The sequence below is a fragment of the Melozone crissalis genome, unplaced genomic scaffold (assembly GCF_028551555.1).
Source record: "Melozone crissalis strain CALT ecotype California unplaced genomic scaffold, PUWL_Pcris_2 ptg000038l_1, whole genome shotgun sequence".
Taxonomy (NCBI): domain Eukaryota; kingdom Metazoa; phylum Chordata; class Aves; order Passeriformes; family Passerellidae; genus Melozone; species Melozone crissalis.
In genome coordinates, this window is record NW_026535816.1 from 6,911,166 (window position 1) to 7,027,353 (window position 116,188).

Below are 116,188 nucleotides of genomic sequence, written 5' to 3' on the forward strand. Positions count from 1 at the left end.
TGCTGCCTCTTCAGAAGTCCTTCAAACATACACATTTTGACACTGACAAAAGAATTTATATACTTCATATTGAACAGCTCAGTGTTAGTCATATGTTTTAAAGTGAAAGACAAAAATGAACCTGATTGTTTTGGTTTTAGCAAAACCATTGCTTTACTAACAGAATAACTTTTGTGGTGGGGCAGCTAAACAAGGAGTCAATCCATTATCCATGACCAAGCAGCTTAAATGTGATCTATGTTAGAGTTTTATTTAGACAACAGAAGAAAAAGTGGTGAGCCCTGATTTGTAGTTGTTATGGCCCCATGATACAGACCAGGTCTCTGCTCTTCCTGCAGGAATTCCTTCCTAAGGGCTCTGTGGCAGCAGCCAGGTCAGCCATAACTCCTGTGCTCTGCCCCTGCCTCCGTAATTCTTGTGCAGAAACACAAGGGGTGTGTCTGGCAGGGATAGCATCGGGTCCTCCAGTGCACTGCTGGCAATTCAGTCTCAAGGATTAAAAAATATCATCTGGGAAAAACAGGGGAAATACCTGTGGTTGTTACATTTTTGTGAATAAAGTGCTGAGTGTTGTGGTCACCTCTGGTGTCTCTAACAAACTTGCTTTGTCCTTGCAGAGACACCTGGGGCTCCTGTTTATGTAACTTCTTGCTTGACAGCAGTTGATGCAGCTGCCTCAGAGTACAACATTTTGATATAGGATTTGTAGGAAGAGAATGAGAAAGACACCTTGATAAAATTCAGATGCAGAGATTGCAAGCATTACCTTAAGTCCCTGATTTCAGACCAAAGATCTCTTTTAAAATTGGGCCTGTCTTGTGATCCTGAATGTAGGCAGCAACTTTTTCATGGCGTGATGCGTGTTGCAGCACCTTCATGTCAGTGCAGGACAGTAACTCTGGGGAAAAAAACTCTACTGCTTCTGTCTGCTCATCAAAGTTTTTGCTTAAAACTTACTTAAACCAAGCCAAGATACAGAGAGGAGAAGCAAAGGAATATTGTGAATTACTGATAAATGTTTGCTTTGTTTCTACAGTAGTGCACATTACTTCAAAATAAAAATATTGTTAATTACATAGTATCTATAAGTAGTAGTTTTACTCTTTGCAAAAAGATTCTGCCTCCGTATTTGAAAGTTTTGCAGTTTGAGTATTCTCTTACAGATAAACTGGAGAGGAAATGCCTGTCTTTATTTTGCAGAAAGGAGCTCAAAGAATGGATGAAGACTTTAAAGCACAGACACTTGAATCTGCTCTTCCAAGTCCATCAGAGACTTTGCTTTCCATTCGACTGTTAGACTTTAAAACGAGTTTATTGGAGGCAATAGAAGAGCTGCGTATCAGAAGGGTAAATTTGTTTATATGGGCTTTGGTCTTTCTTTGTCTTATTTCTGTCTCTCTGTAGGTAATCCTAGAAAATCCTGCATGAGTGTGGCTAGACCTCATGCTGTATTTTAAGTGATTCACCAACCAGGGTTTTGTGTAAAAATGTATTGGGTGTATTACAGATTTTCCTGTAGACAGCACAAAGGCAACAGGTTTAGATGGGAATGAATTTGGTTTTTCTGTAACAACATAAGAAGTTGCTAGAGTTGATAATCAGGCTATTGAGAAAAGCTACATTAAATTACTGTCTTTCATTATAATTCTTCTCTTTAAGAGCAGTCTTTGATACAAAATGAAAAGAAGGAATCCAAGTGTTTTCCAAGTCCCCAAGTCTTTCTCGTTTCATAAATGATTTGCCATTTGCCAGAAAATTGGTGATTTTGGTTCTTTGCTTGTGTATTTTGTGGGCAAAGAGCTAGATTAAAACCACTGTATTTCACCACTTTTACATTGCTAAGTCTATGGAGCTAGACCCCTACAATAAATAGTGTATTGGGTATTAGGGGTGGGGGTGTTTTGTTTTTGAAATTATCTTGTAGTAGTACCAAGGTAAAATTGCTTCTGTGCTGGTAAAGGCAGCTGTTTTTTCTTGTAGTTAATTTGTCACTTGTATTTTTCTGTGGTTACTTTTTCAGTTGTGTGTATGTAAACATTTCTGTCTATTTCTCCCCTTAGGGTTTCTGAACTGTTATGTGTATTGAAAGACCTAAAGTGTATTTTTTCTTCATCTGATGCATTTGACCTGCTCAAAAGATGTATATTATTAGTTTTAAAATATTAGTACTGACGACATGCTTGATTTATGCTTATTTTCATCTAAGTGAAATGCTATAATCCTCTCTTTAAAAGCCATAAACAAAAGAATGACTGCCATTAAAAAGGAAAAAAAAGAAAGAGAGAAGGGCTGCATGAAGGTTCTTTATTGGTGTAGTACTGTTAAAGCCCCCATGGTGTGATCCCAGACCTGTGTTACAATGGTCGTGTTTAGTCTAGTCAAACTATTTTAGTATTAAAAGTAAAGACTGAATAGTTTAACTTTATTATTAGACATATTATTATATGTAATAGTTGTTATTATTATTATTATTATTATTATTATTATATAATGATCAGAGTATCTTTTGCTTATAAGACTGCTTAGCTGAATTTACATGGTTAACTCAATGTTGCACTTTTAATGCACATGGTCAGAGCCTAAAGTGTTCATGGAGGGCCATGGGATTTCATAATTTGGCATTTTCCTTTGGGTTTTTATGCTTGTTTTGTGTCTGCTATACTACAAGAGTTTGTGGCTGTGATTTTGTAAAAGTTGTCTCAGAAGAGTGAGTAATTTTTTTGCCTTGAAATTGTTTTTAGTTTCAAAATTGATGCAAATGCTAAGAGCCAATTTCATAGTTAAGACATGGTCCTAAGTTTCTAAAATAGCTGTGCTTTCCTTTACCCTAAAAAAAATACATATGCATATATTTATGTGTTTATTTAGAAATTTAGGTTAAAAAGTAAGCATTTTACAGACAGCCAGATTGAAATCTTGGAATGTCCTTGAATGCATTTTTGATTGGTTTTGATAGTTCACGGCTCCTTTCTTAGTATGTTTGAAGCTTGGAATATAAAACATAGGTATTCTGAAGAAGCAAGAGTTATTGAGTAATGTGGCTTATGCCTAGTGGCATTCATTTTTATCTTTTCAAGTAGAATTTTGTATGGATGTTTTGGCTTTAAAATACCCCTAAAAAACCCTATCCCCATTTTAGCTATGAATTTCTTGCAAGCTCAAGCATGAGCTTATTTTGTAAATTTTTAATCAGCCCTGAGAGAAAGGTAGTGCATAAACCAAAATACAGGGATGACTTAGAGAATTGCAGTGCTTGTCTTCCACTAACATGCTGATTTTTCCACGGCCATGAATGAAACACAAAATCTGTGTCATCTGCTCCATCAGAAAGTGGAGTAAAAGTGAAAATTCTGCAGGTTTCTTACTGTTTCTTCCACTTCCTTCCCAGGTTGCTTGTGAGGTTCAGTAGGCTGATAACCTGAGGGAGGCACTAGAGCCAGTGCCACGGATTTTACTCTCAGCTTTGTCTTTGACCTCTGGCTTGGCCTCAGATGAGATTATTTTACATCTATTTGTTTCTGTTTTTCTTCCCATTCTTGGTCTTGCTTGTCACTTCAACAGGAGACTCTTTGGGACAGGACCTGTTGTGTATTTTGAGTTTATTAAAGTGCCTGGAATGCTTGGTTAAGCTGCAGTACAAATTCAGATTAATAAATTTGTGTGTCATATTATCTGTGTGAAGCTAATAAAAAGCAAACTCTTAAATACGAAAATATTTTGAGAGATTTGTTGCAATCCTTACTCAATGTCATGATATTGTAGGTAAACTCTCAAAAATAGTTTAGAAGAGTTGCTCAGAGTAAGGGACTGTTCATCTGTTCCATCTTCCAGAGGAAATCCCAATCCTTGATAGCTGTGCAAGTTTGTTCCTAAAGATTAATTGCTTGAATGATTATACTTGATGCAGTTCTTTACAGGCTCTTTGTTCTCCATAGGAATTGGCATAATATGAACATATAAGTAATTAAAAGCCACAAAAAATTGTATTTCTCTTTCCCCTGCCCCACAGGGGTTACTTCACACTCCAATAGTTGAAGTGTCTTCTGTTTTTTCCAGTTTGCTTTCCCACTCATCCAGCACTGACCACTGATCCTTCTGTGCTGGATATCCCTTCAGTTACTTCCATGTCTGTCAGTCTTGCTCTGGAGTCACCTGAGTGCCTTTTCTTCCTAACAGCCTTTTCACTGGATTTCATACCTAAGTGTAAATTAGGGAATTTTTTTAGTAAAATGACAGACAGAAGGACAGCTGAGTATTGGGAAAAAAATTAAGTATGTGGGTTTAAGAGAATAAACAGCACTGAATTTCAGATCTCATGATTGTGACATCCTTGATATTGTTGTTTGAGTCAGCAAGCAGTGTGTTAGATCACAATTTCTCTGTTTGTGAATAATGTGGCTTTTGATTAGGAACTGATTGCTTGCACTTGGAGAATGTTCTAAGTATCAATGCAGACCTTTCCAGGAATACATTTTGATAGAAGAGATTAAATATAGAGTAATTTGAACTATGCAGTGGAGTCAAGGGCAGACCAATGAAATTTACAAAGGGGAAATAGTGGTTGGTACAAATTTTTGTGTCTCTGCATGTGAAAATGGAAAGTTTTTGAGAATAGATTCCAAATAAGAATCTATATAGGTTGCTATTATTTTTCATAACTATGAAAATCCAACAATGTTTTATCAGAAACTAAAGGTAGAATAATGCTTCTAGAAATATTTTCTCTCCAATTAACATTTGTCCTGGAAGCAAAGCTTAAGAACAATATCCATGAGATCCACTAAAAATTGTACTGGTCTGCTTCATTCATGAAGGAATTTCTAATTGTAATATGAAAGAATCAGAAATTGTAGTTTCTGTGAGTACTGTCTGACCTGCATGAAAATTGGATGTGCAATTTTGTAGGAGGGAGAGTGTAAGTTTAAAAAAAGATAATAAAAGTACCTAGCAGCAGTTTTGGCTGCTTGGACGTGAGCCAGCTGTACTCTGTTCCTAAATCTGTTCAGGGTCAAGAATCGAGGGGGCTTGACCAATCCACAGCCCATCTTGTAAAACTACAGCCTGAAGCAAACACTTTAAAGAAGGCTTGACACTTTCTAAAGGTTATAACGAGTAAATAAACCATCAAATTACTCCTCTTTTATTGTTATGGTAGTCTTTTTTTATAAAAACACTTAAATCCATGTAGTCCTAAGGCATCGAATAAAAAATGAACACTTTTAAGGTTTGGTGGGTTTTTGATCCCTCATCAGAGTTATATACAATATTGTTCTCCTAAGTATAACAAAAACATTTTTGTTTTATTAAACAGCTGAGAGAACTTCTAAAAAAAAAAGAAAAAAAGTGCTTCACACAAGTTTTAGAAGCTTTCAATTCAAAATGGGTAAACTATAAATGTCCTTTGGAAGATGTAAAAATGATGGATAAGGTTTATAACTGTTGGCGATTTCACGTGAGAACATTTTTATAATGTAATTGTCATTCTCAGTTTAAGTATTTATGATGTTTATTTTCTCAGCCATAGTTACATACATGCACATTTTTGATAGCTTCCAGAAACACCTTTATAATTTGGGAGTAAGTTGGAGGAGTGTTGTTCACTTAGAACTTTGCTTCTTATCCTCTTAAGTGTTCACAGCAAAAGGCCTCACTTAAAATGGAATTTAAGGCCATTTTCTTATCATTTTGAGAAAGAATTTTGCTAATAATATATAATTTTCATAGTATTTGTTGCTTAATAACAGAAAGGATTGAGGATCACACCTTTTTAAAAGCTTCTCATTTGGTTTTGTCACTCAAGGGAAATTAGGGGATATATTTTCCTCAAGTACTTATAGAATAGTACCAGAAAAGAAACCCAACATTGCAACTATGCAGCACTATTTATTAAAGCAGAACTGGAAATCACTGATAATATTTTAAGTTCTCTTTTTTATTTTTTTTTTACCATAAGTCATGTGAAATCTTTAGGTCTCTTCTCCATCTGTATTCTACCAGTATATACCAGAGAAGCAAAAGCTAAAGGACTTTTCTCTGGTTCTCTGTGAGCAAATTTCAGTTTTAAATGCCTATTCAGTATTTTATATGTAAAATTCACATGAAAGCTGAGGCATATATTTAGAATCTCTGAAAGAATCTTGAAATGTTTGGGAGCAGCCTCCTGTGGAAAGAAGTGTGCTTCTCCACATACATGTGCTTGAAAACTGTCTGCTAATCAAGAGAGTCAGTTTTGACCCTAAAACACTATAAAAGATGTCAATGTCAAAAAACTGTTTTGAATCACTTGGGACATATTTTGCTCTTTTGTTTTTGTTGATAAGTAGTGGGACTATGAATCAAATATTATACTAAGTAAGAAAGGGTTGTAAAATCTTCAAAACAGTCTTGCATCAATTGTTGAAGTGTTTGAAATATCCTTGAATCAGAAACTTAGAACCCTTACTCATATTGGGCTTTGGAAAAATTGTAGTATATTTTATAGCCAAAAAATTTTGTGTAATCTTCTTCACTTGGGAAGGAGAAAGAGCCTCCATTTGTTCTTTCAGTGTCAGGAAAGGTGCTGCTTCATCCAGAGGTGGGATCTTTTTGGTCTTATGGCAAATAATAGTCGTTCATGGTATTGCAATTCAGTAGAATTGTACTTAAACCCAGTATTAAGAGAATGAACCTTTTGAGGTCTTCTTTTATTTTTTATTAGAGAGAGATCCATGGCCTTTTCCCCCCCAAGTTGTGACTGTTTTGTAAGGTTCTAACCAATTTTTTGAGGTGTGAGTCACTTCAAGAGTACTTAAATTTTTCCAACAATTAAGATGGCAAGATTTAAACTGCAGTGAAGTTGAACTTAAAAACAGCATAAAATTTGCACATAATATATCAAAATGCACAGTTCAAGTATTGGGAGTATTCTTTTACCCTCATGCAGTGAGCTTAGCCCTTGCTAGCCCTCAGTAAAAGTTATTAGTGCAAGGATTCATCAAAGAGAAGTCAGGCTTACCTTAAAGTGGTGGCTTTCCCAAGCTGGCTGAGTTGCTTGTGATGTGCATCAAAAACCTGAATATTGTTCTTGCAGGAAGTCGTGACTGTTCATAAGGAAACCTTTTGTTCTTCCTTTTTTTGAGTACTGGATTTGTGAAGGAAGGCCAGTGCTCATAAAAATTGGACTCCAAAGGGAAGCTGAGTCTTGTTGGGAAAAATTAACTTGAATACCAGAGTGTTTCAGGAAAATTTACATACGTATTTAGAACTGTGATTATCAGACAGTAACTCTCATTTGTTATCAGAAGTAATAGTTTGGTTCTTGACAAAGTGCTTCTGCAAGAACAGAATCTGTAACACCTGCCCCCATGTGGATCATGGGGGAAACTCTGGACTTTAGTAATGGTCTTCTCAGATTTTCTGGTAGCTCATCTTTTCAGAAATGTGTGTTGATTACTGTTTCAGTTTCTTTTGGTAGGACAGAACGCTTCTTGGCACAGAAGATAATGATAAATATTTTCTCTTTTTCCATAATAACAGAAGCAACCACTGACAAAAACTTTTCAGTTGTCCTAGGAGATGTCACAAAGAATAAAGATTCAGATGCTTTGAGCTGAATATTTAAGTTGCCCCAAAGATTCTGAGTAATTAATTATGATTATCTGTATCATTGACTACAAAGGATTCTTGTAGCACTTTTGCATCTTACTGAACTTCTCTTCATTTCCGTGTTTTGACATTTTTTTAAATGTTTGTTTTTAACTAGGAAACAGAAAATAATTATGAAGACCAAATAAACAAAATTGTTATAGAGAAACAGGAGCTGGAATGGCAGAAGGTAATTTTCCTGTGTGCTTGTAGTGTTTTACCTGCTGAGATTTAATTTTAATGTGTTAATATAAATTTTGATTTGTTAACAATTCCTCCTTTTAGAACTATTTTTATTTCAATAGTAGAATGTTCTAGCCAGTAGCTTATTACTTAGTCATGAACATCTGTAGCTTTTATTTTGATTTGGATTGTGCCCAGCTTAGCAATGTTTTTAACAAGAAAATATAATAATATTTGGCATGACTTGCCAATCTCCAGTCAAAAGAGATGGAAATACTGAAGCAGGAAGACATTTAGCTAGTCTGAGGCATGTTGACACGTCAGTGTGGGGGAAGATGTGTAGCAGCTTCTCTGTATTCTGCTTGACTTTGGCAAGCGCAAATATCAGCGCAGCAAACAACTCCACTTGCAATCTTTTGGAAGTGGAGATTTTTCCAAAAAGTTATTTTTGAACATGAACTTGTATGTTATCCATACTCAGTGGTAGTCTGTCAGCTTTTAAATGTTGAGAATGAAGTATTCAGCAACATAAGTCTGACATTGTTCTCAGAGTTAGGGCTCCTGAGGTTGTGCTTTGCTAGGAAATGCATTCCCTTCTTTAATACAATCAAACCCATGACCCCAGTCACTAGGGCACAAGATAAAAGGCTTCACTCCGTATATTTTACAGCCCCAGAAAAAACAATAATTTCAGCTCTATCCTTGATCTTGGGATATTTAACATCTTAGTTGTAAAGGAAGGCTATTTCATCTTGGAGTTCATCCTAACCATCTTAAATTAATAATCCTAACTCTGTGCTTTTCTTTCTTGAAAGATATATATGTGCACACAGAAACAGGAAACATTTTCTGTTTGTAAAAGCAAGAGTGCTTTCAATTTGTAACCCTTCTTTGCTTTTCTTAACCTAGCTTTGCAGTGCTTAATATTCTGGGTTCAAAAGGGAGGATTTCCACCCATTCTAAGACCTTAACAGCAATTTAATTTACCACTCATAAAAGGATGGGACTTACAGGTAGTGAGGTGAACTCTGTTCCTGTACTTTGCACTTAACATTGGCACATGGCAAAGCTGATCAATGAGTGGTAGATTTTGGGAACTTCATGTGAGCAAATTTTCTGGAACTTCAAAGGAAGAAGCTAATACAAATTTCCAATCCTGGAGACTACAGTAAGATGAAAATTCTAAGTATGACATTTAAATCGAATTTGTGACATGATTGTTTCTGAATGTAGAACCATACTGACCACAGCAGTAGTTCAATAAGTAGACATCTTCCTCTGGTTTATCAAAGGTTCTGTTTTACCATTTCCTTCCTGAATTTCCCTTCCAGTCAACATTTCTGTCATTCATTTTATTTTACCTTAAATTTAGCTAACTAGTTTGAAATGAAGACATTATTTCAGCTAAGTCATATTACAATATTACAATTTATCTACATTTTATGAATATACTGCGCCTGCTCTTGAAAGAAATACTCTCAAGCAGGGAAAATAGAATAACTGGAGAATATATTCCTTTAAATCTAGTGGGTGTACTCATCCATTATAATATTAAAATATCAAAGCTGATTTTTTTCATATTTAAAAAAACCTCTGCATTTTTCTTCAGTCTTACTGCATCACATATAGATGATATATCTGAAAAATTTCTTCCAAGCCTGAATTTCTGACAGAGATAATAGAATCATTTTATCTGATAGTCTGTGTGTGAGGCTTGTTAGAAAATGACTATTTGTAGACACTACCCTGTCTTTTTGAAAATAAAATACCTCACTTGAATATACAGTACAAGAAAGTAGTATGTTATAAAGAGTTCAGAATTGGGGGTTTTTTTCCCTTACATCCATGATGAAGTTATATAAAGGATGATTGTTTACTGAAACCAGACTTATACCTACATAATTTATTCCATGATATTGCCTTGAATTCCTGTATTTTGTAGTGCCATCTTAATTTGGCAGTGCTGTGGATATAAAATTTTATTCCTGTGGTGAGCAGAACTACTGCAGTGGGAGTAGCTGATTTTTTTGTGCCTGCAGTACTTTTCTGCCTTGCTGCTTCACATGCCTGTCACCCCCTGGAGAACCTGTCCTTGGACACAGGGCCAACCTCAGGAAAACATTCCTCAGGACTTCTGTGTGCTTCTGAATCCTCATTTATGTGCTGTGCATTGTTTGGTGCACACAAAACAAAACTTCCTCTACTCGTGATGAGTTAAGTAAATGGATATGGAACACTTTATCTCCACGGATTCTTGTCTCTACCTAAAGGCTCTTCTGTTCAAGCTCTTGCTTGTACAATATAAAAGCAACACCACCTTGCTGGAGAAAACAGCAATTTTGGAAGGGACTTTATGTTTAAAAACTCATTTTTTTTTAAGGCAGAAGAAGAAATTTGACTCCTTGTGTGTGAAACAGATTTTCAATTTATTTTCTCCCATTCATTCTTTTTAGTTGTCTCAATTTATATTTATTATTGTGCAGTCATTAGTGGATTAGTGTGTTTCCTGCTACACACTCATATTTCTAAGTTAAACACTCATCTATATTTTGAGATAGCTGTTCAAGGACAGAGCCTCTTAACTATTTTTACCTAATATTTCAGTTTTTAGAACTGAAAAAACCTGGTCTTCCGTGCATACCTTCCATGGTAAAGGTGAAGTGTCTTCTAGAGAAGCATGATGCTTAAAGATGTTGGAGATTTCCATCTTGTAGAGTGTAGTATTAGCCTATGAGATTATAATATGAAATAATAATGCCAAAAAGTACATCTTCACTCATTTTCTTGTTTTTCTGGATGAGAGCAGTGCCAGGCTGTAGGGTGATAGAAGCCTCATACTATTGCCTTACACTTGGTTATTTCTGGCTTCCTTCAGCTCTTTCAGGTAGCTTGGTAAATGATTAAAATCTAACTATGAACAGAATAACAGATAGTTAATTTTCAATGGGATTCTATTTTTAATGGGTATTAAAATTCTGTTGTAACTACCTGGAGCAGTGTCAAGGTTCTGTCCTGGGCTGGTAGCGGATGTGGATTGTTTCTGCAGGCTGATGGGATGGGTAGGAGTTGCTCACAGAAGTCCTAGTAAAAGGTCTGTATTCCAGAGGGGAGAATTGTTACCTGTTAAGAATGAAAGAGGAGCTGCTACCAAAAAGACAATTACCAGTTTAAAAAATGCTTTTTTTTTTTAGTCTTCAGGCTTTTTTAGTCAGTTGTGTCATTCTAGAAATATTTAACAATAAATATTACATATTTATTGTTAAATTAATATCATAATAAGTCAGCCTTTTCTTGAAATACTTGATATATGATTTGCTCTAAGATAATACTTTACTCACACTGTTGTTATTTCGCATGAGCAGGAAACTCTGCAGCATCAGACTGACACGCTGCAACAACAAAACAAAGAAGCTATGGCAGCTTTTAAAAAACAGGTAACAAAATAAAGCCTTTGACTTTGACTGTGGGATTTTAAAGTACAGTGGCATCATAGCAAGTTATCAGTTAGTATGAAAGTATTTTTCTATTGCGTATAAAATGTTAGAATATACAGCTCAGGACAGAGTCAATTTCCTTTCTTCTGGCCACACCATTATGTTTGTATTTTTGTAGTTCTTTCCAGATGCCCCTCCTCCTGGCATTTTTCATTTTTGTATTTCAAAAACCTCCTGGAGAAGATAATGCTTCTTCTAATACTTTCCTTATTTTGTTTTGCTTTGTTTGGTTTTTCCCCTCTAGTTTAGCATGACCTCTGCAAGGGTAGATTCATAAACCATGGTAAAAGATCTGCCACACAAATTATCGTGCCCAACATTTAAAAGTGTGTTTCACTCTTGTGTTTTATTCTCCATATTACAGTGAGCAAACACAAGAGCTGAGAGACCTTGCAGAGAATGTTCATAGGAGCTGAAACTGTTGCCCATGGTGATGAAGAATTTGTCATTAACACTGCATCACAGTTGTGTCACACAAAAAAGAAACTGACTAGCAATTAGGTCTCTCCCTTGAAAAAATAATTTGAGATTCACAGACTTCTTGTAGAACTGGAGATTTCTGCAGTTTTTATAGGTAGAAAACCCCAGGAATTGTACTGTGCAGGTTAATATAACTATGTTGTCTTGTTGAATTGCATGAATAAAATTATTGCCATGTGCTGTTCTGATTTTTTTGTTTTGGGTTTTTCATGTGACTGACAACCAAGTTACAGGCAAGGATGTTTGCCATGGAAGAAGAAAAGGTACTCTAAATTATTTGTTGTTTGTCATCCAAAGAAGAGCATAAGCAAATGATAATGAAATAAAACATACCAAACATATCCTAAGTATAAACTAAGTATATTGCAATTACATTATGTTTTTTGCTATGGCCTTTGCAAAAGAAATGTCTTTGTAACTTTTGTATTTCTGGTTTTTTGTTTATAGACTTGTGAAGTGTCACTGCTTATGCTAAAAATCAGTTGAGGAAAGAGTGTTCTTTGATAGTTCCATATTGCATTTATTCAAAATTTACTTTATCCTAGAGGGTTGGGGTAAATTGGGATAATTGGCCTTTACAAGTAGTACTGAAAAATAGCATTTTTAGCTGCCTTAGAGAGATCAGATTTTAACAGGGATTTTATTGATTTAGCTGAACTAAAGGTTTCCAAAGGTACTTGACCTAAACTGAAATAAGATGAAATTTTAGCCTGAATTTATATGGATTTTGTTTGCTATGTAAGTTTTTATGCCAGGCTGAATGCCCAATTCCTCCTTGGAATGAAGGATTTACATTTGGTGTACAATGAACCTGTTTTAAACAGTGCAGTCAGTGGATGTCTGCCTCTGTTGTTTCATTTAAATTTCCCAATGGTCTAGACCAGATGAACATGCTGGATGTGGCATAAGAACTGACATAGAAATTTGCAAACTGGTTAAATGGCTTGGAAGTATATATAAAAAAAAAACTTTATTATTTACTGCATTGCTATTTATTGCTATTTATTTTATGTTTTCTGGTTGAGTAATTTTCTTGACTGGGAGTTTGGATTTTTTTTTTCATTAAGACAATTCATTTGTCCACACATACCCACTTATCACTCTCTGATTTTTATTTTCAATGATAGGTTCAGAATTAAATTTTATGCTGATTAATTTTTACTTCTATTTCCATTTAATTGAGTCGTACTTTCAGTACTTTATACCAAAGTAACTGAAAGAGTCAATTAAGCTCAGGACAGAGTTGAGAAACCAATTTTTGCACCAATTTAGATGATATGCACTGTGAGTGATCAGGGTGGTTTTGGAGGATTGCACAGTCAGCACTGTATTGGGAATCACTGGAACAGCCAGGGGTGGTTGAATTGGATGTATTTGTGTTTTCTGGCTTATTCTCTGGTATTTAGATTCTGGTCTGCATTGGATTGGCTGCAGCCAGTGATTTTTACCAGATTTAATTCTACTGAAGTCCTTTGGCTTTCTCATGTGCAAATTTTATATATTTGTCTATGTATGTATTCACACACACACACAGGCATATATATATATGTATATATATAATGTACTTGCATGTATTTAGTGACTCTAGCAATAAATAGAGTCTTTTAAATAGAGTGAGCTTCCAGTTCACTCTTTGTGGACTGAGAAAAATGAGCAGGTTGTTTCTCTGAAGATCCTGCAGATAAAAAATGGATTTACCTGATGCCATTTGTTTTAAAATTTACTCTCTTTGTTCTAAATAACGTATTAGTTCTGCCTTTGTCAGGCTTTTCTCTCCCAGAACAGCCAACTTTAAGACTTGATGAATAGAGTCAGAAGTGGTGAAAATACTCTATTGTGTTTTCACTTTTCTTTTTATAGCAATATTTGTCTGCATGTTAAAATTATTAAGCTGAATTATTCACTAATGGATTGTTCTGTCGTAGCGGAGCTACACTTTATTTTTGTAACATTCTTTTTGATAAATTCTTGTTTGTAAATGCATTTATTCTGCCCAAATCCTGAAGTACAGCTTTTGTTGAAAGGGAAAATACCAACTTGCTCTAGAAACAAAAGAAAAAGAAATTGATGGACTGAAGGAAACATTAAAAGCCTTACAGGTAAAGTTTTGCTTTTGTAAAATCACATTTCTTTGAATGCAGGAGTTTTGGTTTTAGTTTTTTACTAGTAAGAAAATTGTTGGTTTTAAGAGGATCTTTAAGGCCTTATTTCTTAATCTTCCTAGGACACCTCACTTTGTAACACTGAGTTTCTGTTCTAGCCTTCAGTGTCACTACTGCTTCAGGTTAACCTTCCAGCTGATGTTGTTTTGCTCCAGGAGACAACTCAAAAGTCCAAACAGTGTGTGAAATATGCTTTCATTTCATTTCCACAGTCTTCCTCTTCCTTCATTCTTGTTTTGTTGCTTCACACCTGTCTGGAATCCCTGGTTTTAGACTCGTAAACAGAACTAAGTATTCACCCTGGGCCTCCCTGTTGCAGTGCTCAGTGGTTTCCTCTGTTTCAATGGGAGGTTTCTGCACTTACACTTGATCCATGGCTTAAGACCAAGGCAAATATATTGAAAATAGATCAGTAGCATTGTAATGCATTGCCAGATTTCAGGTGTTACCAGGAACTTATGATTTTTCTACCCACAACTGAGTGGAATAAAAATGGTATTGAAAACAAAATGGCTATAATGGATTATTACTATGATTTTGAAACTTGTGATGGCTCCTATTAACATTCTCTTATAATGGAATGCATTTACTTGGTAGCAGACTGGGGTTTTTTGTCTCTTACTTAACACTGAATGTATTTTAGGAGCAAAAGAAATTGATTCTCATGGCTGGCCTTCTGAGCAATAGCTGTAAGGATTTTGTTGCCTTGCTCAAACCTTGGCATAGCACAGATGATGTAGAATATCCATCCCTCCATGGTCTGCTGAACATAATATGTGGACAGCAAGAGTAATGAAAGATCCCACTGGCCTTTCTTTTGTAAGACAAACCACACATTAAGAAAAAATAATCTTAAATGTTGAGTGTTCACAGATCAAGCATCTGTGTCACAGTACAGTTCAGATCTAGGAAATTCTGCTGTGGCTTGAGGAAGCTGGAGGTCACAATGTGAGCCTAATACAAGAGGGAAGAATTTTTAATTCAGGTCTGTATTCTTCTCTGTAGAGTCAGAACCCTGACTCTACTCATGGAAAATGATTATTCTCTAGGTTTTTTCCTAGAAATAATATCTTCTGTATAAGATTTGTACACTCTGGATTCTTTGACAATACCTTGGGGGTTTTTTTGTATGCAAATCAAAGTACTCTGTCAGTGGGGTATTAAGTAGTGTTGATATCTTCTAATGGCAGCCTTATATTATTAAAGCATGTGAGATTGTTATGTTAAATCTTTATATGCTACCATTTAGAATACCTACTAAGATATTTTTGTTATTTTTTCCAACAGGGAACACACTTCTATTCCTGTAGGAGTTGAGGGAATACTTTGATTTCTATCTTTATCTTCTTCTCTGTTTATTTCTAAGGGTCTAGTTTACAGACTGTGGTCCCTTTGCACGTTGTTTTTATGATGCCTGTCAGAAAACACAAGGATTTACGCACTTTTTCAAAACTCCTCTAGTAACAAATCAGCGTAAAGTGATTTTACATAATTTAAATATTGAAGTAACATTATGAAGTAAAGTGAATCTAATAATACATGAAATTTTGCCATCAGTAATTCAAAACCACCATTACTGTATTGGATGGATTAATAACAAATGCAATTATGCCATTGGTATAACAATGCTTAATTATGCAGGTTCTTGTCAGAAAAAATGTAAATACCATTTAATGAATAACTCTCTGTTTTTTTACAGATTTCAAAATACACTTTACAAAAGAAACTGAATGAAATGGTAAGAAAATAATAAAAGTGCAAAAATAAGGAAGAGCTCTAATGAAAATATATTTGGGGTATAATCAACTACTAACTGGCTTTAATACTTAAATGATATATGATAATTATTACAAGTAACACAAAGAGGTATCAGCTTCAAATCTGAAAATCTTACAAATGCAATGGTTTTAGATTTTTATAGTGTGATAGCTACTGTTCAGCATGTGGTAATTTTTCCTCACTGAATTAAAGTAGAATTGGTACATTTGTTCTCTTTATAGATGAAAGATTTTTTAATAGACTGTCATTTAAATAATGTAATTTTATTACTCTGACAGGACCTGGCATTACATATCAAAAAGTAGTAGAGAATTCCTAGAAGTTTTGGTTTTGTTTTTAAGAAAAACTGGTGGTTTTCTTCTCACTCTTTTTTTACTCCTCAGAATTAGTTCTTAACATCAGGTTCCCTGAACAGTTTAGATTTCATCCAGTGCAGCTCTCACTCCCTTTGACACAGGGAATAAATTTACCCAGAGTGACAGCATAGTGGCTCTGAACCCTGTTGTCTGTTTTAGGAAGTGAAAGAGTGAGCCACAGAAACATTGCTAGGCTTGATTGAATAAATGCTGTGAAAATTCTGCTGCTGCTCAACTGGAAAGAATAAAGATAATATTGTCAGACCATTACAAACTGTGATTTTAATTAAGAAGCTCAAAAAACTAGAGTCCAGTTTAGCTTTAAGTACCATGACATTTGTACTGAAAGTCATCTTCAACGCTACAGTGGTTTAACACAAAATATGGTGAAATTGAATAATGTGCCCTCTGACCTGGGAGATAAGGCTACAAGTTAAAGATCAAAGGCAACATAAAATGTGTTTGGTCTTACTTCACTTTTAACTTGTATTTATTCCTAAAATGCAGCTGATCTAAAAATGTGTTGAAAATATACAGAATAACTGGACTTGCATTTAGGTCATTTTACATATTATCTTTCTTTCATAACTTACAAGCTCAGTCTTCCATCTGAGTGAGAATATTTAAAGGACAACACCTTTTCTTTAAGCTGGAAATGCATCTGTGCTGCTTAAAGAAATATATTTTTTATATTCATAAACTTTTCATTAATTGATCATTTGAATATTTTGAAAGCATTTGCTTTGATACAGAGTATGGTAATCTCAAATGCTGTTGAGTGGGGCAGGATGCTGGAAATCCTCTTTTGCATGTAGCACTAAACAAAACATATACAGTTGGGACTTATTTAGGGAAAATGCTCTGATATGAAATCATGAAAACAAAATACCCCACAAGGTAAACAAAAGTGAAATTTTTCCTTTAATCTTTTGTAGTAGTGGGTGAATGCAGTTTTAGACCAGGTCGAATTCTACCAACTTTACTCCCTGAGTGGTTGCACTGAAATAAGTGGCACATTCAAGGGATCAAAGGAGTAGCTGCCCATGTAGACTCTTGGTCATCACCAATGGCCAAGTGTTTAAAAATCAAATGGATGAAATTCTGAACCAATCATTTGTCTGAGAGCCATTTCAATTTTGTTAAAGACAGATTAGCTATTCTCTGGTGTGTATTTTGAGAGTAAGCCGATGTGCTGCTCAGTGTCTATCTGAGAACCTTAGAAACCCTGCCAGTCAGTGAAGAAGCTTCTGTGTGTGCTGGGGACTGGGTGTGCCTTACTGATGCAGCTGTTAATTCTGTTTTTGTTCCTTTCATTCTGTTCTTTTAGAAATGGTATATGCAATGTTAATACTTGACATAAACACCATGTTTTAGGATGCTGTCCAGTTAAGTTTATGCAAAAATTGTAGTGCTGATATAATTCTCACCATATATGCTATAATTTTGAAATAGAAGAAGGTTTTGTTTTGTACTGAAAGGCAGTATAGAGACAAACAAAGAATTTTTTTGTGTTTTATTATTTGTTTGTCTTTATGACTGTCTTCCCCCCCCCCAATTAAAAAGTGTTGATTCTTGCATGCAGTGCAGTTGTTTTGCACCTCACTGCATATGGACAGTAGCACTCATGCAGTCAGGAGGGATTACTACAAAGCCAATTCAGTTGATAGAGTACACTTGAGTGTGAGCTCTGTATTGTATTTGTTTTCCTGCTGCTAAAATTAGGAAGTAATTGGAGGAAAATGGTCAGGTGTTGGTTTCCTGACAGACCATACACTGGAGAATGCCAGGACTCTCTGCATGTGGCATCTGTTCTTGTCTTCTCTTACTGTTTTTATTGGAAACTAAATGTCTGTGAAATCAATGAGTGAAGCTGCAGTCAGATGGTCTAGGTTGATTAAACCCCACCACAGAAAAGAGGGAATTTGCATCCAGATAATCCATGTGGTTCCCAGCAGACAGGGAACTGTGTTCCCACCTGAACTGTGCCCAGGAGCTGCTGGCAAAGGCCAAAATGTGTCAGGGATATTTTAACAACAGTACAGGCATTTCCTGAGAACTTCCCTGCCACCATTTAGTTTTCTAATACAGCTGTAGTTGTCAAATGAATGAAAAAGGAATTACTGCAAAAAAAATTTGTTTGTTCATAATAATCTAATAGGATGTTTTTGTTCCCTTTCTGCATATTTTAGGAGTTTGCCTGTAATCATACTATGTTGTTTAGAAACACAGGAAGGAGGCAGTGATACAGTATAAATTCAAGCCAATTATTTTTAAGTAGAAAAACGGTGAGAACTGGAGGAACTGTTGTGAAAAAAGATTCCCATTTCGAAGATCTACAGTTGGTAGCCCTTAGCATAATTTTCATGTGATCTTGCCTTTGGTCTCCATGCCATTACATCTTCTTTGTTTCTCTGACACTTTCACCTCCCAGTTACCACCTTCTGCTTCACTGACTACCTCTGACTCATGACTCCATTTCTAGAATATCTTTGAGATATGAGCCATTCCCTCTTTGTGTTTCTCCAGTCACCCACTTGACCCTGAGCTATTTCTCGGGTCTAGTTCCACCAAGAAATCATTGTGCCTCAACAAGCCATATGGCCACAATCAATTCCACTCCCCATCCCAGCTTATCTTTATTACTGGTGGAGGCCAGGGCAATAATTCCTGTTCTTGCAGTATCAGACATAAGGAAGAAGAACCAAGATTCTGTGGGTCTCACTCCAGCTCCAGGGTCATCCACTCCCTATCCTGCAGTGTCTCCTGGTGTTTCTTGATTGGCTTCTATGGAAGAATGTTTTACAACCTTTTCACTGGGAGGAGACGAATCGCATACTCAGGCTTTTATTTCTCTGTGCATTAAGCCTGGAGAGCAGCCTGCCATCAAAAATCATATTTAGGCAAGTGTTAAGCTCTTAATAAAACTCCTGCAGATGGAGCAGACCAGCCCCATGAAGTACCAAAGCATATTTCAACTTTTTGAGAGAGGAGAGACTATCACTATCTTGCTGACTAAAGAAAGGAATTGGGATAACACTAAGAAAAAATCCATATTAAAAACTACAAAACCCCTCAGATCTTGCCACAAGCTGTTCAAGTCTCAAATTAGGGCTGTCTCCCTGTTCATTGATCTCTTAGAATAAATATACCTGAGGGAAGTACCAGGAAAAACAAAGAAAATCTTTCCTTTTAATGTTTTTGTTAGAAAATTCCCCTCCTACCATTAGTTAAGCACAGATCTTCAACAGTTAATTTATGATTAGGAAAAACAGAAAGTATAAAAACATTTTCAACCTACATTCCTCACAGTGATTTCTGTAAGTGGTGGTGTTTCTTTACCAGTGCTTCCATTATGACTTTCCATTTGCTGTAGTGTGTTTAATTTCATACCTTATAAAACATGAGAAATTTGTATTGTATATCCTGTTTTGCTAGTCTTATGGTGGTCATTTCATTTGATTACCATCAGCTTTTATTATCCTCTGATGCTTGGACATGTATTGCATTTGTTACTGTGTGGAAATGGAGCCTTGCCAAAGCCAAACAGTCTGGGCCAGATGCATCCTGGTGTAACTTGAATTTACACACAGGAATGAATTTGGCCCAGTTCATTTTAATTGCTGTGCTGCACTGTAGATTAGAAATAGATTAGGTATCTAAACAAATTGTTATCCTTTCTGAGGAATTAACTTACCCCATTCTCTTCAGAAAAATTAATTTCAAAATTCACCAAATATTGCCTACAAAACTGTTATCAAAAATACACTATAAAGAAGAACACAAAAATCTTACTGTTATAAGGATAACAAAAGCATTGTCACTGAACAGTTTCCATAAAATGAGAGAGATTGGTAAAATTCATTAAATATATTGCACTTAATTACCACATGGTTTTCTTTGTGGTGTTACTTAGGCTAACATGTGAATAGAAGTAAAATGAAGTGTTAGATGCTTACAAAAGTAGTTAGAAACTTCCCCTACAACTATACAAAGTGATTTCATCATATTTTATGATATTAGAACAGTTAGTTGACACTGAGGAAATAAGAATTACTCACTGAAAAGTTATTTATATTTTTCTGGGAAGCATGGGGTGTTAATCTGCATTAGTCTCACTAGTCCAAATCCAAGTCACCTCTATTCTAGAAGTAGTTGATGCACTTGCGATTTTTAGCAAGTGTGTTGAAATTCTTTTATTTCAGTGTGTCAAATACACAAACTCTCTGCTAATTGCCCTTGGCTGTGCCATTTTTTACAAGCCCATGACTGGAATGGGTGAAGCTGTCAGGAGTCTCTTGAGGTGGCTCAGAGCAGGGTCAGTGGAGCCAATGTCACAGAGCCATGGCTGTTGATTTTTAGTACCTCCTTGGGTAGACTCTGTAGCCTGCCTGTGCAATCTGTTCCAATGTTTGCCCACCCTTACAACGTCTTTCCCCTCAAGTGTAAGTGAAATTTCTTGGTTTTCACTTTGTTTCAGTGAAAAGGAGTCTGTCACTAAAAGGAGTCTGGCTGTGGTTTCTTTATTCCTTTCACACACACACCTCCCCTGGAATATACACATTTATCAGCTCCTCTCCAGGCTGAGCTGGCACAGGTCCCTCAGCCTCTACTCAAATCTCAGATGCTCAAATCCTTTGATTATCATGATGATTTTGTCTCTCTTCCTGCTATGTGGAGATGGGAAAGGTCATTAGATATGAAACGGACAACTGAAAGGTTCTGGGAATGATTTTGCATTTATGCTGTTATATTCAAAAGCAGCTGGAGAGCTACTTACTGTCATTAAATGGGTGCTTCATTTATGTTGCTAACAGGATCAAAAATTGCAGATGCACTTAACAGCAAAAGAGGAGCATCATAAGAAACTGAATGAAGTTGAGAGGTGTTATGCTACTATTGCATCTCGTTTTGGGATTGTGAAAGGTGTTCATGGCAAGCTAGAGCACAGTGGTATGTATGTCTTAAATGCCTTCCAGCACTTGCTTTTGCTGTGCTTTGACAGCACTCAGTTGGAGACACCTGAAAACTCAGAAAAATGGCAGCTACTCTATGCCAAGCATCAAATATCTTGGGAGGTTCCTCAGTGCTCTTTGCTGATCCACTGCTACAGTTGTAAGTGTGACCACGCAGGGAATTATATTGAGGAACTATCAAACAAAAAAAACACCCCCAAAACACCAAAAAAACTTTTTAATTACTGAATCTCACTAAATTTTTCAGGTTTCTGCCTGAAACCAATTTTTTTTTTTCAAATCTATTTTCAATAAAGTGATAACATATTCTATGTATATTTGTGGTATTTCAGTACCTCAAGTTACTTGTGTTCAGTTTTTTAAATTTTAAATCTAGAACATTATTGGCTAACCAATGTCCTGCTGATTGTACTTCAAAGCAGAGAGTGAGCACTTTTGCTGAAAGAGAGTTTTACTAATTTTGGCCTGCTTGTTGTTCTGGGGGGTATTCCTAAGTTGTATCAGAAGACAGCTGTTACATTCATCAGTATTTTAATTTTTTAAGCACATATTCAAAACTGCAAAATTGCTTATGGTGCTGTAAGGCTCTTGTCCATCATTCCCCATGGACCATCTCTAGCAGAAAAGTAGAGGTCATTCTGGGTGTCTGCAGTTCTTGTGTTCAAGTGTGGTGACAGAAAATATTGAGGAAAATAAAGAAGAAAGGTTAGGGGTGAAAAAAGAGAAATCAGAAACCAGAAAAGGATAAAGGGGAACCTGACAGGATGAAAATACAAAGATTGAATAGAGCTGTCTGAAAAAGTACAGGAAGTAAATATCTTCAGCTTTTCATTGTGGAATTTCAAGCAATTTCCTAGCGATATCTTCACCTGTTTAAAGTTTGAGAGAAAATTCCCTCCCTTTTCAGCAGGAATAGAAGTAATTTGTAGAAGTTTTTGCTCTGCTAGCCTCTGCTTTTTTTCTGTCTTCCATGCCCGATGTGCACATAACTCTGTATATCTGTTAACTCAATTATTAATTTGTTCTGTGCCCCATTATGTTCTGTGTTAGTCTGAAAGTAACTAAACTCATCAGAAAATTACAAGAAAATCTTTAAAAAATAAAACCAAGATTAAAAGTCCTACTAAAATGACATCATAGAACACTAAAAATTAAATTACAGTTAAAAGAGGCAGGCCAACATACAGAAAAGTCTTAACTCATAGCTTGAGGTACAGACAACAGGTTGTGTCTGTATAATCCTGGTATAATCCTCCAATATAGTATCAAACTACACAGAAAAAGTAGTTGAATCATATTTGCAGTTTTTTAAAATGAATTATATGCCCATATATTGAAGTTAGAAATCAAATACTTGTTCAAATGTGAAATTATTTGTTAACATGCTTTAACTTTTTTTTAAAGTGCAGGAAGCCATACAGCACAATAAGAAACTAGCATCAGTGAATAAAAGACAAGAGACTGAAATAAGTAATCTGAAGGAAGTAAGTACAGTGCACATTTCTGGATGGAGAATGATCCCTGTGGGTCCCTTCCAACTCAGAATATTCTGTGATTCTTTGGGTCTTCCAAAAGCTGCTGATGTATTAATAGAAGTAGTGGACAAGCAGCAGAACTGTTTTTCATTCCATGTCTAGTGGCTAAGTTGGCTTCCACAGACACCTCAGTTAAAACTGGAGCCGCTCTGAGAATTTTCTGTAACCTGTGAGGTTTTAATTACCTCCACAGCATCCTCCTTGTTTCCTGCTAATTATTAATAACCTGTGTTCTTCCTGTGCTGTGCTGCCATCCCTTTTCCATCTGTGAGGAAGGTAGCAGTGGTGTTTTCAGTTCAGTAGAGGTACAACATGAAGAGCAGTTGCCATGGAGGCTTGAACACAGGACAAAATGTGTAACTGAATCCCTCAGATGGGAGAGTTTTGTGACAAGGCTGCTGAGACATCAGGTTATGGTTTACAAGGAAGTTGTCACTAAGCTCTTTTCTCCTGCCTCTATTCAGAAACTCCTCTTTGCCAAGTACATTTTGATTTGCTCTCTTGAACACAGGTAATACTGGGAAAAGTAACATTCTTTCCCCTTTGAGCTGTTTCTTAAGAGCTGGCAAGAGAAAAACAAATGGGCATTCAAAAGTCTGAATTGTTCTGTAAACTCAGCATCTTTCCACACCACATCTCTTCTTTATATCTCCTTGTCTTTTTATTTTCCTCCTTTCAATTTTTTTTCTCCCTTAGATTCTGTAATGATTTTATGTAGGGATCAAAAGCATGAGTGTCTCAACTTGGCCTAATGTTAATCCCAGTTTCCAGATGATTGCTTTGAAATAATCTCTGCCAAGTTTGTGAATGTTTTTGAAAACAAAAAAGGGCAAGGGGAGAAGGTAATTTGTACATGAGGAAAAGGAACTATGACCATTTAGATTTGTGTTATATTGATTGAAAAACTGATGTTTACCTGTTTACCTTTGTGTGAAAAATGGGATTTGAAGGTACAAAAGTACTTGAAAATTCTCCCAGAATCTGCTGTTTCTTTTCTTCTTAAGAGCATGTAGCCTCTCATTGTTAAGGTTCTTTGGAGTATGATTCCACTAAAAGCCAGACTTTAAGTTTATCTTGAAATATAGACATTTTGAGATTTTTAAAAATTTATTTCATTCTTACCTTCTTTAGTGCTTTACTTAATTTTCATATTTATTACATGGAGATATTGCCACAGTAAAAATTAATCAGGAATTCAATTTGGATTTTTTACTTACATACTAGAATGCAACATGCCAAACCTCAGTGTCAAAATGATCAAGTTTTGAAGTGATCAAAGATTTGAGAACTCTTACCATCAGAAAAGCAGGCTGAAATCCACAGTTACAATGAAGCAGAACACTGGGAAAATTCTCAAATTAATTTCTATATCATATTAATATCTATATATTTCTATTAATTTCTATATATTTCTATCTATAATGAGGTCTTACAGAATTTGAAAATGTTTATTTAGCTACATAATTCAAATGATAGGTTATATATAAAAACGGTATATGTTTATCTGGAATATTTGATGGATGGAAGAGAAACAGAAAAATATTGGAAGGTGCACTGGGGATAACTTTCCTCTGTAGGAAAGCCGTGTTTGTTCAGAGCTGATATCATCATAACTCTGAAGGTCTGAGAGCAGCTTTGTCGGTGCATTGTGTACACTCCAACTGTGCAATTCCTTAAAAAAAAGGGAAATAATTTGCATGTGACAGAAACAGGAGCATGTGACAGAAATATTTCATCTAAAATGCAGCATATCTTTATTGTAGTATATTGTAAATAAAAAAGTGAGGAGTTTTAGAAATATTACAGCATTACAGTAAATTGGATTTGTCTCTTTGGTGAGAAACCAAGAATAATTAATTACTGAGCATTCTCTGAGGGTAAGTAATTTGAGAGGTGAGAAAACAGAAATGTTTAAGAAAATTTTACGTTACGAAATTTGTGAGTAACATAGGTGTGAGAGAGAAATTGAGATTTATGTATTCCAGCAGTAAACCATATTATTTGATCCACTCTTTTTTTAGCTCTACTCTTGATTATTAAGGTCATGAAGGGTTATGAATTTTAAATAAAATACTGTTAGATAAGCAGAAATAGGGGGCCAACTGAAACTTAATCCACCTTCCTCAGTTCAGCAGGAAATGCCTTTATTGTATTTATTTCTGAATTTCTTATTGATTTTATGTATTTGACCCTTCTTTTCTGAACACTCGGAACTGGGATATTTAGAAGAGTTTTGAAAAGGGATTACCAGGCTGTTTTCACTTGCTACATAGCTGAAAGAAGTAATGATATCAACAGCACAATTTGGGACAACTTCTGAAGCTGGTTTTATCTGCCTTGGAGACTTGACTGACCTCTGACAGCTCTGACAACTTCTGGGTTCAAACTTCTTTCCTCTGTAGCCTCAGTGCTGGAATGGGAATGACTATCCATGGTACTAAAATCTTAATTTGGTTGTCAGCTCTTATCACAACCATTACTTTCACTCAGACCTGGATGATCTCACACATTTGTTCTTAATGGGAATGTGAAGTTAGTGAATGCTACTTAACATTTATGGGTAAAAATAAACTAATCTCCAATTTTAATGAAATTGCAAGTGTGTCATGAAGGTGTTAAATATGTGCAGCTGAAAAATTAAGTGAAATTGAGATCTGTTATGCACAGGTTTACTCTTCTGGGATTTCAGGAAAGGAATATTATTTAGAGAGATTGTAATTTTCTCTTGGAATTGCCTGCTTCAGGTCCAATTCCTAAATTGTAATGTAATGGACTGTGGCAAAATTTCCTTGCAGTGACATTTGTTTTTGGATGTGAACATTTTGATATTCAGTGTGGTAGGATTCTTTTCAACCACTGTGAAAATGGCTGCATTGATATCTGTCCAAGAAGAAGGTTTCTGTCATTCTGCTGCTTAAAAAACAACTCTACTGCTCAAGACCCAAAAGAGCACAAGAAGGCTGCAGCAATCTGGGAAGAGAGCCAACAGACATGGGTGTAATTTTGGGTCCAGGTTAACTTTTCATAGGGTATCAGTCCTGGGAAGTGGTTACATCTGCCTGTGCTGGCTGCTTTTCCAGTCCCACACCATTTCTTTATGCTGGAACATGTATTTATATGGCCTCAAGGGAGAATGGAATTAATATTTTGTATTGAAAAAACCTAGATTTTATAAAAAAAAAATAAAGCCCAACTGAAAACCACAAACCCCAAAACCCAAAAAAACCACCCCAACCAAAAAAGTGGAAGCTTTAGCTTGGACCAACTTGGAGAAGTAAAGCAGGTTTAAGGAGCAGGACTGGGAGTTTGGGACACTCTTGACTTACACTGGCATGAAGTCTTTTTTCAGCCATATCCTTAAGCATTGGTTACTAGCAACAGCTCAAGGGAATGGGTTTAAAGCCTTCTCATTCTCTCTCAGCACACCCCAGGCCTGATGAAATTATTTTTCATTTTCAACATACTTTCTAGATTTTTGGATACTACTTGTGATTTTAATAATGAGACAAAGCTACTAGAAGAAAAAAAAAGGCAAAAACTTTGGGGTTACACTGTAATTAATTTCAGGGTACAAGAAAACACATGTGTGTAGGTAGAAATAATTTTTAAAATTCTTTTTGCAGCTACAAACCTTGTGATTTCACTCACCATGTACAACTTTGCTATTAGTTTTGGTTATTTAATTTGTGGAGATTTTTTTGGGGAGTTTGTGTTGTGTTCTGGTTGTTTGTTTTGGTTTTTCTGCCTACAGCTTTGTATTAGCATATTTGGATTTGCTTCCAGATAGGTTGTACTTGCCATTACAAAGAAGAAAATACAATAATCTTTTCTGCCTCAAGGGCATGACTTGTGCTTTCCCCATGACAAAATAAGGTTTTTCTGCACACTATAAAGCCTGACTATTGGGAAACAGCTGGCATCAGATCCATGGCAGGCTTTTGCACCTGCTGTGGCACCCAGGCTGTGAGCTGGGCTCTCTGTCCTGTTCATCTGCTGCTCTGTGCTGGCTGCCACCGTGACCCTTTGCACTTGCACAAAGTTGGAGCTGCTGGCACCTTCTGCCACTTGGAGCAGGAGCCTTGCATGGTTCATTCTGGGAAAAGCAGTACAGCTGAGATATGTCTGCATTGCTAGAGATAGGGAAAACCTAACTAGCTTTCAGAATAGAATAATGGTAAAGCATTGCTGGCTTTCAGTTCTCTAATTGATTCTGCAGTTACACTTAGGACTTGCTAGATCATTTCAAATTTATGGCTAAAATACGTGAGAAATAAAGCCTCTAGCAAAAAAAATGATTTATTTAAAAGTGCTACCTCTACTTGTATTTTCCATAAAACTATGTGGATTTCAGTTGCAATGTAATCTTTTTTTTCTTCTTTTGTACTGTTCTATGATTTTGTCCAGAACAGTTAAACCACCAGCCTGTGATAATTCTGTGTGTGATAACCGAAATTCCAGTTTTGTGAAGAAAAGTTAAACAGACCAAACTTAGTTGTTAGATAAAACTATGACCACTCTGAATGCTTGGTTCACCACTGTGGCATCATGGAGAATTCTTGATGCTATCTGTGAGCGGCATTCATAACCTCTGCTGTTTGTCTGAGTAAACGTCAGAGTGCTCGAGGAGAGAGCGATATTAACCAGACTACCTTGCACCAGGATGGGAGGGGAGGGGGAGAGCAGGGCACAATATTTATGGCTCCAGGAACTATAAGTTGTAATTTAATGAGATCAAAGCCTTTGCTGTTTATTTGCTGCACTAGGGGCTCTGAATAAACTGGTTACAAAACAGACACCAAAAAAAAAAAAAAAAAAAAAAAAAAAAGCCACAGGATATTTAAAAGAGGATAAAGACTGTAAAATCAAAGGCATCATGTTGTAGAAGCTTCTAATATAAAATTAATTTAGCATTCTCTTGAGATTAAGTAATTAATGTTTCAGGAAGAGCAAAGATCCTCCAAATTTATAGCCAGTTCCTGTTTTTACCAGATAATCAGTGTTCTCCCTTTTTTTTCCTCCTCATTCCCAAGAATGTACACCGTAGTTACAAAAGTAATTCCTATTGTATATATGGGTAAAGAACCCATAAAACCCATTGGTTTTACCAATACCAACTCAATTTCCACTTCTAATATACATCTTGGAAGTGGAAATAATAAAATTATTAAGTAAATACTTCAAAGAGATTAAAATTGGCACAATAACATTTTACCTGTGAAAATAAACTTTTAGTCATGTGTGACAAGTTTGAAGTTTAGTAAGTCAGTCTTACACATTTCAGTACCTGTAATTTATTCTGTTTTTTCCATACATTGTTTCAAAGTGGGGCATGATAGTTTAAAAGATTTGTCTCTGTTTTGAATTGCAATGCCTATGCTGGATGAACTATTTATACGTGTTTCCTGTGTTAAGGAACTGAAGAAAGTAACTACAGACTTGATAAGGTCCAAGGTCACCTCTCAGTACAGGGTGGGAGAAGAAAACATCAATCTTGCAGTGAAGGAAAAACAGTTTCAAGAACTGCAACAGAAAATCAGAATGGTATTTTGGATTTTAAACAAATTAAAGTTTTGGGGAATATTTTCTGTTCTTCATTCAGCAAACCTCCTGGCAGTGATCTCTGAGGGATACAGATTAGTGATTCCTTTCTACTATATTGCATATACATTAGAATTAAATTATTTCCTCTATAGCCTTTTCTAGGGAAATAAATATGCTATAAATATCAATATAATTTTGTAGTAAAAAAATGGGTACGGAGACATTAAAAAATAATTCCATTTCTTTAAATAACCTCATGATGATTCACTATATCACATTCAAACAATATTGTTAAAGAAAATAGACAGTTATTTTTAATGCCTTTTACCTTGCCTTCATGCCCTTTTCTTTTGTGTAGGAGACAGCAGTCAGTGAAAAAGTTCAAGAAGAAAACACTCACATCAAAGAAGAAAAGCTGGTGAGTTGATAATACAGCTTCACTATTTAAAAATCTTAAAAATTTAAGAATGTAGGTGCTATATTTCACACTTAGGTTTCTTATTTTACTAAGCTAAAAAAAACCAGCAAATTTCACTTTTTACACTTCAGAAATATTCAATACTGGCCTAAGTGGTATCTTACTGCTCTAAAAACTGGTATCTTCAGTTTTTAGAAGAAGTATTACCAGAACAAAGTCCATTGTTTGACACTTTATTCTGAGTCTTACATTTTGTCTTTGAATTCAGATGGGAGAAATTTGGTATTCCCATGAAACACTTGCCTACATGTGGGTTCAGTATTAATAAGCAGTAAATAACATGCTGTTCTGCTTTCTGGTCACAATTTATTCTAACATTGCTGGTATTGAAACCAGCTAAAATGGGAATAGTGTGGCAATGGTGCACAAAGGAAATGATGTTCCATTTAGACTATTAAGCCACACCTTTATATCCCTGAACAGAGTTAGGAGTGTCTTCTCTTGCTGACTCAGAGCTTTATTCCAGAAAAAATCCTTTTTAAAAAAAGGCTATGGAGTCAATTATCAAATGTAGCAAAAAACAAAATAAAATTGTTCCCTGTAATAACAACATAAGGCACTGCTTTACAGAACATTAAGCATGAAAAGGGTGGTTGGTTTTTTTCCTTTTCTTGAACAGTTGCAGAACTTTCACTCAGGAACAGGTCAGAGAAGTGTATCATTCTTGGTGCCAGGGAGGGACAAGAACAGTATCTTGCTGCCATGCCCACAGAGCACTCATCCAGCAGCACTCTTCCAATTTATAAAAGACTGCTTGCATTTTGAGCTTGCTTTTAAAAAATACTTGCCAATAAACACATGGAAAAAAATGAGAGACGTAACTCAGGCCTCATTACTCTCCCAGCCCTGAATGCACTAAAAGGATTTCTGTGGAGATGAATGGAGCATAATTTGTGGAGCATATTTGCTGTGTTATCTAAGAGAAGGATTCTGGTTTGCATCTCTCTCCTGTTCTGTGTGAATTGCTAAGTTTTGCTTGGTAGCTTAGTTTGAACTTATGGAGGGTTTGGTGTAGTCTGGAGAGGGCTCTCATGGAGAGATGAGCTTCATGTTTCCTCCAAGTGCTTGGGTTTGGAGACATGGATTTCTGTGTTGTGGAGCACTCATAATTCACCTTGATTAACTGAAATGCTGGCTTCAGTGGTTCTTGGATTTAGGCTAGAAATACCATCTACATTACAGCTGATTTGTACTAAAGTCTATGAGAGAAGCAGGCTGGCCTATTGGAGAGAAAACTGTCCTAGACTTAAAAGATGTGGTCAACTCTACTACTGACCTGTTGGATGACACTGGCCAAACCATTCCACAGCTCTGCAATTCATTCTTCTGGATGTAAAATTGAACTAAAAATAAATTATGCTTCAGTGAAAAAAATACTGTTTATACATGCTTGAAAAGGAGTGAGAGTACACTAAAATATTGATTTTATTTTTATTAGATAGCTGTATCTTTGTATCCAGTAGAACCAAAACTACAATAATTTGAAAGGACTTTACAAGTGTGTCAAAGTACTTTGTTGTAATAATATGTTCCTCTCTCAATGTATTTTGAAGCAACTGAGCACATCTAAGATTTCTTTCTGCCTGAAACTCAGGGTTTTTCCTGTGCATGTCTTTTAGTAACTCTGTAAGTGGTCTTGAGGGGGTGATGATTGCCTTGTCTGGGTCATTCACTCCATCTTTCAAACCTTGGAAATGTGTTCTAGTGTTCAATAAAAAATGACTTAGCTTCCAGCAGCACTTCGTGGCAGCACTCATGGCATCTTCATCAACTCAGATCAGCTCACTTTGGGTGTCTCTTTTTTTACAATTTCCCCTTCATGAAGTAACAATACAGTCTTGAGAAAGGTAACACCAAAGTTTAGACCCTGACAGTAAAATATGATATAGCTGCACCATGTGATGAAAAGCTAATGAGTGGTGGTTCATATCTATTACAATTTAATTCAGGAGATACAGAATAATTTCATGTTAGAGTGATCCATTAATGGAATAATTTCTTTTGGATTTTCCATATTTTTCTAACCTGTGATATGGTAAGATAAATTTATTCTGTTTGTCCTGAATAGAAATCACAGTAGGCCTGGATTTGATATATTTTATCCAGATTTGCACTGAAGAATGTATAAAGATTGGGTGAGTTTCATTTTAACTGTAGGAAAATTTTCAGAAAAAGAATGTTATAATAGCTTATAGTAATGTTAACTTCTCCAAGGTAAAAGGTCAGAAAAATGGGTGGTATTCTGATTTCTCCCTACAAGTTTTCCCCAAAGTTGAGGTTGAAGTACCTTTTTACAGACATGAATTTGTAAACACTGACAGAATTTAAAAAAAATTAATACAAAAGACATAAATTATCTAATGTTTAAACTCCAGAAACAAAATCTTACTCATTATATTTATTCTGTTTGTATTAATAAGGAAATTCTCAGCTCTCTACAGTGCGTGCAGGAGCTGCTTCAGCGAATAACCCAAACGAATGTTAGAATGGAAAGTGAATTAAAAGCACTGAAAGAAGACTATCAGGTCAGATTTTTCTCAATTAGACAAGCTGTTACTATCTGTTATGTATTTTTAAAGTCCAGGGCTGTTAAAGACATCTGTGTGCCTTTCAGAACTTTTGACCTCACTTCCATTGCTCCCTCAGCTCCTTAACTGTCAGCACAAGCCTTGAAGCACAGGCTGTGCTTTCCTCTTCTCTCCCCAAAGTAAATCATGGTTGCCATTCTCAGCAGCCATTTCTAGAGGGCAAAACCAGAACAGGGTTTCTTTCAAATACCGAAATCAAATTATTTTATGACTTTTGTTTCTTGTAATTTTCATACAGGTACACGTTTCTGGGCGACATTTCAAATTTCAGATCTTCATTCATAGCTGGACCTTGTCCTCAGTTTTATTAAAGCAGAGGGCTAAGAAAGAGCATTTTCTTTAGCCCTTTCTTGCTGTGTTTTCTGGCATCATATTTATGCTAGAGCTGGGAAGTAGTCACGCTGGAGAGTGTGGAGTTGCAGCACTCCTCAGTTCCTCTTTGTCCTGGTTTAGGGAAAATTTTGGAAGCAAACTTTTGAAGTGGTCCCTTTAGAAGCAACTTTATGTGGCCTCTCCTCCCACCAGTTCAGGAGACATCAATTTCCTGTGAGAAAAGTGGAAAAAATTGTTTATTTAACAAGCAAAGTACTCACAAACGTGAAAAAATGAATAATATTAAGCAGTGAAACTTCTCATTGTTTTGAAGAGATGGCAAAATCAGAAAGTCTTTCTGTAATTCAGAGTCCCTTTTGGGGGTGTGTCTTCAGCTTTTCTCAGTCTCTCTGGGGTCAGGTCTGGTGTCCACAGTGTAGCTTGGGGTGTCCTGGACAATGGACCTGGTGTCACTGGACTGAACAGTTCCAAAAAACTACTGGCCTCAGCTAACTAAAAACCCCAACTAATTAAAAGCAAAGGAGAGTTCTGTTCTGCTGTCTGTGCTGCAGGCAACACAGTGGGTGTGGATTCTTGGTTTCCTTTTTCTGCCAAGGTCGGGATTAAATGTGTGAGATGGTATTTCTTATTGGGACTCAGATGTTTATGGGTTCTCATTCTACAGTCTCACAAACTGTGAGTTCTACAGCACTTCACTCTAACAAACTGAAAATGGAGCTGTATCTCCCTCTCTACAAGGCCTTTTAAGGATAAACTGTCCAATTAAGAAATGACACCTAAATTATTTTTACTTTTGACCCAATAACCAACCACCCATGGCCCACAATGTGGACTTTTTATCCAATTACACAAATCCACCCAACCCATGGAGGAGAAGGTGAAGAAGGAGGACCAGCCTGCTCCCTAAAACCTCCATCTTCCTTTATACATATTACTGTATTCTAAAATCTTAAACTATAAGTTTTCTAGCCTGTGACATTACACACTTCTATTCAAACTCCACACCCATAATCCCAATTCTGTCACTCAATTTTGGAAGCCTTCTCCACAGCCTCAGGTCAAATGCAGTGTTCCCTTGGGGGTCAGTGCCTGCCAGCACAGAAAGTCTGAAATTCTCAGTAAGCAGGGTTGCAAGTGGGTGAGAAGGATGCAGGGGAGCAAGTGCTGTTTCTGCAGACAATCTGTGTGCTGCTTCTCTCCCCCTTTGCTCTCAGAACCAGTCTTGAAGGTGCAGAACTTACTCTCCAGATGACTGGGGATGCAAGCATCATAAAGTCACTTTAGGACACTCTTTCAGCATATAAAAGCTCAGAACAGTTGAGATTCCACATTTCAATAGCAGTCAGTGCACTGAAGGTTAAGGTCATATCCATTCCCATCAGATGTACCATTCAGGTACAACCACTGATAGGACTGTTAAGAATGATTATCTACTGTTTGCCTGGACATAACCACAACTGTTCCACTCTTTGAAGCCAAGGTTTTGAACTAGGGGTTCAGTAATTTCAAATGGAACTTCCAGTGTGGATATATACTCCTGTTTGTAAATAAATGATCTAAGCTAATTTGAAATTACGCACTTCCCCTAAGACTCTACTCTTAACAGGTGTGAATAGTTTGCCTTCTGCCACATTAGGACTTCTGTATTTTGATGAAACAAGTAAGGTTGGAGGTGAGCCGTGTTCTCCATCAGAAAGTGGCTAAAGCCTCCCTAAGAGTTAAAGCAACATTTTAACAAAGATTAATTGAACAACCCTCTGGCTGTAGAATTGCCTAAAGCAGCATGATTTTTCTGTAGTTTCTGTTATTTGTATATTGGGCCCAGTGAACCTGGATTACTTGCTATTCATATAATCCTGACTTTTGTTAAAGAAAGAAGGTAATGTGCTTTTCATTTTTAAAGACAATTGGAATTGCTTTTTAGATTAAAATAGAGGCTGGAGATAATTAATATATATATAACCTTACTGGCATAATACAGGAGCCCTTTAGTCCTTTGTGTCAGGACTATTGAATAGCAAGTGTATTTTAAAGTGCTTTTTTCTGATAGCATTTCTGAGCCATTGTTTCCCCTCTCAGATAAAGTTTATAGTATGCCTTAAAGCTCCAGCTAAAACAGTAAATGGTATCTGTGAATCTTCTCTTTGAAGACTCCACATAAATGTGTACAAGTATGGCTTGTTTTCTTCTTGTTAAGGTATAGATGGAGGACAAGTCTCTCTTTTGCAGCCTGTGCAGGCCAAAAATTGATTTCTGGTTGCTGATTCTGATGAGAGCCTGCTCTGATTTGGGTCTGTTTGTATTAGACATTGGGAAGGTATTACTGTTTTCAGTTGTTGTAACTACAGCACAAACCACTGCTGGTCATCAAAGCTTCAGTGCAGTCCTCAAAGGTAACTTCAGGCATAAATACTTCAGATGAAATGGATGTTGCAAGGCATGCCTTGGTTATGCTTATATATATGGATAAAAAACTGATAAATTGATGTAAATAGACTTGGTTTTCAGTTTCATACAATTACCATGATATTCCTAAGAAATGAGACAATATTAGCTTCTTGTTTGGCATTTTTGCAATCATTATCATGATATTCCAAGGAATGATAAATGTTAGCTTCTTATTTTGCATTTTTGCCTTTTTTTTTGAATAGGGAGCTGAATATATAACTTATAAAAAATTTTTCTTAAACAGATGACAGAATACTTGAGAATGCAAGGAATTCAGGTATTCCCCTGTGTGTACAACTGGCTTTAACATGTGATCAGTTCCATACATCTGCTACTTCTGAGATTTTGCCCTAAGAGCTATGCTGTGAATAACTATAATCATCCATCACCAAGGAGGTTGCATTTCAGGTGCAAGTAAAAGCATCCTTGGAGTTAAGAGCAGCTTCATCAAAGACAGGAGGTCTTGAATTTCTGGTTTATACAACTGGATGAAAGATGCTGCATCAGAGTGGGATTATTCAGACAATGTATTGCTGAATTGTCCCATTTTTGGAAGTACATAATCTGTCAAAGAAGATCCCTTATATTCTCAAGCACAATTTTCCCATGTGTACAAAAGTGCAGAGTAGTTTGAATTTTCCTAGTGTTGGTACCTATAAAATATAATTTTATTAGTAGTGTAGCTAAATTAACATAGACATTTTAAAATTGGTGCTAAGTGAATCAAAAAGTGGACTCATCTTTGGTTAAAAGATTTAGTAAAAAGGAATTGGTTTGGAGCATTGCCTCCATAACATTTTTCAAGTGGCATTTAAAGAAGCTCAACAGAATCATAAATATGCAGCTGGTCATACAGCTCATGCATTAAAGTTATGCTTACATGATGAAATATATTTGTGTCATCTATTTAGCAGGTAATGGAATGCAGGGACTCATCTTCCCTATTGTTTGCTATAAAAATATGATAGGATAAAAATTCCAAGAGTACCTGATATTTGTGTGAAGTTGCTGCTGATTTACACAAGACTCCTTTAATTTAGCACAGGAAAGCTGAAAGAGTTAACCCAAAACTCTTGCAAGTACAGTTATGGTGGTATAAAACTAAATATTACTGTTATTTCAATGCACTCCTATTTCAGTGACCTAATAAAAATAAATTAAAGCATAATCAGATATATACTTCATGTTGCAGTAGATATGTTTTAGAATGTAAAGATTGTGTAGTTTATAAGAGATGTTAACAATTTAGGACAGAAAAACTGATTTTAATTTTTTTTTTCCTGTCAGTGTGCAGTAGTTTTTTCTTTAAATACAGTGACTCTGGATTATGCTACATTTCATATCTCTCATCTCTGGACTTTATATTACTTTTTCAGCACATTAAAACTTATGCAGTGAAACTGAATAATGGCAAGTGTTTTTATACCCTTTTATAGCCATTTCTTTTTTCATAACCTCCCCCTGTTTCCTGTTAGCTAAACTATAAGCACCTTTCTGTTAATTTATGAAAATTATTGTTGAGATAGCACATTATCACTGATCTGTATGGCACTTGCAGCATGTTAGAAGCAAAGGTCCAAGCAACATAAAACACATCAAAATTCATTAATGTGGTATTGATTATTTTTTGGATAATTAATTTTATTGCAGGCCCTTGAAAGAGATAATGAGCTGCAAAGGGAGAAGGCAAAAGAAAATGAAGAAAAGTTCCTTAATCTTCAGAATGAGCATGAGAAGGCACTAAGAACTTGGAAAAATGATGTAGGTTTATTAAATTAAATGCTTTAGTATTAAAAGTTTTTTGGAATAGTTATCAAGCATTTCAGGTAATCCCTAAAAGCCAAGAAAGTACCGCAGAAATAATGCAATATAAAAACAACTCATTTCTTCTCCAGTGATACAGATACTTCTAGAAATGAATATTTTTTCAAGGTAAATTTATGTTGACTTCTGTGCTCCAAAAGGTCAGTGCTCTTCCTGCAGCTCTGATTTGAAAGGAATTCTTCAGTGGGGACTGAGGGTGAAAGGGGATAAGAAAAGGTGTGTCTGCTATATCCCCCCAGTGAATTCCCCTCTGTGGACACCTAAACAATAGTTTGTCTTCTATATTTGACATTCTTTCTATTACCTCATTACTTTTCAAGAATGCTTTGGCAATTATTTAATCCAAAACAATTAGCAAAGCATTGTATCTGTAAAAATTGTCTACAATAATAAATGCATGTTTGGATGTAGGAAAGATTAATACCACTTCAATAAGAAAGCTCTGCTTAATGTGTGGAAACCAGACTCTTAGCAGCATTTGTTTAATGGTCTGTCTTTTTTATTTCTATGTGCTTGGCACTTGCTGCCAGAAAGGTTTTGATTTTGGTAGATAGATTTCCAGGGAAACTGTAGGGAAATAATGCAAAGTTGTCCTTGTAATCCTGTTGTCCAAGGCTCACTCCTTTGAGTGCAGCCACTGTGGGGATGACTGCAACCGTGAGACCACAAAATAGAAGAAGAGAAGAATACAGAAGATTTGATTTCCCTGATTCCTTGGAGAATTTTATACCATCATTTCCTCTACAGATGCGGGAATTTGCCCTGCTTATTTCTCAGGAACCTTTGCATCTGTTCTGTGCAAGATAATTGTTATTCCTTTTCATATTTCTGCCATGGCTAACTAGAAATTTTGTCTCCTAAAGTAAATAATCAAGGATAAAGTTAAGACTAGTCCAGAAATCCAGAAATCTTTGTAAATTAAGTGAAAGTATTTCTGTAAAATTGTCCTTCAGTTCTTTTTACAAATTGTGGTTTGGGCCATTCAGTTAGTTCTAAATACAAAAATTTAATTGTTACATATTTTCTGAAGGAGGATTGGATACTTGAGGCTATTTACAGAAGTAAAGGGCTAAGCAAATTATTTGCTGTTGTGGTTTCTTGACAATGTAGGTAGAGAATGAATGTTGAATATTTCATTTATCTTTGAGCCAAAAAGGAAGAAAGCTACAAATACAAATCTCACTTTTTTGGAGTATGGCTACAGGTAGTAAATGGTGAAAAAAAAAATCCCAAACCAGTTAATAAAAGCTATAATCTGTAATGGAAATGTGGTTAAAATTTTGGTTGAATGAAAGAGCTCAATTACTTTGTACAAAGAAATTCCTTAGCATACTTTCTTTTAAGGATGAAGTTTCATTTGCTAAGCTGTTCATGCCTTTGAAAAATGCTGGTTTACCCATTGGAACATGCAGTAAAGTGTTTGTGTGCTCCGTGTACTGCAATTATTACAGGAGGAAAACATGAGAAGAGAAATACACACTATTAAAAATGAGCTGAATTCCCTTAAAGGACTTCATAGACATCTTGAAGATTATCATCCTCCTCCAGGAAATCAGCATTCTGAGCAAGTGGAAAATCTGCAGGTAAGTGTCTTTACTAGCTGCAGTGTGTCTTGTAAAATGCCAGAGAACTGAAGATAGGACAGTTTTTCTAATCTTGTCTGTCATGTCCACTCATTCTCCTTTGACATGGCTCAGCCTAAAAATTTATATGACAATGATATCTAAGTATCACCGAAACTTACTGTACCCAGAGAATGTTCTCCTTTCATCAGAGAGGTGCTTATATCACAGAAACCTGAGACACTACTTCATTCATAAATTTTACCTAACAGACAGCAGTTAACTTAAGGCACCTATCTTTACTAAACCCTATTTCACAGACATACTTTCCCTGGGTATTTCTCAAATACTGGGGCAGATCCAATTGGCTTCATATGTATCTAAGTTCCCTGGAGGTGTGGAAGTAGATCCACCTTTACTCAGAGGAACTGATTTCAGCTTCTCTAAAATCTGAAACACGAGACAGATCAGAAGGTTGTTTTTATCTGTACTCAGGTTATCTAAGTGCTTCAGTTTTAGTTTAAGAAACACCAACCTTTATGACACATTGCACATTTAGGAGCCATCAAAGGCACAGCAAGCTCATCAGGTGGTGAGTGCAGGAGGTAAAAGACTTATGCAGTGCAGGCTGAGCTAGAATTGGGCTTGGATTGTTGGCTGAGCCAAATCCATGTTCAACTCTAGGTGCAGGGCACATATGGGAAGTCAACAAGTGGTTAAGCACACAAAAATGGGCTTTTGGAACAAAAGGAGGAACACATAGCAGCTCTGTTATATCCCATGGTCCCTGCAGCTGTACATACAGATACCACAGATCCCTGTTATATCCCCTGCAGCTCTGTGTTATCCCAGGATCAAGCTGGATTGCAAATTTGTATTCCAGTCTTCTGTGGCATTGAAAAAATGGGGCAGAGTCAGAAACCATAAGAAAGCTTCCCTGTGCATTGAGTGTGTTCTGTTGTTCAGTTGAGTATTTTCCATTAACTTTAACAAGCAAGTAATGATCTATCTTCAAAGAACGGAACACTCATTTTCCATGTATACAATCTTGTTTGGAGTGTTAAGAAAATAGAAGGATACTAGGGTTGTAAAAACAGCTAACTATTTTAGAACTAGTCCATAATTGTCAGTAAAATGACAAGCACTAAAAATATTTTAGTGTTACAGGGCTTGCGAGGGTCTTCAGGGTGAAGAGAGAGACGAGAATGTTGACCTCATGTTCAGAAGGCTTGATTTATTATTTTATGATATATATTACATTATGACTATACTACAAAGAATAGAAGGAAAGTTCTCAGAAGGCTAGCTAAGCTAAGAATAGAAAAGGAATGAATAAACAAAGGTCTATGTCTCAGCACAGAGTGAGACCCAGCTCTGCCGTGAGTGGTCAGTAAATCCAAACATCCACCCGAGACCAATCACAGATTCACCTGTTGCATTCCACAGCAGCAGATAACCATTATTTACACTTTGTTGCTGAAGCCACAGCTTCTCAGAAGGGGGAAAAATCTTAAAGAAAAGATTTTATGAAAAGATGTCTGTGACAATTTAGGATTTGGAAGAATGTAAAATCAATGTCTTCTCAGTGCCCGTACATAAGTATGTTTACAGCTAACATACACATACACATGGCTGTGGTCTGGGCTTAATAATGCAAGGGAAATGAGATTTGAAAGGATTACTTCTTGTTCCAAAGCTGAACTCTACAAGGAATGATGCAAATTGTGTATCTTAATAATCACAGTTTCCTTGAATATAAATGGAATATTGATTTTGTTTAGGATGCAGAATCAAAGTGATTAGGCATTCATGATAAACAGTACTGGTGCTTACTAAGATAGCCCCATGGGTCTGAAAGCAGAAAAGCTTAAAGCACATGCTCATAAATGCAAAAGAAGTCAGATGTCTTCCAAATATACATCTTACACTATCTTATGGCAAATTGCCACACCACTTTGTGTTGTACAATCATTAGATTTCCAAAGCTGGGCAGGTTGGACTGAGTGGAACAGTGCCAAGAAACTGAAGCTGCAGCAGATCATATTGGTTATCCTGATTTGTGGAATTTACCTTGTATCACTAATGAGTCAGCCTCTAGTGACACATAAAAGGGAAAGGTGTTGCCTTGGATTTAGATCTTGACTGTGGTTCCAAGTGTTCTAAGGAAATATGCTTATACTTATTTTTACACCCAGTGCAATCTGAAATCCCTGTGGTTATTTGTAGGGCATGAAATTCAAAATGTACTTAAACTTCTTCACACTGATCACCTCTGGAATAGTAATTAAACAAAAGACATTTTTAAAAGAAAGGTACAATGTCAGACCTCATTACAGACTTGGATTGCAATTTAGTTTAACCTCACCATGCTTCACATTTAGTTTGATATCATTTGTAATTCATCTGTGTACCATTAGAGAATAGGGGTACACCCACCAGTGGCTTGCTGGAATTCTTTTGTGGGTATATGTACGGAGAGATCTGGTTTTCAGAAGGGTTTGAATTGCAAACTATGAAATAGTCTTTTGAGGGATATATGTGTTTCTTAGTTAGATTTTACTAAATCACAGGCAAAAAATTAAAATCCAAGTTTAAAAGTTTTGTTATTTAGGTATTTTAGTTTGTCCATCTTGGACCTATTTTTAAAGGGCTGAATTGAATTTATTGAAAAGAGCTATTTGAATGTATTGAAAAGTAGGTTTCTTCAACCATCTGAAAACCTGGAAAGGAAACATGAAACCTTTCTGCCTTTCTATGAACACTTCATCCTGTTTGTTTCAGATGCAGTCCCCAGCTCAGCCCACACCCACAAATGTGGTAAGTTCCACTGCAGTGGCTGTCTTACCTCTGTAGAAAAGACTAATGTACACAGTTATAGAGTAGCTTGGTGTTTCTGTCTGAAAAAAGAGCTCCTGGAAACAAAAGATTGTAAGCTAATTACAGATTTCAGGAAAGAAAAAGGAATTTTCTACTATTTGTATTCAATAAGCTTGAAAGTGTGATGCCAGGGCTATATAGACAAAAGAAGCAATTTTAATAAAAAACCTAGAAAAGAAACTGTGCAATATATATAATTTCCAAGTGTGACAGGAAAAATAATGATAAAACATGAGGAAAAGAGAAAGAAATTTCAACTGAAACTTCAAATTGAAGAGAATGACTTTAGGACCCTTCTCTATTTCCCAGGACTCCTCCCTGCCCCAAACCAGGAAAGCTGGGAGCCTCAGGGTGTTCCTGTGACCTGCAGGAAACTGTTTCCAGCAGATTTGTGTTCTACATCCCTACTCTGCCAGCACTGCAACAGCCCCATTTTTTAGCAGTGCTGCCTCCCTGCCTCCCTCCACTCTGCAATATTCTCTGTCCTCCCCACACACCCAGTGCCCAGGCACAGCTCTTGTAACTCCCTCCCACATCCCAGCCTTCCTTCTGCAACACTTCCAGCCCCCCAAGTGTCTTCAGCTCTTTCCCACATCTTTTATGGCCTAAGCTCCCTCCCACATCTGCCTCTTTTATATCCTATCTTTAGGGCAAGAGCCAGCACGTGCTCCTGTCTTCAGCTGCCAGACAGTTGATGATGATAAAGGATGCATCTCCTTTTGCTTTAATTTTTGGTGGGATTTTATTTTCTTCACTATTTAGGCTCTAGTTTCCACAGAAGTTCACTGACTGCAGCTTTCAAAACTGAGCACAAATACATAATGCAGTAGTGGACAAGTGATTTAGGCTTTTAAGTAGACAAATCTTTCAGGCTTCAATTCTTGTTGAATTTGACTCAAATCGGAGTTAAAAAGCTCTTTGAGAGGGAATGAGAAACTTAATGTCAGGGATTGTAAATTCAGAAGCCTTGTGAAATGAAGTTAAAAGTCCTGGGCATTTTGCTAGAAAGAAAAGTTGTTCATATGTGCTTGTGCTGTTTTTGTGTGTATGTTGTTTATGTGTTTGGGTGTAAACAGCAATCCTGCAGGATTTTTGCACATGGAATCACTGAGCAGGTCACTGAGTGGGCCAGCAGAGAGAGGGAGTAATCCAACCACCACATGTACAGCTCAAATTCCTTCCACTGAGGAATTCTGTCAAATGTATAACTTTGTGCACTGTAATATAGCAGGACCTGAATTCTTTCCTACTCTTCTAGGGTATTAGTCTGCTTTTTTCTTTTCCTCTGTTTACACTCACTTTTTATGCTTTAGGTCTTTGTTTTCCATCAGAATGTAAAATTAATTTTAAATCTCAGTACTGAACTTTTTACCTAATCAGTGGCTATAGTAAATTACTAAAATACTTATGGTTTTTTGTTCCTTCCTATGCTAGAGTGGTCAAGAACACTCAAAAGATAGTGAAATACAGGCTTTTCAGAAAGAACATGAGTTTATGCAGTCCGTAATAAGAAAATATGGTAATTGTGGAAGTGAAGAAGAAACTGAAGTAAAAAACACAAGGGACCAGTCTTCAAGCACTGAGGAATTAAAGAGAGAACAAAGTAATAATCTTCCATGGATAATAGAGATAAGTAGTTTTGTTAAGAAAGGATAAATGTTTTCAGATGTAGTATATGACAAGAGAGGGCTTAAGTTCTGAATTAAATGGTCGTACCTAAAATCTACAGAATGTTAATATATTCTCTGCTCTCTCAGTTCATAAATATTTTGCAAGTGACCACAGTGCAATACTTACCTTCAGTAACTTTTTGACAGGCTTGTGTGTGTAATATAAGATATCACTATTGATATCAATGCTGAGTCCACCTCTTAGGAAATTCTAAACTGTAAAAATAAAGCATTACATAACCTCTGGGTTATCAGTCACTAACTAGAGAATGCCCTCACTCTACAGGGTCCCAAGTTCTTGAGAACAGTTCTAAGGATGAAATTAATGTTGCTAGCCCTTGTGAAGTAAAGCAGAGGGAGGCTTCTCCCAGGAGCACCCTCTGCACAGATACTGATTTAATTACCCAAGGACACACCTGGGAAATGCACGGCCCTGGATGCAGAGAGGCAGAGGGAGCAGCACACAGAACATTACCAGATGAAAACAATGCAGATTCAGATCCAAAGGCACAGGACAGCACTGAGCCCTTGGCAGCACACCCCACACAAACAGGGAAGGACTTTTTGGGCAGTGCTGAGACTGTAAGTGCTGACAGGAAAAACAGAGGGCAGGAGACTGACACCAGCAAGGAAGAACTGTGCAATGCTGCAGGTGAATCAGCTTGTGCCAAGGCAGCTGCAAACTCAGACACCAGACAGCACAACAAAAGTGTCCTTACACCTGAAGCACCCAAGCCTGAGTCTGAAGCTGTTCTTTGCCCTGAGAAGGGTGCGCTGCATGACAGAAATACAGACAACCACCAAGCTAAGGAGTTAAGTTTTGGCATCCTACCTTATACTAAAGAGAATTCTCACGCAGAATACCAAAAATGCAGCTTGCTGAATAGTGACAATTCTGTAGGCAGTGGATTACATAAAACAGAAAAAAATTTCAATCTGAGTGGTTTACATAGAGATAAACTTCCTCTGGAACAGACACACGTAGATGCTGAAGGCAGAAATGATGACAATGCCAGAAACATGAACAGCACTGGTGTTCTGGCAGCTGATGCTCAACATCCACCAACTGTTTGTTGTGATAACACAAGTGCTGATGATGCTGCTGCAAAAGAATGCAGAGATAATAAGTCTCTCTTAGGTACTTTGAATTTATGCCCCCCAAAAACTGAGAGAGGAGTAAATGCAGATGACAGGCACAGCAATCAACCTGAACAAAGCAGTGCTAAACAAACAGGGAATGCTACAAACACGTGGACTTCCATTGCTGAAGCCAAATCTCCAGTAAAGGCTGATGGTGTCGAAATTGCTCACAAAAACCCCCCAGCAGATAGGGCATGTCCAGATAAACTAATTCCACACAAAAATGTTAGCAGTGGTACTCAGATACACTCCATGAAAACTGGACATTCCCTGGAGATTAATGCTTCAACAAATAACACATTGTTAAAAGAGAAAAAAGACTCACTGAGTGGAACAGTTCCAGGAATGAAGCTTGCTGAGGGTCACCTGAAAGAACCATGCTCTTTACCCATGAGAACATCTGGAAATTTAGTAAACATAAGTGTAGGGTCATCCTTTGATCTTCCAACCTCAGATAAAAAAGCTGAGAAAACTCCACTATACTTGAATTTTTTAGCTCTCAGTTCTTGTTCAAGAATAAATCAAATGAGAGGTCAAGCTACGTGGACTTCAGCTTCCAAGGAGCCTTCCCTTTTGAAAGAGAAACCACCATGCTTAGTGGAAAGCACAAACATTATTTCAAACACACAGAGTCAAGATCTCAGTGAAAATGGGGACAGTGGAGAAGCAGGACAAGGTAAGAAAATATAAACATTAATGTTCTGAACCATGTAGTGCTTAGAAAAATTATTAGAAGGTGAAATGTCTGTATCTAAGCTTAGTGTAGGAAAATGTAAGCCTGACATTTTAGTTATATCATAAAAAGGTGAGATTGCTCTGTTTATGTCATAAATGCAACTGAACAGCTTTTGTTAGCTTGTCAATCAATTCGTTGATTAAATATTTTTTTCTCATATTTCTCTTTGTAAAATAACAGCAGTACAATGACAAACTGAATTTTGACAGGCATTTCTAACCCTAATGTGGAACATATTCTATCAGGGCTCTGCATGGATCTGAAAAACATTGAGCAGCTTTTGCAAATTATTCAGTGTTCTCATTTTGCGTCAGAATCAGGGTAGATTTTGAGCCAGTAGATGCTTCTTTGAATGGATTTTACAGAAATTTACTTTTTTATTTTATTGTACATCTCTAATTTAGATGGACCATTAAAATCATCTGAATGTGCTGAGTGTGTGAAAGGACTTTATATTCTGACAGGCTCTGGAAAACATGGAGCTTGAGGTGCTCAAGGAGCATTTTAATGTCCTACTACTGACACTTGGTTATTATTTGTTGTGCAATATTTTGCACATACAAAATAGTAAATATGAACTTTATTCCATGGGTTTCTAAATCATTACTGAGATGTGGAAAAACTGTATTTTAGATTTCTTTTGCCATAAAATGAGCTGGTAGATTACCCCAAAACTGGAGCCCTGGGTGTTTCCCACAGAGCAGGATCCACAGCACAGGGTGTTTGTGTCTATAGAGTTTTTGTTGGTGCAGTGTTTTCACCTTTGGCCCTTGAACATACCAAGAGCAGAGTGGACTCCAATCCTTGGTTTGGCAGCCAGTGGCAGACAGAAACCCAGCAGTCTGGTTTCTTTACATTGCTCTGTTATGAATTTAGCTCTATAGGTAATTTTGTTTCTGTCCTTGGTCTCCTGCTCATGGATATTTATGTTCTGATGCACATTTTTGGAAGTTCAGTTTCAGAAATGCCTTTGTGCCTAAAACAGCAGTAGTGGTAGCAAGGTACCAGAATCCTGATGTCAGATGGCACATTATTTCTTTGAATAATGTGAATTTTGGTATCTGTTTCAATAAAATGAATGCCTAGTTCCATGATGTTCTGCATGTATCTTTTCTGTAAGAACAGAGCTATCTAAATTTCTTCCCTGTGAGTTCCTCCTCCTCTTCTCATCAGAAACCTTTCTGCATGCAAAGTGCTGGAACTCCAAGTGACTCAGAGATTCATCCAAAGGAATTGGTGGGCAGCTAACTCCAGTCCCTCAGCTGAGTTACCTCAGTTGAATTCCAGCAAATCTTCATGGTGAGGGTCTTGGTCTGTGTCCCAGATGTGCCTCATGCTGCCAAATTGAGATAGGTCCCTCCTGGAGGCTGCTGCCATCTGGGAATGCTGCAGAACCTCCCTGTGAGGGCTCCCACAAGTCACTGCAGCTCTCAGTGATTGCTGTGCTTGGGGTTTGGGCTGTTTTGTTTGCAGACCTGCAGTGGAATCCATGTGGGCACTGGACCTACATTTTAAATCTTTTTATTTATATCCTGTATGCTATACTATATACTGACTGGAGCACAACCCATTTAGGCATATGGGAGAGCTAGAGGTGAAGAGAATTGGTGAAAGAGTTTAGTAAATCTATCTGAGGGAATTCCTTTTACTGCCTAACCACAGTGCACTTTACTATTTATATGCTGGCTCCCAGAAAGCAGACACTCCACATCAGTGAATGAAGGAAAGAACTGGGAATGGGAAAGATCTTCCTGGCAGATGCTTAGAAAAGAAAAACACATAACCATTTTCCTGTTCCTCCCAAGAGAAAATGTCAGTATTCTGAAATAATTGTTACATGACCACGAGGTAGCTGCATTTTCACAGCCAAACAAGGTTTTACTGTCAATGCAGTGAACCACAGGCATCTGTGCAGTGGCAGAACAGCTCCCGTTTGCATTGTGAGAACTGTGACAGAATCCTTGTGCTTTCACCTTGCAAGGAATTTGATGTTGGTTGCAGCAGAATCTGCTGGTGCTGCATGAAGCCTCTGAAGGACTGGAGGCTTATACTTGTCTGTAATTAATCTGCTCACCTGCCTTTCCTACCTTTAGTAGGTGGCTATTGCCTGACCACCTGAAACATCAGAGCCATTAACACAAAGGCTTCTCATTAAAAATGGTTTCTGATTGTCTGAAAAGCTTTGCATTCATGTCTTCTTTTATTACAAGTCACCCTGGAATATCATGTTATAATGGCATTAATTATGCATTTTATTATTGTTATCAGACAGTCAGTTTAAAGTAATAGTGTTTGAAAAAACATATTCAGTTAGAATATTTAGAATACATACACTTACTATAAATCACTTTTCTGTCATTAACTTAATATGTGAAAATGACAGAAAACATTTTTTATCAAAGTAGAAATATACCTCATCTTTAGAGAAAAAAATAAATGAAGCATGTGAAAGAAAAAAAAAAAAAAAAAGAAGGGCAAAAACCTACAACAAAGATCCAGGGATTTAAAACAAAAATATTTGATTTTTTAAGATCAGAGGTAAACCAGTTTAGTCATTCACAATTAGTGCCTGGAGACTAAATTGCAGTTGTTACCGTTTCCTTTTTGTCAATCAGGTTCTAGCAGTTTGAACAGAGCTGCCAACACTCTGAATGCCTCCAGTATCCACCAGGGAGAGCCTAGTGAAGAATGGAATGCTGCAGCAAAGGCTTTTTATGATTCTTCTTTTCCCACAGAACATGTAAGTCAATTAAAAATATTGCAGACCAGACCTCAGTGAGCTAATTCCACAGATATTTGTACAACTGTACCCATCTGGATACTTTAAGGCTGAGTCAATCTCCGAAATAATATCAAAAGGGCAACAAGACACCATTTTTCACAATTAAGGTTGATAGAAAGCAGCAGGAAAAAGTCACAGCATATGAATCAAACAGATGCTAACCAGTCTGTTTGGGAGGGGAGGAAGAGGCTAGTCTATTGTGTACCCTAATAAAAATCATCACTTACAGTAAAAGTAGAAGTTAAAGTAAAAAAAAGGGGGAAATAGTGGAATGTAAAAGTATAAAAACACTGTTTCCTCTATTACTTCATAAGACCATGTCATTTAAAAGAATCCATGGAAGAATAAAAATTCAGCACATCTGTGAATTAGAGCCTATCCATTTATCACACACTAGTTATGTGATGATGCCCTATTTAGAGTAATGTTATTTTATAGGGTAACATTACACAAACATGTAAAAACCTGTTGTTTCCCAATGCCTCATCACTGCATTTTCAGATATGTGTTCGACTCTGGAGCTTGAACAGCTCTATTAGAATTTGAGCCAATGTTGAATGTATGGTTCAAAAGTGATACAGCAATTTACAGCTGCAGCTGACCTTTCCTTTTTAGAAGAGGTTCTATATTACAGCGACTTGAGTGGGTCACTGGGGTGGTGAGAGAGGAAGACGAGAATCTTGTTTCTTGATTAGAAGGTTGGATTTATTGATATATGATATATAATACATTATAACTATACTAATAAGAATAAAGAGAGGAGTTGCAGAGGCTTGCTAAGCTAAGAATAGAAAGAAAGAATCTATAACAAAGTTGTGTCCAGGGACTCTGTCCCCAGCTTGCTCCTGTGATTGGCCCTTAATTATAAACATGGGAACATGAACAAATCACAGGTGCATCTTACTGCATTCTACAGCAGCTGATAACACTTGTTTACATTCTCTCCTGGGGCCCTTGCTTCCCAGAAGATGCAGAAATCTGAAAGAAAAGATTTCTATGAAAAAATGTCTGCGACAGTTCTAGAGGTATTTTTATTTCTCAGGTATTTAGGGCTGTCTCTGGATGAGGTGTACTGTGGTCTCAAGTGACAGAGCTAGCTGACCAGCAGATAATCCAGTTTTGATGCCATCCACAATCCCTGACATTCACAAGACTGATGTTTGAAATCACACAACTTTCCTGGCCTGGCTCTACTTGTGAATGACACTGGGCTGCATTTTCCACCAAACACAGTGCTGGTATTTACTGTGTGTCTCTTGATTTTTCTCAGAGGTGAAACCAGGAGCTGAGTGAACTCCACCACGTAACTACAGCTGAAGCAAAGCTGTGTTTCATTATCTGGTTGTGGTTATGTCTACTTTGTCACCTCCAAACTAAAGCTCCTGCTGTGCTAGCTAAGAAAAAGCAGAGATGGACAAGAACAGTGCCTTGCTGGTTTCACCTTAGATTTTCTGAATCCTTAATCTACGAAATCTCAGCCTGCAATAATGCACTCCTTCCTTTCTGTCTTGGTGTCATTCTAATGCCTTCTGTTTTCAACTTTTTGTCATTTTAATGACCAAGATAAACAAGCTGTTGGGAGCTGCTTCCTTTGCTTTGACTAACATGTATGATTGCAACTGGAGCAGACTTAAGCCTTCTACAATTTGGGTAATCTCAGTCAGTCACAGTACAATACTCTAGAAAGGGATAAAAATTATAGAAATTCTACAAGTGCACTTAGAATTCTAGTAAAAATATTAAGAACTGTTTTAAACATCAGTCTGTCCATGCTTAAGTACCACAGTAAAGATGAATAAGGACTCCCAGGTCAGTTTAAAGATGCAGTTTTCAGCACAGGACAGGTTCAGCCCCACATGCTATTTATTCCATAGGGATTTTCACTAGTGGCTTGCAGTGCAGTATGATCTCTTTGTTACCGAGGCCTTGGGGAAAAGCATGAGAGAATTTACAGGCTGAAACTTTCACTGCTGAAATGGAGAAGTTACTTCCTCACCACAAGGGAGATGCCAGTCATTACTGACCTGAAGTACCAGTACCTTCAGCCTGCATTGTTACAAATGCAATAGTGAACAATTTGCATTCATTTTATTGCTCATATTTTAAACTTTAAGAAATGCTTATACACTAGTGAAGGTAAGCTTTGGCACAAAATTAATGTGCTAAAATAAAAGTAGGTCTGATAAAGACGTAGAACTGGCTGGGGGACAGTTGCCCAATATTTAAAAAATGACTGAGCAGAGGGGGAAGGTCTCCTCTTGTAATCCTTGCTCAGGAGCAGTCTGAGAGGTGACCTTGCAGCTCACAGAGCCAGTGCTGCAGGGGAGCTGCTGGTGCTGCATGCTGCTCCCCCAAGAGCCACACAATCCCACACTACAGGTGGAAAACTCATCATTCAAACGCAAGGGTTTTGCTCATCAGGCAAAAAAACTGTTTCCCTACTGTGTTGCCATCTGTCTTTGACTGGGATAGATGTGAAGTAGCTAAAAGTAATACATCAAAGAGTAATTAAAACTATTAAAAGAACAAAAAGATCTTTAACATAAAAAAACCAATCTATTACAGACTGTGCATTACTGATGTTTGCTTTCTAATCCACACAGTGAAGTGGAGAGGGAGTTAACACTATAAACCTCATGATTTTGGGTTTTGTTAATCAAATGCTTGCCTAGCAATAGAAATGTCAATTGCAACATTAAACTCTTTAATTAAGCTATTTATTTTGCTAATCTGCATTCTAATAAAAGCTTGTCTTATTTAAATCACACTCTTGATCCAAGTCTTATGTTAAGGTTTGGTTTATAAAAGTGTAAGTGTCATTATCAAATTTTCTAAGTGAAATACAAGGCAAACACTTCAAATAAATGTGTTTTCTCCAATTGATTCATTTTCCTGTTAACATTTCCTCTCTTAATGCTCAACGGAATCCAACAATCTGAACCTTTGTATGTGAATTTCACTGGGTAATCAACTGCTAACATTTGTATCCTGTCAGGTTAAAGAAGGATTTGCTGCTTTTGTCACTCCAGCAAGAAGTGACAAAGCACTCAAAGATGAGGACAGCTGCTCTCTTAGGAACTCCAGTATACAAAACCAAACAGGAGGAATTGAGAAATTACTGAATTTGGAGAGACTTCATTCAGCAAGAAAGAGAAAATATGAAGAAGGCCAGTGAAGATGAGCACCAGGAGATAAGCATGCTTTTAGGCACAGACAGATCACTTCCCTAGCCCAGATTGTAGAGGTATTCCTAGAATATGGTATATATGTGTAGTTTCATGTTTATATAACATGTTAACAGTTCTTATGTTCCAAAATGTATCCAATTCCTACTCCTAATGTTAGTTCTGGTTCTGCAATCAAATTCAAGTTATTATTGGCTTTGCTCAAAGTTAAAAAGTTCATCAGTTAATGTTTTTATGTATGTTTTGTAAAATTAAATATTTAACTGTACCCTTCTCCTGCTCCTCAGAAGTTTTGGCTGAAATAGTTCAATTCATTTTCTCTGACAGACTGCTCACTCAGTTTTCAGGCAAAATCACCTCCAACTGTTTCAGGATGCAATGGGTTCTGCAAACATTTACAACTACTTCCAGCAGTTCTAAGTGGCAGAAGAACAGAAAAATCTTCTGCTCACCTTTACTGCCAAATTATTCAAGTCTATCTGTTGTAGTTTCTGTATCAGTGAGGTCCCTTCCAACACTGAAGGATCAGGTATGATTACAGAGATAAGGCAGCAGATCTGGTTTCATGAAGCTTCACTTCTGTTGGGTCACATTTCTTCTCTCTTATGTTGAAGGGAAATTTTCTCTTACTTTAAAAATACTTGCACTATTATTTTTCTGACCTCCCTCCCTTCCTCCCCACACCTCTTGCAAAGAAAGGTCCCCATACTGTAAAATGAACAAAAGAAACATAACCAATATTGCCAGTTTCTTGTTGCTGATTATGTAAGAAAATCAACAGAAGACATTTTCCCATGTTAGTTTTATTGCCTCTTTTTTTTTTTTTCTTTCTTGGTGTGGCAGTTTAGACTATTTAGCTTCTTTAGGCCAATTGCATACATTTTTTTGGAAACATTCACAAATTATCAAAGTTTTGAATAAAGTTCATCTATAGCAATATTACTAGGTCAAAAAAAAAATTCTTAGGTGTCTGAGAGACTGAGGAGACTGTTTTTCACTTGATTCAAATTTTGTTTCCAGGTGTTTAGAGTGTCGTACAACTGCTGCCACTGCTGCTTTCCAAAAGTCCGATGTGTGCTGTGACTGGAGAAGTAAAACAAAATTGGGAGAAGGTTACTAGAGATGTCACACTCACCTAATCATTCTTCCACAGCATTACTTTACTCTCATGAGCAAATAGGAAAATTCCAATTTTCTCTCTAGAAAGGGCTTCACCTCACCAGTTAAGAGAATTCTGTAGCCTTCCCAAATATTTAAAGCAACAACAGTCATTAGTATTCCTGTCACTAGTAGGTCATTAAATGAAATGTCCTGGAAAGTAGGACTCTTTCATTAAATAAGCTAATCACATTCAGTGTGAGCTTTAATAAAATTATGATAAATAGCAACTATTTAACTAGCAGCAACTGCTAGGAACAATGCCTTGCTTCTAGTTAGAATATTCTACAAATGTAAGTGAAATAATTAGAACACATGAAGTTCTGCAAAATGCCATGAAGAATTGTCTTACCTGACAATGACTTTCCTCTGTGTCTGATCTATTTTGCAGTACACCATCTTTGTCTTTACAGCTGCAAAAAACAATGCTGTTTTGAGCAACGTTTTCATGATAGTGCAAAGGAATTAAACTGCACAAAAATGGTTCAAAATGAGATCAATACAAACATAAGAACTCAGCAGTTCACTCAATCTGTTTTGCTATGGGTTTTAATGGTCTAGTAGGCAGAAAAGCAAAATGATGTAACAATATGAAGGTCCTGCACGAATCCTATTGTTTGGTGCCAATCTATTAAAGCAATATCCTGTGCAGATTTTATGAACTTCTCTCCCCTACAAACACATCCTGTTTTAATGACAGCAAACAAAACCAGATGACAAATTAAACCTGCAAACAATTTATTAGTCCTGTGAAGAATTACAGGAGATACAGTTCCTGTCACCGAGAAGAAAAACACTGGTTCAAACACAACAGTTGGGCCTGTCTTTAAACATGAAGTTGTGCAGCTTTAACTTGTAAAAAGCACAGGAATCAAAATTAATATTGTTCTTAAAATTTAACATTAGCTGAGAAGATGATAAAGGTCTTGTTGATGAGCACTCTGTGCAGAACCACAGTTCTTACCATCAATGACAAAAGCTTCTACATCATCAGCCCCGATCTGGAGTTCCTGCTGCATTGTGTCAAATGAGATTTCTTTATTCTCTACAGCCATTCCCATGAAGGTAAGGAGCCTCATCTTGGCCATATTGTGTTCGTGCAACAAGCCTGAGGAAAAGTGATGATAGTTTAATTAATGATTTAATTGTAAATCATACAAATCATTTGCTTTTTGTGTTATTTTTAATATATATGCATCCAATAATTTAAATTTTTTTCACATTGAAATATATTCTACTTTGCATTGTCAACAGTGTTTTTGAGGTGAAATACCAAATCCTGCATCTGCTTTGTCTTTTGCTAAAATGGCAAGTTTCATTGTGAATTCATCAAGATTCAGCTGTTTTTAGCAAAAATGTATTATCTATAAAATTTTGGGGTTTAGAGCAATAAAAACATCACCTAGACAGAATTTGAAGTGGGAAGAGTGCAAGTGAAATTTTCAGAAGAAGAACAGCAATGCAACAAAATGGAAAATCCACAGTTGGTTATGCCAGCAATCTTAGAGCCTCACCACTCACTCTCCTGTGGTTTCTGGAAAATGAATTTCACAGTGATGGTTCCAGAGCAGAACACTGTGGTGCCAGAAGAAAGCATTTTGCACTGAATTTATCTGTCCACAGCAGAAAAGGCATCATGAGGCTCATGTAAGCATCCAGTGTGGCTCCGAAACTTGCTGTTTAAAACCAGCTGAACGGATACTGAAGTCAGGCTACAGCTTTTACATGGCTGCATAAATGCCAACACAAGGAACTGAGCCAAGGCCTTGCATGCCTAAATCAGAGACCATTTTCCTGGACAAACATCTAGGTCAAGCAAGTTAAGTCACTGAAATGAAACAAGGCATTTCTTAGTGCCAAGGTCCATGAGGTACCAACTAAGATCCAGCGGAAGTTTCTTAAAAATGAGTGTCATTCTTTTTGTTCTAGAATGACATTATAAACATTCCCATAGCTTCAGTAAATATGTAAGTTTGGAATTTATAACACCCAAACACTAGCAGGGAAGCACATTAGTGCAGGACATCATGTTGTGTTAATTAGCTGTAATTATGATGCAGGTTCCCCGTTTGGCACTGATTCAACAAAAACGAGATCACCATAATTCATACGAATGAGGAGCACCAGCAACTATACCTAACTGGGTTTAATGGAACTCTACAAGCATCAAAAAATCAATTAGCACACATTAACCCTAATTAACAAATGCAAATGAGATGCTGATTAACTTTGCGAAGAAGACTGCTGATAATGCCAGATTAACTGTGGCCATGTTAGGGCGATGCAGTTGACACAAATAATGCTACTGCTGGCCTAAGTTGTCAGCATTAATAAAACAACAAATTGTAACAAACTGATGCTGCCTGTGGGAGCCTGCTCTGCACAGCTTTCCTGGGCCACTTCTGACTGGTCCTGGTCCAGGAAGGGTTACAACTACAGCCCATGCTCTACTGCCACTGGAATCCTGTTCTAAACAGCCTTTAAAATTTGGCAAGTTATTTTTTCAAAAATGTCTAAAGCACGGTTTAAATCTCATTTAGGACTAGATAATTTTTGAATGCCTCATCTTAAAACTGCATTGTTGTCTAGACCAAACTGCCCTTGTTTATCAAAGCCACGGCTGAGCCACTCAGTTCCCAGCATTTCCATCTGTGCTAACTCCAAATCTCTGCTTGTCCATTGCTCAAAGACACAGAGAGGTTCTGGGCACACCATAGAGAAATCAGCATAAGTGGAAGGTAAGACTGTCTTTCCAAACAGTTGCACAGGTATCTAAGGATTTTACTGAGATTTTATCAATCTTAGATATATTGAAAGTTCACACACTGAATTAATTCATGGAGAGAAGCACAGACACTGGGAGGCAGAAGAAACCACAACCACTGAACACAACACAATTAATGCTACATAGATGTGTAATTGATCTTCCATAAATGTATTCAAATGTTGGTGTAACAGTAATTTCAGCAAATACTTCTGTGAACAAGTACCTAAAATATAAACCCCAAACCCACTTTCCCCTGAGAAAGAAAAGCATAAGGTGCTTGCCTAACTCATGTTCAGATACACGTGACTAAAGATACACTTCTCCTGTACAGACACATTTACAAGCTACCAAAAACTTGCTGCTATATCCACCAAAAAATCCCATTGGTATTTCCATCATTTTAATACCCAAAGTACCACCATTTTAAAGCTCTGAGAGCAATTATTCTAAGAATTGCATCACACTCCATTTAACAAAATAATGCATGTGTTAAAAAGCTGCACTAAACTCTGTTTTGGCAAAACCATGGCTTTCCTCACATGCATCCAAGGCAGTGTTTAAGTGTCATTTGAAAATCAAAGTTATAAAAAAATATCATATTTTTATGGAAACATTTATTCATTACCAATATGTCAAAACCTTAATGCAGTAATAAAAAAATCTGCATCATTGAGCAATTTCTGCATTGTCACTGACCCCTGTCCTAAAAAGCTGGAATATAAAAAACGTAATTTTAATGCATGCAATAGCTTATGAACCAGTGCTCCTTTGAAACAGTCAATTACACATCAACGGGGGAGTGTCAAAGTGTTAATTACTACTCCTTTTTTCCACAGTGTGTAAATAAAGAGGGTGCTGACATTAACATTCCATCACAATGCTTCATGTGATGAAACAAATTAACTGGGACAGACTGTGGCTCGCTGGCTCTAATGCATCAGCAAAGCAGCCACACACACACACAATCTGCATGCTTTTATCTCACTGCTCAGAGGTATTTGCTGTTACAAAGTTATTCATCGTTAAAAAAAATAGGAGATTTATACAAGCTGGTGGTTTCCTTAATGTAGTTGTGATCTCTGGCCTAGCCTGGTGTATGAATGTGTTAAACCTTTCAGGAGGGGAGTTCTAAGAGAAAAAAACTGTGGGTAAAACCACAGTTCTCTTCCAAACCCATAAACCGGCTTGTTTTCAGAGACCAAACCATGGTTAGATGGCCAGCTCAGTCTACAAGAGGTTATCATCTACAAACTGATCTGTTTTGTAATTTCCTTGCTTCAATACATGGATTCAAATTGAACTACTCTGTGGCTTCCACACCTTAAACCATGGAAATAGTCAGAAATGTAATGATCTGAAAACTTACCCAGGGAGTCAATGAAGTCTTTGTTGTTCTGATAAAACTTGACATAGGACGCTAGTTTAGCACTTACAAAAATTGTCAAAAGCTAAAAGATGGAAAACAAACATGAGAACAGTTCAAATATTATCTTGGTTTCCCTCTTTGCAGGCTGGACAGATGCAGACAGAAACTGGGTATTGAACAGAAAAATTAGCTGTTAAGAGCTGAAATTCTGCCTTCTGGCAATAGATGTGGGCAGTCTGTGCTGAGCTTACTTCCTTTCCCCAGACTTAAAATTTGCTACAGAACTCAAGTGAGGGCAGGGCTTTTAATTGAGTTTCTGAAACTTTGAAAGGGAAACATTTCACATGCAATTTTAATTTTCAAGACTGTAAAAGAAATAGCACATTGCAGCTCAGGATTACTGACACAGATAACTGTTCTAATGGATTTCAAAAGACACATTAAAACAAAGCAGTCTACTGTTATCAAACCATCTCACTAAAAACAAAGTTGCTTACATCATGAATAAGTTCTCCTTCCAAAAATTTGACTGGTTTTAAGGCAAGAAGATGATCAAAGAGAAAGGTATTTGGATCCTTCAATGCTCGTACAATACATCTGAGGAGAAAAGGAAAATGCTTACTCTCAAAGCAGTTCACATCTTTATGACTCAGATCAACTCAATTTGTTCTTCCTTGCTTTCTAGGAAACAAGGGTTTTCAATTATTATTAGAAGTAACAAATGTCACATTCCAGTTTTAAACTCGGTTTTACAGATGGGAAAACCAAGGAACAGGAAGCATTAAAGTAGTTTGTCCAGTATTCCAAATGAAATGTGCCAGGTGGTCAAACCACAGATCACCCTACAGTTTTCATCTATGCATTTATTTCCAGCATAGCCTTTGTTCCTAGGAGGAACAAAGGTACTTTTACTGTGCTCCTAAAATTTCACAGAATTGTTTTGGAAGATTTGATTACACTTGAATATGTGACATAAGACAGAAAAAACCCCAACATCCAACAGTGCAAGGCCCAGGATTTCTCAGCTGCAGCTGCAGCCTAGAAGCAGGAACTGCAAAGAAAGCTTTTCTCAGCAGCACATCAGGAGCCTGGGCTGGCTCTGCCACAGCAGACACAGCCCTGGGCACATGAGTTCTCACAGGGAACAGGCTGCTGTAGGGGAGCCAGGGAAGGTCCCCCTGAGGCACAGACACTCATTTTCCAAAGGAGTCATCCTGCTTTTCCTCCATGGTTAAGTGTAAACAACTCCCTTGAGAACTAATGGTAGTGCACATCTGGCACAACCTAAAGAACTAATTCCTAAGAAAAACCATGATGGTTAGAACATCAAAAGGCATTTACTCATTTTGGCCAGTGGGGAAAATGCACTGTTATGGATCAGTTTAGTCCCAGCTTGTTCAACAGGTAAGCTTATTTCTGTGCAGTTCACATCCTTTAGACTTGCTCAGAGAGCACAGCAACAATGTTCTTTCTTTGAAAAGAATGCTCACAGTCAGATAATAAAACAGGCAAAAAGTAAAACCATCTGAAATAAAGGATTCCAGTACAGATTTTGAGTGCACAGCTGATGTCAAGTCCTTACCCAAGGCTGATGTCTCTCAGCAGTGACCAGGAACTCTCCTGTGCCCTTGCACACTGGAATAAAGCTGGCTGTGCCTACAAACTGCCAGACCTACAGCAGACTGCAGAGACAAACTCCTGACTGAGTCAGCAAAGCTACACAAGAGGCCAGGCAGGGCCCTTGGGCTGACAGGCCATTTGAACCTCTCAATAGTATGGGGATCAAAATCATTTGGCAATTGAGGAAAAGTTACTTTAAGGAAACCGGGAAGTCAGTCTCACCTGTGAGCATCAACTCTAGCCTGGGAAGCATTGTCCTCTGTGTAACTTCCCAATAGCTCCACCATCACTTTTGCTGCAGTGTCACTATGGAAAAAAAATTAAAGTTAATTCCATTATGATGTTATAGGTCAAACTAAATCACATTTGAAAAAGATGTAGATGACCCCTTTTAATTCTAGTGGAGAGAACAAATTAGCTGGATGTATTCTTTCAATTCTTGCTCTACAAAATGTTTATCTTCACCCTTCATTTCATTCTCTTAAACTGATTAATTACCTGCTGGTTATGGAAAAAGCTTTCTGAGCTAGGAACAGCTTTATATGGTTCACTAGAATGCTCCTCTAGTGCACATCTGGATTTAATCATTGCGCAATAAGTAGCGCTGCAAAGTTTATTTCAAATGTAAAATGGCATCTCTTAAAGAATATTTATGGTCAGGAAAATGACTGTATAAAAGCTGCTCTCTTCTTTCACAGATTCTCTCTTCAAGTATTCTGAGTGAGAGCTGCTCATTTTATTGATGAAATTATGCAGCCAGCAGTGAGACTGGCTGAGGCTGCTGTGAAGCTTCCAGCACTGCTCTGACAGACAGACAGCTTCTGGACAAACAACTTCTAAGAGTAAACCTACAGCCTTGTCCGCCCAGATTATCTTGTAAACAACAGCAAAACTATTGCAAACCAGCTCTGAGATTGTTACTGGGTCATTTTAACAGATTTTGATCTATTTTCACTTCACAGTTTTACCACCATCAAGGCCAGCAACTGCTGATGCTTGTTGCAAAATTTACACCAAATTATCCCACGTGCTCTAAAAGCACACACAATCTTCCTGAAAACAAAACACTGGGAGAATAAAATTTCCATTTGCATTAGTGACTTAGGCCAATGGCATCACCTGCACAGGGAAGAACAAGCCAACACAAGATGCCCAGTATGCTCTGTGCTGTGCCAGAGGTTTAACCCATACAGCAGCACGGGGCTGAATGGTTTTTGCAGTACAAGAACAGTGTCTCTATATGGGTATTATCTGAAATCTCACCCTACCACTGCCTGACAGCCACTCCATAGGGTGAAGTTTGTTCTCAGAGAATTGACCAGATCTGAGAGATGTGCAGCACAAATATTAAGACATGATGGGCAACACCCAGTATCATACAAAATCTGGATGTACATTTGTCCCCAGGCAGGGACACTTTCTATAGATCCCAGCATTCCAGAACCATATTCAGGGATATAAGCTTTAGTGAAACATTTGTTTTAAAATTCCAGCATTAAAGAGGTCAGCTTATGTATTACCCTGGTGACCAATACTGACCTCGATGAACCCACAGTTCTGTATCAGTGAAAAGAAAAAAAATTAATTTAGGCAGCATTTGCATGTAAATCAGTCTGTGACTGACTATGATTTTAGCACTGGTGAAATCTTACCAAAATGAAATGTTCTAGGAGACAAAGGACCACTTTAATACAAGAATGGCAACATACAGATATTTAATCTGAGAGGCTCAGCTCATGTGCTATTCAACCTAATACACAATTCCTTATTTAATGAAAGCTTTCCAGCAGTTGTTCTTGTGCACTTCAGAGCTGTCTTACAGTTTTCTGGCACCTTTTTTCCTCTCTTAATCTTTCCCTTAGCAGCAAAAATTGAAAACTATCATTTAACTAAATTCAAACAGTATTTTCAATTCCCTGCCTTTTTTTTTTTTTTAAGTGGGGAAAGAGTGGAATTTTTCACTTCTCTTTCTAGGAAACAACAGAATGCTACAAGACAATTACTCCCAAACTTTGTGTGCTAAATTCTTGTGAACTTCAGCAAATATGGCAGCCTTTACATTCTATTTTATTCATATGGCAGCCTTTATATTCTATGGCAGTCCTGTATTCAGTGTCAGATTCCTACTTCAAATGAGGCTGTTTAGGCACTAATACTGATCACTATTTTAGCACAGCTGCTTGTGTCTCACCTTAGGTGCAAATGTGAACATTTTTTCTAGTAAAACAGCCTGAATAAGTGCTCTTGGCTCCACTTGCCAGTTTAGATGCATAACTTGACAAAAAGCCAGTGAGAGCTTAAAAATGATGGCAGATAAAAGGAACAAAAAAACCACAGCAGAGCATTCAGAGACTTAGTGAGATGCTGGAATTGAGTCCCTCTACATTACATGATATTAAACTGAACTGAAATGAAATGAAACAATTACTCTGCAGGTGCCTGACATGCTGAGCTTTTTGCTACAAGAATTAATGGCCAGACTTGCCAGACCTGTTTGAATTTAACTTGGGCAGGGCCAAAGCTGCTGAGTCCTTCCAGCAGAGACCAGCTTTAAACTGCACCAAGGTGGCTGGAAAAGGTTTGATACAAGAAACTTTCACTTGTCACTGCAGGAAAAGGGACACCACACAACCTCTGCACATTTTCTCTTTAGGAGCTACCAATCTATTAATTACCAATACTGGAGATCCACTGGGAGTAAGTCTAATTAGCTACAGAAAACCATCTCTTCTGCCACACTGACCAAAGTTAAAACAGAAATCAAGCAAACAAAAGAATTCAATTGTCTTCAACAATCTAGTTCTTTTCCCTTGATTTTAAATCAACAATAACTGAGGTATGATTTTTATCATGTCCTTTTCAGTTCCCACTTATCTTCCCATACTGCTGGATAGAGCAGCATTCCTGAGTGCTCCAGCTGGAATGCTGCTGTGAGTTTCCCATACTATTGCAAACACTGCCCACTGATCCAGGAGATTGAACCAGGTCAAAGGTGCCAGGGTCACTTCTTGTTTTCTTTTCTGGAGAGAAGTGCAAGTGCCCTGAAACACTGCCTGGACAGCGAGTGCAGGAGTCTCACAGGGTTTGTGGAAGGTTTTATTTGCTGTGTTAAAAAATCACCTATGGTTAGCAAGCAAAAATCATTCAGTAGCAAGGTTACTGGGGGCAGTGGAAACAAAAACTAGAAGTTTAATCCCCTGATTTGATAAAAATAGTTGGCTATTAAGTTTGGGAATGAAAGCAGTTAAAATATCACAATAAATCAACAGGATGGGAAGTGAGGAAGAGCAGGAATGTCATCAGTGTAATTTTTCTGAAACAAGGTAAGCACTAAGCCATGGAAAAGATCTGTGACTAACATTTCTGAACTAATTCTGACCATCTGAAATCTGCCATACAGAACTATTGAGGCAAAAGCATTTGAGTGTTACAAACAGGAATTCCCAGTAATGTAGCTCACAGAGTAACTACTCCATGAGGATTAGTCATCCCTAAACTGAGGTTATGATCCTGCTATGCTGATGCAGCATTTCCAGGCTACAATTCCAGCAGGGCACAATAAGCCAACTGTCCTGGCAGGTGGAACTCTTCTCCACCTGTGACAGCTTCACACTTGCCTTTTTAAACCCCCAGCAAGGTCATGTCCCCAGGCCAAGCCCCTGTGCAGTGACACAAATGCCACAGCAGCACCAACACACACAGGTACTGGCAGCTGGAGGGGACAGGAGCAGAGAGTTCAGGACAGAATTTCCTTTTGCAGCACTGCAAGGTTATGCAAATGCTGAAAATGCACACGGGCAGTTCGAGTACCACTGTGGGTCAGCAGTGGAGGGGGCTTGATGCAGCTTCCCTATGAAAATCAAAAAAACCTTGAAAAAATAACTCAGAAACAGAGTGGAAGGGCAGGGGGAAGCAACACACACCTCCCTCATCCCCATCCCAAAGTGCAGGGACAGGTTTAAGTAGGTTTGAGCTGTTGAGGAACTACACCCAAAGCACTGGGCAGCAGCCCATCACTGCAGCCCTGGCCAGGGCAGTCAATCCTCTGCATCATTTCTGTAAGATAAACTGATGACAGCTCTCAGTTCAGACCTGCATTAGTTTGCAGGCACCATACACACTGGATTACTCTACATGCCAGAAGACAGTGGTCTGCCAAGTTTGTTAGATCAAAGATGCCTCTTATGATCCAGGATAATAATTCAAAATGGCCAAGCAGGTATTCTGTGGACATTAATTTCCATGACTAGTGGAAAGCTCTGTCCTGAAGGTAATGTTTACATAAAAAGACTGATTCTGTTAGCCATGATTGATAAGCCTTCCCACATAATTAAGTAAGAGATAGCACTGCCATGCACTAAAATGTCAAAAGTGCAATTAAATAATAAACTTGGCATAATGCTACAATGCCCTAAGATGATTATTTATAGAAAGGAATAATGTTATTTTGGGAGTCTTTGGTTTGTAGCTAATTCACTACTAACTTTAATGTTATTGGGAACACTGGTTTAATGCAAGAGTGCTTAAAAGTATTTTTTAAAAACCCAGAAGTGTATTTGGATTGAATTATCAGTACAGATTAATTTTTACAAGTCCTGTGTGAAATACTTTCCCTACAGCTCACCTATAGTACATCAACATACAGAGTTGTCTAGTATGTATGACTTGTCTCTTGTACCTTTTCTTGCAGTCCACCAGGACATCATAGAGCAGTCTCAGGAGAGTGTGCTTTTTCTCTGTGGCCAGATTCCAGTCAGAAATCCATTTTCGGACCTAGACAGAATACAAGTGAAAAAGAAGCATTCAGGAAAAGATTAAAATAGCACTACAAATTCTCCCCATTTTCTCCCAAGCAGAAAAGGAGTAAAAGTATCTTGCACAAAGGTTTTCTGATTCTCATGCTCCCATTGCTCCTTGTCCTATCACTATTTGCCCATGTCAAAAGTTGCTCTCCCTCTTTAATGAGCCCCCTTTAAAGTTTAAATGCATCCTGGAGCCTTCTCTTCTCCAGGCTGAACAACCCCAACGCTCTCAGCCTTCCCTCACAGGAGAGGTGTTGCATCTCTCTAATCAGCTTCATGGCCACTTCCCTAGGCTCTGGCAATTTGTAAGAGATGGTCTGTATCAGCTCTGAATACTATTCAGGTGCAGCATGGTTCATACAAAGGCCACAGCTTGAAGGGTCACTCAATTACCTGATCTAGTTCAGTTGGAATGTACTGGATGGCACCACAGGACGAGGCCACTTTGAGAAGGCTGCAGTACACTGTGTACCTCACAGGAGTGTTCTTGTCCATGCCATGGAAGAGATTGCTCAGGCTAAAGCACAAACAACCAACAACGGAGTTACAGAGCTTCCAAAAAACATTCCTGAGTGCATGTCAGTGTTCTTTTAACACACAGGCTGGGACAAAGCATCTGGCAGCACCTTACATCCATGAACTGGAACAGCTTCCAGTTTTGCAATCATTTTCAGCAAAGCTGAAAACTATGCATATTAATTTCACTTTGGAACACCCATGGAAAAAAGAATTGGTGCTTCTATTTTATGACAGCGAACAGAAAGTAAAGAGTGCTTCCTGCAACACCCCACACTTTGATTGAAGGACATACAAGAAAATCCTTCCTCTTCAGAGGCAGAATTTCTTTGTCTCACTTTGCCCCGCCCAACACTTACAGCTGCAGTCTGAGAGACGGGCGCTCTCCTTCCCGAAACTTCACCAACTTCTCACACAGGTTTTCAATCAGTGCTTCTTGTTTGTCAGGCTCCAGGATGAGAAGCAGAGAGACAACGCTGTTCATCACACTCTCCACATCTGCATCAACCAAAACATACAGCTGTTGGAAACTGCAAGCAGCAAGCAGTAGCTACCTTGGGCTGGATATTCTTTTGATAATAGCAATTCATACTTTTGATAATAGCAATTCATACTTTTGATAGAATTACCACTTTGCATGAGCAAGAATTGTAAAAGAAAGAAAGTGCCAAGGTGCCAACCTGGATATTCATCAGAATGTACCAGGCACTTGGCTCAGGTGGGCTTACACCAACAAACCTCCATGTAAGACAAGTTACCACTCTACGGCCAACACAGAAGGTGGTGTTTGATATCACCCTTGCTCTGAATTCTGTTTACACACAGGAGAAATCAGAGGAACTCTAGGTTCCACACAGTGGCTTCCTCCTGCACATCCAGGAAACTGCCCACAGTTCTACAGTGAGGACAGTAACACCTAGTGCTCAAGCACAGTAAAACATTTCACCAGGAGCTCAAAAGATACCCAGACCACAGGGAAAATGTGCTCAAGAACACTGAAGTGTATTACAAACCCTCCCCAGCTCCTGTTTTATGCACGGTGTTCCATCCTTTCCAAACAGAACCACACCAGTTTTGTGTTTTCTTTTCAGTCTGCCCAATTACGAGCCAAGCAAAGAAAAAGAACAAAATTCATTACATATGGAAAACATTATCTATTCCCCAAAATGACACCTGAGCATCAAAAGCTCTGTTTTGCATACAAGTCTCTATGCCCTCATTACAAGCAGAGTCTAGCTCAGCTTCTGACTTCTTCAAAGAGTGCTGGATGTTTGGAGAAAGGAGGGGCAGAGTACATGCAAATATTCCAGGGCAAAGATGGAAATGTGCACCTCCAGTTTTATGAGGATGCACAGCTTGTGTTTTAGTGCTACACATCTCTAAACTCTGCCAACTGATGCTGCTTGAGAGCACTGATGGCAACAAACAGCAAAACCAGCGAGACTTAAAATGCAAACCTTTGTCATCCTCCTTCAGGCACACATCACACACTTCAATAATCTGTGCCAAGTCCACATGAAGGCCACCTTCAGCGTTTTCCTCAGAGATTTCTGCTCCTTTGGATTTCAGGTAAGCTCGCAGTTCTGCAGCCTTAAAAAAGAGAAAGACAACACACAGAAAACAAAACAGTTGTTTTGTGAATAACAAAGTCAAAGCAATTAAACTTTTTGCAGATTTTTGTTCTGCCACATACTGAACCTGCTGTTTTGCCAGTGACTGAACAGGTCACGGAGCTGTTTCTCACAGTGTCAATGTGTCACTTAACTGGGTACTGCACTGCAGACCTAGTAAGTTTTTATAAGACACTTTCTTATAAAGTTTTACTCTTTTACTCCCTCTGCAAACATCAAACATTGAAACCATTTAGTTACTTGTTCACTAGAAAAGAAAAAAGGTATAAACTAAGGGACTTTAGAGAGGGCAGAACTTTGTCTTCACAACTTCACAACAGTTTCTAATCTAATTATAGAATGGTTTGGGTTGGAAGAAACCTTAAAGATCATCTTGTTCCACACCTATGCCACGGGCAAGGAACATCCCACTAAACCGGGTGGAAAGCCCCAGTCAGCCCAGCCTTATAATGCCATGAGCTGCCTTACACTGTTAGGACTTAAACCCACACCAAGAAAATACCCTTCCCTCAGCAACATGCCTGTTCATGATAACTCAGGGCTTCACCAGCAGAACCATAACCCTTCAGAAACAATCTGAGGCCATACAACGTTTGGCACTTGTGACCAGGAGGCTGCTGTGACATTTACATCTTGTTCAGTGTCAAATCATTTTGGAACCAGAAGAAAAAGCTAAATGCCCCGGGACAAACTGCTGTACTGAGGATGTTTCACACCAGCTACTTGATGGAGCTGTACTAGGCATCATGGCAAGTGAAAACTGGGCTGGGTAGCCATGTGTCTATTTCTTGCACATTTCCAATGTGTACACGCACACACTGTGTATACATAAACATGTATGTACACATACGTACTTCAATGACACTGGCAACAAAGCCAAAGGCATAACAAAGCAGCAACTCAAACACAGAATTCCCCCTTCTCGTGTCTGCAGTACCAAGAATTCCACAAAACCCAAGTAATGTCCATATGTGAACCCGCTTTCTTCTCCTAAATAAGGAGCCATGAAAACGAAGTGCCAGAGAGGCGGAACATTAAGAAGGAACTGCAAGCACCGCGTTATCTTTCAGCCACTATATTCAAGTTTCTCTAATCGTCTGCTCGGTCTCTGTAGGGAACAGCCCGGAAGAGTTCTCGGAGCGCCCGGCGGGGCAGGCCCGGCCCGGGCTGGCTACCCCGGCACGGCTCGGCCCAGCCCCGCGGCCCGGGGCCCATCGCTCGGCAGGGACGCTGACCTGATCCTCCTCGGTGATGTCGATGAAGGCCGGGACGCTCATGGCTCCGAGCACGCCGCGCTCCGGAAAGGCGGAGCGGCTTCCGCCACCGCGCCAGGCCGCGCCGCTTCCGCTTCCCGCGCCGGGCGGGCGGGCCCCGCGCTCCGACCGCCCTGGGCCCGACTCGGCTCTGCTCGCTCCGCCCTGCCCGGCACGGCCCTGCCCGGACGGCTCCGCCCTGCCCGGCACGGCCCTGCCCTGCCCGCTCCTCTCTGCCCGGCACGGCCCTGCCCGGACCGCTCCTCCCTGCCCGCCTCGGCCCTGCCCGGCACGGCCCTGCCCGGACCGCTCCTCCCTGCCCGGCACGACCCTGCCCGCTCCGCCGGCCTTTCCCCGCGCTGGGCTGGGACTGCCCGGGCTGGGCCGCGGCACCGACACCCGCCCCCCACCACTCCCCTCACACTGACGCCTTCCTCTCTCCCCGTTTAAAAGCCGAAGTGCGTTTTGTCTGGTACTTTTCCCATGCACCCGTTCGATCACAGCCTTGGAGTAAGGGCAGCAGTTACCCAGAAGGGCCTGGCGCCTTTTCTTTGCTCGAATTGAGCACCCGAGGAGCTCTCACTCGGTGTCCCCGGTGTGTTCCGCGTGTTTTCTGCTCAAGAAGTTTCCTGATCAGCTCTGGCAGGAACACAGGGTGACTTCCCGAGTGATCAAAACCCACATGGAAAGCCAAGAAAATCATAGAATAGTTAAGGTTGAAAACACCTCTAAAATCACCCTGTCCAGCCAGTAACACAGTTAGTAAAGGCTGCTGTATGCAAACCTTGTTTTATAAACCTGACCGAGTCACCACTGAACTCATTTATTGAGTCTAATTACTAGAGCAGGGTTTTAAACACCGCGTTCTGAGTCTCCACAGCACTGAGCACAATGTAACTGATAAAGGCCCACACTGCATTTATTAAATGTTATGACTCTGCTTAATTTTAATCAATCCACATGCTTGTATAACTTTTAAATAATGCTTCAACTTTCAATTTTTATATCATATCAATCATGCCTAATTAGCTTATTCTACTTTGGGCAGTATTTTAAAAATATTATCCCTACTGTAGCTGATTATCTTTTAACCAGGATATTTTAATACTGGCTGATTGATAGTCTTACCAGTGTTTGTATTTCAGAGGTCAGCATCCTGGAAGTTATGGACAGATACAGAGATAGGGCTCTCCTTTGTGTGTCTGATCTCGAAGGGGATCTGATTTTCAGAGAATGAGTGTTGGAACATTTTTAAAGTGTAGGTGACTTTCTTCTAGTACTGCTTAACACAGTCCTATGACACTAAAGGTGACTGGGATCCATCACCCTGGGGGATAGGGCTACATCATGCATTAGATTTTCACACATGTTTAGGACACATTTCAGGTGCCAAAGCACCTGCCTGCTGCCAGTTTCCATTCTGGAATATTCTGCATGCCTGCAAGCTGCAATGAGTGCCCTACAGATCCCATGCTGTGCCTGAAATAAATTCCTCTGCAGATGCCTGAGCTACCTCAGGGTGTGTAAATGGCCCAAGCCACACAGGGAACTCCCAACCCCAGTGCCTATATTTATTTAGGCAGAGAAGTTTTGTCATGTATTATTCTGAATATATGAAAATAAAATAAAAATAACATTGAGGAGACACGACACGACTCCAAAGAGCTCTGCTGAAATATCCACATATGGTCTGTTGCATGATACTTTATTTGTCCCAGAAGAATTCAGATGATAGATGATGGCTGGGGTTTGAACTTGTGCATCAGGAAGGCCACTTGGAATACAAAGGGGGCAGGCAGTCTGTGTTTTGTGAAACTACCCGTGCAGAGAGGCTGGAGTGGAGGAACAGCTTTCAGTGCCATTGGAATGATGGCATTGCTGTGGAAACAAGGCCATTGTTTATAGCCCTGTCTGCAGATTGAGAAGCCAGTCCAGAAATAGGGGTTATATATATATATCTCAATATATTGATAGGACATGATATATAACGTAACATAACATAACATAATAATATTATATTATAATATAACATAATACAATATTATAATATAATATTATAATTCAATATTATTATATTATATATAACCCTGATGGGGTTAAGGCAGGGCAGCCAGAGGCGCCTATATATATATATATATATATATATATATATATATATACACATTTATATACACATTTATATATAAATGTATAAACATATATGTTTATATATTCATATATAAATATATAAACATAAGCACAAATATAACTATAACTATGTAACTATAACTATAACTATAACTATAAACTATAGCTATAAATGATATAATATAATATAATATAATATAATATAATATTTTAATATAATATTTTGAATATGATATTTTGAATATGATATTTTAATATGATATTATAACATAATAATATAATATAATATTATTATATTATATAACCCTGATGGGGTTAATGCAGGGCAGCCAGAGGTGCCTATATATATATATCTATATTTATATACATATAGAAATATATAAACATATATGTATATATTTATATATTTATATATAAATAAATAAGCATAAGCACAAATATAAATGATATATATAATATAATGCATAGAATATATTATATATTTATATATTTATATAGAATCTACGCATATTATATTATATTATGTTATGTTATGTTATGTTATATTATATTATATTATATTATATTATATTAGGCCACCGCAGCTGCCTGGCTGTGCGAGGCTCTGTGTGTGTCTGTACAACAGGGGCAAGGTCTTATCTCCCGAGCGAGACTTAACTGCTGGAGGAAAAAGGAATTTTGGCCGGTACTCGCTGTAAATTGTTTTGTTTTGTTTTGTTTCTGTAGGCAAACCAGAGGGAGAGGTGGAGTCTGAAGAAGTGACGTTCTGTCTTGTGTGCTTTGAACGTGGTGCCTGAAGAAAACAAAGCCTTTCAGGTGACGCATCTTAAAAAACATTTTTTTTAATGCAGGCTCTTAGAAAACAGCAGCCAGCTTTTGAAAATAAAGGGTTTAGCATTAGACTCTAGAAGCTGATCCCCTTTCGTAAAGGCATTGATGAAAAAAATCTTCTCCAATACAGAAAGGAAGCGCTGACCCTGTGATGGCAGAATTATTCATCCTCAGAATCCCTCTTTTTATTTATTTATTTATTTATTTATTTATTTATGATGAATTTATAGTTTATGTAGTCATTATTTATGTGTTGTTTATTTTATTTAATTATTTATATTTTATGTATATAAATATAAATGTATATTTATGTACATACATTATGTATATATAGATGTTTTATATTTATTTATTATGCATTTTTAGTTTATTTAGGCATTATTTACATGTTTTTTGTTGCTTATTTATTTAACTATCTAGATATATAATTGTATTATTAGAATATATTACATATATTATATATATTATTATATAATTATTAATATATTGTTTTGTTAATATATAATTATTAATATGTTTTTGTTGCTTATTTAACTATCTAGATATATAATTATTATTATATTATATTATTATATTATTATATAATTATTAATATATTTCTATGTTTTGTATTTATTTATTATGCATTTATAGTTCATTTAGGCATTATTTACGTGTTGTTTGTTGCTTATTTATTTAATTATCTATGTATATATTTATTTCTATATCTAGATGGTTTATATTTATTTATTATGCATTTATAGTTTATTTGGTCATTATTTACATGTTGTTTGTTGTTTATTTTATTTAATTATTTATATCTTTATGTATATATTTAGATGCTTTATATTTATTTATTATGCATTTATAGTTTATTTGGTCATTATTTACGTGTTGTTTGTTGTTTATTTTATTTAATTATTTATATCTTTATGTATATATTTAGATGCTTTATAATATTATATATATATGCATAATATTTATTATGCATTTATAGTTTATTTAGGCATTATTTAAGTGTTGTTTGTTTGTTGCTTATTTAATTATATATATTTTTATATATTTATATATATTTATTTATATTATTTATAATATAAATAACATATTATATTTATTTATCTATTATGCATTCATAGTTTACTTAGGCATTATTTACGTGCTGTTTGTTGTTTGTTTATTTATTTATTTATTTATTTATTTATTGTTACGGTTCTCTCTGCAGCAGAGATGAGAGCTGCCCCGTGTCTCTGCAGAGCCGTGTGATGATGAGTCCCTCATTTCCCCGCCGGTTTTGTGCTCAGTGCCCTCTGGAGGTCTTGGACACGCAGTGAGCGGAGCCTGAGCTCTTCAGGACTTCTTGCTTCAAAGTTCTCCTCCTTTCTTTGTTTTTCTCCTTCGGGAGAGATATTCTAGCCGACCTAAACGCAGTTAAATCAGCTTTTTGTTTGAGTCAGAATTACGGCAGATGAGTTACTCAGAAAGGGTAAAAAATAATTCAAAACTTCATCTGAATTGCCAGACAGCCAAACTAAATCTGTTTCATATTTAGAAGCTTTGATTAGCTTTATCAAGGTATCCAAGTGTGTTTCCTACTTATGTTTCTGTTTTCTCCTTAGTTCTCGTTGGGGTTAAAGGGAAAAATAATGCTAAAATACCCCTGGAGCCTCTTCTTGCAAGATGTATCAGAGATCTCAGGGGAAGCCTGTTATCCTTATTCTTCCAGCCAAGTTCTGTAGCCAGAGGAACTCTGGATAACTTCAGTAACTATAGTAACTTTTGGGTGCTCATCTGGTTTTCTTGTAATCTGGTTTTCTTGTAATCTGTAAATTCTCCACTTCTGTCCACTTCTTCCCCTAAGTGTATCAGTTAAAATAAATAGCTGCAGTTGCCCTGACCAGCATGCTGTCTTCATTCAAGATTTGTATGAAAAATTTGGACTTGAAGAAGCAAAATTTGGTATTGCATTATTATTATTATTAATAATATTGGGTTCTGACATGGAGTTTGCCTCTGAAAAGCATTTAGAAATGGAGGTTTTTTTGACTCTTGATACACTTATTTTGCTGCTAGTGTAGCAGGTGTTTTTCTTAACCATTTTTAAGGAGAAATCCTAAGTTTAGAGGAAATGAACACTCAATTATTTAAATTTCCTGAGATTAGAGGAAGAACACTTTGCCAAACAATGCCTCTTCACTTCAAAACCTCTCCCCATAAATTATGTTAGGGGATCTTATTAAAAGTCTTTAAAAATTTCCTATTAAAAATGGTTGATTGCAGTCCAGACCATCACAGCTTTTGTGCTTTCAGTGAAATACCACAGCTGTCGCAAAGAAATATATTGTGAGACAAAAGGTTTTGTTTCCTTAGCCATAAATTATTTTTGTGATATCTGAAGTAAGATAAAACTTTCACTTATGTTTGAGTGAAGGAAGATTCCAGTGATAACTTGTTCACAATCTATAAAAAGAATATAAGAATGTAGATCTAGATAGCAAATTAGAATCAGACTTCCTTTTTGTTTGAGGAAAGCAATTATTTCTGAAGTCAGTGAAGATTATAACCAGGGATAATAGCATAACTTTGCAAAGCACTGTGCCTTTATCTCAGTAGAACCTGAAGTTTAGGCTTTCAAGTCTGACCTTTGAGAACTCTACAGCAGAAACCTTTAGTGTTGGGCAGTTTTTGAACCAAAGTTAAGCAATAGGAAGTCGTCTGTTTACTAATTGTATCATATTATATTATGCTATAACTGTAATACATTGCATTACATTACAATAAAACAAATAAATAGACCTTTTTTGTACTTAAGAAAACATCAAAAAATCAGATTTGACCATATTTGTTTTTCTATTACAAATGAATTTTTTGCTGTGATATTCTGCAGGAACCTACAAGGAACAGGCTGTGAAGTATTTGCTGTCAGGACTGAATTCTGTGTTCACCCAGTCGAGGAGTAGAAGCATATTCCAGGTATGACCTGTGAAAGTAAGGAAAATATGAAATTACAGCATGTATACTAAAAATTATTTGTCCAAATATTTTGCCAAGTAAATTTGAACAAAAGATATTTTAGGATATTCACAATTTGCTCATCCATCATTGTTTTATGGATACAGGTCAAATTTCTCAGCCTCCTCCCCTGCTCGTTATAGAGATTACTGAATAAAGAAATAAAGGGCAGGTGCTAGAACTCAGAATTGGAGACATTTTAGGTTACATATGGGAAAAATCAATGTGCTTATTCTAATTATCAATAACATTGATAACTAAGCCAGTTCTCCTTACCCAGTGGCATCTCAAGGGTTTACTGGAATTTGTTTATTTGTGTATTTAAATCAGGAGTGTACAAAACAGAAATGTAAGATGGCTTTTTCTTCTGTTGTGCAAAGAGAAGTGGAGCGCACAGCCTTGATCCTTTAGTGAGATTCATTACTGTGGCCCCCTACTTTTTTCCTTCTGAATGATTTTTCTTATAAATCAAAATTCATTTACATAATGCTTTTTTCATGTGCTATGCATTCTTTGGGTCAAACTTAGATTGAAAGAACTATCAAGATAAATAGAAATCAAAATAATCAGCACTTGGGAATGATTTTCTTTGTGAGGGTGAAGAAATCTATTCCATATCCCACATACCTGGGGCAGGGACAGCTATTTGGGGGATCAGGAGTTGTGTGGATGAGATGCCTGGAGCACACAATTCCATACTGCTCCAGCCATTGCCAAAGGGTATGTGGGGCATGTGGGGGTCAGGGGGGAGCACCTAAAACCTCTGTGCCCTTGTAGGGTCTAGCTCTGTGTTCTCACTCATGCTGAATGGCCTTTTCCAAGTAATCCCACTGATGTCAGAGAGACTTTTCTGTAATAAAATGCTGTCTGACAAGAATATGGATATCAGAATCTGGCCCTGCTTGTACTAATTCCATTTTAATGAATACTTAAATGGAATTGTTATTAAAAAAGTCTATTTCCTAATATTCAATAAATCAAAACTATAAAATCAGCTTGCCAGTTGTTGCCACTCTAGTCAAAGCCATTTTCTCTCGTATTGAAAATAATGGTACATTCTGTCTCCATTCAGGTGGGATTAATTGTAATACTTTTATCTGCTTCATAAGATTTATTTCTAATAATGAAGAGCAGAGAAAAGTAGGGGAGCTTTAAACTTTTATTGTTTTTATTAAAGAGCCATATATTCATGAGATGTTCCACAAACACGGAATTCACTTAACAGAGGCCTGTTTCATGAATGAGCAACTTCAAACCAGAGTTTTAAAAAAGCTTTGTTCATTTGTCTGATCAAATCCATTTAATTTTATAAGAAGGAGCCTTAGGCACTAGGTGATAATGCAGAGATACACATGAGAACCTGCTAAGGTTTTGTAGGCTTTTCATCTGATGAAGATTGTTGCAGCAGTGCTGTGGTGTGCTGCTGGGGAAGCCACCTGAGATCAGCAGTAAAACAAAGCTGGGCTCCACAGGATAAAAGTTTTGGGTTTGAGGTGGTTTCTCCCTACAGATGGAAGAGGACTGATCTGCTGAACTTGCATGGTGACATCCACACCGAGGAGCAGGAGGTATGCTTACGATGCTGTTTGACTTCAGTGCACATTAAGCAAATAAAAACCAAAAGCAGTGAAAGGAGGGCAAAAAAGGAACTGAATTCACTTAAGTCAATGATAAACATGCTGTTGTATTAAAGCCTGGCAGAAAAATTCCAGAGTATTATTTCCTTGGAATTTGCTAACTCTTTGATATCCAAATGTTTCACAAGGGTGGGGTGTATTCAGTTCCCTCAAGATGTTCTTCTAGACATCAGGCCAGTTTTGTGATTTTATCCCTTTCCACGTGCCAGGTTTCCAGAGTCTCTAGCTTTGATGCAGTCTTGGTGACACCCTGATGTGGGGCTAAGGATGCCAGCTCCTCCATTGCTCTGCAGCAGCCTGCCAGCTTGTTTTTATAAATTATGCATCTTCTCTAACCATAAATATTGTTCCTAAAAGGGATACTGAAATGAAGATAATATGACTTTTCAGTAATAGCTCTTCTAATGTCAGCCATTCTGTTTAAACTGTTCAATTTTCAACAGAATTAAAGATCTATGCAGTATATTCTACCTCCTGCAGACTGCAGTTGTTAAAAGAAAATAAATCACTTAAACAGGGTCATGAGCAACAAAGGCCAATGTGGGTTCAAAGTTTACAGGTCTCTGCATTTATCAGGTAGAAATATGCTACATTTCACTATTTCATAAAATATCCTTTTATGAAAAAGCCATCAATCTTCGCATGGCCTACTAAAACTGATTTCTCAAATGAAAGAAATGAATGATGACACTGAATCAAAAAATCGTTTATGGGTTTATATTTTTGCAAGACCACCATGACTTTCACATACGTTTTCAATTTTGGTAAGGATGTGATTATCATGTGGGTATGTTTTACTCCCACCATTTGTACTAAGGGATCTGTCAGAACTGTGTACCCTTCCTTGAGCAGTTCAGGATTTGTTCAGATTTTTTCATTAATCTATAGTGGTTTTTATCCAGTGATTGTTATCATTTCTGTACATTATCCACAGGTTTTATGGGTTATATATAGATATATATAAAATCACATCTATCATGGGCGAGCTCACATTTTAACTAAGACTGCATTTAAATGACACTGTTATTTCTCAGAGGTTTCTAACATTTCTGTGGAATGATTTTTGCATGATTCCTGATGCACACTCTACAAAACATCATCTTCATTACAGATTTTTAGTTATCCTTCTGGTCTTTCCTTATCTTTGCTATGCTTCCTCCAGGAGTCTCCAAGCTCTTTAACCAAAAGGACAATTTAGATACTTGAAAACATTTATATTTCAGGTATGGTAGTACTACTATGTGGTGGTTTGGGGCAGGAACAATATAAGAAATTATTTCTCATCTGGTAATGACAATACAGCAACCAACATGCTGCGCTGGAATAAGGAAAATTGATTTCTGTTCTGGGTAAATGCTGTGGTCTCCCTTTGGGTCTGCACAGAGCAAATGAGCTTTGGCCTTTCCAGGTCTCCAGTGAAAACAAACACAAATAAATGAATAGGATTTATTAAGTATCAGTCTCATAAGAAGAAGAATGCATGGGGAAGTTAGTCCAAACTTTTGTGAAAGAACTTGATGCTTGGGTTTTTAAGGGGAGAATTTTGTTCCTTTTGTATGGAGTTCATTTGGGGAAAAAAAAGTCATTCTCGCACTGTTTTTGGGCATTTCACTTTTTCCAGCTTATTTAGGAATTATCTTTTTTTAACCATCTCAACCAACCTCACATACAGAGAGAACAAAAAGCATCTCTCAGTGAGCACTTTGCATTACAAACCAAACATTGTCCCAAAACAAAATCTGTCCTGTCTGATTAGACCAAAAGGTAAACAAAACGTGACCTTGGAGAAAATGTTGCTGTTAGAGCAGGCAAGATAGGAAGTTCTGGATTTTTTTTTTTAATGAATTTCAGAAGAAATGTACTTACAAGAAATTTCAGGGCTTCTGTCAATGTGCTCCTCAAAGCATCCTGAAAAAACATCACAAAATTCTGTAACAGCTCCTTCAGGTGCCAGAATAATGCCCCCAAATCCACAAACTGGCTCAGGAGAGCTCAGTGTGCTTTGCCTTCACATCTCAGTACAGAACTCAGTGGTTCCTGCACTCAAGGGCCCGTGGCTGATTCATGCATTAAAAATGCTCTGAGTAGCTGGAAGAATCTGAGGCCATGTGCATAAAATGTAAAGAGCTCATAACCCTGCTGGAGAAGTTGTTCATCACTTAATGGATTCTCTACCTGAGGAAAAGCAGATCAAGAGCTCAGCAGCTTCAGGTGTCAAAAAGGCAGTTTCCGTTCGAAGTGGAATGGAAGCATTATCTTAAAAGTATCTTAGAAGCACTTTCCCTCCCTTTGACCCATATAAAATCTGTGGAAACCTTATTAAAAGCCCAAGATATAGCAATATTTTTTCAAATGGCTAAGATAGTCAAATTCCATTCTGGTGACCGTCTGCACTGTAAACACTGTGTGTAATCTTAAATTTGAAGAGGAAGTCTCCAAAGAAAACTTTATTAATGTGTTCTGTAAGTGCCTGCAGTTTTGCAAGTGCATTAGGATGGTCACACAGCAGTGTGTCATGATGTGTCATGTAGTTTGGTATGCTGCATCTGATCCTGGCTGGTGGGAGATCACTTGGAGGATGATGGATGGAGCTCCAAAGCAGCCTGTCAGAACAGCTTGTCCAGGGAAGGCAGGGGAAGAGGAGTGGGAAGGTTCTTCATTGTCTCTTCTGAGCCACTGTTTGACATGCCATGAAATGTAAGCATAATTTCCTTCTCTAATAGAACATTGAATGTTTTTATAATCTGTCATTGATTACCAAAGTGTAATTGTAAGAGGTCTGTAGCTGACCCATTGAATCACACTGTGTTTATGGTGTTTCCAATTACAATTTTATTAAAGAGTGAAAGATGTTCTGTGAGGACTATTGAGAGACATCCATTCCAAAATGAGTGGGAAGCTTGTCTTTGCAATGTTTTAAATTCCATTTCCAAGCCCAGTAAAGCCAGGGATTCCACCAGTTAATTATGTGCTGTTACACTTCAGTTCCATCAGAAATCAGGTATAACACAGACTAATACTGAGTGCCTGTTTTCTCTATATCTTTCCCTGTTAGATGTACCTCTGCTGAACACCCCCTTCGTCAACAATGGTTCTCTTCATGGCTGTCTCTGCTCATGTAGAGATCTTTTCAGACTTCCAGGCATTTCTCTGTAGCTCTGCCCTTCTTTGTGCTGAAGGCCCCAGAAGTTGTCTCAAGGCAAAGGTTTTGAAGGATATACCCCTCTCTAAGGTACCACAACTACAGTGTGCTACTATTGTGTGAAATACAGGATCTCTGAACCTGAATCTGCCCTAAACCAGGGCAGCTTTCTGCTGCTGAAGAATCCACCTCTCACCAGGAGCTACACTGCCATTGTTATTCTCCCTTGCTCTTTAATTCTAAAAGCACAGTGATACGTGATATGTATTTCTCCTGCTCTGTCCTCAAGGACATACTAATGTGCTGCTGGGTTGGAAATACTTTCTTTAAAAGTACTCAGATGCTGGAAAGCTATTTTTTCAGGATAGCTGCAATTTGAGAACATCTTTTCTTAGGGAAAAGAACAGTTCAGAAACTTCTTAACCATTTAAATGCACTGCGAGGTTTGTAATTAATGTAAATATATTTATATTTATACTTATATTAATTACAATATAATTATATGATCCATGTATTTTAAAGAAATATTGTATATTTTTATCTTCATTTTCTGAAGAGTCGATTTTTGTGATAAATCTTATTTTTTTAAAGAGCTGTGTCTTGCTTACATGACTTGGGCATAGGCACTACTCTTCATATTGTTCTTCTTTATTTTAAGTTCACTGTATCCTGTTGTCCTTCTTGCCTGAGAAATATCTTCAGGAAACCATGAGCATCATGGAATCAGGCAATCACAAAATCATCTTCAAGGAAGCTTTGCTTACTTGTTGCTGCTGCTGAACTTGATGTTGTTCATAGCAAGGCTAGATGTTGAGGAGTGCTACTGCACAGTTTCAGTTTAGTTCCAATCGACATTTTCCTTTCAAATCTCATATTCCTGGTATTAACTTGGCATTCTGAAAAGTGAGTCTTTTTCTGAATAGCCCTGGTCAGGGGGAATTTGCACTGATGAGTAACTTTGATGTAAATAGCACAGAGAGGGATGTTCTTAAAAACTCAGAACTCTGCACTCAAAGAGAGCTTTAATAGAGACAGCCTTAAAAAAAAAAAAATCCCTCCAGTTAGCATTTGGCTGGATTTTCTGTCAGTTGCCTGGTGTGTTGGTGGGGTTCTACATTTGGTCTCCCACTTTCCAAATGATGAAGAAAACTGTGCTCAAAGAGCAGTTGTGGGGCTGTGCGGGTTCAGTCAGGCACGGCTTGGAGCAGGAGCCATCAGTTACATCGCAGCGTGTGTTAGTTTTGTAAGTGTCGTGTGAAGGCTGACAGAGATCACATTTCTGTGTTTTGCTGCTGGGCCCAGCCCATAACCTCCAGAGGTAATGGATCTCTGCAGAACCTCTCTGGAGCAGGTCACCAAACAGTGCAGGATTTCAAGAGCTGATGCACTTTTATTGCTACAATATCCTTGTCACGGAGGTGATGGGCTTTGGGCTGTGGTTTCAGGTATCACTGTGCTTTTACATCTAAGGCTGAGCCCTTTTGGTAAGCTGGACACATTTATTTTTTTTTTAAGAGCTTTTTCTTCTGTTCTTAGAGATGAATTGCTTCTAAGTAATAGGCTTCTGAGTGTACAGATTCATAAATGCTGTGTGGGCAGACTAAATGCTGCACTTGCAGAACAGCTGGATTCCAGCACTGGCAGTGCTGTAACAGAGGACTCCAGGTCTGAGAAACTCTTGTGAGAAACATGAGGGATTTATCACAGCATGGCTCAATCACAAACTATATGAGTTTGTAGAAGAGAGTGACACCTACAACCAGCCACAGCCCTGGGCCTACCACAGACTGATCATGCTGTTGGCAAAGTTACATTTTCTCTGAAGGTATGTTGTGAGAACTGTGGTTGCTGCATTTTACTCTTGGAACTTACAAGTGCTTGCTAAATGGACTGGGTCTCTGACCACTGAAGACCCAATATAGCATTATAAAAAACAGAATAATCCAGCCAACTGGATGAAGTCCCCTAAAAAGTCAGTTTATTACCAAAAAAAAAAAAAAAAAAAAAAAAATCACATAGTTATTTTCCCCCCTTTTTAAAAAAGGAATAGAAGTCTGGGATTTACAGGGAAGTTTTGAAGTCCTGGAATGTGTGTTTTCTTACATGTGTGTTCTGCAGTTCTTTATGCATGCATTTCTCTGTTCATTTCTGGTGCAGCAGAAGGCAAATCTAACCCCACTCTTACAGCTACAGCAGTGCAATTCCAGTCTCACCAGTGATATTCATGTTCCCTCTGACAGCTGTGGGCTTTACATTTGCATGGCTGTTCTGGCATGATTTGGGAGTGATACCAGGCTTCACAGCAAGGCACTGTGCTAAGTAATCACAGGGTTCCTTAACCCCTGCATCAAATCAAACATCTCACCAATGACTCCTCATTTTCAGGCTTCCTCTGCTGTTTTTTTGCATGGGTTTCCAGATGCAGAAGCTCTGTAATCCTGGCAGATTTTTTATTGTCATATCTGTACTTTGTTTGTTGCAAAGTGAAAGACTGAGCCCTCAAGGGCTGTGTGCTGAGTGTACAAGTCTCCAGACTATTCAGTGGGAATATTCATGCATAGTTCTTTCGCTGAGAATAAACATTTATGGTGGCACTGAAATACCTATGATAAGAGTTTTATCTGAAGTATGACAAAATTTGAAAGGTCAGGATCTGGACCCAAATGCTTGGAAATACTTAAAGGTTATTTTCTTTTGATTTTTTAAAATAATTTTTGTTGAAAAGAATGGTTTTTTCCTGTGCAATGTAGTAAGGTGAGGCCTATAAAAACTTGCTTCCCTATTTTTGTGTTAAATGTGCATGTTAAGGGTTTTTAATGGCACTGACTCTATTTTATGTGTTCTTTAGAAAATAAGACATGAGGGCTTTTAAAAGCTGTTGTTTTTCTTGCCTTCACCTTCATTAATCTTATTTAGTTTCTGTAAGAGGCTATTTTGTGAGCTCCACCGATGGGTAATGTTTTCTTTTCCAAAGTTCATGATTCCTCTATTCAAATCACTAATTTTCACTGTTACACTCCAGTGCTTTAGTGCTTCCCAGGCCTCCAGGAATGAGTTTAATTAGCAATGCTGAATAAATTCTGAGACATGATTCATCTTTCTTGTCACTCCGATCTAACTAACAAAATTGCAATTTAAAGATGTGCTTGAAAGCCCTGTGAGAATAGCTTCTCCTGTCCAACTGGGAAAAGACTCAGATGTACATTTGGAAATGAGGATTTTACCTGGCTGCCTGTTTTCAATTTAGCTAAAAGATACAGGATTCAGTCATATGTCCTTGAAGTCTCTGGTATATTGTTTTAAAAATACTGAGCTATGAGCTGTACTTGGCACATGCATTCCAAATTAAAAGTCTGCATTCAGGCTTTTTTTACATGAAGCAATTGACTTGACAAGTTTCAAAACTATCCTAGATTTAATATGATTTAATTTTTAATGGGATTTGATTTGTCTCCATATTTTTATGTTTTGAACTGAAAATACAGAAGGGAGAATGTCATTCTCCGGTGATCCTAAGTGTTGCAGTGCAGAGATTCAAGGTTTGCCATGTCCTTTTCTCTGAAGCAGGAGAAGGTGCATTTCTGAGACACAGTGGCACGAGGAGAAAACAGGAGAATTCACTCAGGAAAGTGATGTTTATATTTAAACCCTTGTTCCAGCATGTCCCAGCAGGCACTGCCAGCAGCACAGAGAGCAGCAGGATTTTGCCAGGCTCTATCTCCTTCTGTGCACAAGAATCAGCATTTTACACCGTTAATGGATGATAGCTCTTCCTCCAAACACCTGTGGGAAGATTTAAATGTAGTTTTCCAGAATTTATAAAAATGGATCAAAAGAGAAACTTGTCCTAGGAGAGCTGTAAAGCCAAATGAAACTGAACTGCCTAAATCCCAGGTTTAATTCTGAGACAGCTTGCTCTACTCCAGCACATGGAGCACTGTGAATAAAAAATATGGATTGTTTAGCACCTTTCCTATGTAGGCACAAAGAATTTAAGGACCAATTGTGTCTGTAGCCAGTTCCCTGGATTTTGTCAGATTCAGACAGATCCTGAATGTTATTTTAATGTAACCTTAAAAGAACCCCCATGCTATTAATTTTGTATTTATTGCAGTTACACTGACCCTAATGAATTTTTTAAAATTAATTTGACAGATGTCACAAATATTTTCAATGCAGTTTAACATCATTAAATATAACCTTTCCTAGAAAAAAGGTTCTATGAAGTGAACTGGTGAGTGCCAGTGCTGGATTCTGGAAAGCCATTGGTGTCACAAAGGACTTAGAACACAAAAAGTTAGGGAGCAATATTTATGGGGCAATTTTACAAGGTTTTCCCTCCCATGCCTCATCAGTACATCTCACCTAGAAGGACAAGCTCTTCTAAAAGGGAATCTATATATTAGTTTAGCTTTTAAGTGTTGTGTATAGCTGATTATGCCTTCAGAACCAAAATCAGTCACCTTAGGAACTTTTTTCAGATTTTTATTATTTTTTACTTGCTGTAAATTTGCTCACACGTAAAAGCTAACATGGCTAGAGGGAGCCTCTGAATAGGAAGGGTTATTCCATTCCTTGGAGACATGATCTTGTTTTATGTTGCACCTGATAGACCTAGTTCTGCTTGGAAGAAGGACAAAGAATAAATCATAGTTCCTTACCTTGTATGTGAACCTGTGGAGCAGTGCAAATACACAGTTATAATCCAGGCCATCAGAAATACAAAATGAATGATTTGAGGACTGGATTCTACTGGATTCCAATACTTTATAAACTTCAGAGCATTGGTAGTGTCCCCAACTGGAATATAAATAAAGCAAACCATTCCAAAGGTTTATAGGACTGTACTTGGTGCTCTCTTACTGCCCTAATTTATGATTGTTGGAAATTCACAAGCTGTGAAATGTGTTGGTCACAGAGCTGATGGCAATAACTTCAGAATATGAATGAGAGCATCTGGGTTGCTATTTACCTTTGTTTCACAAAGTCAGCTTTTTATCTTTGCATCATTTAACCCCAGAAATATGGCTGGGTTAGACAGGCATGTGGAGCCTCCTATGGAACAGAAGATTTGCTTTCTCCAACTTCAGTAATTTCTTCTTTGAAAAAATTTACTTTTAGCTTTGCCACCTTTGGCTGTTCCTCTATAGGAGTGCAAAGCAAATAAAGGTAAATAAAAACAAGCAGTACCTTTCCTCTGTAAAAGCAAAAACGTGATAAGACTCAGAAATTCTTTATTTTTTATTCACTTTATAGTGACTTGGGTAAGGTGAAGGCCCAGGCAGCAAGCCTGCATGGCACTCAAATCTCATTTAAACCCCTCTTTGCAGACTTTCTTTAGTGCCTATAAATTTTGCTCGGCTTTAGTTACAGATTAATTTCCCTGTGCCCAACTTTCATGCCTTGGAGTTTCAGTTTCCATATTTGTCAAATGGTGGAGAGATGGTTTAGCTTTCTTGAATATTTGTCAGTTGCCATGAGGTTTTCATGGGCAGAAAATTATATTATTGAGTCTTGCTATTGTTCACCAAAAATAGGAATCTGCTGGAGACGGTTACTGTGTGCTAAAACTTCCTTTGTGTTTGATGTCAAGAATTTTGAGACAAAATCAGGGATACCTTGGTGTAATTTAATAGTCTGTGCTATGTGGGAGTTCAAACCAGGTAATGGCTCTGGCTGCTTTGAATCTATGCCCCACTAAGTGTTTTTTTTACCAGAAAAAGAGGAAACCTTAACTTCTGTGGAAATTGGTGAATCTGAATCAAGGCACTGATACTTGGTGATAGCCAAACCAGGATCATTCTTTTATTGTGTTGTGACTGGATATGACATCCCAGCCTGCATTTGTCTGCAAAACTTCTTGATACTTTCCTGAATTGATGGGTTGGTATAAACAAAACTTAGAGGCTGTCACCATATCTTATTTTCTGGCCTTACCTGACTTGTGTCAGCTCTGCTGAGATAATAGGAGATGTTTTTTGTGATGAAAGCCATGTATTTATGGATACAATTTTGACTGCTTGAGTACTACTTTTACTGCCTCCAGGCCCCTTGGTACAACACATAAATATAAAGCACCATGTTAAGGACTGGCCAGCCCTAAAGAAACAGACTGAGGACAAAAAAGATAGAAATAAGATTTTCTTGAAAGAGTGAAGGAGTTTTACATCCAGTGAGGCATGAAACTCTTTCCTTTCACTTCCAGGTGGGTTCTGTCTCATGGCCAGCAGAGAAACCATCTTCCTCCTTCGTTTCTGAGCAGCAGGAGTTCTACAGCCAGGACACAGTAGTGAGCCAGGGCCTGAAAACTTTAGATCAAAGGAGAGTTTTTCACCTCTGGTGCCTTAACCCAGGCTTGGGTTCAGGTCAAACTGGAGAGAGGTCTTGGACTGTGGCATTCGCATTCTCTGAAAAATCCCTTGGCCCAAGATTTTTCTCCTGGAAAGCTGAGAAGCCTCAGAGAAAAACAAAACAATTCTTATCTCATTTGTTGTGCTCATATGTGGAATGTGTTTGGAGATTGTTTACCCACAGGTGATTGTTCCACTGGATTCTGCTGTGAGTTGTTTTCACTCATTGGCCAGTCAGTGCCAAGCTGTGTCGGGGCTCTGGAGAGAGTCACGAGTTTTCATTATTATCTTTTTAGCATTCTGTAAGTATCCTTTGTGTGTTCTTTAGTATAGTATGGTATTCTTTAATATAATATAGTATCATAAAGTAATAAATTAGCTTTCTAAGAATATGGAGTCCGATTCATCATTCCTTCCTGCCTTTGTCACGACATTCCCAGCAAACACAACATTGGACGAGGTCGTGGCCAAGCACAAATGGTGTCAGCAAGCTGGGAACCCTGGTGGGGTAATCAAGGGAGAGGACATCACACTTTGTGCTCTAGTGTTTGAGAGGTTAAAGATAAGGCTAAGCATTGTCTAGTGCCTTGAAGAACTGCCCCTGAGCATGAATGCAGAGTGACCCATCAGCTGTGTCGTGCTGCAAGCTTCCCTTCTCCTGGAGCTGTCCAGCCCTGGCCGTGGGGATGGCTTTTCCCAGGTGACCACTACAGATCTCTGCTTTGTGGACAAAATTTTGAAATGAAGAGGAAGGAGGGAGCTGGTGCAGCCTGGAGCTCCTCATTCTTTCACTTCAAGCATGCAAGTTGTTGTGTGTTGACTTGAGGCTGAACAAAAAGAGTTCAAAAAAGAAGAGCTCATTACTTGTTTATATGTCTCTAATGCATTTTGAAGAGCTTATTTACAGAGGTGTCAGTTTGACACTGATAATATATCATACTAAAATGGCAATGAGTTCCTTTGGAAAACTAGCCCTCCTCTCATGCATAACTTCTCTGTCTCTCCTAGAGGTTTTTTTATTTTGCACTCTTCTTTTGAGGTTTTGGGTCAAGCCACATGCTGGACCTTCCTTTCTGCAGTTTAGATGTTGAAAAGCTCTTAAATAAATGATGTGTGAGGAACCATACTAATATTTTCAAGAGTCCTGAATGGCAGAAGGTTTTGAAGAAGGTATAAAATAAAGACTATAGGTAGAGCCCAGCATTTGGTCTCTCCAAGTAGAGTGCAGATATCATGTGATATCATTGTTTTATCAAGCTTGATTTGATGTGGAGATAGTTGAAATACCTCTGCAATGTGCTGCTGATAAGGATGTGTGTAGTATATATATGATATATATGAGATATATATACATATATATATATACATATAGATACATATATATGTATATATACATATAGATACATATATATTTATGTCTTAACCTTTTTGCAAATATCAATTGACAGTGTTCTGTAGTTTTTTTTCCCCAGATTATAATTCTACCTCATTTTCTTGGCTGAGAAATTTTTTGTATGTCACAGGGCATCTTGCTCTTATAAAATATATATATATATTTCATTTTATATATATATTATATATATATAATAAATATTATATATATATATATAATATATATTATATATAATATACGTATTATATATATTTCATATATATATTTATATATAAAATTTTTATACAAATATAAGTATAATATATATAATATGTATTATATTTATTATTTTATATATATATATTATTTTATATATATTTCATTAAAATTGCTGAATTCCTTTTCTTTTGCATGTTGAGACTTAAATTTTATATAGGCTTCATAGCTTAGAGCATACTTTTTCCAACCAGGGTACACTTCTTTTTCAGGGTTTCTGTTTTCAGGAATTTTAAAAATGAGTATTTTACTCAGCTGGTGGTTGGGTGATTCTAACTTAGTGTTTCATTACTGCATTATGTTTTTATTTCCTCTGCTGAATGCTAGAACTGGAGTTGCAGAGAAATTCATCCAAGATTTTCTGTCATTTACTGTACGATTAATCTTCTAATAAACTTAGGTAATGTATTTCTAATTTGGATCCCTGTTCACTTGCTTTATCACTGAAAGGAAGAATCCACAAGAGAGGCTCATGTTCATGTCAGCGTTTTCTTCTTCTAAGGTTTCCACAGCCCACTTGGTGGTCCCTGACTATCACTTATGGTTCAAGAGTCTTTCCAAAGCCAGTGACCTTGGCTAGTTCCAAAAAAATCCATTCTAGAGCCTGGAGTCCCATTGGGCCTCTGCTGGTGGAGGAGTGGAGGACACCACGCCGAGCCCCAGCCCTTTTCCTCAGGGCAATATCTGTAACAGCAAATGCAATCTAAGCAGAGATTAAATTAATTTGGATCTCATTGTCAGCTTCATTTTGCCTGCTTTGGCTGAGTCTGCTTGCAGCAGTGGAGAAGCTTGGCTAATAATCTTGCAAATGCTGTATCCTGGAAACTTTCTCTTTCTTTCTTGAAACTTTTTCTGGTTATATGAAACCAAATGGGCAAAGCAAAAATGATCAATTGTACACTACTACAATGCCAGCTTTTCCCCCAAGCCTATTAAAAAAAAAATCCTGATGTTGCCAGTCACGAAGTCAGTTTCAATTCTAAGAAGATACAATTTTTATTCATTAAATTCACGGTGACATTTACTTGGCAATGGGAAATTTGTGATCAAGTTTGAAATTCTTTCCCAGTCAGATGCAAAATGCAGCTGTGGCTTTCTCACAGTGAGGACTGAGCAAACAGAAAGGTCCCAGTGCAAACAATAACCACAGTGTAATGCAGTATATCTTGATATTTTGCATAGTAGCTTTTGTAAATATTGAAGGATTTTGTCTGCAGTTCAGAGATAACTTTTGTTCAACAACAGCTGCAGCAGAGCAGCTCAGATTATGCAGCTGCCTTAGAAGAGCCTGGACTAAACTCACCCAGTTGTAATCAGGTTGCAAATTTGTTACCTGGGAGTTGAGAAATGAGCCTGAAAGAGGCTGGAAATTGCTTCAGAGGGGAAACTGAGGTGCAGATGGTGGGGCAGAGAGGACTGGGTGTTGAACATTCAGGATTATCCGTCACAGCAGGCAGGGCTGATTTGTCAGGGTGCAGGCTGGGAGACAGGAAAACCCAAGTCCAACTGCACTTTTTTACATTTCGAAGCTGTAAATCTGTGAGCACTTTCAGAAAAAGGATGGCTCTACTTATAATTAGATTTCTCCAAATAAGAAAATTGTCATGTCTGGTCACCAGCCTTGTGCTTTTGGAGACATCTGTGTTTAGTTTACTGCAGATTTAAAAAAAAAAGCAGCAAAGTAAAATTTTCAATTCCTCCCTGTGAATTTGTTTAGATTAAAAATGAGCAGGCTTTGTATGTAAAAGAAAGGAACAGTCTACCTGAGTAGCAAAAGTGATGCATTATTATCAGACATTATCAGACATATCAAACATTATCATTATTATTTTTGTCTTTAGTGGTTGATCTACAAATGGCAAATTTGTCTTGGAGAAAGTAGTTTATTGTGGGCCATAAAGCTGGAATAGCAGTGCTACATTCAGAATCATGGTTTTATCTTAAAGGGACTTCTTATAAATTGGCTTTCTAGAGAAGCCAAGAGGAATACTCCCAGGTGTAAGAATAGTTCACAGAAATTAGAACATCAAGTGTAAACCATATTTTCACATGTGGTGCTGGTGACAATGACACAAAACAACATTTAAAGAAAAGTGTTTGTGACTTCAGGTTGCAGAGTTGTACATTACGCAAACTCTTTTTTGGATGCTCTATTTTCTCCCCTTGTCCCAGCTCCTGAGGTCACACTGGAGTGGACTCAATGCATTTCTGAATTAGCCACAGTAGCATTTATTAGATTATGTGTAAGGATTTGGCCCATTCTTTTAGAAAGTTCCTCAAATACCCTGAGAAGGTGTGTTTTACTCAAAAAACCTGGAAGGGACTCTATATATGACTTCAACACCTTTAAAATCCAAACTGTTTGTAGCTAGATGATCTTTATCCATTCAGGACCTACCTGGGTTAGTTTGAAAGGATCAGCTTCTGTCTGTGTTATTCAGAGGACTGTGTGACCAAGGTTTAAATGAGATGTTTTGGAGTGCAGTATGTTAGATATTTGGGAAAGCAGTGTGTTGTGCACACCCCCACCCCACTGCCAGTGTATTTGGGCTAAGAACAAAGGGCGTAGATTCTCTTAAAACACAAATTTTGGAATGTTTTCCTCAACACTTGCACAGCTCCAGACTGTAAACTTGTTTGGATGGCCTTTCAGACTGTGTTTGCAAACCATAGAGAGTACAGCAGGAGCCATACCTGATCCCTGAGTTATCCATGTTCTTATTTACTAAACAATACCACCTAAAGCAGACAGATTGGGAGCTTAATTTGGAAAGATGTTTGTCCTGCAGCACGCTCTGTCCAGTACCCCCAGCAGAGGCACAGCAACAGGGCATGGCAGATAACAGCTGCCTTTGGGGGCCCCACAGAACACAGGGACTACAAAAGGAGTTGGTGCTATTTCTGTGCAAACAAAAGATGTACCCTGGAAGAAAATGCCTGTGAAATAACAATAACAAAAATAGCTTAAAATCTACTTAGGAGATGCTGGGCCAGTTCCACAAAGACATAAGTAAACAGAACTTTAAAAACAAGCAGAGCTGTTTATCAGTGGAGAGATTTTCAAAATGGCACAACTGCAGTCAGCCCTTGCTGTGATGACAAAAATCCTTTCTCTTGCAATACCAGATTTTATATATATAATATATATATAAAATACTCTTCCAGTATTTTATATGTATATATAAAATATGTATTCTAAATACATCTTAAATACCTGCTGCAATATGTTACAATGGCCACGTCACCTGGTTGCTTTCAGTCTCTTAATTGCAAACTTGCCCTGAAAACAACTTTTATTTTATTTTATTTTAGAGGAAACGAACAGAGGAAGAAGCCATATGTTTCCACAGGAGGTGTAGCTGTGATCCTCTCTGAGTCCCAGGAGAGCAGAGTATTCCTCCTACCAAAGTTAAAGTTCTGCACACAGTGTGAAAAGGAAAAACAGGTCACTGTTAACCACAGAGTGAATTTTTTCTGTTTTCTTCAGAGCAGGAGGCACTAAAGCAGTTTTGCTAAAATGTTGCATGTGAACAGTTCTGCTGAGCTTGAAGGGTGAAACCATTTAACAGGCAAAATAAACAGGTAAGTCTAGAACAAGTAAAACAGTGAGCAAATGACCAGAGAAGCATCCATATAAAAGAATTATACACATAAGCAAAGGATTTATCACTTACAGCTTACTTTGACTTGGATCCAAGTGAGTATACCATTCCCATCTGAATCTTTATGTTTAGTTTTGTTTCAAATTCCCTTTTCCAAGCCTGAACAGTGTATTTGGGATAGCTAGTTTGCTAGTATTTTATCATGGGAACTAAAGCAAATTCTGATCCCTTCCTGTGATGAGAAGATTGTACAGATTTTTAAAAATCAACTTTTTGCATACAGCTTTTAGATATTTTATATTCAGTGTGATTAAATGTGTGTCAGTGTGATTAAATGTTAAAAAAAGTCTTCTCTGAACCAACACTTTGGTTTCTTATTGGTTGGACTGGAAATCTTTCATGTGGTGCTTACTCAGGTCAGCTTTATCTCTGTGTTGATCAATAGTCCATCTCTCAAAACTGAAACACTGGGCTGATAACTGTAATCCTGCTTTTTAGCTTTGATAACTCTTCTAAACTCCAGAGCTGAAGATGCTGGAGAATCTCTAGCACACTGCAAAGATTATTTGCAAGATAAGGTTGACTCTGTACACCTTGGCTTAGAAAGTTTTGTATTCTCTTGTAGAAATACTGAGGAGGAGTTGTTCTAAGCTGTGTTTGTTGAATAATCGTTGTTAGGAGACAAAATTACAGTCAATGAGGAACATGCTGCTCTTTAAATTTTTTTTTAATTTAAGCCTTTAACCAGTGAGGATGTATACTCTGAATTTCAAAGGTTTTTAAAGCAACAGGTTATTAAAATATACAACTTTGAAAATACAATCAAGTTCAAAATCTCTTCAGCTCTGTCTACACCTTTTTTTTTTCACTTCTCTTTCTATGCTACCAATATGAAAGAGTATTTGGTGGCAAACAAGGAATCCAAATTGTGATATAATCCTGAAGGGAATTCTAGCAGAGATCACTGATAGAAATTAGAGCTTTGATGATATGGCTGGCTGTCCAGTACTTCCAAATAGCTGTACAAAGCAGATACAAAGAAATCACCATAAAGAGCATATTTCTATCATTCCCACATTTCTAAAAGCAATGAGATTAACAATTAAAAAACCAAAAACAAAACCAAAAAACCCAACAGTAAGAAATCCCACAGAAAATTCTTACTGCTTTCTCCTGAATTTAGGAAAATGGTCAGCCCCAGCTGACAAGTTCTAGATGAACCTCCTTGGAGGAGGCTGGGCCAGAGGACCTCCAGATGTCCCTTCCAACCTCAACCATCCTGTGATGATTCTGTGAAGACCAGAATATTACTGGCATGTGAGCTGAAATGTTCTGTACATGAAACCAGTCGCTCAGTAAAATCTGTTCGTTTTTTTACAATGGCTGTAATTCACTTGCCCAATAAACCTGTACTATCATTTTATGTTTGAACACACAGTGGAAACTTACCCAAAACAAGGCTGTTAGTTCAGCCTTCCAAAATAAAGAGGTGGGTTTGTTTGTTTTTAAAAATCCATTTCTAAATGGCTGTAAAGCATAAAAAAGTCACTGGCCCAGGATGTTCTGATGCTGTGTCTGTGCCTCTCCCGTGCTGAGCTGTAGACCAAACACTTGAGTCCTGAGCACGTTGAGTTTTTAGTAAATACTGATCAAAAAACAATGGGGGAAAACAGCAGGAAAAGATGAATACATTTATTTTCAGGAAATTGTCTGACCTTGGTTTTGCTAATTGCCAGTTCCAGAAGAAAAACATTTTATTCTTTGATTCTAGTCCTTCACTTTGAAGATTATTGTTAGTTGTACATATCAGTCTTTGTTCACTTGTTGATACACACATAAGGTAAAGTTCTTGTTCCTTTAGTATTTCTAAATCCAAATTGTCTAACCTTCCACATTCTCATTAAAAGGCTTTGTATGATTTTTTTCCCATGAAAATTCCAGCTTAGGTTGGATGGCTCTTCTAAGGCAGGGTTTTATTTTGATTTGGCATGCAAAATTTAACAAACACATCATAATTTAGTTAAGTGTTTTTAAAGAGATTCAAGGTTTTGAATGGATGTGCTTAAATTCCTGAGCTGCTGATATCACTGCTGATACCAGGTGAAATTACTTGAGCTCTGGGGAAGGCCTTTGAATTCAGAGACTCAGTAAGAGCCCAGAATTTAACTTTTTGACAGGGGAAAGGAGCATTTTAAACATGCCTACACTGGGATGGCAGCAGGAGCAGGATAAAGAGCACAGCTCCTTAGAGCAGGAGCTGTAAATGTGCTGCTGGAGGGCTGTGAACTGCAGCACTTCTCTGAATTTACTGGAGCAGGGGAGGGATCCAGGCAGTCATGGACCTGCCTCTGTTTCTCCTTGCTGAGAAGCACTCTGGGACAAGCTCTCCCTTTGTTCTCATTTGTTGGGGGAATAAAGGTAAAACTCCCTTTAACTCTCAATTCTCAGGTGAGTAATAATATTCCTTTCCTTTTCCTTGTTTGAGAAGGATTTTTATTTTATTTTAATTTAAGGAAAGCATTTGTCCCTCTCCAAAAATTCAAAATGGTTTTCAGGGATGAAGGTGGGAAAAAAAAAAATAGTTGTCCCCACTGCACTGAAGGGTTTTCTCCCTTGAGTATCCCAAAGGCAGGAGATAAAATACAACAATTCTTCCTGCAAAAAACAAATGCTGACTCTCAGCAGAGCACAATCTTGGCTTCATCAATCAGGAGCATACAAGGAGCAGCATGAGGCTTACACAATCACACACAGGCTCTGTGCTCACCTCCTCACACCTAAAATGTGCTGCAAAACTTTCTGTCCAGTTCCCTGCTTGTTTTTTTTTTTTTTTTAACATTTCTGAGAGCATATCTGTTCACATTGTAGGATTTCTGTAAAGGTGTTTCAGTTTTGTGAACAGCAAGTGCTGAAATGAATGTGAATTTTATTTTATATTTAATGTTAATTAAATGAAAAAAAGGGTGTTTTACAGTGAGGTATCCTCACTCTGCTCTTGCTCAACAAAGTGAAATGAGGACTCAGCCTCTGTAGTGATATATAGTGTTTACTTGCTGTCAGATGTAGGTGTGGCTAGCAGGGAAAATTGTTGCAACATATTTTTTCTTTCACAGAGTGGTATTATTTGTAATTAATTGAGACTGAGATTTCTTCAAAGCTGCTCATCATTAGCTTCTATTTACCCTGCAGTGGCTTTTTGTTGGTTTTCCCTTGAGAAGCACAGCTGAGTGTCAGTGCATTGCTGTGGCAGGAAAAGGGGCTGGAAAATCCCTGCAGCTGGTAGAGGGGGAAGCAGACACTCCCAAAAATCTCCCTTCTGAGGTTTTATTACTGGCCATGCTCAATAAATGACCTCATCACCCAGTGCACATTGTGAGAGGGTTTACTGGGAAGAAGAGATGCTCTTGGTGCCCTGTAGCTGATTTTGGGGGGATAGAAGCGAGTTAAGTCTTTAGGGTTCCTAAAACTGTGTCATGCACCAGTCTGTGAAGAAAAAAAGGGCAAAATCTTAGAGAGAAAAAGTAGATTAAATCTGTAACTTGTGAGGGCAAGGGAGTGCTGTGTTTCCAAGACATATTGCAGTGGCAGAATTAGAGCCATCCTTACTTTATTTTAATTCTGTGTGACAAGAACTGGTGAAATGAATACACAGGCAGGTAAAGTACAGGGAACAGTTTGATATGGTTATGAAGCATGCAAGCCTGATGCATGTGCTACAAAATACTGCTAGGAACTGAAGAGATGTGCAAAACAACTAGAAAACACCTTTAATTTCACAAATAATGTAAAATTTCCACTTCTAAACTCGCAGATTTTATAATTTTGCAGGAAATAATAACTCTTTCAATCTGTTTTGTTTTCTGAACACTACTTTTCAGTACTAAATCCTGAGCATTGCCCTAGGGTGAGAGTCAGGCATTTTCCACATCAGTGCTGGCTTCTCCCAGACTGGGATACCCAAATGGGGTCTGCAGGGTGAGATGCAGTGGGAGATAAAACAATATTATTATTTGTGTTGTTGATGAGCTGCCTGCTGATGTCTCATGGTAAATATGATTAAGAAACCATGACACAGACAGGCTGTAGCCTGTTCCCTGTGGTTTTGGGTTTCAAAACACTTGTTTTGTGTCTTTGGCAAAAAAAAATGGGGGAGTGGTAGTGGCACTGAATGAGAGGGCAAACTTAGGCTGAAGTATAGTTTCCTTTTGCCAAGAGCAAAGAAATTATAAAAACAAATTCTTGGCTGAAAACTTGAAAGGTTAGGTTTGGAATGTTATCTTAAAGGACGTTACAATCCTGGAGCTTCCAGTCATACCCCAGATAAAGCACTTTGTTTATACATTACCCCATTTCACGTACAATGCTTCTATGGGAGATGGGCTGCAGGGATTCATCCTGGCTTTGGAGGACAAAGAGTTTAATTAGAGGGGTTTTTCTTTCTGTAATCTGCTGGTTTTATACATCACACATATCATCTACGTTTTTGCAGCATGTACTGGTGAAACTGTTCAAACAGATTTCATACTGTTGTTCTGGGATTTGCTGCCTTTCAGGAAGCCAAGAGAAACTTAAGAAATACACAGTTTTTACATCAGTGTGACCTGGAAAATAATCCAGGGCAGAGTTTTTAATAATGCCTTTACCATCCACTTCAGACTTTGATTCGAGCTTTTGTCTTTGTGGTTTGTTTTAAAGAAAATGAGACTATTGGAGCTGTGAGAATTAAATTGGTGTTGCCATTTCTATACTGATAAATTACCTGAAATTGGACATTTCCAGCAATATGGGTACCCTCACTGTTGAGTGAGATCACAGTTTGAATAATGTTTAGCATAACCAGGAAACCTCACTGCCTTTACAGCAAGTGTTGGCACCCCTCTTTGTTGCTGAAAACAAACCACAAAGGGCTGGATTTTGGGTTTGTGGGCTTTGATAGCAAAAGAGGGCACAGTTCTGGCTTCCACCGGAGCTGAGAGCAGAACTCCTGCTGTCCGCAGCAGCAGCAGGATTTCTCTGTGCAGCAAAGTGGGGGAGAGCTGGAGAAGATCTGTAAATGTTTTTGAAATTCAGCCCTAACTTCGGTTCTCCTACGTGCTAAAGAAAAAATTCGCTTTTTGCCTTGAATGCGTGGCATTTCCACTTCTTTTAATTCTTGTGCCTGCCTTAAGGGCCTACAGAACAGAAGGTGTGGTCTTCTAAAATAAACTTGCATTGTTTTTGTGGGATCCACTTGATGCTTTGCACTTTTGCTTTAGCAGTAAAAGTGACTTCTGCTGACAGCTGGAGTAATTGCTGTGCATGGAATAAAAATGCCTTGGTTTTCTTGCCCTGCTTCTAAAATTTAAGTGTGTTCTTGCAGATCTAAGCTGAAATACAGAGATAAATTTTTGCTCTATGCCATAAAAATGGTTTATATATTTTTCTGATGCTTGAATGTGCAGAAGACACATGTAATCATTATTGAAAGGTAAAAAAGAGAGCGGGGCAGATTTGGAGGCAATGAATTTTATTTTTATATCTCATTCTTTCTCATTGTTTGTTATTTATATAAGCTCTACTAGTCCTTTTTCCAACTGCCCTTTGAATTAATGAGAGCCAGAACAAGTAAAAAGAGTTTTGTGGAGGTTTAAAAGATGAAACACTCTTTTCAGAGGTGACAAAGCTGTAACTTTAAAATGAGTCCTGCTAAGGGGCCATCTGCTGGTGCAGCAGGTAGGCACTTGCTCTGAGGAGAGGTAGAGCTTTAAGCAAATATCAATAGATGATGGTCCTGTCGTGATATTCATTACAATTTTTGCCTTTTTTCACATTAGAACATTGTTAGAAATTAAGGAGAATTGAATCAAATGCCATTGAAGATTGGGCATTTCCATAGTGATGAACTCACTTTTGAATTTGACAAACCACACACTTTGAAGATCACCTTGTCCTGTGACTCTTCACCCCTCACTGGTCATTTTTACCATGTCATTACAAACTGGCTACTCCAAAAGTTCTATTTTTGGTTTTTGGCTTCTTTTTCTACACTGCTGTGTCAGAAGGTGAGGGGAGGATCTGTTTTTAATGCAGCACACTGGAGGCAGATAGTGATGCTGTTTCAGGTTTGTGCTGTTTGGCAGAAGGAAAGAGCTCCAAGGATCCTTTGCAGTGGTTCAGTTATTAGATATAGGATTATGGGATTAGTGGTGGCTCTAACAAGCACCACTGGCAGCAGCTCAGGGGGAGTCTTCCTCAGAAGATCCTTTGCTGTTGGCATCCCTTTGTTCACAACACAGGAAGGTTTCAGCCAAAAGTAGGGGCACAAGAAAAGTCAACGCTTCATGGCTCTTTGGAGACAGAAAAATCCACAGGGACTTGAGGAGGCTTTTTGGCTGATCATTACTGATCATTGGTAATTGCTGTGAAGATCTACATGTGATAAATTTGGCAAAACTTCTGGATTCTGTTTGGCTGTGGGAGTAGAAAGCCTGAGACAACATCAAGTCAGATATGCCCAGTATATTCAGGCTTGCACAGCCAGAAAATAAATGTATGCTCTTAACAGTGACTTAATTTTTGTGCCCTATGATGCTGGCTGACATGAGAAGCCTTTCAAAGAATTTTTGTTTAATTTCCATTCTTTCATGTAGGGCAGTGTTATTCTGTGAAGCTATCTAGCTGAACCACATACATGGGGGATGAATTCCTTTTCCTAGAATGTAGCAAAGCTTGTGATCAGCATAAGTGGAAAAACCCACATTCTTGCTGCCTGCTGGAATGCACAGCTGCATTCCCAGAAGAACCAGCCAGCCCCAAACCCTTCTCCTGTCTTTTCTTCTTTTGTTTGGCCTTGAGTTGGGTGGCTACTTTTTGTTTGTGGATTCCGTTTTCATTTCAATTGCATCTCTTTTGTCACACATGTGGGTGCTGGGGTTTGGTTCCTTGCTGGCACTTTCTGAGAAACAAGAGAACAACATTTCTCTTAGGTTTCAGATCCCTGACAGGAACAGGTAAAAGCAGCACATGTTAAGTGTCCCCACCTCTGCACAGGACATGCAAGTTCCAATAAACATTGGAACAACCCAACAGCTTGGTTTGGAGATAAAATCCTCAGGCTGTTTGTCAAGTTCACAGCTGCCAGCAGGGCCTGGCTCTGGAAGGAGAGAGGAGCTGCTGCTCCCTGGTGCATTTTGGTGTGGAGGCTTGCCTCCAGCAGGGGCAGGGGGACAGCAACCTAGAGGACACAAAAAGGACAAAAAACACTTGTAAAAGAGGATTTAGAGCATGCCTGAGTGCCACACAGAGGCTAAAGGCACAGCACAAGGATCTGAAAGCCTGGGCAGTTGTTGTTTGCACAAGTCAGTGCTGTCAGTGGAGCTGTAGAATTTTACTCTGTAGCTGCTATCAGTAATTTTTTCCCAAAATTATTTACAGAACTTGAGTTAGGGTACATTAAAAATAATTCATTGTACTGTCATATTTTTCCCTTTAAGCAGATAAAGTTGTCATTCTTTTCAAATTAAAAGAACTGTGAAAAATAAATGAGGGGTCTCTTTTCTGGTGCACTGTGCTGTCACCCACAGAACTGTAGTTTTCAGTTCCATTGTTTGAGTTGCAGAGAAAAACTTATTTGTCTAAACTGAGGTAATTTTTAGATCTCTGAAATCTGCATTTTCTCTCAGGTCCCTCTCCCCCCAATTTTAGGGCATCAAGAGAAAACCTAAAAGTGTGAAATAAATCTTCAAATTCTGCAGAAAGCTGAGCATAGCTTTTACTACATACCTTTGCAATTCGAGCTAATTTACTGCCCTGTGAGATGGGGGAAATGTGCAAGGTACTCCTTGGGCAAGCAGAGCACAGCAAGAAAAGCAGAGCTGCTCTGTAAAAGTTATCTGCTTGTATTCAACAATTATCAGGGTCATTCTTACAGCTACATACTGCAGAGCATTAATTAATGGGGCTGCAGCTGGTGGTACCACTTTGGCTGCTTCAGCCTAGCTCTTATTCCATATTTCTCAGGTTCCTATGACCAGTCTTGGACCACATCCCATCACCTTTTTTTCCCCCCCAAAGTACAAGAAGTACTTAAGTCTCTACTGGAAAACTGCCAGGCTTTCATAAAAAGAACAGAGCTGTCGTTTCTCTGCTATTTTTATCTCCTCTGCCAAAAAAGACACCATGTTGCATTGGCAGTTGTATATTTTAAATTGCTTTCTGTGTTAAGCTTCTCAGGTCAGACTCCAGGCTTTCTGCAGCCAGTGGAGCTCCAGCATCTTGCTGTCTGCAGCCCTGGGGGCACTGGATTTTAGGCAATGATTCCCACACACAGCAGGACTGAGCTTCTCAATTTCCTTTAAATGTCAGGAGGCACACAAGTTTGAAAAAGAGCTGCTGGGGCAGGTGTATGGAGAAAAGCCTGTGATAAAAAGCTGATTTCAGTCACAGTGTCTTTGGCAAGAGGAGGGTGCAGTTGTGACTGGGCTTGGCAGAGTGGCAAGATTCCCCTGGAATTCCCTTTCCTGGAGCCAGGATCTCAAGGTCTGAAGGACTGGAATGGATAGAGTGGTTTTTGCTTCTGTAGTTTGTGTAATCCTGCATGAAAACCGAGTCACTTCATCCCCTCTGGGCCAGGTTTTATTGCTCAGGAGTTCTTGGGATGGAAACTGTGGGCACAGAGTTTGTGATGATTGGAGTGGGGCTGTGGCTGATCCCCAGTGGCTGCAGCTGTGCAGGACAGGTGAATGCTATTGAAGGTGAGGAGCCATGGAGTGCCCAGGGGTGCTGAGCAATCACCCAGAGGGCACACAGGGGCAGGGCATCAACAGGGCATCAATGGCAAGATTCCCCTGGAATTCCCTTTCCTAGAGCCAGGATCTCAAGGTCTGAAGGACTGGAGTGGATAGAGCAGTTCTGTCCTCCTGTAGTTTGTGTAATCCTGCATGAAAACCGAGTCACTTCATCCCCTCTGGGCCAGGTTTTATTGCTCAGGAGTTCTTGGGATGGAAACTGTGGGCACAGAGTTTGTGGTGATTGGAGTGGGGCTGTGGCTGATCCCTAATTGGCTGCAGCTGTGAAAAACAGGTGAATGATATTAAAAGTAACAGCCAGGGAGTGCCCAGGGGTGCTGAGCAATCACAGAGGGCACACAGGTGCAGGGCATCAACAGGAGGGCATAAAAGGGTGAAGAACAAAAAAAAGCAGCCACTTGCAGCCTCCTGAAGGGCCGTGGTGTTTCTCTGCATGGGCTGAAGCTTTCTGGAATTGTGTGGTGACACTCTGTGGATTGTGGCCATCTCAACTGTGACATCTGCTGTGACAGGAAACAGAATTAAGATAAATCTGTTCTCATTGCTCTATGTCCTTTCAGCATAAAAGGTAATTCCACACAATTCTAATGGAATTTTAAAGATGGAGTCAGCTGCCAAAAGCACTTAAAAATAAGAATGTATGTAAGCCCAAAATACTTACTTTGTCAATGCTTTTAATTCTGATGAATTGTCATTTAAGATTCTACTTTGGACTGTGAGAGGTAAGATTTCATTGCCAAAATACAATCTGTTCCTGCAAAGACTGATGCTTATATTTAAATTTGAATGAATAATATGAGTGGCCTTTGCTGTAATTGCCACAGTCTAATTTGGGATGTGCAGAAAGCTTGTGAGAGTAAAACTTTTTGGAGAGTATTATTAATTCAGACACAGTCTTCAACTCTAAGCTGCCCTGGAAATATTTGTATTTAGTGGTACAGCGCCTCAAAGTGTATTTTTACTGTAACCTATAATGTTACTTATTGTCTCTTAAAAAAAAATATATATATATGTTATAGATATAGGTGTGGAAACACAAGAAAAAAGACTGAGAATCACTGGAATAGAGAGAGATGGGGAAAGGCTTCACGAAAGCTCTTCTAGCACAGGAAACACAGTTTGCTGTAAAGTGCTCAGTGGTGAAAAATGTAACCACACTTACTCTCTACTGTTTGAAATATTCCTTTCTCCCTCCTCCCCCTACATTCTCCTGGATCCTCCAAATCCTTGTAACAGCAGGTTTTGTTCAGGTTACTTTGATCCTACAGTTCCTACTGTGGAAAGCTTTGTAGTTGAACACCTGCTTTGTATAAGTAAAGATGAACTAACTTTCACACTTAAAAAAAGGCTTCATCATCTTTGGTATTGATGCCAAACAGAACACAGCTAGAACACTCTTCTTCAGAATGGAGAGTGAACTTCCTGAGAATTTAAAATGATATTGCTGAACATCGCATCTTTGGCACTCTTTGCAAAGTGTAGTGACTGCAGGGTAGCTGGTGATGCCCTGAAGAGAATTAGCAATTAGAAAATTTGAGGGATAGGAGATACAAAATCTGATACAACTTCTTAGATGCTGCTTTAAATCTTTCACTGGGACCACACTGTGAGGAAGCAGCTCTTCCAGCTCTTAACCCACATGCAAAGCAAACACTCTGGCTTTTATTGCCTTGTTTTATTCAATCTGCTCCATGCTAGCTTCTGTTAATGCAGGATTTGGTACTTGGAGTTGAGAGAGAGCGCCTTTGTCTTCCCCCCTGTAAATCAGCTAATCCCAAGCCCTGGGCAGCCTGCCTGCCCCACTCACAAGTGCTGAGAGGAGGGACTCTGGAGGGAGCTTGCAGGTTTGGTGTTTTCACTGAGCGCTGATTTATGGCTTCTCACTGAGCTCATTGCTTGGCACACGGTGATGGCCAATTTGATGGATTAGGAACTTGAGCAACTCAAGGGCCCTTAACATTTGTAACCAATCATAATCTGGCTGGCAGTGACCACAACAAAAACCCCACATATTCTTCTTTGGATCTATTTTAAACTAGTTTAGCTTTGTTTGCCTCTTGGAGACCTACTGCTGCCATTAGATACTCTTTGATTTGGTTCCAAGGATGGGTCAGAGTCACATTTTTCTTTGATAAACCTATTTTGGTCCCCTCATTGATGTATGCTGCTGAGAGTTGCAAATTTCTTTTTGGTCTACTATTGCATTACCACATCAAGGAGAGCTGCAGGAGGGTTTTACACAGCATCAGAGGGTGCACTTGGGCCACTTTTGTGTCATCTGGGGATTGACAGCTCCTCAGGTATCGCCAGGTCATCAGTGTCTGTGAGGTGTGTGAAACAGCATTAGAAAGGCTTTACTGCACCAAAGGGGTGGGGAAGAAGCTCTGAATGAGGCAAACTCTATGACTAGACATTGTTCACATATTTTTATCAAAATTAATATCAAAATTAAGCCTAGTTCAGGAATAAAATTGTGAGATCAACTGTAATTCCCAGCCAGGCTGATGCTAATGGCAGTGAAGGTGTAATAAATACCCCGTGACTTTGATATTGAATTGAATTTAGGCTTTGAAAGTTGTCTTTGCTGTTTTAAAAGTGTCTTGCTGTACTGCATGGAGATATTTCTGTCACATTTACTGTAGGCAGCTCAAACAACAGCAGTAGGAATCGATAGTAATCAATAATTATATAGCACTTTTTACCCACTGAAATAGCATCTCCTGCACAGGAAAGTCCTGTTTTATTTAGGAAGACTTGCTCTGAAGGTGATGATTTATTTTTCATCTATGTTATTTCACAATCCCAACAGTTTATTAGAATATGGATATGTCTTTGGGGTTTCACTCTTCTCTGTTACATTTTGAATTACTGAAATATAGGTTGAAAATAAGTTGTCTAAATGCTGGTTTTTTCTGTGCCAATGCCTTGGAGCCATGCTGCTGGCTCCCTCTCCATTGGTAGGGGCTGTATAAATGCAGGACAAGGTGCTTCAGACAGAATGAAAATACATTTCTGTGTCATGCAGAGGAAGAAAAATACCAGGAAGGCTGTTGTTCTTTTGCTCAGGGCAGCTCTTTCAGAGTGACCAGCATGGATGGATGTTTTTGCTGAGAAGATCCTCTAGCTCAGAATTGTGTGAAAATCCATGCTGGAAACACTAGCACATTCATGCAATGCTCCTGAACTAAAATTGCAATGTTCCATGCTGGAAACATCAGTATGGGCAAGCAATATTCCTGAGCTGAAATTCCATTCTGGAAACATCAGCACATTGATGCAGTGCTCCTGAGCTGAAATTCCATTCTGGAAGCACCAGCATGGGCACGCAATGCTCCTGAGCTGAAATCCCTGCTGGGAACATCAGCATGGGCATGCAGTGTTCCTGAACTAAAAGTCCATGCTGGGAATGTCAGCACGTGCATGCAATGCTCCTGAGCTAATTCCATGCTATAAACACCAGCATGGACATACAGTGCTCCTGAGCTGAAATTCGATTCTGGAAACACCAGCATGGGCATGCGATGTTCCTGAGCTGAAATTCCATGCTATAAACACCAGCACATTCATGCCATGCTCCTGAGCTGAAACTCCATGCTGGAAACACCAGAATGGGCATGCAGTGTTCCTGAGCTGAAATTCCATGCTATAAACACCAGCACATTCATGCCATGATCCTGAGCTGAAACTCCATGCTGGAAACATCAGCATGGGCATGCAGTGTTCCTGAACTAAAAGTTCATGCTGGAAATGTTAGCACATGCATGCAATGCTCCTGAGCTGAAACTCCATGCTTGGAAACATCAGCATGTTCATGCAATGTTCCTGAGCTGAAATTCCATGCTATAAACACCAGCACATTCATGCCATGCTCCTGAGCTGAAATCCATGCTGGAAACACCATCCTGTACCTGAAACACTTTTGGGCTCCAACTCCTCTGTTTCCTAGAGCTAAGAATCCTCCTCCCAGAGTGCCTCAGATGTGGATGCTTGTGTTGGAAAGTGCACATCCTCCTCCCTGCAGATGAAGGGGGGAACCAAGCACACTTTGACTGTGGCCATATGAGCTGCTGCAGCACGAGCTGGGACCAAGACCTGCTGCCTGGTAACCTACTCACCTCTGCCTTATTCTCAGAAGGGTGGGGATGAAATGAGTTTTCTTCAGATCGCCAAAAATGTCATCAGACTCCAGAGATCTCCAAGCCTAAACTGTCTCCAACGCCTTCTCATGAGTCCAGGGCCTCACCTCTTCCCCTCTGTGCAGCTGCCAAAACCTCTTGCTTCCTTTCACTGACAGCTTCACCAGTGCAGCTGTGTATTTTCAATGAGTAGCACTAGGAAAATTTGGGGATGGAATATAATTAAATTTTTAAAGCCCACAGGAAGGTTTCTGGTTTGAACATATTAGTCACTCAAGTTCAATTAAAGCTTTGTTTCTAAAGATATTACCTGATGCTACCACAGAAGATCCAGAGAGCTGCAGGATGATCTCTGCTTTGTCATTCACGTCCTGATTTGAATCCATAGGAGAACCACGGTGCTGAAGGCCAGTGACAGATTCACGGAAGGATTTGTGTCAGAACCAATTTGGATCTTGGGAACATTTGGTTACAGTTGCTGTGCAGAGAGCCAGAGCAGAATTCCCTTCCTGAAGCACAGCAAAATTTCACCTTTCCTTGTCATCTGATGAAGGGAAGGTAAATATTAAAAGCACTTCAGTTGTGAGCTGTTCTGAGCTAGGATTCATGCAAGTCTTGTTCAGCAGAAAAAAAGTAATGTTTCAAATGCCTTGTAATCCCCTTTATCCTTTCAGGCAGCCCTAGGTGCTGCTGCATAGAGGTAGATCTGCTGCTGAAGCACAGCCCTGTGGAATCCTGCTGGCTTCCTAAACAACGGATTCTTTAGCTCCTATGTGGCATTTTCATAGCTGGTGTCTCCTCCTGTGTCTGTTTTGAACATAAGGGGAGTTAGTGCTGCATCATGTGAGACACTGATATACTCTGAATTTATTTGCTGGCTGTGGAGTTGTTCAGCCCTGTCAGAGCCCTGGTCTGGACTAAAGGAAATCTAAGAACACAAGTGCCAGGTGAATGGAGACAGCAGAGAATGATCTGGGCCTTCTTCACATGTTCAGCTGTAGCTCTGTGCATGTGTCAGTTCAGATGGAAACCCAATGGGGAAGAATTGCCTCCAGCTCTGACCACCAGCAAAGCAGCTGTGCATTCTCTGGTGTGAAAGGTCACTCCTCCCCACCATGACCACCTTATGGTTTTATCTTTTTTCCTTCCACCACCCATTAGGTGGCACCTAGAGAGCAGAGAAGTGACAGGCACAGTCTGGACAGGAGATGCTGGCAGGAGAGTGAGTGCAGCCATCCCCCAGAGCTCCTTGCATCTCTCCACGCTCCTGGAACAGCTCTCCTTCTCTTCAGCAAAGACTTTTTGTTCACTGTTAGAGGTCCATGAGAGAGTTTGCATGGTCCTTTCTGCCCCTGCACCTGAACTTTCCCTTAGCTCTGCAGAGCACAGGACCCAAGTGATAGCACTCTTCATGAGCAAATTCTGCTGCTTTTCTCTAGGAAGGTGCTGCATGCTACATCTGAACTCACTGATCAAGACTCTTTTCCTCTCTGCAATGCAATGTGCTTTGGCCACTTGTTCTGAGAATAAGTGGGAGAAAACCCTTTTATTCTGAGAGAGCTGGGCACATACCAGTATTTTTCATTTTCTCCTATTCCCACGTCTCAGCTGCAGTTGAGAAGGAGCCCCCGGAGGTCCTCTGGAAGGCAAATTGGTAACTCAGGGCCAGGTTTTCAGGACAAGCTGTAGGAGATACCTTCAGAGGGTTTAGGCAGACCTGGCATAGGACAATTTATCAGGAAGATTTAGACTTTCTAGGCCCACCCTGTAGCTGGCAAGGCATGGAAGAATGGTCCAAACTTGTCCCTCCCATGGGTATTAAACCTGCTCTTTGGGAACCTCAGCCACTACTGGTATTGGGAACAAACCATTGGGAAGTTAAATTTCTGCACTTAAAAAAAAAAGGCAGAAAAGGCTTTTCAAGAGTTTGTACCACTCCTTCAGGGATTATTTTCTTAAAGAAATAACAGCTGAGCTGGAGTTTTAAGAGCCAGCTACTGATCTGATAGACACTAAACTCATAATTCTGATCAATCTGTTTCTGTCCTTGTCAAGCACCCTGTTAATGGCTGGGTCTCTGCCCTACCTGGAGCAAAACTGAAGCTGATATTTGGATATCACTCATGCTTCATGGCATTCAGGATTGAAGGGTACCATAATAATGCAGCTGGTGTCACAGGTCTTGTCACATGGGAAAAATTGAGAGATTGTCCTTGCAAGACTTTATATTCTAGAGTGACCTGGCTACTTTTATAATATCTAGTCAGTTTTTGACAGAGCAAAAAATTTATGTGTAGCTCACAAATACATGTGTCTGGAGTGGTTTCTGTCAACTGGGCTACTTCTTTTGTGGATATCACAGGACAACTTTTTATGGGGTCCTTTACAAGAAAGGGAGGAGAATCAGTTTACATCCCCCTTAGAAAAAATGGCATCAAACAACTTCTTCAAAGTCCAGCACGTTTCTGTAAGAACAAGTAAAAGCCTCAATGGTTAAATCAATCCCAACTAATTCAGCATTTAGTAAACTTTGTCCTTACTCACACGTTCTACTATTCCCAAGCAGAGTGAAATGTAGGGGGACAATGGTGCAGATGAAAAGAAACAGAAAATACCCCCCTTTGGAAGGAGACATGTTCTCTGGCGTATTTAAAGCAACCTGATGTTTTCACCTCTAGATTGATATCATTATGCATCTTTTCCTTCCCCCATCCATGCCAATGTTTGGTTCAGTTTGCTGAGGACTGATCAAACCTTCTCCCTGCACGAGCCTCCATGGGTGGAGGCAGGATCCAAAACGCCAGCATTTCAAGGTTTAGAAAATGCAGTATCAACAGAGCTGTGCAAATAACTCCTTTCAGTGCTTTCTTGGCTGAACTGTAGTGCTGAGAAACAAGTTGTTGTGTGGCAGTGGAACTGATGAATGCTGGCTGCCTGGATTTGAATCCTTGCCTCCCAGCTCTTTGCCCACCCCTCAACCCCTGCTCCCTCCGTGTCCCCTGTGATTCCCTCCCCTCCAGCCACCTTTGCTTCCCTCCCTTGTCCCCAGCTGACAGCGGGGCAGTGGCAGCAGGGATTGCAGCTGGCCCTGGTGGGGACCTGGCCGGGGGGAGCGCGGAACTGCTGAGCTCACTCTGCAGAGCTGCTGTGGTGGGGGCACTGGGGCAGCTCCCTCTCTTTCATGGAGCTGCCAGCTCCTTGAACTTTGTGCTCACTCAGCTTTGCTGGGAATGCCGTGGCTGTGCAGGATTTGGCTGCAGCAGGCCCGAGGTTGAGAAGTTCTTGGACTGGCAGTGCAATCACACAAGCCTCATTTCCTAGGGGAACCTGCCTTCAAGTGCTTTGCTTGAACCAAGATAAAGTGGTTTTGCTTTGTTTTCCAAGACTTGTTAACTGCTTGGATTAGACTAAATATATGTATTAAATGATACTGCAAGCACATGAGTGCTCTTCTGCTGGTTTATGCCTTTTTTTTTTTAAATAGCAGTGGATTTATTTCTTTACATATTTTATGAGCAAAGCATGGCACAGCTAGCCCTGCCTAGTTTATGTTGGCTTCACATAACTTTTGATGTCATGATGCTGTTTATTCTCTATCCCTCTTCCTCTGCCCTTGAAGCATCACCCAAACACTGCTGTCTTTATGGGAGAAATACAGCATGTCTTTGAGCACTTGCTGCCTTCTTGAAAAGTTTTGCTATTAGTCCAAAGGTATTTTTCTCCTCACCTTTGCATGGTTTCAAGAGTTTCAGCTTTACCTAATAAAGAAGGTCAAAACTTGTAAGAAAATGGCTAAGTACACCTTAAGTACTGATAAACTTTAGTAATGACAAAGTATTGATAAAATTTAGAAATTACAAGGCCTGGTTTGCCATTTCCTTGAGCAGACATTGTGTCCAGTCACTGTTTGGACAGACACAATGAATACTGGGATAGAGTCTTTTTCCTCAAATTGCCATATCATATTTAATGATAAAGGTATTTAGTTTTCCTCCTTATGAGCAGAGCAGCCATCAATATTAACAGATGGCTCATCCTCATTTAAAAAAAGGCTCTTAAATTCATATTTTATTCACAAGACCCATTTAATATCAAATGTTTATCTTCTTTTCCTTAACTCATTCTACCAGTTTGGTAGAATAGTTATGGTACTCATTCTATACCAAATTATGACCAGCACTTTGCTGGTCATAATTTGGTGTAGAATGAGTACCATAACTATAATTCTGTACTTAATGCCCTGTACTGCACTACAGGGCATTAAGTACAGAGACACAGCACACTTAGGGTTTCTTTTCTGACCAAGGAGCTCTGTACTGTAATATAGAAAGAACAATAACAAAAATATAACTTCAGAGGGCCATCAATGCTATCATCATCTATCTAACTTTGGAGTAGAAAGAGTTGTGCAAACTATAAAAAGGATGCAGCTGGGGAAATTGACCAGTAACTCAGAGTTGTGTTGAAATCCAGGCCCTAATTTCATAGTACCAGAAGTTAAGCTAAGCTGTTAATATTTTCTAATAATCATCTGCTGCTGTTTTTGGAACCCTGGTGGCAGACCAGTGCCATACTGTTCTAAACACCATATAAACACAGAGCAGAGTGAAGATTCTTGCATTTAAGGGTTGTGAATTCTCTTAAAATAAGTCACTGCTTTGAAAACCATCAGTCATGACACTATCAACTATTAATCTTTTCAGTAAACTGTATTTTGTCTTTTCATCTATTTTTTAATCTATTTTTTAAATTTTATCTATTCATCTATTTTTTGTCTGTTCATCTATTTTTCATCTACTCATTTCCAGATCTCATTCAGAAACATTTTTCTCCTGTGTATATATTTAATTTTTGTCTTGTATTGAATTTAATGCATTGTGTAAATCTACTCAAAGAAGTTATACTTTGAGACAATGGTGTGACTGCTCCATTCAGCAGGTGAGTTTTCGTGCATCAGCATTGCCATGCAAAAGGAAGGAGATGATTAGTGAGGCAGTTAAAAAAGGAAATGCAAATGTAGATTAGTAGGTTACAGTGTCTTTCATTATCACTGTACTCAAATCCTGTCTTGACTGTATTAAATGCATCATTGTGACACTGCTGGCTGCGTGGTGCCTGGTAAATGAAGTTCACAGGGCAGGTCCTGCTCGGGGGAATAGCCAAACTTGATGCTAATTGCCAACTTTGTTGCCATGGTTTTGCAGAACAAACACGTCCCTAGCCCCCTGGGCAGGAATCAGGCACAGCACAAAGGTAGCTAATTTAGTGCTCTCAATAGAAATGGGCTGCACAGAAAGCTGTGGTCAGCAAGGGTTTCTAATCCAGTTCCAGTCATTAAGCATCCCTGTGCAGAGAAGTGGTCTTAGGGCTTACAAGCTGTTAAAAAACACACAGTTCTGTTTGGATTTTCTCTATTACAAATATCAAGCCCATTTGTACTTTCTGTTCTGAAATTTGACAAAGAAGAGACAAAGTTTGGCCATGGAATAATTTCTACACATCCATCAGGTGCCCTTGTTAATGTATAGAAGGTGTTGGCTTGGGGAAAATGTGTTGCATTTTTTTATCCACCTGCTCAGCTCTGCAGTTTCTCCCAGTGGTGCTGAACTTGCACAATGAAATCAGAGAGTTTTGGTGTGTCCTGGCTAAACACTTGTGTCTGCTGGAGATCCCTGTGTTGGTAACAGCAAATGGAACTCCCAATAACAGTGGGTGAGCCACAGAGAGAGGAGAGAGCTTGGCTGCTGCTTCTGGAGACAGGGCAGAATGAAGATCTGCGTTGAGGTGATGAAGAGCAGGGCACACATGGAAGGCCAGAGCAGTTGGTGAGGGGCTGGGAAGCTCCTGGTGGGCTGCACAGGGAACCACTGTCCTTCAGGGGGATTGTCCTCTTCTCCCAGCTATAGCTGCAATCCCAGGTTTCTGCAAAAGCAGGTTTGGTAGATGCAAAGAAGATGAAACTGAGGTGGTTTTGATGTTTTGACCCCCTTTGACAAGATCCCCTGTGCTTGGAGGGAGTGCTGTGCACAGCCATGGGTGCTCACAGGATGAAGGGATGAATAAACCTCGTGCCTCCAGCTGATGAGGGCAAAACTGACTCTATCCACTGGCAGCTGTGCATGTTCTGCCAGCAAACTACACAAAAATACATTTTTAAATTAACTTCTTCAGTTATAAAGGCCATTTAAATGACATATGACTTTCAAAACAAGATATTCTGTGGGGTCTGTATATCTCTCCCCACTGCTGTGTTTGCTTTTCCTGCTTTAGCATTTGACATTAATGTCTGTCATTGAACATCTCAACCTTTGTATCTCTCTCATGGGAGACACAGATCAGAGTGTTCAAGCTTTGTAATTTGGTGCTGCTGGCATTTTTGTTCACCACAAATGTTTCTGATGATCCTAATGACATTTCAGCAAGTTTGGGAGGAAAAAAATCATTAAGAGTAGAACAAAAAAAAAAAAGTCCCTTGTTGATGTGAAGTGCTCTCTGAATGAGTTCTGGGAAGTTTAAGTTCAGACATGGAATCCAACCTTTCCATTTGCACTAGAAGTGAGGCTATTTGTAGTTACTGTTTAAGAGAAGCCCAGTGTTGAAATCTTTAAACAAAAGGTTTCGGGTTTGTGCAGCGGAGGGATGACTATTGATCAAAAATACATTCTGCATGTTTGCAGTTTACTGAGGCACTCTCATTTCCAAGACCAAAACTGCTGTCTTTTTATTTTTACAGTCTTTGTTTGAACTGAGATCCACATTCATTGTTACTGAGCTTTAATAATCTAAGGGTCACTCGAAGGGCTTTTGTTTGAGAGACCTTTCAAGCCAAGCCAAGGCAGCAGTTTAGAGAACGTTTCTTGTTTGTAGACAAAAATATATTAAAACAACCAAGGGAGCTATTACTCTTCCACATAATTATTTTTAATGTCTCATTGGACATGTATGAAATGCCTTTCAGTTCCTGTGGGAGAATTACTTTTTTGCCTTTTGCAGCGTAGCTTTTGTTAAATTTCTGCGCTGCTTTTCCATTGAGCAATGTTCACCCCAGAAGACTTTATAAACACGAACAGTATCTCCAGGAATATGCTTCCAGCATAATCCACAGAAATGCTTAGAGATTTGTCAGCAGTCGTGGGCCTGATACCTTGCATACCTTGTGACATCTATTTTTTTTTTTTTTCTGGAGAGAACGTGACCCCAGTTCACAGGGGGAGAAGTCAGAGAACAGCCAAGAGTCCTGCAGGAGGTGAGGCGCAGCCATGTGCTGCAGCAGCCCACGGTGAGGGCAGGAGGGCTAAGACTCTCCTCACCCCCTTTTTTCCTGGTAAATAGATGCCAGGAAATCAGACCACCTTGCTGCTTTGGAATAAAAAGGGTTGGCACCTGCTCTGTGCTCTGCAGCTCCTTTCAGTTCCCTGGCAAAGACTGGAATGGTGTGCACCCTTCTTTTTTATGACTGGAATGCATTTGTGGGGAGGAAAACAAACACAGAAGCGGGGGAAAGAGGGACAGAGTAGCTTTATGGGAAGGCAGAAACCATCCTGCAAAAACAGAATTCTAGTCAAAATATTTGGGCTTGGCTTGCTTGGGAAGTGCCCATTTTGTGCCGTTTGTGCTCCACAGAGGTCCAGGCTTAGCAGGCAGCTGCAGGTGCTTCGCTGGGATGTCTCCTCCTGTTGGGTGTCATTGGTCCTTTAAATCTGCCAGTTGCCCTTTTCCCTTTGAAAGTTGCTCAGATGTTGGGAGCTCCCACAGATCACATCGTTAGCTGTGTTATTTCTGCAGCCATCACCCTTCTCCTGGGCATGGTGAAACTCTCAGTAATGCCAAATGGACCTTCCATGTCTCGTCAGAAAGCTCATTAATGGGTGTCTATCTAGGTGATCATACTTGCTAACTGGATATAAACCCAATTCCAAATTTATAGTGCTCTCAGGTTTCAAAGAGATAAATTACTATGGTCATCATCTTCAGATGACTAAACTTGAAGTCTTTCAAGCTAAGCTTATAAAATTTTAAGTTATGTAGATGAAGCATGATTTGCTTTGTGGAATGATCTTGCCTTGTTTATGGCTAAACCCCACATTCTAGCAGGGAAAGGCTGCAGAAGCTGCATCTTTGAGCAGGATATGATGATAGAAGCAAATTTTTGTAACTCTGTAGCACAGTGATGTTCTAACATCTGAAGCATGAATTGCTCAACAGTAAGTGATTTAATTATGTAAAAAGTTGCCTTGACATGAACTGCAGTATACATCTTGGAACAATAATTATGTTGTAGCTCCAGAATATATTGTAAGACTGTAAGGGTGGTATGAGCTTCCCAGTATCTGCCTGATGTCACAGTGGCAGAGCACTTCTAAAATATTTTGTACATACAAATCACTGCAGATGTGTACCTAACAACATATTCCCTGAGACAAGGACTGTAAAGCTAACTTGGGGTTATTTTTAATATATCATTATTTGAGGGCTTCCTGTGAAGTTGATCTTTCAGTGTCATCCAAAGTTCCCTGTCCTGATATGACAATTTTATGGCTTTGAACTCTCACTCAGTTGTTCAAGGTGATTTAATCATTGTGTTTTCTCTATGTGTAGAGACTGCCAAATGTCATTGTTTGTAGAATATCTGTTCAATTTGGAGTGCTTCTATTCAGCAGAGGTGCTGGAAAAATGGGAAGGACTAAATATGTGCTGCCTGAATAAAGGGGTAGGAAAAGCCTGGATGAAAGAATTTAGTGGTCTACATGTAAATGAAACATGGAGGCATGAGAGAGAGAGACAGAAGAATTATGTGGAGTTTGGCAGGAGGATGTAATGAGTAATAGATGGAATGATGAAGGGGAAATAAAATCGGCTGGATGAAGAAAAGCTTCCTGACCACGAGATCTTGTTTGATTACTGAGGTTTCCCAGGGGACTTGTGTGATTTGGGAAAAGTTGTACAAGGCTGCTCAGAGCCTCACAAAGCACAGCTCTCAGTCACCTCAAAACATGGCACCCGGGAGTGGAGATGCTCCCCTCTTTTAACTGTGTTTGAGGTTCCTGGGGTTTGCTGGGCAGCCCAGAGCATCTCCTGAGCTCTGTCTGACCTCTGGCTTCTCTTTTAGTTAGGCTTGATGAATAAAATTACAGATCTTGAAGAAAATCTACCTCCTCTGAGGTTGTGGGCTTGATCCTGGTTCTTTGGTGCTAAGGGCAGGAGGCTGCAGGGTTGGATTGAGCTGTCCAAAGTGACAGGAGCTCTGAAGATGCATTAGGTGACAATTGCAAATGTCTTTGTGTATGTCCTCAGAACTCTGAGCCCAAACCTTCCCAATATCTGCATTGATACACAGTGTTGGAGTGGAGCACGTTGCAAGTGTTAAATACTCTGAAATCTGTATTTGGCCAGAGAACTTATCCAACAGATTCAAGAACTTTCATTCCACGATAAAGCAGATGTAGCTGTTATGGGGTGTTTGTGTTACCCAATCACAAAATTATTTCATTATAGATCTGGTGTCTGGCTAAAGCTGACTCCAGGAGTTCCTCAGAGAAAAGTTTATCAGATGAAAAATTAAGTGTGCTTGTAGCTGATATCCAACCAATTTGCTGAACTTATTTTGACATCTGCCCAGAGGTTCTGAGAGTAGGTTTATAACTGAGAGTCCATTTGTGTTTGAGCATTTTAGGAAAGAAGCATTCAAAAACCCAGAGGCAGTGAAGACCACATGGCTTCCAGAAGCTGGGGAGCTCTGATCATGAAGTCACAAAAATGGGTTTAGAGGCTTCTTTCCTGGTGGGTCTCTTCTGCTTGGCCTTTCAGTACATTCCTTGTTCTCAGGCAACTTCTCAGAGCAGTAGGACCCATTTCCTCAAAAGCACATAGCACATAGAAACTGCACAGGCTGCTGCTGCCCAGGGAGAAACTGAGATCAGCTGGGATCAGTGGCATGGACAGTGGGGTGGAGGACACCAAGCTGCCAGCAGCACGCTCAGTGTGTGCAGGGATCCATCCAGAGGGACACTGACAGCCTGGAGAGGCTCAGGAGAACCTCATGGAGTTCAGCAGGACCTGGCAGTGCAAGGCCCTGCACCTGGGCTGGGGCAATCCCAGCACAAACACAGCCTGGGCTGAGGGTGGATGGGTGGATGGATGGATGGATGGATGGATGGATGGATGGATGGATGGATGGATGGGATGGATGGGATGGATGGGATGGATGGATGCAGAGCAGCCCTGAGGAGAAGGGATGGGGGTGTTGGAAGCTCAGCAGGACCTGGCAGTGAGAGCCCAGAGAGCCAAACGTGCCCAGCAGGGCAGGGAGGGGATCCTGCCCCTCTGCTCTGCTCTGGGGGTGCCAGAGGAGCTCTGCATCCAGCCCCGGCTCCCCAGCAGTCAGAGGGCCCAGAGCTGCTGCACTGAGAGCAGGGGAGGCCATGAGGGGCTCAGGGGGCTGCAGCACCTCTCCTGTGAGGACAGGCTGAGATTTGGGCTTGTTCAGCCTGGAGAGCAGAAGGCTCTGGGGAACCTTCCAGCAGCTTTCCAGTTAGGAGAGAGCTGGAGAGGGACTTTCACAAGGACAGGAAGAGATGGGGGTATAGCTTCACACTGACAGAGGGCAGGGTTAGATTGGTTATTAGCAAGAAATTCTTTGCTGTGAGGGTGGTGAGGCCCTGGCATTGCCCAGAGAAGCTGTGGCTGCCCCATTCCAGGAAGAGTTCAAGGCCAGGGGCTTGGAGCAACCTCATGGACTGGGAGGTGTCCCTGCCCGTGCTAGGAGGTTTGGAATGAGGTGACCTCTGTGGCCATTTCCAACCCAAAGCGTTCTGTGATTCTAAATATTGCTAAGAACTCGATTTTGGAACTGCACACGATCCAATGTCTACTTTGCTCCCAGGAACTTTCAGGGTTTTGGACTGTGGAAGCCCTGAATTTGAAACAAATCCCACAGAAATGTGAGATTTTTCATGCCAGTTCATCCACAAATAAATAAAACCAAATTTATTGTGAAGATAGTCCTTCTTTGAAATATCTTCTTATTTGAATTTAATATTTGTTATCTCATGGGTGCATGATTAACTCCGTATCAGTAGGTACATAACTTGTACATTCTGAGATCTATCTAATGTCTACAAAAGGAACAAAAATAAATCATTTAGATCTGGAACAGTGATCACAATGGAAGTTTCATTTGCAAAGGATTTATGGGGACTTGAAGTGAGTATTATGTTTTGAATAAATGCACCATTGACCAGTATCAGATTTCCATAGGCTTTATCTTGGTTTTCCTAAGCAACTGCTCATAAACTTTTTAATATCTTGACAAACATGATGGTGCTACTTGCAAATCTGTTCATAGAGCCATTAATCTATGATACTGCAATCTAGAGAAAGGAATCACACTTACTTGCTCATTCCTTTCACTATTTCATTTAAAAAACATAAATAACAAGCTGACAGGCTTCCTTTGTGCTTCTTTCTTTCTGGCTAATATGTGATAAATATATCAGGAAAGGTTTGTCAAGGCATCACAAAGCAGGTCTTGGTTCCGATGTGAACTTTACTGAACTCTGCTTTCATGTAATAGGAAGAAAAACAAGAGGTAGATTTGATCAGTCTGCACCCCTGACTCAACAGCTACAGCAAACCCTCAGTGCTTTTAATTCCTGTGTCACAGCAGCACTCAGATGAATTTAGTGCACTCAAACAGACATAAAATCTGAAGGGAAAGGAATGTCCTTCTCGCGAAGAAGAAATTTGACTTCTGAGGCAAGTTCAACACGTGGGTTCCCTCCCTCCTCTCCTTTCTTCCCCCACTTCTCCCTGCAGCTTTGTCCGTAGCTGTCCCTGCACAGCCCATCTCTGCATGAGCTGTGGGGGCAGCAGAGGCTGCAGCTGGACAGTGACAGTCACAGATCTGAAAACAGCGACAGCTACAGCCCATCTGAACTGTGTCAGGTACTGGGGCTTCTGTCCCTGCTTGTATCAGCTCTGAACTGTGTCAGGTACTGAGATTTCTGTCCCTGCTTGTATCAGCTCTGAACTGTGTCAGGTACTGAGATTTCTGTCCCTGCTTGCAGCAGATCTGCATTGTGTCAGGTACTGAGATTTCTGTCCCAGCTTGCAGCAGCTCTGAATTGTGTCAGGTACTGAGATTTCTGTCCCTGCTTGCAGCAGCTCTCTCTTGGGTTGATGTCCTGAAACCATGGACTTTTCCCACTCGAGCCCACACCAGATATCCCCCACCCACACAAGGGAGAGTTTGCCCGTAAACCTTCAGGTTTGACCGAAAGCCACATTGAGTGGGAAGCCTTGGAATTAAGAACTGGGGAAGAACTCTTGTTTCAGTTGGGGGTACATTTTTGCTGCCCGGTTTTTTCCAGCCATCCGGATAAGTAAAATGAGCTTCTCTGTGGATTGTTGCTGCAATCCACACGTAGCAGTAGGTGCAGGCCAGGGAGAGGAGAGACACGCACACCTCCGTGGAGCTGTGGTTACAGAGGACTGGGTTTGCTCTGTTTCTAAGGAAGCCCAAGGGCTGTGCTGGGGGCCTGGGGGCAGGGGAATGTCTGCCCAGGCTAGGAAGGAGCTGTGGGTGTTGGCTGTGCTGTGCTGCTGGCCTGGCAGGAGGGACTTGCTGTGTTGCAACAGCCCTGCCACCCCCTCACAGGTCACATCACTGACACATCACACAGGGCTGTGCTGCAAAATGCGACCATCTGCCTTTCTCTGCTTACACAAGGTCTCCGAGCACTCCACAAATGCTGCAGGAGTCCCCCATTGTTCTGGCAAAACTGCTGGCACCCCTTCCACTTCTCTGGGAAAGTATTGAACAGAACCCAGGGGCTTTTGGTTCTCCTCTGCTTTAGGCATTAGGCACATTGTCCCCATTCCTTTTCTTCTACGCTCACCAAACATCCTCAGGCAGGGGACATGCTTGGCCTTCCCCACAGTGTGGTACAAGTCCTGGAGAGCTGACATCCAGCTGAGGCACTGGTTTCAGTGGGAACACTTGCCCTGCAGCATTTTCAGTCAGGGGCTAACGTGGATGAGTTCCTCGGAGGTGTGTACAGTGAACCAAACCCAGTGAAAAGGGGTTGAGACTCTCAGCTAAGACAGAGCAGCTGCTGGAGCCCTCTTGTTTCCCACTGAGGAAGCACTCTGATCTCTGCACAGGGCTGCAAAAGGGCTTTGCCAGAACAAAGGGAGATTTGGGTTTCACATTGTTTAAGTGTGCTTGTTAAAGAATTAAGTTGATAGATAAAAGGCACGGATGGGTAGTGTTTAGGATAACGTGTTCATGGCCAGTCTGTGAAGAAAATGGGACAGGACAATTCATCTTCTGTCCCTGTGCTGTAATACCCCACAGTTAGTGAGACCTGAGGCTGTGGGTGCCTTTCCTTGCCTGTGAGGTACCGAGGACATTGCAGTGTTTGTGCACTGCAGCTGGAGTCTTTCTAATTCTTCTGAATGTGTAAATGTTTGGTTTACAATTCCAGTATGTACCTGTGCTCAAAGATGCTGTCCCAGGTGGCTCAAAGAATTCTTTGAACTGGTGTCCATGCCAGGTATTGTTAGTGATGTGTTTGTATATCATTGCATTTAGAGTTCAGTGTGCCTTTACAGTGGGATCTGCATGCTACAACCTGGGAGGAATTAATTCCTCAAGTCTCAGTTACCAGACACCCATTTATAATACGCTGCATTTTAGAACATTTTTATTTTCTCCTGCTGAAATAATAATTGTATTACTTTCAAAGCCATTAGCGGTAATGCCAAGAACCGAGCGTATTACCCGAGAGCTTTTTTCCCTAAAAATTTCTTTTGTATGTGAGTAAAAAATACCTATAAAATTTCTATGTAATGGTTTTATTATTTATAAATATAAATATAATAAGTACATAAGTACATCCCTGATTATATATCTAACTGTATATTGACAGCTTGCTGTATATCGATACCTAAGACTTCAAAAACGTCACATACTCCAGGTCTAAAAGACGTTACCAGCTTTCCATGAACTCCTCTTCACCAGAACCCCGGCGAGGGCGGGACGCTCGGGGATGCTTTATGGCCGCGTACAGCTCGCTGATTTATACCGAGCCCCGTCCTAGCAGCACGCTAATAAATTTCCCGGAGCCCGCGTGGTGCTCCCGGCCGTGGGCACCGAGGGGGTGCGGGCCGGGCCCCGCAGGTGCGGGAGAGGCGGAGCGGGGCCGCCCCCGGGTTGAACGCGGGGTCAGGGCCGCCAGTCCCGGCCCGGGCCGGGCCCATCAATTTCCCGTGCTCGGTGCCTGCGTCCCGGCGCGGCACTAATGCGGAACAAATTGAGACATATCCTCTCCGTAATTAGTTCCAGCGTTCCCAAGATTTACGGTACAATAATGGCCCGAGCCCCGCCGCTCGCCGGGCCGGGGCCGTGCTGGGAGGGGTCCAGCGCCACGCGGGGGATGCTCGCATCGTCCCCGCAGGGATCCCCGCTGCCTCGGGGGCACCGCAGCGCCCCGCTCCCGTCAGCGCGCCTCTGCTTCTCAGAAATACCCAACAAAACTCTTTCACCCTCAGGGGATAAACAAAATGTCCTCTAGGCAGCTGGTGAGCGTTCCAGTGCCCACGTCAGCCCGCGCTGAAGGGGAAGGCTGGTCCCGCCTCGCCGGCTGCCGTGGGGCTCGCAGCTCTCGGCAGCGAGGGATGAGAGATTGGGCCCGCCGTGATGAGTTCCTGCCCCGGTGCCCTCTGCGCTCCTGGAGATGCTTCGCAGCTTTGTTTCTGCGCTTAAATAATCAAACTCCGATCAGCTCCCTGAGTGAAAGGAGACAGATCCCCCTGCGTGCCGTGAGCGCCGTGAGCAGGAGGGGAAGGGCTGGGGATTTGTCTCTGTTTCAGTCAGTCTCGCCCCACTCCGAACCGCGGGGGGATCGTGCAGGAGTTCAGTGGGAATTGCCGGTCCCGTAGCTGGTTAGCACAGCAGAGGGAAACGCCGGCTGGGGAGGAGGGAGGTGCGGCGGCGGTGCTCAGGTTGAAGCAGCTTCCCGAGCCCGCTTTTCTCGGGATCGAGTGGGACTCGCTGGAACAATCCTCCTCCGGCTATTGTTTAACCTTGCAGAGCACAATCGAGGAGTGAGCGTTATCAGGAATTAGCTATGGAACCGCGGGCAATGAAGCCTGACAGAGTTTTGGGTCGGGCCGCCTTTGGAGGGGACAGGGCAAAATGTTCCGCACCGCCTGGCTCTGGAAAGCGACAAAGGAGGAGCTGTCCCCTGAGCTGCCACCTCCTCGGCCATCGCTTTCAGCTGGGCACCCAAACCCCTCGATGCAGCACAGGGCTGAGCCGAGCCGAGCCGAGCCGGCAGCTCCGGGGTCCACCCAGCCTCGCCAGCAGCCGCGGGGAGGAAGGATGCGCTAATGGCCAAGGGGTCGTGTTGTTTCGCTGCTGGAAAGTGAGAGAGGAGAAGGTTTGGAAGGACTTGGGCAGTTCTTCCTCCCAGGTGGTGTAATGCAGAGCTAAGCGATCAAGAAAACCTTTTTTTCCCCCTTTTCTAGATGATTTATCAAGCTAGGTTATTTCGAGAAAATAGAAAACCCCTGTGCTAGCTCGAAAAACAGCCCTCTAAGGGAAACGCATTTCCGTTTGCTCCTAGAGAGCTCTAGTTTTTATGGGAAATCAAATACCCCGCTTAGGCTGGCCAAAGGCTTCCATTCCTATATGTAAGGTGTCCATCGCCGAGCCGGAGATCATAGAACCAACCATAAAATCGTTTGGGTTGTGAAAGACCTTTGAGGTACCGAGTTCAACCAGCCTGGTGTGTGGGTCCGTCACGGAAAGGAGCCGAGCCAGCAGCAGCCCCTGTCCCGATCCCGCAGGGCAGGGGTGCCCGCGGTGTGCGGGAGCCCCGGTGCGGCCGGAGCGGGAGGCAGAGCCCGAGCCCGGGCAGCAAGGTCAGCGCGATGTCCCCGCATTCACAAGCGCCGTGTCCGGGTTTGCCGTGGGCTCCGAGGTGTCACGTCCTCCTGTGAACTTGGGGGATATTTATTAGCGTCAAAAATAACGAACAAATATTTCGCCCTTATGGAGTTCTGTAATAAATAGATGT

At 39.2% G+C, this 116,188-nt stretch overlaps 2 protein-coding genes across 2 annotated transcripts; one reads left to right on the top strand and one right to left on the bottom strand.

Moving 5' to 3' along the window:
• Positions 1-1,212: 1,212 nt before the first annotated feature.
• CCDC73 (coiled-coil domain containing 73) lies at positions 1,213-50,381 on the top strand. Its single transcript, XM_054283604.1, has 18 exons — positions 1,213-1,347; positions 7,742-7,813; positions 11,169-11,240; positions 12,008-12,043; positions 13,805-13,879; positions 15,642-15,680; positions 20,892-21,027; positions 22,455-22,534; positions 27,998-28,126; positions 28,485-28,544; positions 31,025-31,129; positions 35,624-35,734; positions 37,249-37,380; positions 40,141-40,176; positions 41,671-41,839; positions 42,193-43,722; positions 46,398-46,522; positions 49,560-50,381. Exons 1-18 carry the CDS (start codon positions 1,216-1,218, stop codon positions 49,737-49,739), a joined length of 3,219 nt encoding a protein of 1,072 aa, XP_054139579.1. The 5' UTR covers positions 1,213-1,215; the 3' UTR covers positions 49,740-50,381.
• A 168-nt stretch (positions 50,382-50,549) lies between these two features.
• Positions 50,550-64,950, bottom strand: EIF3M (eukaryotic translation initiation factor 3 subunit M). The gene is made up of 11 exons (XM_054283605.1): positions 64,845-64,950; positions 63,436-63,568; positions 62,338-62,476; positions 61,856-61,979; positions 61,339-61,433; positions 56,883-56,966; positions 55,538-55,637; positions 55,041-55,122; positions 51,872-52,015; positions 51,260-51,320; positions 50,550-50,832 (listed from the first exon to the last, which is right to left on the bottom strand). Exons 1-11 carry the CDS (start codon positions 64,884-64,886, stop codon positions 50,712-50,714), a joined length of 1,125 nt encoding a protein of 374 aa, XP_054139580.1. The 5' UTR covers positions 64,887-64,950; the 3' UTR covers positions 50,550-50,711.
• Positions 64,951-116,188: the final 51,238 nt, after the last annotated feature.

Coding starts and splice junctions, on each gene's coding strand:
- CCDC73 (XM_054283604.1), top strand. CDS start 1,216: ATGGATGAAGACTTTAAAGCACAGACACTTGAATCTGCTCTTCCAAGT. Junction 43,723..46,397: donor CAGTGGAGAAGCAGGACAAG/GTAAGAAAATAT, acceptor TTTGTCAATCAG/GTTCTAGCAGTTTGAACAGA. Junction 46,523..49,559: donor CTTCTTTTCCCACAGAACAT/GTAAGTCAATTA, acceptor GTATCCTGTCAG/GTTAAAGAAGGATTTGCTGC.
- EIF3M (XM_054283605.1), bottom strand. CDS start 64,886: ATGAGCGTCCCGGCCTTCATCGACATCACCGAGGAGGATCAG. Junction 63,569..64,844: donor ACATCACCGAGGAGGATCAG/GTCAGCGTCCCT, acceptor CTCTTTTTTAAG/GCTGCAGAACTGCGAGCTTA. Junction 50,833..51,259: donor CAGAGGAAAGTCATTGTCAG/GTAAGACAATTC, acceptor TTACTTCTCCAG/TCACAGCACACATCGGACTT.